Source organism: Callospermophilus lateralis, chromosome 17 (genome assembly GCF_048772815.1).
Source record: "Callospermophilus lateralis isolate mCalLat2 chromosome 17, mCalLat2.hap1, whole genome shotgun sequence".
NCBI lineage: Eukaryota > Metazoa > Chordata > Mammalia > Rodentia > Sciuridae > Callospermophilus > Callospermophilus lateralis.
The window spans coordinates 3,951,933-4,096,111 of record NC_135321.1 but is presented as its reverse complement, the minus strand read 5'-3'; the positions used below and the strand labels follow the sequence as shown (position 1 = coordinate 4,096,111).

The 144,179-nt window shown below is 41.9% G+C and overlaps 2 protein-coding genes across 2 annotated transcripts; one reads left to right on the top strand and one right to left on the bottom strand.

The window, feature by feature from the left end:
- Positions 1 to 26,948: 26,948 nt before the first annotated feature.
- Cyb5a (cytochrome b5 type A) lies at positions 26,949 to 55,736 on the bottom strand. The gene is made up of 5 exons (XM_076836862.2): positions 55,521 to 55,736; positions 34,684 to 34,812; positions 32,881 to 32,910; positions 28,746 to 28,780; positions 26,949 to 27,313 (listed from the first exon to the last, which is right to left on the bottom strand). The coding sequence occupies exons 1-5, from the start codon at positions 55,647 to 55,649 to the stop codon at positions 27,232 to 27,234; spliced, it is 405 nt and encodes a 134-aa protein (XP_076692977.1). The 5' UTR covers positions 55,650 to 55,736; the 3' UTR covers positions 26,949 to 27,231.
- Positions 55,737 to 59,776: 4,040 nt separating this feature from the next.
- C17H18orf63 (chromosome 17 C18orf63 homolog) lies at positions 59,777 to 99,785 on the top strand. The gene is given in 13 exon segments (XM_076837328.2): positions 59,777 to 59,910; positions 62,801 to 62,879; positions 67,376 to 67,432; positions 74,513 to 74,624; positions 75,159 to 75,200; positions 76,904 to 76,980; positions 83,699 to 83,808; positions 87,470 to 87,566; positions 87,676 to 87,761; positions 88,974 to 89,157; positions 98,210 to 99,189; positions 99,191 to 99,215; positions 99,774 to 99,785. Coding segments are annotated over 13 exon segments (1,995 nt in total).
- The last annotated feature ends 44,394 nt before the right edge of the window (positions 99,786 to 144,179 follow it).

Here is a 144,179-nt window from a genome sequence, read left to right as displayed (position 1 = left end):
CAGCTAACTTCATGTGGAGGCTTAGTGACAGTTTTCCAAGCTCAGCCTTTCCCCCAGGTGATCAAACATGGCATTACCCCAACTTCAGAGCTTCACAGATGCCCAAAACATAGATAGGCAAAGTTGGAAACGCTGCTTTCATTTCAAAATGAAATGAATAAAAGGTCAAGAGAGCAAAGAGGGAACTTGCAGAAGCTGAGTGGTGGACACACTGGGTTCTCCTGTGCTCAAAGGTGGCCGAGCTGAGTTCTCCCTGTTCCGAAGTTCTGAGGGTTTCAAGGACGGAGCACAACGGCAGCTCTGGACAGCTGCATCCCACAGGGCAGGTGTCCTTTGGCCTCTTCTACAGACAGTGTTTGAAACACACATGCTCATTACCTCCCCCCACCAACACACACAGAGAAATAACAGATAGATAGAGAGAAAACCCCTCTTCTCTTGGGATTCACAGATCCCTTGCTCCCCAAACTATCCATCTCATAAAGCTCTCTCCTGTGAAGGTCGATGCAATTGTAAACACTTGACTTGCAAATGATTTTTGGCCATTAATTTGTCTGTAATACCAAACAGTGAAAAGAAATAAAAAGAAATGAACTTCCAAAGGGTTTCATGGTTCTTGCTGGCTGTATTGCAAAAAAGACTGTTCAGTAAAGAAATAATAATTTTTAAAAACTAAGTGACTCTGGATGATTTTGTTTGATTAAATTAAGGGTAAAATATGGTATTCAGTTTAATTTGAGTGTCAGGTAAACAACAAATGAGATTTTCATATAAGTGTTCCCAAAATATCTATTAGGCAAATATTATATGGGATACACTTATGCTAAAAAAAAATCATTGCTTACTCATAATTCAACTTGAACTGGAAATGCTCTATTTTTATTTGCTAAATCTATATCTCTCAATAGCATTTTGTCCTAAGATGTTCCTGACAAAGAAGAAAAATTATTGAGTCTTAGAAACAGAAAACTGGTATGTGTTCTGAGTTCAAAATACACTTTTACAAACAAATATGAGTGTCCAAGCCAGATGGGGATCAAGGCTAGCCCCACAGATGCTGCCCAGCTCCATGTGTGGGTGAAATACCACATGATTGGAGGGAGAGTTCAAAACAGTTGCCGATTTAATAACCAGATAAAAGAGGACTTTTCCTTTTTTACGTACTTATTTTTTAATTAGTTTAAAAATCTCGAGTGCTGGTTTTGAGGACAGGCAGGTTTCCCTGAAGGTAAGTTGATGTGCTAGAGACTGGTGGGAAGAGAACTGCTGGGCCTCACCTAGGACTCCGGGCTCAGTCCCTGTCCCCTTCTTACTGTGCCTGGCCTTGCTCCTTGGGCCACATGGATGGCCCTGGGAACAACACAGCGGAGAAGCAGGAGGTGCACATGACTGCTGACAGGCCCAGGGCCAGCCTGGTGACCCCTTTAATCCTTAGGGCCAATTCCTCCCCTGCCCACGTGTAACTCACCCCTCCACAGCAGAAGTGGGCCACTGCACAGGTGGAGGTCCCACCCCTACGAGGGAGGGGACATGCACACCCTTCTGCAGGACTAACAACCACTCAGTGAAGCCCTGCCGGTAGGCTTGCTAGAACCAGAGGGACCAGCAGGGCAGAGGGACAAGCAAGGGCACAGCCATGGTGCCACCAGTCTGAACAGCAGCTGGTCACAAAGCCAAAGTCATGCAGTCAATCCTTGTTTGAGAATTCGTGTTGCAAATTTACCCACTCAATAAAACTTACCTGTAAGCCCAAAATCAGTTCTTGGAGAATTCCACAGTCATTCGTGGACATGCGTAGAGCGGTGAGTTGTGTTTCCCAACCCACACCTTCCCCTTCTGCCCTCTTGTTTCAGCTCAGATAGCAAACAGTGTTCTTTTTCAGTCTGTTTAGTGCCACGTTTTTCACATTTTTGTGGTTTTGTTGTTGTTGTTGGTGGTGGTGGTGGTGATTCAGTTTTTTAAAGTGTCCCCAAGTGAAGGGCCAAATGCTGCCTAGTGAGTGCTCCTGAGCACAAAGAGACAGGCATGTGCCTTAGAGCAAAAGCACATTTCAGATAAAAGCTTCATTCCAGCCAAGCCAGGGCACTCTGTGTCCTCAGTTCAGTGCTTCGGTATGGATGATATCTGCTGCATGGGGGACTTCCAGCAGCACCCATTAAACAAGGTTACCTTTAGAGCACTTGGCGACCCTGTGACAAAAGCTCCCAGGAGTGTAACCCTATGAGCAGTGTTCACAGTCGCTGCTCAGTGTTCACCGAGACTTCAGGAGACAACTGTGCATGGTGAGAATCAACTGCATTAGCTCTTTCTTTTTCTCCCATCCCCTCCACTTCCTTCCCTTGGCAGTGCCTGCAGCTGCGGGGCTCTTTACCTGGGGTTCTGGCCCTTTGTGAGCCCGTATCTGTCGGGTTACTGAAGCACAGTACATGGAGCATGACGAGGGATCTCAGTAATTCCCAGCACCCCGTCATCCTCCTCCCTGTCCCCACTGGGGAGTGGCAACCCAATACCTCTCAAAAGTGGGACCAACCAACCAAAGCTTTAGAGCACCCCATCTGGGAGTTAGGATCAGTGGCCCATGGACTCAAGAATGTCAGGTGGGGAACCTTGCTTCCAGAGGGATGAAACTATGGAGCTGAAATGAGAACGCGACACTCAGCCGTGGGTTTGAGGTTGTGTGGTCACTGCTCTCAGGTACGTGTATTATCCTGGAGACCCAATCCCAACATTAGGGTGTTGCCCCTCAGCTGTCAGGACTGCTCCTGTCACTCTAGGGCCTTGTGGGGTGTGTGGGAAGGAGTGATGCCCGTCCCTGAAGGTGTGCATTTGTGCAGAGAACGGGTCCCGTGCACAGGACAGCACAGCCCTGCACAAGGCCTGCCTGCAGTCTGAAAGCTTTTCAGTCCAGGAAGGTGCTATGGTTTGGACATGGTTTCAGTGTCCCTGAGGCTTCTTGTGTTGAAATTTAATCCCCCCTGGGAGATTTTGAATGGGTAGGAACTTAATACAAGTGTGCTGTTTCGAGGTGGGCCTTTGGGAGACGATTAGGGTTACATAAGATCATTAGGGTGGAGCCCATGACTAAATCCTAGTGGCTTTATAGGAAAAGGAAAAGAGACAGGAGAGATATATGTGCACACTTCCTGTGCCACCCCAGGACACTGCCTCAACAAGACCATCATGAGAGGCTGGCCCTCAACCTTGTGCCTCTAGAACTGTGGCCCTAATAAACCTTTCTTTCTTTCTTTCTTTCTTTCTTTCTTTCTTTCTTTCTTTCTTTCTTTCTTTCTTTCTTTCTTTCTTTCTTTCCTTTCTTTTTCTAGTTGTAGATGGACACAATACCTTTATTCTAATTTTTTAATGTGGTACTGAGGATCAAACCCAGTGCCTCACATGTGTTAGGCAAGTGCTCTACCACTGAGCCACAACCTCAGCCCTAAATATCCTTTCTTCACAACTCAACAACTCCCTGTTATTGTGTCATTAGCAACAGAAAATGAACTATAAAGGTAAATCCTAAAAGGATGCCTGAAGCCTCAGATGAACCAGCAAGGGTGTGAACAGAAGAGTCCCAGGGAGCCAGCTTGCCACTAGCTCTGGCAGCAGCCCACCCTGGCCACCGGGGTTCAAAACCCACGAACACTGCAGCGCTTGAGCCACTGCCTGTGAATCAGGGTGAATCCCAGCACTGGCCATGTCCCCCAGGCAAAGGGAACCAACAGGTACCCTCCCCAGAGTTCTGCCTTTGGGGCGTCTCCTTCACCCCTCACTCTCAGGGCTGACTGGCTCAGGCTATGATGAGATGGCAGTCTCGCTGAGCTCAGTGGAGTCGGCCACCACTGCACCCATAGTTTTCTCATTCAACCAACAGGTGAGAGCCATCGCATGCTGCTTCATCTGGCACTAAATCTTGAGTCTCCCATGAGTGTGTCCAGATCATGTGTGGTCCACCCCAAAGCTACCTTACATCCTACTCAGTATAAGACCCGGAGGATCTATTCCAGAATATATAGCCTGGGGTTAAAAATTAGCAAACTTGTTGGTGGAAGAACCTGCCTGCTGGGGAAGGAAACCTTGAAATCCTCCCTCCCAGGGGAATTGGGACAGAGTGTTGGGTTCTCAGCTCCACAGGCTCCTCAGATGTCTCTTCCCATCTCCTGTCCACCTCGTCCCCCCTGATGCCAGTCCTAAGGATATAAGAATGTTGTTGTTGAGGTAACCACACTACATACCCACCAGATGCCCATCAATGCCTGCCTGGTGCTTCTAGTGATCCATGAAAGTTTTAAGACTAATAACTGGAAACATTTGTGCCTTGAACCAGAACTTGCAGCTCTGAATCACCACTGTTCTTCTGAAAACTCTCTAGGATAATAAGATACCCCATCATCCTGTGACCATCATGGCTGGAACATCAGTCAAATGCCGCCTGTATTTGGTCTCCCGAAGCCTTGACCCTGGCCAGCCCTTCAGCCCAGGCAAGTCAGTGGTGATGTGGCAATCGTGATGCAACTCTGTGCAAGTTTCCAGGACCCCTCCTCCATCTGCAAGAACACTATCTCTTGTGCTCAAACAGGTGGACAGCCTAGACAAGAGCCTTATTACTCAACATCCAACTTGAGAAACACAGATCATTCCAGCATTTAAAACAGAAGGAATCTAAGGTAGGAATTTGGTTACACGGGTGACAGAAGAGCAGAGAAACCAAACCAAAGATTCAACCAGAGATTAATGACACAACTATACATCATTCCAGGGTGGAGGGAAGGGCTCCTGGAGCACAGGGTGCAGGGTCACCTGGTGGAGGTGGGGACCACAGCAGGACTAGTAGACAGAAGTTCAGACCACAGACAAGATACCACAACTAACTGGGACACGGAGCCAAATGCAGAGAGGAAAAACACTGGCTTTCCCTCCCTCTCTGTCCTGTCGCCTATTGTTGTCCCATTGGACAAATCAGCTGCTCTGAGAGTTTGGGAAATGCAGCCTGAAAGGGTTACCCCCAAAGGATCCAAGTTGAGTAGGGGACAGGGGAGGAAGATCTGATGGATGGCAGGGTGCCAAGGACCAACACCAAGGTGGCAGGAGCAGGGTGGCTGCAGGCAATACCCCTGCAGCATTTATACCCCAAACACTTAGCAATGGCGGGTGCAGGCCCTTGCGGGAAGGTTTGAACAACAACCCAGCAACACGGGAGGTAGAGGCAGGAGGATCCCAAGTTCAAGGCCAGCCTCAGCTTAGACTCTTATGACTTGTGACCAGAATGATGATATGTGAATAAATCAGAGGCAAGAAAAATATAATGGGAGAGAAAACAAGCCAATACCTATGTTGGATAGAGTTTGTCATTCCCAGTGTGGTGTTCTGGACACGGGGGATCCCTTTAGTATGCAAAATAGGTGAGGTGGACACTGCTTAAAGTTGAAATGCCTGGGAGTCTCCCCACCCACCTCATGTCCACAGGGTGCTGCGGGTATACTGTGACTTCAGGAAGGTCCCTCCATGTCAGGCCTAACGCACAGTTTTGGCAACACTGTAGGTAACCTTTTCAAGACATACCAAGAATCTCAAGAGATGTCAAATTAAATCCTTGGGGTTTAATACCACGTGGGTTTAAAATAGTGAGAGCCAAACAGAAAGCTGGACTCCATCTCCTGTGTGAACTTGTCCATTATTGCACAGCTGATGCACAGAGTCTAACTTCAGGGGGAAGAGATGGCGAATATTGAGCTCCAGACAGAGAATGGCAATTCCTGGCTTTAAAAGTTTCTACTTCTGATTGGGTAGAGAGAGGTGATGGGAGGGGAGGGGAGGGGAGGAGGGATAGGAAGGGCAGCAGAATACAACAGACACTAGCATTGCTGTATGTATAAATGTGGCTGTATAACCAATGTGATCCTGCAATCTGTACACGTGGAAAAATAAGAATTCATACCCCATTTGAATCAAATGTATGATATGTCAAGATCATTGTATTGTCTTGTGCAACTAATAAAAATAAAGTTTCTACTTCTCCCCCACCCTTTTTTTTTTAAACACAAGCTGTCAAGCTTGTTTCTCTTAAACCCACTCCTGTGCAACAAAAGTCTGCTCATCACTGATCGTTATTTTACAAGAGAAGAAACTGGGACCTGAAGAAGCTGTGACATAAAGGCAAAACCCAGACGTTAAGCCTGATCCTTCTGGAGGCTAGTGCTGCTCGCCGTAGATCCTGGGTCACGAGATGGCTTCAACTATCTGTTAAAACTATCACAGACTGGACTTCCCATGGAAAGTGTGCATGAGAAGGGCTCGACTTTGGTCAACTCTAGCTCTCCTTTGGAAAGAAATTATGATAAGCCAGGAGTGGTGGCACCTGTAATCCCAGCAACTCGGGGGGTTGAGGCAGGAGGACCCCAAGTTCAAGGCCAGCCTCGGCTTAGAGAGGTCCTAAGCAACTTAGTGAGACTCTGTCTTTAAATAAAAAAAATAAGAAGGGCTGAGGACGTGGCTCAGAGGTAAAGCACCTCTGGGTTCAATCCCTAGGGGAGAGAGATGGGGGGAGGAGGAGGGGGAGGGAGAGGGGGAGGGGGAGGGAGAGAGGGAGAGGGGGAGAGAAATTGGTTATATCTCAAATACTGCATTTCAAGAGCACGTACTTCATCTTTGCTTGGCCTGGGATCTCCTAGATCTGGTGCCGGCCTCCGCCACAGCACACAGCCTTCTGGATTCCCTCCTTTCTGCCACTGCCTCTCACCTGCTTAGGTGTGGCCGCTGTGCCTCTTCAGTGATAAACACAACTCCTTCCAGCACATGACAAACACTGCTCCACACAAACACCTGAAGGAGTGCACATGACCAAATCCTTCCCCCAGGAGCCCGTTCATAGAAGACTCTTAGTTGAGACTGGTTGTGAGACCCCTCCCTGGGCTGGATTCAGAACCCACTCCTCCTCAGGTCGGGCTCTTGCTTGTGTCGGTCCCCGCCCTCCCTCCCACTGGTAGCTTCCGCTCTTTGAGTTTTCTCTCATAACAAACTCCTAAGTAAGTAAGCAGTTTCAAGATGTGACCTCTCAATCTTACAGAATCAAAACAGCAATAAATCATTTGTTCCCCAAATGTGTTCCAAGTGCTATCTTAGGGCTGGGGACATAGCTCAGTTGGTAGAGTGTTTGCCTCGCATGCACCAGGCCCTGGATTCTATCCCCAGCACCGCAGGCACGCACGTGCACACACACACACACACACACACACACACACACACACACACACACACAGCTATTTGATTATCCTCTTCTTTTATGAGAAGAGTGAATAGGAGTCTATTGAGAAGTGAAAGCCTCAGGGAGGTTAGATGATTTAGGAAAATATTTAGAACAAGAAACATGAAAGGATCTTGGGTTTTCTTCCAAGTTTTTCTTTCTTTTTTTTTTTTTTCTTTTTCTTCTTCTCTTTTAAGCACAAGCCTTTGTTGGCTGTAGACAGGAAGGTTCTAATAAGCCCCAGAAGAAAAGCTAGTGGAAATCTCTTCATTCAGACATCTTTTTTTTTTTCCGCATTAGAAAGCACATCTCAGATATCAGAATCATTTTCACCTAATTTTATGAATCACTTCAAATCCCGAAGAAATATCATCTTACAAGTTTCAAGTCTTAGTTTAGAATGATCCATGTATTCATTCAGCAAATATCTGAATCTATGATATATAATAAGCAGCATGCTGGATCCTGGTGAAGGAAGCCTGAAAAGTCCAACCAACTCTATCTCCTGGAACTCAGAATCTACCCAGAGGACGCCATAGGATATTTCATATATTCTTTACAATCCAAGGCAATCTGAAAACTTTCCTATCTACACAAAACATTCGGCTATTGAATTGCCCTCCAGCAGAGATGCTATGAAAATCGGAAGCAGGGAAATTCAAGTAATCCCTTTACATAACTTTTAAGCACATACAAGGAAATTGAGGTTATTGGCTAAAATTACCTTTATGTCTCAATCCTGTTCAATACCAAGAACAATAGTGTGCCACACAGGAGTTCATTTAAATATATATATATATATATATATATATATATATATATATATATATATGGAATGAATTTCAAAATTATAGAAAAGTTCTAAGAAAAACAATTGCTCAAAAAATATCCTTATCCCCCTCAACCCAGGTGACCCACGGTTCACATTTACATATGTCGGTTTCCTAAACCACTTGAGAGTAAGCTGCGTTCACCTGACCTTTCCCCTAGAATATGCTTCCTCAGAACTGAGCTGGTCCTGATGGGACTGAGGTGCCACCTTCACCAAGGTCACGGCACACACTCTGCCTGTGCTCCCGCCTGTGCTCTTCCACCTCTGACAGTGGTCCTGTCTCCCTGGCCACCTGCAGTCTGGAACATTCCCGGGGCCCTGAAGAAGAGCCCTCCTCTCCCTTCCTTAACAGAACCACCCTCACTGGGGGACTGCCGGGTGCTCCCTGCTTGTCCGCACTGGGGGACTGCCGGGTGCTCCCTGCTTGTCCACACTTCTGGTCAGTAGACTACACTAGTGCTGCTGTCCTGCTGGGCGTCCTGCCTGGAGACACTCGGTAGGTAGGAGCAGGAGCCCCTGCGCACAGTAGCTATTGGTTCCCTGCAGGGATCAGCAGTCCAGGGAAGCACCAGAAAACCACACAGACTCTGATCCTCAAACTCCCCTCGGGCTTAGCATCCTTCCAAGCTTCTTGCCTGAATCAGTCCTCAAGGTGATGGCTACAAATAATTTTCCATCTCCTGCTCCCCTCCACGTTTACCAGTCCCGTGAGTAAGAGCCCCCCTTCTCTTCCATCTATCCCTTTGATTATCACTAATGAATGCAGGGTTCCGTTTCTCTTCCAATGGCTTGTAAGTCATTTCTTTACTGTTCCGGTCTACAGTTGTGTAGGTTCGGCCAGTGGGAGCCCCTCAAGCAGGCCTGTGAGCTTTTGATGTTCTTCTTTTTAATCGCTCTTAATGTTGTGGCACGATAAGGCATTCCACCCCCACACTGTCCTGGCCATGAAATTCCCGTCTCTGCAGGGAAGAGCATTAACAACCCACAGTCTGCACCCGAGGTGAGCTTGTGGCTGTGGAGGTCTAGTGGCCTCCAGGACCTGCCAGAGGACACAGAGACAACAATTCCTGGCAGAACAAACACATCAGTACATTTCTGTTCGTCAAGAGATAAACTTTCCAAGGGTCAAGTTTATCTGAATCAGCATTATAAAACAATCTGTGTTCTTTCTCCAGAACAAAGAGTACGAGAGTTCAGGCTAAGAAAGGAAAATCAATGAAAATGCAGTGATAATGGGCCAGGGCTCACTGGACACAGGGTGTTGGCATGTATGGCTCCACAGGAAGGGAGTCACTGTGACAGGAGGCCCCCATCAGAACAAAGCTTTCACAGTCGGATCTGGCTCTGCTCACTGGGTTTTTGCCTTTGCATGATTTGGGGCCACAAGCTATCGGGTTATTTGAACTAAAAAACAGTGATGGGACACTCTGGGAACACGGGAGCCTACGTGATTCTTCATTTGCTCTTGTGCGGATCAAATGAATTCAGCGACACCCCAGAATGCTCTCAGCCTCATGCACCCTCACAAGCATGAACTGAAGCAAGCTGTAAGGTGCCAGGGGACAAGAGTTACGGGCAGAAGAGGAGAGGCCCTTGAGCAGGCATCACTACCTGCTGCTGGGTCAGCTCTAGCGGTCACCCAGCTTTTCTGACTGTCTGGAATGAGGCAGGCACAGGCTGTGTCAGGCTGCAGTGAGGACTGGTTGAGACGACAGACCCAGGGTGCTTACCTAGCTCACAGTGCCCTGCAGCTGGGGTGCTTACCTACCTCAGGAAGGCATAGAGGAAGGGACAGAACCTGACCACAGGACACACCCCCTGAGGGAAGGGGACCCTGCTTCCTCATGGCTCTCAGGGTACCCTGAGGTGGTGAGGGCACTGCCCAGACAGGCCCAGAAGGGTTGCTATTCCTGTGGTGGGCAGAAAGGACCAAAAGGAGGGTGGCCTCACTCAGCCCAGCTGCAGGTCAGTTGCAGGAGCAGAGAAGCCACCAAGATGTGTGTTTGTTTGAAATGAAGACCCGTATGTAGGAACCATCATAGACCACAGCAACTCGGCCACCTGTTCTCGGAGGAAGCTGAATCTGAGGTTTGCGCTGTTGGATGGACTTGGAAAAACTGAACTTGAGCAGGGGGTGTGTGCAGTGTTTGTGGGAGAGGTGAGAGAGGCTGACGTGGTGTGAAGATATTCCTGAGGGGCAGAGCCTGGTCACCCAGAGGAGCAAGGTGGGGGAGAATGGAGTCAGGTGCCTGTGCCTGCAAGGACACAGACACAGGGCTGTCCGTGGCGCTCATCAAGGGAGGGTAACGAGGGGAGAGTGGTCTTGAGATGTATGGTCACTATCGCACCTTATCCCCTGGAGCCACAGACCCCATGCACGCAGAAACGAGCAAGAAGCCCGAGGAGCTGCAACACAAGGGCAGAGCGGGCAGAGTCAGTTTGCAGTCTGCACCAGGTGCTTCATGGGCTCACCCCAGCCAAACAGATAGCTCTGGTTGAGCAGGAGTTCACAATGATGCGTGACAGACCATCCTTGTATCAAAGGTCTAATGACAGGACAGGAACCAGGAGCAAATAAATAACCACCACACTGATAAGAAGCAGGTATAAAAAAAAAAATCATTCGCAAATGCCTCCACCAACCCACCTGGCTTAGCACCCATCATTCCCACCGGAATGACTCACCCCGTGGCCTGAAGGAGGTCACCTTACACTCAGCACCTGGAAATCAGAGTTTTACCACAGATTCCAGTAGAAGAGTCTCCCCAGAGTGTCAGGGGCTTTTAAAACCTTAGGGCCAACACCCACAACATAAGAAAAAGGGCCCTGGTTCCTTGAAATATTTCATATTCATACATAACAGATGTGTGAGCTACAAGTTCTTCTGGGGTCTTTCAGACCCCATACCCACCTTTCTAAGGCAACTATTTTGTGATTCCATCTTAATCTGAAATGAACTTCATAGATGATATAACTTACACTCACTTTTTTTCTTGACCTAAGTCTAACATCAATGAAAACCAATATGAAGGCAACTTATAATTAAATGATATTACTGGTTTCAACGTGTGAGTGCTTGGGGGCAGTCATACCAGAAGACAAAAGATCCCCACACATTTCCATGGGGCCCCAGGAAGATGGAGGACCCACTGGGGAGTGAGCTGCAGGGAGTAGCCTGTGACCGATCCTATCACCTGGCCAGGAACAGCAGGCCTCATGGCAGAAGGTGCCAAGCCAGTGACTGGCAGAGCCCGAAAGACAGCACCCCGGGCATGGGTGCCAGGGAATGCAAAGCACATCTGCCTGCAGGTCTAAGGAGAGAACAGGCTACGGGTAACACCCAGGAAAGAGGCTCAGCAGGGAAACTCCCGTCCTGCTGGTCTCCAGGGCTATGTCCTCCCCTTTTAAAAAAAGTTTGCTGACTCACGTTCTGTACTTAACGCCAACATGGTCAACATTTTAGAGTGACAGGGAGATTTAGTGAGTTTCTTTCCCAGACGGTTGGAAAGCCTGTCCTGAGAACTCATGGTAACAGGCAGGTGGACTCCAGCGGTGGCCGGAGGTCATCTGTTGTTCTTTGTCAAGAACTAATACAGAGCTTCAGGCAGAGTCCTACAGTCCATCCACTACCCATGCCCCTTCCACTTTGAAGGACTGGAACTGGGCGAGCTGCCTGTGACTGCCTCCAGGTGTTGGAGCCTCCCGGCCACCCCTGCACACACCTGCCACACACAGGGTGCCCACGAAGCCCGGCCTGACCTTGCCCATTGCCACAGGTGCTTCTGGAAACTTTCTGCTCCAAAGTAGGCACAGGGTGGGGACTGCTCTGTGGGGGACACCAAGTAGGCACAGGGCTTTCCACCCGGAAGGAGCAGGAGAGCCCAGAGACACCTCCAGCTCCAACCCAGTAGAGGCCGATCCGCAACACAGCAGCGTGGGGATTTGTCTCAGTGGTAGGCAAGGTGTTCAGCTTTTAACCTCCAAGGGGAAGAAGTTACAACAAGAATAATTTCTTCATCTGAATGTCACACACTGTCACAATTATGGGAAGTCCAGTTTCCACACCAAACAGGTAAGTGCTGAGATGCTGAGAACCCAGGCGCTTCTTCATGCTGCACCCCGTAGCAGTGGACTGCGTAACTTGTAATCAGTTTTGAACTTCAGCCCTTGCCTTGAGAGTGATTGCCTAACATATATATCAACAAGTTAAGCTGTCTTTTGTATGTCTTGGCTCAGTAAGGAGCGCATGAACTTTTCCCCGGGGTCAGAGATTGGAAACGGGCAAATCAGAAGGTGGACAGAAAAGTGACAATGTTTAACTAATGAACACAGTTGAACTATGTCTTGAGTAGAACCACAGGGCCCTTCCATCTGAGAGGCAGGAGCTCCTGGGTGTGTTGGCAACGTCCTTTGATGGCAGAGAAAGCAAGAGGCACTAGTGGCCTCTGCTGACCTTTGTCAGGCTGAGAGAGCCAGAGTTTCACCCATCAAGACTCAGCAAACAGGTTACTGCACAGCTGCTCTCCCAACAGGGCACGGCCAGAGCCAAGGGGAGATGGAGAGGTGTGTGGCCCTTCAGGAGGACTATTTCCATCTTCCCAGGAACTCAAGCCTGCCCTGCGATGGCCTGGGATAGACTCTCAGGAAGCACAAATGAATAGGGAGATAAATCACCCCGAGAAGAGCTTCTAAACTCTGACATGATTTCTCCTCCCAGCAAAAGGCAAAAGGCTGCGGACCTGAGAAACAAGGTGTGTTAGCCACACTTGATAATGACCCCAAGCTCAGCCTGCGGTGCCTCTGGTGAAAAAGAAACCAGTTGAGCAGCCTGAGTAGGAAGGATGGACACTTTAAGTCTCTTGTATCCTAACCTAGAGAAAACATCCCTAGGCCCACAAAACTGGCATGGTCTAACTCACCACACCCAAATCCCCCCCAGCCATTACTCAACAGGAACCTGAACATCCTCAGGTGTCTGCTTGCAACTCTAATGAGTGTATGGAAGGCACAGATTTCAGGCTGCACTGATGTCTAAGGAACAGCCTCATCAGATATAGTCCCAGCAGAGGCTGGCTGTCATCTCTTACACAAAATGGAACTCTTGAGCGTTAACTTGCTCCCATTTGCTAACCTGAGCTGGGTTTTTGCTCAGTATCATAATCCATCTGGGTTGGGGCTGATTCCCTGGGGACCACCAGGACCAATTCCTTGGGAAACCTGAGGCCAGCTCAGCTGATCCCTGCTCTTGGACTTGGCCATGGGAGCCAGTGGTAGTCACTGCAGAAGCCATCCCTTGCACTTCTTTGCTTTGCCAGAGTTTCCACAGCAAGCCCAGAGACAGCCACCGCAGCACAGGCAGGCTCTGGAGCAATCAGCCCCCGGGGGTTGGAGCTCCTGCCTTTCTCCCCTGGAGCTGGAGGCTAAGTTCTAGGTTGTATTAGCCAGAGGTTTTTGAGTTGCAAGTGATATATAAACAAATAACAACAACAACCACAAAAACACCTTCAATCAACTTAGAAATCAAAAGAATTTATGAGTTTCAGCTCTCATGTTAAGCTGAAAGACACTGACATTCTTATGGTCGGCATTCATTAATTATCAGCAGTATCTTATGCTTTCAAACTAATAAAAATCCCCAAAGATGGAGCCTCAGGAAAGCCATGATCCAGCCCCTCAGCCAGTATCCCCATGGTCTTCCATCTTCCCAGTCTTTGTAATCTGCCCTTTGTGGTGACAGGCTTAGCCTCGATGTCCCTGAGCTCCTCCCCAGAAGACCAGGCACCTCATCATGTCAAAATGACAGCAGAACTCCAGACATGCAGGGGAAGAAAGGCATCTCTTTTGTTAGCACTCGGAGAAGGGGGAAGCAGGTTTCCCGTCCATGAGCACTGGCCAGCACCTCTTCTGCCTCCTTGGTTCCCACAGAATGCAATGGTGTCAGCTCAAGTTCCTCCCAACTCACTGTAGAGTTGGGGGTGGGGTCAATGGCCGAGAATGAGAGCAGTGGGTTTCCTGAGGTTAATGAAGAGTGGACATTTGGTGACCAAGAGATGCTCAGGCACAGGCTAGCACTGAGACGAGCACAAACAGAACTAGTCTTCAGCCCAGTGAGACTGCTGGGGGCTAGGAGGCACTTCAAGGAGGAAGACCCCAGGGACAATGGGCCTGGCCTCCTGAGAAGGGGCGTGTGGAGCCTCAAGCTGGTCTGTGAGTAGAAACAGGGTAAGAAACTTGTGCTCTGGCTCCGGCACCCAGTGCGCACCACGTATGGTGGTCTCTAATCTGTGGGCCTCATGGAAATATCCCACATCTCTGTCACCTGTCCCCACATTTGCAGAATTGTCACAGCCTCTCCTTCCTCTCTCTACCATCCCCCCTTATGCTTGGTGGGAGACTTCAGGAACGGAAGAGAATGGGGGTGAAATGCCAGTTTCCCTTTTCCTTCATTCCCCAACACCAGGGACGTCTTGCTTCCCTGGCCTTTCCAGGACAGATGGCGCTTCTCCTCCAGAGGCCGAGATGAGCTCCAGGTCTGTTCTCCTGCCCCAGGGACCTTGACGACCAGGCAGCCTCCCCTCCCCCAGCCTCAACGTCAGCATGGAAACCTGCATGCAGATCTCCTGCCTTTGGAATCAGGCTGCCCCTGGCCTGCTCATCCCTGCTCCAGGTCCCAGTCCTGGTTCTTGAAGTCACAGCCCTGCTATTCCAGTCTCCTGGAACCTGCCTCCTGGCCCTTCCTCTGCCCTGCAGGTTAGGTTACCTGGGGCAGGCCACTGGGCGGATCCAGGAGGCACACAGTATACAGGCAGGGACTGAGGAGCCACACTGCAAAGCTTGAACCTCTGGGCTCACTTAGGTGGGATCTTGGAAGAGTGCACTGAGCCTTTGTGGCTATGTTCTTCAAATGGAGATAATGGAAGGTTTCTCCTCTTGCAGGTGCTACAAGGATTAGATGAGGTCATAAATGCAGCACCTCTCATGGCTGCCGGGCTCTGTCAGCTCTGCACCTTGCTGTAATGTGACACACCCTCTCTCTCTGGCCTCCCAGTGGCATTGAGCTCTGCCCGGCACCTGTGCAGCCCTGGCAAGATCTCTGCAGCCCAGGGCCCCACACTACTGCCTACCTGCCCCGGGGCCACCTATGCTCAGCACCCTCATCCCCAGCTCTACCTCTTTCTTATCCAGTTTCTTCTCAAAGGTCAGCATGAGGCTCCACAGGCCCTTAGCAGTAGGTCAGGTCTCTTGTCCCTGGGGCCTTCCTCCTTGAGGTGCTGCTGACCCCAGGGTCCTGCTGAGCTGGAGGCCTGCTCCTCATCTGATTCACCTTCCCTCCTGGCCTCTCTCATCTTCTCCTTCCACACTCTCCTCCCAGAGGGCAGCAGCTTCACCAGGCTTCAGTGACCATGGCTGATGTCCCTTCCAGTTTCACTCCCAACTGTTGAGGCTGTTGCCACCTCCTGGAAGTCTTTCCCATGTCTGACCACCTCCCGGAAGTCTTTCCCATGTCTGACCACCTCCTGGAAGTCTTTCCCATGTCTGACCACCTCCTGGAAGTCTTTCCCATGTCTGAAACAGCTCCCGGGCACTCAGGGAGACAAGCATCTTGATCATCACATGCCCTCGGGGGCTGTCTACGAACACTAACATGGGAGTTTTTGAGCAAGTTGGCTGGCTGGATGGTTGAAGGCAGGGTGGATGGACAGATGATGGGTGAAGGAGTGTCTGGGTGGCTGTGTGGATGGCTGGGAGAATGGAGGGGCTGGATGGATGGACAGATGATGGGTGGAGGGATAGATGACTGACTGGCTGAATGGTGGTTTCTAGTTAAGATATTCAGAAGAAAAATATAGTCACAAGATAATACTTGAAGTCCTAAAAGAAGTTGATATTGTCAAGGAAGAATGAATAGAGAAGAGCAGATGCCACAACAGACAGAGCCTCAGGGAACAGCTCCCTAGTGGGAATGGAAGAAGATTCCTCTGCAGGCCTCCTGGCAGCCACATTGAGGCCAGGGACTCTCCTGCTACAGGCTGGGGCCCCAGGCTCTTCCTCTGGACCAGCTCGTTGACACTCAGCTGCTGGGCCAGAACCCACTTTGGGTAGCCAGGGTTTACCCTTGCTAACCTCCTTTAAAGATGAGCACATGTACACTTTAGCACGTAAGAAACAATAACGATACAAAATGTACTCCACCTGATAATAATGTAGCCCTTTGGCTTGTTTATAAAGACATATTTCTAAAATAGATTGTTAAGTAAAAAAAACAATCTTTCCAATATAATTTCATTTTTCTAATGGAGTATGAAAAGTAATTCTGGAAGGATATACATTAAAATAATCCAAGTTGTCATTTTCTTTAGATGTCGAGCAAGAGATTAAGATTTAAATTTCTTTTTATACATTTGGCTCATGCCTTTTTTTCTATTACTATGTATAAGAGTACTAATTCTATAATTTAAAATTTCCATTTAAAAATTTAAATATATGAAAAATGTCTTTCTTTACAAATACAAATATTTCTTCCTAGACTTAGCATTTCCCAGTAGTTTCATTGTGCTTGCTCCTGGCCTCCCACACCCTACAATCTATGGACGCAGCTCTTCCCATGTAAACCAGATCGTGTCTGTTGAAGTCAGGCTGATCTCCTTGTTCTTCTTCAATACGCCGGGCAAGCTGCTGTCTCAGGCCCTTTGCACCTGTGGCCCCCTCCCCTCAGGACTGATTTTCATCAGATATTTTCATGGCTCATTCTCACCCTTCACGATCTCCCATCTGGTCTCCACCCAGATGTTTCCAGTACACAGAGGACTTCCCAGTCACACTAATGAAAATTGCATTCCTTCTGTCCTGATATCAACTCCCACATCATTCTGCTCAAATGCTTTTCACGGACTGATGTCCCATAAATGTCTCTTTGCTGACCTATACCTTGCAAGCCTCTCTGCTGGAATATAGCTTCCCCGGGGCGGGGACTGTGGATGGATGTCTTGTTCAAGGATTTGTCCCCAGGCTGAGAATGAGGACACTGAGCACTCAATAGCTGCCCAATGCATGGCTGGGGGTGAATTTCAGGAACAGTTGTGAACCAAAGAGGGATTTTCCCTCCATTCTTTATATATATATATAAAATTTGGTGTGGGGGAGTATTAGAGGGGATTGAACCCAGAAGCGCTGTTAACCTCTGAGCTACATCTCCAGCCCTTTTTGTTTATTTATTGCTAAGTTGCTGAGGCTGGCCTCAGACTTGCAACCCTCCTGCCTCAGCCTCCTGAGTCTCTGGGATGACAGGCATATGCCACCATGCCTGGCTCTTTCTTTCATTCTTAACAAGCTCTTCTCAGTCTTAATGGGAGGATGCTCAGCTGTCAGAATCACTGACACCACCAAGTGCTTTTCTCCTCTCAAATGGACAAAGCCACTTACAGGCAGGGATTCTTGTCTTTAGGGTTCACAGACTCCATAAGAAATGCCATCAATATTCTTCTTAGAACGCTTCAGGGCTTGTGCCCTGCAGCTGCGTTTTGAAGCTCATATCTGCTGCTCTGCATTTCAGGCTGTACTCACTGAAGCATAATTGCTATCTGACTGGGCAGGAAACTACTAGAAAGATCACTGAGAGACAGATAACTACTTTCATAGGATGGCAATAGTTTATGAGAGAGCACATAGAACACCAAAAATTACAAATGCAAATTTGGAAGTGGAGCTTGAGATGGTGAGAACAAATCAATAACCCGGTTCAGCAGAATAAACTGTCGACGCCCCACCAGCTCATCTCAGCCTACTCACAGGATCACCTGTCCCCACATCCTCTGGAAGACAAGCAGCCAAGGCCACAGCTCACTGCATGGCACGGTCAGGTCTGCCTTCTTGGTGGCCAGCACATGCCTGGTTTAACTGGCCCGCTGTCAGCGTATCATTCACAACCTGCTGTATCAGCTCCACATGTCACTGCAGTCACTCAGAGCACAGCAGAACCGGAAAACAAAGATGGTAAAGGAGGAAGACCCCAAAGAGGAAGCTGAATGCTGTTGGGAGCTTTGATAGGGTGGTGAGAGGCAGGGAGGAGACTCCAGGACTGCTGTGGTTTAGAGACGGCACCTCACGCCACCTTCAAGAAAGGGAAAGGGGACTTTTAAAGGCTGCCCTATGGATACAGAGCTCTAATCTGGATCCAGACTCAAAGAAAAGTTCCTGACAAACAAATTAACATTCAAATGAACTTAAGATGAGTTAAAACAAAGTGGTCCTGATTTTCTCCTTCACCTGACTCTGAGCATCAACCATCTACTATAGAGCTGGGGGGCTCCACTGCCCTCTGAAAACAGGGCGAGGAGACAGCCACCCTGAGAATCAGGGGAAGAGCGGAGCTGGAGCACCTGCAGCAGGTCTTCTGAAGCAGAAGTGCCACCAGGCTGGTTCTGCTCTTGTCCTGGGGCAGTCCTGGCTCAGGGAAAGGGCAGAGGGGATCCATCATCCTGAGGACAGAGCCCTGCAGCTGAAGGGAAACCAATGAAAGGGAACAAGAGGAACTATGTATTGGAGACAACGTGGAAATTCTGCTCATAGTTTCCCTAAAAGGATTTTGTTTGCTCTAATATATGAAACATCAACCCAAGCATTGAGCTGTTTGAATTTGCATCTCCTGGGATCCTGAGGTCGCTCAGTGATCAGCTCCACACCAACAGGAGACAAGAGGGCCTCTTAGCTATTGCCAGGCCCAGCAGGGGGCCTTGAGCTGGATGATCCTGTTGCATTTCCATTTCCTGGAGGAGGGTTCACTGGAGAGCTCCAACAACCAGCAGGTTTTAATTGAAAGCTGTTGGGACAGGGCATGTGGCCTGACCTTCTCAGCATGGACTGAGGCCTGGGCTGGCGTGCGTGAGGGAATGGGGAGATAGACAGCTCTGCAGAGATAAAGAGTAACTGCGCAGAAGTTATCACACTCAGGTCCAAAGCACAGAACTTCCTTGACCTCCCCGCGCTTACCAGGCCCTGCCCTCCTTGTTTGCTGCTGATAACCTCCCAGCCTCCCTGGCCCTCCCGATAACGGACAGCTTCCAAGATCCAGGCAGGCACTGAGCCCTCCTGCATCTCACACTGCAGGTGGATCTCAGAGCCCACCTTTCCGCCTCCTGCCATGCTGAGAGACTACTCAGTCGAAACTCAGACTAGGGCTTCTGGCCTGCCGTTCTCAAAGTCTTCATCCTTAAGGGATAAGGAGTATTCCGAGGGGCAAGGAGCGTGTAGGTGCAGCTTGAACTTGGTGCCCTCAGCAAAGCCTGCGGGAAAGAATGATGTCAACTAAGAATAACCCAGTGATAATGGGAGTAAAAGACTGGAAATACAGACTAGAGGTGAGAGGCCCATTAGGAGACTTGGGTTATTTGTTAGTTTAGCTGTTCAGTCCACAAACACCCTCCAAGTCCCAGGATGAGACTGAAGATACAGAGACAATGGCCGGGACAGATCAGGTGAGACTAGTGAACACCTGTGGCAGTAACCGAGAAGGGATGAGCTGAAGACTTGGTCTAAGGCCAGGGCATTGGAGGCAGAGAGGGGAGATGAGTGTCAGAGTGGACAGACCACCAGGGTTATCTAAAGAACCTAGAAATGAAAGTTCTGTCCTCAATTGCAAAAGTTATCTGTTTAATTCAAAGACTATATAAGTAAGCAAGGCATAAAATAAGGGCTTCCTTCCAGCTTTAGATCTGACCCTCAAGGAGGCCCCTTGGGACAGACTGGGGAGAGTAGGAAGCAACGCAGAGGGGGAGGACCAGAGAAGGAGGACTCCCACTGCTGGCATGGACTGGATGGATGACCAGGGACAGGGAACACTGGAGAGGACGGCTTCTAGGGCACAGAGGAGTTTCCTTTGACATGTGGAATTTTTGTATAAGAGCTTTATTGAAATAAAATTCCCACATCCTACAGTTCTCCCCTGTAAAGTCTGGAATTCAATGACTTTTCATATATTCTGAGTTGTATAACCATCAGCATGATCATTTCAGAACATTTCAATACCTCCAAGAGAAACCATGCCCATCAGCAGCCACCCCTGTTTCCCCAGCCCTCCTTCCTGGCCCTAGGTAGCCACACTGCCCCCATGGATTTGCGTATTCTGAGCATTCCTATTAAGGGATTCACACAAAATGTGGCATTTTATAAATGACATCTTTCACTTAGCATGCTTTAAAGATTTAGCCATGTGGTAGCCTGTATATAAACTTTATTATTAGGTAATATTTTGTTGTGCAGATATAATACATCTCGTCTATCCTTCCACCAATAGATGATATCTGGGTTGTTTCCACGTTTTGGTTATTGTGAACAGTGCCATGAGCACTCGTGCACAAGCATTTGTCTGAACACCTGTTTTGCCTTCATTTAGACCTGTACCTAGCAGTGCAATTGTCGGGTTACGCTAATTCTATGTGTCTTTTTGTAAGGAATTGACAGTTTTCCACAGAGGGTGTACCCTTTTACCCCCCAACCCTCCATGCCCACTTCTTTGTCAAAAATTTTCTTTTTTGATAACAACCTTCCTAGTGGGGGTGAAGTGATATCTCACGAGGGTGAGACTTGCCTTCCCTCTGTTTAATGATGTTGAACATGCTAACGATGCTGACAGGCCTTCAGTGTAAGTTCACTATAGAACTTTTGCCTACTTTGAAATTTGGTATTTTATTGAGTGATCCGTTTTTTAATGTATAAATTAAAGCTGCAAGTCCCTCAGATAGTTTGCAATTATTTTGTACAGTACTCTGCTGTGTACTGTCTTCTCACTTACTTGAGGGTGTCCTTTGAAACGGAGGTTTTTTTAAATTTTGAATTTTCAATATATTTTTTTGTCGTTTGTGCTTTTGGTGTTACCACCTAAGAAACCCTTACCTAACCCACTAAAATCTAGGTCTCTGTTTTCTTCCAAGATTATGAATCTTTCCTCATGTCCCTGAATTTATACCAACATTAAAATGTTTCCATCTGTCAATTCTCAAATGAGCCCTCCCTGAACAGCTTTTGGCTTTTAAAAAGGGGCAAGCATAATCATAAAGGTGAAGAAATTCAATCTAGCAATAGAATGTTAGAATAATGAACCAGAAGTTTTCAGTTACAGAAGGTCCTCCACAGAACAATGCCAGTTTAAATTATTATAGGAATCTCAGATTCTTTCTACTATAACTTCTAATTATCCAGCTTCTAATTATCCAGAATTCTCACAGTGCTCCAAGGACATTAAAACAGATCTTTCTAATCTAAAAATGACAACATGGCATTTTAATGGTTTTGTATGTTATTGGGATTGGAGGTTGAATTTTTGCAACAACGCGTTCACATTGTTTTCCGGAAGGGTCAAACTGTAAATACAGCTTCCTCCCACTTGCTCCTTTCTGTTTTGAAGGCAACGGTGATCTTGGAGCACTCATCATGCCCAGCCCTGCATGGATACTTGCTTGTAGACCAACCCAGAAACCTCCAGTCATCTCTGGCCTGGCCTTCGAGGTTCCAAGCACAGCCAGATGCAAAGATGCTGTCTAGGAATGGAGAACCCCTCTGGGTCAGAGAGGCCTGCTGCCCGGCCCCCCTTCCTTTACTTAAGCTACACTCCCAAACTCAACAGGCTTTGGTGCATGTAGAACCTCATAACTTTGTGGGTTCTTTGTGTTGTCAGCTTCACTGGGGGAAAAAAGTGACCAGAAAGACACCAGGGTGGGAGGAAAGAGAAGAAAGAAAGCAGGAAAATCAGCTTCGTCTGTTTTTGCCTTTTTAAGGACTTTCCCTGAAATATGTCTTCTTCCCACTCACAACAGGGGTTTCATTTTCTTTTTTTCTTTTTTAAAAATATTTCTTAGTTGTTGGTGGACCTTTATTTTATTTATTTATATATGGGGCTGAGACTCTAACCCAGTGCCTCACGCATGCTAGCCAGGCGCTCTTCCACTGAGCTATAACTCCAGCCTCAGGGGTTTCATTTTCTATCTTGAAAATGATCATATTTCAATCAAAAAATGAGTATGACTGCGACTTAGGTTTCAGGACTTACATAATGATCTCATTGTCAATCTCTCAAACATATATTTATTGATTGCAAAAATACATCTTATAGAAGCCTCTCAACCCCACCTCCACACCTGTGGGAGTTCCTGGTGCCCCTTCCTGCTGCTCCTGAGACTGACTGTAGGCTGCCGAGGGACAGCAAGCACCTTCCTTCCCGGTGAACTCTCACCCCGAGTGCATGGTCTCTGGGCAGCTGGATGTGCAGGCACGGACCACCGACTCTCGCCTTCTGTGTCCACTCCTGGCAACTTGAGCTCTGCAAACAGGAACCATTTCCTTCCTGGTCACATTCTCTATAAGCTTCCCAGTGGGAAATGCTGATGACAGTGCAAAATGATCTCCTGTGAGCGGCTATGTGACATGACAAGCATAATGCAAATATAAAGCAATTTTTTTATTGAATATTTTGAAAGCAACAAAAATGTTCAGGCAGCCTGATGTTTAAACATGCAGCACATAACTCCACTTAACATACACTATCAAGGAAAAATGTAAGGACAGGTCTACAAGAGAGAGAGGGAGAACCTGCTGCCAGCCAGGCTCTCCACATGTTCTACCTAAATCACTCCTTAAAAGAATTTGAAAAATACTTTCAATTGTCATTTACAATTTTTCGTCTTGAGTTTAAATATTTACAAATAGTTCTGGTGTATTTTAAAAATTGACTTAAAATAAAAGCTGTGACTTGTTTAAATATACTCAGTGGCATTTAAATATCATGAAGACTTGCCATCACTGTCCTTAAGAAGTGTTTGCTCTTTCTTGGTAGACAGCAATGACACTGTTCCTTTTTCTATTTCCATTTCTTGTACCCAGAATTAGAAATTCTGTTAGGCCCTAATGTCTTTTTTCAATCCATCATACCTCTCAACAACAGAAATACACACCAGGGGAATAAAAATTATGGTTTTCTGTGAACCTGTCACCAAAAGACGGCCATACCATCACCTGACAGTCTCCTGGGGCAGTCTTCAGGGGGTGAAGGAGGCAGGGCTCTGGCTCAGTGCCGATTGCTTCCCCGCTGCTGACCACGTGCCACACCTGAAACCACAACCAACAGGCTGCTGCCCCATTCCTGCACCACCCCAGCCACGCAGGTCAGACGGGAAACGGGAAGGGCAGAGCCCACCTCGAGGGCACAGTCTCCAGTGTGCAGGGTTCCACATCCAGGGTCAGCACTGCCCCACTCTTCACGCCCCAGGGCAATGAGCTCTCAGCTCCAGATGGAGGGGAAATCTGCCTCCCCAGTTCACATGTGGGACCCTCTTCCCCACAAGAGGGAGGCGAGGACTGTGTGTAGTCAGGAGGGCCACCCATGAACGGCATCAGTGTCCTTACAGCAGCCCCAGCAGAGCCTGCTTCCTCTCTCCCCACTGAGGACACAGGAAGCAGCCCTTGGCAGACCCAAATCTGCAGGCACTTTGACCTTGGACTTGCTAGCTCCAGAACTGTGAGAACAAATGTTTGTTGCTCACTGTCCCCCTGATCCTGTCCCCCATCATAAGTTGAGACAGCCTCTTTCCTGAAAAGTCAGGAGAGAGGGAGCTCAGGGCAGTAAATAGAGAGGAACATTTTCAGAAGAAAATGTTCCGTGGGTTAATCTGTGTTCCCAGAAGATGCCAAGTCCCAACCCCGGCACCTTATTGAGTGGAGATGTGATCACTTGAGATGAGGTCACAAACTGGTATGAAGGTCTATGCAACAGAGACAGAGGGGGAGGAGTCAGAGGAGGAGTCCACAGCACCCGAAAGACCACAGCCTTGTTGAAAGCTGCAGCTAGGACTTGAGTGCTGACATGGGTGCTGCTTTGACAGATTCCACACTGAGGGTGTGGAAAGAGATCCTCTCTACACCAGCATGTCCACACAATGTTCAGAAAGGCTACCCTTCAGCTTCCAGAAGGTTCCAGAGATCTCCTAATGGAAGGGAAGCAGACACCTGCTCCAGTTTCTCACTTGGAAAGGAGAAACAGAGTTTTGGGAATCTTCACACTCTCCTAAGGGAAAGGAAGTATATATACATTTTTTAAACCTGACATTCTGGCTGCACAAACTCTAAATGTTGAAAGTACCATAAACAATTTCCTTCTCCTTTGTTCCACACGTTATTTCCACACACATAAAGAAAAACCAACAGCCAAGGCAACAAACTGCTAAGTCAGCAATAAAAACACCAAAGCTCAACTGTGGATTACGGCTCTTGAAAGTAAAAATGTGGATGTGTAACCGATGTGATTCTGCAATCTTTGTAATGTTTTGAATAACCAATAAAATAAATAAATAAATAAATAAATAAATAAATAAAAGAAAATCTATCCTATTCTAAAAAAAAAAATAAAAAAATAAAAAAGAAAGTAAAAGAAGTTAAAAATTACTTAAAAACTGATCCTTTCCACAGAGCGTACGTTACACTCACTTCAAAGCCAATTTAGGAGCAAGGGCTTAAAAAGTACTAAACTTTGAAGATTTAAAGCTAGAAACCACAACCTAAAAAACTTAACTATTTGCAGAGGTCCTTTAACAAGTGTTGTGGTTTATTTTGAAATACACATGGGGTCATCAGTTCCAGCCCTTTATCCTACGGTGTGCTTTATTCTAGGCAGTACACCTGGAGCAACGTTGAGGGCAGAGGAAATGGGGTGACTGCACAGAGCAGGGCAGACATCAGCAGTGTCACCCCGTGCAGGACAGGCCCTTCCCCATCTCCTCAGTCTGTCCAGAGTCCAGGAGGCAAGCAGCTTCTCTCGGATATGCCACGGCATCTGGTTCACCACTGGTTCATCTGGTTCACCACTGCCTTTACCTACTCTCACAACTACTGTGCAAAGGCGGCTTCTGATATCAGGATTCCCGAAGGCCTGCATTCTGTGTCCCTGCATCACACCCAGTACCTGGTCCCTGGCCCCAGGGCGCGAGTCAGTAATGAGCACACAAGCCTCCCCTGTTTTTTTTTTTTTTTTTTAAATAGAGGTAAATGAGTCTTACAAGCCTATGTTGAAACTCCCCGCTCTGCTATTGCACCCCAAGAATTCTGCAGGGATTATGAGGACAGATGACAGGACTACCTGAGACAGGGCGTGACTTCCAGACAGGACTCGAAATTGTCAGCTAATGAAAGTGATAGTAACGGCACATATAAACCCAATGACCACACACATTGTCATTAGAGCACGTAACATTCACCTAACCGTTCCTGAACACAGGAGTGATAATACAAGACATTTAGAGTAAAACGTACTTGTATAATCTCTAACATTAGTAAGTTCTTGAGGATAAACTTTAGCAAACTAAACCAAGTTCACAACCAAACTCTTCCAGATAAAAATAAAGGGAAAACCAGTGACAACAAAACTCTCACCAGGAATAATTATAAAACTTGAAAATAATCATTCAAAAGAAATCTTCAAGCGCCTCAGAGTTTCATCTCCCCAGCATGGTATTACACCAGACACCCTCTGCCTTCCTAGGGGGTCCTGGAAGTGTGGACTACAGAAAGCACTGGTAAGAAGCACCCACTGATGACCTCCAGGCCTGTGGTGTCCCACTCACCTCCCAGACAAACCTTTCCTCATAATGCTGAAAGGCCATGTCTGAGAGGACAAAACGAGGAATTTTGCATGGACAGCCACACTGCATCGAAGTTTATCCAGTCTGTCGTCACAGGCATTTTTCATTGGCTGCTGTCCTACTGTGACTAACAGGCCTCACAGCCCATGCACACCAGAGCTTACTGACTTAATACCTGCCAAGTGTCAAAGTTCAGAGGTGCTGGTGTCAAAGAATGCCCCCAAGTCCATGGTTTTGTTAGAGACATGTTTATTAAAATCTGAACATGAAATCCCATCTCTATGAGATGCTTCCCCCTGCAAGATGTTTCCCTTGCGATACAGCCACCTTTCCACATCCCTCGCCCAACCTTCACTGCTTCAGTGACACAAAAGGCAAAGGGTAATGCATGCCATTGATTATAAAAACCCATACTCTATTATAATAAAATTTCAATGTATTTAGCTATTTCTGAAGAATGTCACCACTGTCCAGTCCCCTAACAGGCTAGCAGAAATGTGCAGGATAGATCACATCTTGTTACAAACTTACTAATGATCAAGAAAATTACTCCCTTGAAGTTCTATTTTTGAAAGGAAATAGCATAACAATAATACATGAGGAGAGAACCACAAACGGAAAAGGAGATGACCCAGTCAATCCAGAGCTCCAAAAAGGAAGTAAGCCAACCAGGGTTCCTCATGGCCCATCTCCTACAGCTAAACTGCTTCAAAATTAGATAAAATGTCCCTAATCTTCTCCAACTGTTTTGACAAGTCAGGTAATTAGCACCTCCTCAGGTGAGGAAATAAACTGCTTTCACCTCTGAAGGAGGACTCTCAGAACTTGGGAAAGGGTAATGCTGGGAGCCTCTTTGGGGTGATGTTTTTAAAGTGATAGAACGAGCAGCTGCCGGGCTCTCACAGGCTGTGGGTCCTTATTATGCTGCTGGCATTCTTCTATCAAAGAAGACAGGCAGAATCTCTTATGTCCTGGAGACTACTTTCTCTTTTTTCATGTGTTTTAAGCAAAACAATTATTATAAATTCTTGAGCTATAATTTCTGAGCCTTTATTAATATCCTTGAAAAAGAAATGGCATTGGAAATAGGGGGTGACTGCATATGAACTGTTCAACAATGACGAGGACGCTCCAAGGCTGTGCCCTCGCCTCAAGTCACATATGAGCTGGAGTTAAATGATTAGCACATACATGACCAGAGATCTTAACCACTTAAGAAAAGCCTACACTGAACAGACAGGCAACATGGTGGTATATTTTAAAAGCCAGATATATTTTTATAAGATCATGCTTACAATAAGTAAATTACACAGTGAGAAAACATCAAAACAAAGCTGATGAATAAAAAGGCACATTTGAAAAGTTTAAGAGTAGAAAGAACAGTTCTTTTCATTTTGTTTCTAGTGTAGGAAGAAGAGGAACATATTAAAATTATTTTTTCGGGCGAAGGTTTCTGTCAGTGGAAGTAATTAACACTGGCTTCTTTTCTCCTTTTTCCAAAGCAGCCTTTTCCTTCTATGGCTTCTGAGAGTCGTTCAGTCCTCTGCCATGTAGAGGCGATACATCAGGGCTACAGCCAGGGCTGAGACAGCTGGGATCACCCAGTTGGTCCACCAACTAGAAAGATGCAGGAGATGTTCAGTGCAGGAACTCAAATCCTTGCTCCTTGTAATAAAAGGTTACTGTGGGGTTTTTCTCACCTCTATAACCAATTTAGCTAAAAAGGCAACTTAGCTTTGCTAGAATTGAAGTGAGCACAGTCAATGAGTGCCTGAGAACACTGGCAATTGCTTTATCCTGCTAGCTTTAATCTATTTCCACAAACTTTATACAGAGAGACTCTCCCAGGAATAGGAATTTTCTTGTGGGCATGGACTACAAGTTATGAATTACAAGGTAACAAAAGTGAATATTCCTGACATGTTTTATTCTACTCACATACATTAATTAAGAATTTCAAATGACACGAAGTGGAGAATCAAAAGGCCAAGGTTCACAGAGGGGTGGGCCGTCAGCCAGCTCGAAGCCAAGGGCAGGTCAGGTAGCCTGAGCTGCCCAGTGAAGGCCTCCGGGCCACAGGAGTGCTCCGGTTGCTACCTTCACCTCAGTTTCAGCACTCTGAGATTCTGTTTTTAAAACCTAATCTTGACACCTGTGCTTGGTGGATTTAAACTTGAAGAACTGCACATACAGAGTTCTGAGTCAGTGATCTACAGGCTTAAATTCACAATGACCTACATATTGTTTAGTTTTGAAGCATATAGTTTGGATTGACTGTCAATTACAGATGATGGGTCAAATCAACCACAGAATGGAAAGAGCTTCAATTTAGATATGAACCTTTAAATTAATCTGCTCACTCAAAGCTCAAGCTCAGTATAAAGAGTTGAAGTACGAAAGGAACAAGTGCAACCTTGGTCTCAATGAGGCTTTTCAGTTCCCTTTAGGAGGAAGCCACACGTCGGTAAAGAGCAGGTGAAGTACTGGAAGTGGGAATGGGAATACTGCAGAACACCAGAGATGGGGCAGTTAAATTTGACAGGGCCAAATACAAATATGTTGTTTTGAGCTTGGTCAAAAAGGGGCTGGGAGCCATAATATAAGTCAATAAGGTAGAGCTGCCAGAAATGTTAATAAAGAAATCTGGTCTTGAAAGCCAGTAACGTGACACTCAGATTACTGGTTCAGTTTCAGGGCCTACTAATGACAAAGGAAGGAATCATGCCCAGGGAAATAGGCACCACAACTGAAGCTGACCATGAGCCAAGAGGGAGGACAAGGGCCTCCGTCTGGTGGAGCCGCCATGGGACTGATTACTGGAAGGGCTGTCACAGGGGCAAGACCTGGGGTCGCTGTGGAGAGTGTGTGCCACCGCTGCAGCTGACAGTTCAGAATGGCAAGCCCCACAGAGCAGAGCCTGCCGGCCCCAGAATGATCACTAAGGAAGCCATGGGAAGTCAAGTACACAAGTTACTGGGGAGAAGCCCCGTCCACCTCTGACTCAGGAGCCCTTCACCCACCACCGCTGTAGAAGAAAACCACCACATACCTGGAATTAGACTCAACAGTAGTAATAAGAGATTCCTGGAACACAAGAGAAAAAGTTAAAGCAGTGTCCAAGCATTTATTCCATTAACAGAACACCTGTTTTAAAATATGACCAGAGTACTTTATTCAGTGTCATTTTTTTAAAAAATGTTGAAAAGGAAAATTGTATTATAAACCTCTTTTCACTAAAATCCTAGCTACATCAATTTCCCCAGAACACAAAAGTTTAAGAATTACGTATTTAAATTATCTAAGAATATAATCTAGATAATTTAAAAACGTCAAATACTAACTCTGATTTTTTAAAACATCCTGCACACAATAGGCACCTAAAAGCTTTGACATAGAAACTAAAAACAGAGACACGGAAACACACACACACACAACCCCACTGTCATGTCTACGAGGGGCAGTTCAACTCTACAAAAACAAGAAATACTAGTAAAAACAAATTATTTTGTTCAAATCTTGCAGGATATTAATGTGTATCTAATTTAAATTAAATATATGTCAACCAAAAAGAAAAAATAAGAGCTATCAGTTCAAGTTCTAACATTCTACCACATTTTCCCAGCCTGCTTTGACTCTGACCAGACAGTACCAGCAAGATTCCTGATGGGCCTCAGGGACTGCTCTGCCTGACTGCCAAATAAGCCCTGTTTTATCTTCCGGTGCCTTTCAGAGCAGCTCCTCTCTGAGTACCATAAAGTGAGCTGACAATGTCTCTGGAAAAATGCTAAGTTCTCCAAACAGCTGAAAAACTAAGGCTTGGTAAAACATGAACTTCTTTGGGATCAAGGTCATGTTAAGAAGCATTTTTAATATTCCACACCAGCAAAAGTATTAGTGCTTCCAACAAAAGTGGCCATGAAGGAGGCAGCTTCATCAGGTCCTGCCTGCGGTTCCCAGCAGCACAGGTACAAGCATTAGCGAAGCAGTCAGCGGTCTGCAGGGAGCACAGCTACACTCTGCAAAGCACCTGGAGACTCCAGGAAAAGGCAGAAGCCCCTCAGGAAAGTGCAAGCAATGCAGCTATGAAACCGACCAACCTTGAAACATCGCCTTTAAGATTCCTGACACAGTGGGGAAAAAATTAGTCATTTAAAAGTAAAACTTTATGTTTATTATCTATTTAAACAATTTTAAATCTCAGTGTCTTTAAGAAGTATTCATAACTATTACAAGATTTTTAAAATTTTGTTTATGCAAATAAAATTTGCAAACATACTAAAAACCATCAAATTATGCAAGTAATGTTACTACAGTTAAAAGAAAAACATACTCAGTTCTGAAACCAACAAGCTCACTAAAGGTCAAACAGTACTATCATGCTGAAAAGTCAGGCATAAACAACAGAGGTCAAACATCAACACACACCACGTCACACCAAGCACGAGCATGTACGTTTTACCAAACTTGCTGAAAGCTCTGTGTAACCTCTCCCTACCCTTCTTGGTTGCTATAAGAACTAATATGAGAACGCTGCTATGTTAAAACACAGCTAGCACATCACCACAAGGAGCAACAACAATTCTATAAGGAGCAGAACCTAAAGAAAATCATGTAGCTTCTTTCTTATTATCTTAGCCCTATAACCAGGATGCTTGAGAATTAAAGCAAGTTCGAAGTACCACTTAGCACCTGGATAAAAAGCAAGTTGCTTTAGTGACCACTGCTCTGTGGTGCCTCAGTTGAGTTTGGAGATGGAGCTATCAGATCCATCCACGATGAACAGGGAGAGAAGACTCTAGCCTTTATGAAAGCTCCTCACCTGTTTACTCCTGGAATTAATACAGGTTAACAGCTAAACTGGTTAAGTCATGTATAATGACTTATGTAAATCAATGTTATGACAAGCTCCATATATTAACATGCAAAGCCCAACAAACCTTTGCTAAGTCAGTGTCATCTCATGTATAAGTTCAGTCCTTGGTCTTTCTATGGCAGACTTTCTCCCTGAAAATACTGAGAGTGATGCTTCATGTGAAGCCCAGAGCCTTCAGAAGCTTAAGCCATTGTGTCCCATCATCCCAGATTAAAGCTTGAATATAGTATATATTAGACTTACATAATAATGAGAGTATAATTATAATATAATACTGCAGATGAGCTCTAAATTATTATTTCCAACCTATTTTAATGCACCTTCTCTCCCTGAAATAGTTGTAGAATTGCAAACTTGGGACTTCATGGAATAAGAGATTTCAGCTGACAAGCCTTGGGTGTGTGCTAGACTCCATTCTGGATCTGACTTTGAGCAAGACAAACTTCATTGTCTTTATCACCCTTGGCAAGTCTGAGGATCTTACAGGGACACTGTAAGAGCCACAGAGAAATTCATATCACAATGGTTTGAAAATTATAACCAATAAAGGGTACTTTCTCCATAAGCAAAGTTGATAGATTTAATTAAAAATGTGTAATTTCCCTGTCTACGAATATCTTAAACTTGGCAATCCGATATCGAGCTTTCCCTTGGGCAGATTTAAGCTAATAATCTTTGGTACGTCTTGGTACATCTCATTTCACAACTCAACTAGACATTTTAAGAAGCAACGTGGTTCTTTTTTTCTGTCTTATGTGGTGTTAGGGATCATACCCAGGACCGTGTGTGTGCCAGGACACCATTCGATCACCATGCTACAATCCCAGCCCAAGCAGGTAACATTTTAAGATCAGACCACAGAGGACATTTTCCAGACTAGAGACAAATGGCAACTCAGATACATAAGTAAAAAATATCTAAGGTCCCTCTTTTCTTCTGGTAAACTGAAAGCACAAGGAAGACAGATCTACAAAAAGTGATCATATTTCATCTGCCTCTCAGACAGCCAGCAAGTTCTTGCCACACCCTCCTTCAGCTATGTTCTAATTTAAGAAAAAACTCCATAGAGGGGCTTAAAAAAAAACTCAAAAGTTGATATACCTAAAAAGTCTCTGAAGAGAGTAACTGTATCTAGTTTTAAAAGTTCCTGTGCTTAAGACGGGAGTCAGATCTGGAAACTATAGAGTGGTGAGGCTCCTCACACCCTTGTTTCCTGCAACTGAATGACTTTGCTTCAAGGTTATTAACACCCTGAACACCAGGCAGGAAAATCAAGGGTTCTATGCAACTGTTGCAAATGCCATTTAAAGTTTGAAGTCTATTTTGAATCTTCCTGGAGTACTCATATCACCAACATGGAACTTAAGACTTTTTGAAGAGGGAAAAAAGAAAATATAAATGAAATTTCATTGTACCAAACAGCATTACCCAAGGCTTTCATTGTACTGAGTGTTGAGGTGAAGATGGCCTTTACACTTACGCTACTGAATTGATAACTTTGTGTTATAAATTAAAGACAAAGTGGCCACAGCTAGGCTGTGAGTTCACCAGTTTTTGGTACAAGCTTAGTGGAGTCGTGTTTGTGCTCTCTACAGAAAACCAACAGTATACCAAAATGGAAGAATCATACTTTCCATCATTTGAAGCAGATTTTCCTCCTCAGTTCTTTAATCACAGGCTGGCAACCACTTTGCCTGCATGCACTTCTTAGGATCTTCTGCTATTCCCATCAATTCTTACCCCAGGGTTATTTTCAAATACAGAAGAGGTGGTCAGCTCAGAGGTGAGAGTTAGGAATCAGAGTGTAAATGAGCACATACTGCACACACAGTACACCCAAGGAGATGCCGAGAAGGAGACAAGGGCAGTGGCCTCAAGGATCTAGGTGGAAAGGCCTCCACTCAATCACATTTTACCTTCTCTGAAAGAAAGGCTTCTGTCAAATCTTCTAGTTAAGAAGTGCTAATAGATTTTCATAGTTTTAAAATCTATTTATTTATTTAGGTAGTTAGTTTTTGCAGTGCTGAGGTTTAAACCAAGTGCCTCCTGCATGCTAGGCAAGCACTCTACCACTGAGCTGTACTACCAGTCCTCAAAGATATTTATTGATAATTACAATGAATAGCTCAAGTATTGAGAGTTATATAAAATAAACACACAGCTGTCCTCAGAAAACACCAACTGATCCATACTAATCTAAAGTACACAAACCTTTGCAGGTCTCAGAGAGGTAAAAGACCTTTGTTTGACAGATTTTAAATACAATGAAGATACTGCCATCCTCTGACACATTTGAGAAGGCCACACTTACCGAAGGCTTGGCTAACTTAGATCTGTCATCCTGAAAAGAAAAAAAAAAATTAAAATGAAGTGAAAAAATAAGGAACATTGAAAAATAATAAACTACCTACAAAAAGTGCTCACTTTTAATGAGATTTTTTAAAAACATTATTTAGTAACTAGCAATTTGGGTTTAAAGTTTGATAAATCAGGCTTAACAGCAAAAAGGAACAGCAGATTCAGTGCCAAAAGGTATTTTCTATCTGGAGTTTCACAGTTCAGAATGGCACTATGACAGTTCCATTACTCTGTCAACCGTGTGTTCATTTATTAGACTTGGACTGAGATCTTTAACTCAGGGAGCAGATGAAAACATAACTCTTCCCCTTTCCTCTTGAATTCCCTTGGAGATGCATATCTATCCCTTAGTCATGTGATGTCCTCCATGAATCCCTTCGATCTCCCGGTTATAGGATCATAAACTATTTAAACCTCAGTTGAGGCTGTCAAAAACCCAGGGTGTGCAAAGGCTGAGCCAGGGAAGCCCTGCAGGCTAGCGAAGCAGAAGCACTAGAGCCCAGGCCTGAAACCTGCCCTCCAAACCCTGTGGCACAGGACTGCACAGAATAAGGATGGGCTGGGCCATGTTTAAGGACAGACCTCACCAATTACCACTAATTCACTTCTGGGACACACGACGATGAAAACAAGGGGAAATAAACCCCCCAGATAATGAAGCCAGCTCCCTCACTACATATGTCCTACCACCAAAAACAACAAAATCTTCCCCACTCAGTGGAAGTTGCTCCACAGGATTTCCTATTCCCAGGCCTTCTACAAAGCGCCTCTTTAACGTTTCCCTCATGCAGTCATTACAGGAAGCATAGTTTACATGAAATAAAACTTTTCATATTTTATTTAAAAATAGTTCCTCAGTTTGCTCACTTAAAATGAAGTTACTGGAAGATATTTGTTTCTCTTCAGTAAGAGCCGGCTCCTGGCAGCTCTTCCGCCCCTGGCTGGCTACTTGTAACACACCAGAGCCAGGGAAGCAGGAAGGGGCCGGGCACTCTCTCTCAAGGGGCAGAACCTGAGTCCCCCTGTCTACCCTGAAACCCAGAGAACTCAGAGACATCCTCCCAAGTTTTCAGTTACATTCCCACAATTTAGGTGACACTTAGGTGATAGACAAGTAAAGTTCCACAAAGTCATTTAAAACTGCCACAGAAGGGCCTAAGTTCATATCATAGCCCCGAGTTTATATAAAATGCAAAAGCAGCCAGTTTTTTTCCAAAAGCCAGCCAATGGACTAGAACCAAAGCCAACACTCCCAAAAGTCTTGGGTAAAGTAAGGAGGATAATATGCTAGTTTCATATGAGGCACAGCTTATTCATTTAACAGAACACAATTTCAGAACCATGTTTAAAATTAAAATAGTCTCAGACTAATGAAAGTAGAAGGAAGGTTTCTTAAGAAAAATATTTTGGTGGAAAAAAAAAACAAGAAACAAAAAATGTCATACTGGGTTGATACCTCCACCTTTTAAAATTTACTGCTCCATGGACTTTCAAAGACTGAGAATCGCTCCCTAGAACAGGGCATTGGTCAGGACATTCGGACTCTAAGTGTCCATGAAAAACACAATCACGAAATGCAAAGACTTTAAGATCAATTTATTGATGCCAAAAATGGTGTTCTAAAATCAGGAGGATTTGTTTTTGCTTTATTCCTTTCTAAGTTCTGTGCAGATTCAAATCTAAACTTAGGTAAGGTCAACCAGTAGCCTTAAAAAGGAATGAGAAAAACTCCCCTTCCCCTAAAAAAAGTCCTTACTGGATGGAGCTCCCCGATGATGTATGTCTTGGACAGTTCTCTAGCATCAGTAGAGTGCCCGACATCCTCGAAGTTCTCTGTAGCATCACCCCCAGCTTGTTCTCTTAAGACCTCTTCTCCACCAGGATGCTGTTCAAAGGGCACATAGAATGCAAATCAGTATTTTTTCATACAAATGAACAAAGGAAGCAGCCAATGCCTTATTTAACCAATGCCTCCTCCAGAAGTCACAGGTGGTGATGTGCAACTGTGTCCATGTGTGGGTTAGCCATATTCCTCTGCACTCAGTCTGCTCTGTGAACGTGTGGAGCCTTCCTCCATTACGATGTCACACCTGGAAGAACTTTAGGCAGGTTCAGTTACATCTGTTTTGCTTTTCCCATTAAGTTCTCAAAACTGCCCCCTTTCATCTGGCCCAATCTATTTCTTAAGTCTTCCACCTGAGACTCCACCTCCTACCTGTGACTGCTTCAGTCTAAGTGTGGACCTGGGAGAGGCTGCTGGCCTGAAATGATAAGGGGTGGGGCAGGGTGGGCAGGCCGTTTCCCTGCACAGGTGGCCCTGCTGGACAGACTGTTGATGCTCTGCCTGGGCAGTGCAAGCTTTCCAGAAGGAGGAAAAGGAAAGCAGGTAATTTGTCCAAGATGCTGCCATCAGGCTAGGGAACAACAGGGCAAAGAGCTCAGAGGTCAGCTCTACTCGAGAAGCGAGAAGCGTGGGAAGAGCCTTTTGTGTGATAGAAGCATTTTAGTGCTCTTAGCTGCTTTAATTGGTAAACAAAGGATGGTCATAATAGCTAGGGGGATTTTTTTTCTCTAAGATGATTGACAAGGGGGTCTAGTCACTGAACATAGGTGATAAGATCTAAAGATTCTCGGGCAAGGGAAGGAGTTCTCAGACAAAGAAAAAGAAAATAAACTTCTTAAACTGAGTTTGAGTATCATCTCAGATTCAAATTCACCTAGAAGAGGCCAACAACTGAACAAAACAATCTCCTCTGTATAACTGACTATGGTCAGTTCTTAATTTCTCCCAATAATGGGAGACAGAGGCTCTGCTACTGTAGAAAAGTGGATAATGATTCTGTTTTGAAATTTGTTCCTGCTCCTTCTGGGAGAGAGAGTGCTGGCTAGTAATTATCACTCACTATGTGAACTTGGGAAAATAACAGCATTTAGCTCACATAGTTTTATAGGCTAAGTATGAATATATGTGTCTGGTACATATCATATGCTTAATAAATATTACCCAGTATGTTTTTAAACATTTCCAACATCACTAACGATCTTTCCTCAATGTATTCTGAAATAGTGACATATTGGGTCAGCATTTCCCAATTTCTGAAGTGTCTTCCACGGGGGTCATTTAGATTACACACCCCCTGTGATGAGCACACTGGAGCTACAAGCAGCTGAAGGGCTTAACTTGAAGCCAATTTCAAGCTTCTGGATGCAACTCCCAGGCTGGGGCAGTCAGAACAAGGCTGGGTTGATTCTGCACTAGACTGCACAGAGAAGCAGTGAGGTGGGATTCAGAGTGACTCACTTACCCAGCACCCATTAGTCATGAATCCATAGACTTGCTCCTTACCTGATGGCTCACTTGTCAGTAACTAGTCACTCCCATTCAGGACACGAAGATACAGGGGGAGGGACAGGGGAGCAGAGATAGAATGCAGAGCCAGAGGTAAGAGGGTCAGAGTCACAGCAGGAACGTCCTGTAGTACAGGGCCTCCCTGGGTTCAGGAATGGGGAAAGGCCAGCCCTGGAGCCCAGTCAGGGCTTCCAGGCCGCTTTAAAGATTTTCATCTTCCCCTGTGACCAACAGAAACCCCTGAAAGAACCTAAGCAGAGAAGGTAACAAAATCAAATTTAATTACGAAAATATAACCCAGTCATCAGGATGCCAACAGACATATAGGGAAAGAGAGTATGAGGGAAGAGTATTCTCTAAGGCCATTACAGTGACCCAGGCAAGAAATGATGGTAGCTCAGCCCAGGGCATGAGACATAGAATGAGATGAAAAGGTGCGAATGGGTGAGAGATGGAGTGAGATGAAGAGGGGTGAATGGGTTAGAGAGAGATAGAGTGAGATGGAGGGGATGAATGGACATGAGAGATGGAGAGGGGTGAATGGACATGAGAGATGGAGTGAGATGGAGAGGGGTGAATGGACATGAGAGATAGAGTGAGAGGAGATGGGGGAATGGTGAGAGAGATGAGATAAAGAGGGATGAATGAACATGAGAGATGGTGTGAATGGACATGAGAGATGGAGTGAGATGGAGATGGGGGAATGGGTGAGAGTGATGGAGATGAAGAGGGGTGAATGAACATGAGAGATGGAGAGTGATAGAGAGGTGAATGGACATGGGAGTGAGATGGAGATGGGGGAATGGGTGAGAGAGATGGAGATGAAGAGGGGTGAATGGGTTAGAGAGAGATGGAGTGAGATGGAGATGGGGGAATGGGTGAGAGTGATGGAGATGAAGAGGGGTGAATGAACATGAGAGATGGAGAGTGATAGAGAGGTGAATGGACATGGGAGTGAGATGGAGATGGGGGAATGGGTGAGAGAGATGGAGATGAAGAGGGGTGAATGGGTTAGAGAGAGATGGAGTGAGATGGAGGGGGTGAATGGACATGAGAGATGGAGTAAGATGGAGATGGGGGAATGGGTGAGAGTGATGGAGATGAAGAGAGGTGAATGAACATGAGAGATGGAGTGAGATGGAGAGGGGTGAATGGACATGAGAGATGGAGTGAGTTGGAGATGGGGAAATGGGTGAGAGATGGAGATGAAGAGGGATGAATGAACATGATTGATGGAGAGTGATGGAGAGGTGTGAATGGACATGGGAGTGAGATGGAGTTGGGGGAATGGGTGAGAGAGATGGAGATGAAGAGGGGTGAATGAACATGAGAGATGGAGTGAGATGGAGATGGGGGAATGGGTGAGAGTGATGCAGATGAAGAGTTGTGAATGGGTGAAAGATGGAGGGAAATGAAGAGGTGTGAGTGGTTTTAGAGATGAAGCCAGATGAAGAGGTGCAAGTGGGCTCTAGAGACAGAGCAGATCATAGGATTTTCTGATAGAGTCAAGGTGGTGGGACAAAGAGGCAGCACCAGGATATCTCCAGTGCTTGTTTCATACAATTGAATGGATAATGGTACCAACTCCTGAGCAGAGAACAAGAGTCTTGAAAAGAGACCAGGTTTAGGAAATAAGCTGATTACTAGAACACCTCCCAAATATATGGTGTCTACATATATCATTAGCTTGTAATTCCTTTGGTGTGCTTTTTCAAAATCTCAACTTTATGTTACTCAAATATATTTTTGCTCCTAACAGCACATATAAATCAGGAAAACTAATATTGGAAATAGAAGAAGTAGTTTTATTTTTTCATCTATTATTTAAGGGTTATTTATAGGAAAGTAAAAAGAGATAGGTTTTAAAATATTAAAGGTTAGAATCATCTACAATTCATAAGACATTAATTTCCACATTTCCACTCAGTTATAGATACTCCCAAAGAAGACTTAGTACAAGCTGGGCATTCCTAATTCAAAAATCCAAAGTCCTTCAAAATCCAAAACTTTTTCAGCAACAACATGATGCCACAGTGGAAAAAAACACATCTGACTTCATGTAATGGGCACAATCAAAACATAAGCACACTAACAATATTTTAGGCTACACATATACCCTCAGGTTACATGTATAAGAAGTATATGAAATAAATAAACTTTGTATTTAGACTTGAGGTCCTATGCCTAAAATACCTCATTATGTGTATGCAAATGCTCTCATTCCAAGCATTTCTAATAAGGGACACTGAACTTATACCTCCCATATTATAAACATTTAATGTTGGCTTCCAGCTCCTGAAATCACAGCTGGCTATACTGTTCATGGTATGAGAGTGTTCAGCAAAATTTCCCACAGTGGAAAGGGATGATGATAGTGTGGTCTAGGCTGGTTGAACAAAGGAGGTGCAGAGAGAAAGAGGTTGAAATGCATTCTTCACCTAACTTCCAGAACAGGCTCTCCTAGCTGCTACCCAGGCCACCAGGACAAACCCAGTCTCTACATGCAAACACAGGAGTACCCTGGGGCTCAGTCCTTGGCCATGTGCCCTTCTCTACCCATAGGAGTTTTCCTGGTCATCTTATCTAGTGATCTACTTCAAAAATCATCTAGCCCCTATTGAATGAGTTGAGTAAAAACCTCTGACTTCCCCAACTCCAGACTCCTCCCATGTACAAGTCTACTTAACACCTTCATTCAATATTCAGTACACATCACATACCATGACCCAAATGTTTCACAGACAAGCCTTGGGTGATTAACTAAAGAGGATAGGTTTCCATCCAGTCTTTGTCATTTCTTACACAGCCCTCCTGTTCACTGGGCATTCCTGGGGGATGCCAGTTTATGCTTCGGCAGTCCTCAAATTTGCCAAATTCATTTCCCATGTAAGAAACTTCCTGCTTGGGATTCTCAGCTACCAGAACCTTGTAAGACTTCATCTCACTCACACTGTGCTCCAATGGCAACTTTTCAGAATCCTGCCCTGACTTCCCCATCCCAAATGGCCCACCCCATAACCCTGTAACACCTTCTCTGCCTAGTCTTGTTTTTCTATCAAAGCACTTATTACTGTCTGACATTATATTCCATGTCAATTTCTTTGTAAGATTCATGGGAACAGAGACTTTTGTCTGTCTTGTTCATCACTATTTCTCCTATACCTAGTTCAAAGCCTAAGTATTTGTTACATAAATGAAGGCAATAAATAGGTCTTTACACATTGATTTTGGAACTATAACATATAACCAGCTCAGTAGTTGATATGAACTTGCTCTTTCATTTCAACCAGTTCATACAACCCTTCTTACCCCAACTAAAATTGTTCTTACCGGTCAGTTCATGACTTCATACTTAATCAAAAGAATGCCTTGTACTGCCTGCTATATACAAGGCATTGTGTGGGACACAGGAAGTACATGAAAAACTCAATGTGAAGGATTCTGAAGAAGCATGCAATTCATTTGGGGTAAAAAAAAAAAATTAACAGAAAAGACCTGTGGCCTTCTCTGATACAGCTTCACAGTTTTGTCTATCCATGAATGACCCAAGGGGTCCTAAAAATGGAGTTTCTATGTGTGCACTATTACCACTATGGCACAAATAAACCGTGCTCACTGTGACAGCACAGAAGAGCCCCTCAGCTCCCTGGTATGTTATACTCTCTCCAGCACCCATGTCACAGGGCAGGCAGATGACTCTCATCTCTTTTCTAATTTAAAAAAAATTCCCCCCAGCTTTATGAAGGTATAATTGACAAATAAATCTATTTATACCTCTAGTACACAGTGTAATGTTCTGACATACATATACATTATGAAATGATGTAATCAAGCTAATTATCCTATCCATCACCTCACACACTTATTGATTTTTTTGCAGGGAGAACATTAAAGATTACCCTCTTAGAAATTTTAAAGTATATGCCATTATTAACAACGTCACCATGCTGCACAATACATCAGCACAAAGCAAACTGCTCTGGAAGAAAAAGCTTCTGCCAACTGACTCACTCCACAGGAGAGGCCAACATACAAGGAGCAGATGGCCAAGGACCAAATGACTGCTCTGCGACTATGGTACAGGTTTTAGATCAAGCCAGACCTGTTTTGCCACCTTGCCAATCCTAGGGCATTAAAAGGTAAGAAAAAGTTCTTGCCTGTATCATGCAATAAAAGCTTACATAACATGGTTTATTTATATTAATGTAATGCAAATGTAAAAATTTATGGCTTTAGTTGTTATAGTCACTAAAGGTCTAAAGTAGTCTCTTAACCTTTTCAGTTACTCTGTATTTGAGAAATACAGCTGTCATCATACTTGTAATACAAATAAATAAGGCAAGAAACAGAATGTTAAATGAAGGATATCAACAAATTCAAAGAAAAGATAAGTCATTTCAGTTAGCAACAAAATAAATCTCAATATGCTGAATGACAGGGAAAATAAAGTTATCCTCCTTTTCATTAACTGGCCAATCCAATTAATAGCATTTGCTGAGCCTGTGTGGTATGTGATGATATAAAAGGTACACACTTGGCTTCCCAATTTAAGAGCTTTTAAAAAAGAATAAAATATTATGAAACTGAGGAATTATTCCACTGCATACAAACATCCACAATGAATTAAACACTATTTACAGACCTCCATACAATGCTAACAGATTCCCATTTTACCTTTCATTAACAGTGCCATGCAAATATTTTCTGATAAACACTGCTGAGTAACCTGCTGTGAAAAATCAACACGCTTGGAACTATGATCAACATATCACCTTTCTTATTAAGTACGCTATGACCCCACCTGCTCCACCTATTTCCAATAAATCCTAGTGGTAAAATTTTGCTTTAATCTGAAAAACACTGAATGTGGGAGGAACCCTTCAAGGGAGATGCCAAGGTTATCAGGGTTAGCTCCAAACATACACGTCCCTCAAGGACTGTAAGAATCCTTCATAACCCAGTTCTAGGAACCTCAATGAGAAGACACTTGGCCTGACTGAACTACAGAGCTCAAAAGAGCCCAATTTTTCATACACAGAAAGAAAAAATAGTATCAGAATAAAATAGCTGAAAGTGCTCCATAAGAGCCCAACTGTACAAATATATTAGGTGCCAGCTACAGAATAAGAATAATTGTATAGAATAAGTACAATTATAAAGACATGATCTTGGGTTACTTATGTATGTCAAGAGGCAAAAAAATGATAATAGCAAATGAAAGTAATGCCTCAAATCCTTTTTAGAATGAGGTCAAAGAGAAATGTTAATTAAAAGAATGTGCCTTATATGATATGTCAAGAGCTTTGTAATGTTTTGAACAACTAATAATAAAAAATAAAATAAATTTGCAAGTGTAAAAGGAAAAAAAATGTGCCTTGTTAAAGATTTCACAGTATCCAGGATTTTTAAAACTGCAGGAAAATTCTATTTCATAATTAATAGCAGGCACTAAAAGCATATCTATAAAAACTGAAAAGACATAAAATAAACTTAGATGCTACTCCTGATACAAATGATTTCAATAAATCACAAATTCTTAATATGAAGGCAATAATCTCAAGGAGAAAGATGTTGTTAGTATAGTCAGACATCCCAGATTCAAGTATGCAGCCTGCAACCACCATTTATTTACTCAGAAATTGCAAACAGTTTCTAGGCCCATTCTTCACTTGTTTGTTTTTACCATCATTTGAAATTTCCTTAGACTCTCTATAAATAAAATGATTATATTTTTGTAATTATCCTTGCATATATGTTCCCCTTTATCACAATTAACTTAAGAAGACTGTCTCTGACTTGATTCAGAATAGTATTTTTATTTAGTGGTTGTCCTTAACCCCTAGAATTCCTATACTTAAGTAGCTTTGGGAAAACGCCAAGGTGAGATGCTGTTTATGCAACAGGAAAGCCTTGAACTCTTGTAGATGAAATCAAGTGGGCTTCTCATACAATGCACTCCTTCAGTCACCAGCTGCTGTCCCTCTCTCCTGTCCTTACCCACTAGTAGCCCTCTTACACATCATGGCTGGAATAGTCATCCTAGAAGTATTTTGAATTTTTTTGTACCCTACCCCAAAATAATGAATTTCTGCAGCCAAGGCAAATGCCTCTTGAATTTCTCATTTAAGTGATGACTTTTCTAAATGGCACAGGTGTCTTCAACAGAATAACCAAATCCAGTTGGGCAAGCCTGCTCGTTGTTGCTCCAACTGTTTCTCCCTTCCTCCACAATACTTTAAACTTTTAGTTGAGAACAGCCAGTCAGGAGATACTAAGTATTTCCCAGCCTCCCCTGCAGCTGGGTATCCATGGGATTACGTTCTGGGCAATGCAGGCAAGCAGAAGTCTGTGGGACCTTCACAGACCTCCCATTTCTTGCTGCTCCCGTCTGCCCTCTTCTTCGTCCTGCTGCCTGAGATGGGATGCTGCCCTTAACATCAGAATGAGGGGCTTGCCCCAGGCTGGTGGGGAAGGGGGTGAGACCTGCGGACCCACAACCTGACGGACCAGCTATCACACAGCCTTGGCGGGCAGCTGGCTTCTTGATGACAATGCATTAACTCCACCCTTGCTTAGGCACAGTTATTTGGGGTTGCTCTGAATTATTCTACACCAACTATTTACCAAAGTACACTGATTGTGGGAGGAACATAAGACTCAAAATGTGAAAACCCAATTCAGAGCAACTGTCTTGACACAGATCAAATCATCCTAACTGTTAAGGGAACATCTGGATTAGTGACTCAACATCTTAGAAGTCTAAAAATGAAGGAAGTTTTGAAAAATGATCCAGGCCCCTTGGGACAGCTGGAGTTCGGACAGAGGGAGCAGAGGAGGCGAACAGCCACGGAGGAGCCGGAGCTTGAGCGACAGCCGGCAGGCTGCAACGCGCCTGGAGTCACGGTAGAGGTTAGAAGAAAAGCAGCTACATAAGGCCGGCACCGTGTGGGGCACGAGCAAAGCCGCACGGACCCCGATCTGGAGCGGGCCTAGGGAGCCCGCTCGCCTAGAGGAGGACAACACAGTCGGCCAGAGCCGCACGACACCTGTCGCGGCACTCAGCCGTACAGCACCCCACGCCAAGGCGGCACAGCCCTTGCGGCACGGCAGTGTCGTCAAGCACGGCACCATGGCGGCACGACACTGTCGCACATCACAGGTCCATCCCTGGCTCTGGCCCTAACAGTGAATCCCTCCTAACTTCCTGAATAATCTGACCTCACCACAGCTATAAACCGAGGTTTAGAGCCAAAATCTAAGTGAAGGTTAAAAGCCCCCAGAGTTTACAAGGGCCTCAGAGACCAACATCCTAAATGTACAGATAGGGAAAATGGGACCCGGAGAAGTGGTGCCCATGGTTAATTCAGGCGGGAGGCAGGGCCAGACCAGGTTTCCGGTTTTTGGTTCCCTCTCTCATATTTTTAGTATGCAAATTAAATGTTCATTTTTGTTTCTGAACAATGGAACAAGTAAGTTTTTACGTAAAAGTTATCTCTTATAAAATTCCTCAATAAATATGCTATGGGAACTTCGGAAGGAAATCTCTCTTACTTTCTCTAAAACTCAAAAAATTCTTAACTTGCTCTACGTTCCTGAATTTATCTAGAAAGAACGATTCAAAAGATGCTTCTAAATTAGGGCTACAACTGGCTACAGGGTGCCCCTGTAAGAATGCCAGAAATCACAGACACTTATTATATAGTACTGCAATGAGCATCAAGTCGTGTCCTGTCCTCTGAGGGTTTGCTTAAACAAGCAAAGACTGAACAACACACGTGCACCAACAAAGGAACAAACAAAACCTTTGCCACTTAAATGTAATCCTCTGTGAACCCAAAGTCCAGCAGTTCTGGAGTTTTACCTGGGATCTTTCTTTCCAAACACTTAATACTGCCAAAAGAGGTGAAGCAAAAAGATTGTCCAAAAACAATGACTAGGCAAAAAAAAAAAAAAGTAATTAAAGAGATATCTGCACTAGTTAAAGCAAAAAATACAAGTGTTTGGAGGACAAATAGTTCATACAAGATTTAAAATGAAATAAGACAGCCTATTCAGTTTTTTTTTTAATCATTTCTGGATTCCATTTTCCTTAGATAACAAAGGATTATGGCCTCAAAACTGAGTTGAATTTCATGAGACTGCCACCTGCTCAACCTGTAGAGGAACATGGCATGGATTTACTTTCTCACTGAAGGCTAACAGCATTGCCTGAATTACTTCTTCCCATTCATTTTGAAGATCCAGGATGAAACTTTTTGCATGAGGCTCATCTAATGGATTCAACCAGCTGGCTCATGAGACCCACACACTGAGACTGCTACAAGATGGTAAAATCACAGCCCCACCCTCAAGGAATGAGAGGGATAAGGGAACCGACAAATAATAGCTAAACATAGTGAGTACTAGGTACAGAAGCCATAGCACAAAAGACGCAGCAGAGAAAGGACCATTAGGAGTTTGGCAGGTGAGTAAGGAAACATATCACAAAGGCCCAGAGGCAGACTATAATGGCCTTGTTGTGGAGGAACCACAAGCAGGTTATCTCTTATAAAGTTCCTTATAAGTTATCTTAAACGTTATCTCTTATAATTTATCTCATAAGTTATCTTATACATAAGTAACAGTAGAAGACACATGGGTGACTTTATGTGAGGCAGGTAATCTCCAGTGGAAATTAATCTGAGACAATGAACAGGAAGGGAGCTCCCTAGAGTTTTGCTTGGGATATTTGCATTTCACAGCCCAAAATAAGTCATCCAAAGTCTCCCATTCTGTTATCTTCTAGTTTCCAACCTGGTGGGGAGTGGGGTGGCGGGGGGGGGGGGCGGGGGGGGTTAGTCCTGGGAAGTAATGAAAAGTAACAGTTGATAACATTTAGCAAAGGCAGACTCTGTATCAGAAAATGTCTTGAGCATGTATGTCGCCCTTTGAGCACAATAAGCATGAAGCTGGGTGTTTTACAGAGGCAGAAGCTGAAGCACAAGGTGACAGAGCTGGTCAAGGACAATCTGGAATTGAGTCAGTGTGACCCCAATAAGTCTCCACACCACTGTGTTTGCTGAGAGGACCACACTTCTCTGAAATCTGCCAGCACAAACTGAAATACAGTTAGATCTTTGTCCCTCCCCCCAGGAAGTCTATCTGGCAGCCACACACCCTCCCTCCAGCCTCTCCAGACGTTTTCTGGGCACCTCTTTCCTGTTTGGGGTTGCCCTTGACATCTTAACCAGATCCTACAAGTATAAAAATGTGTTGATAGTTTATTCACTAATGTTTGGTTTTCAGGGGAGTAGAACGTACTTGGAAGGAAAATTAAGCATACATCACCCAATACCTTGCACATAACTCTTTGCTATATAGATTATCAAAATGTTAAACAAACCCTTTTAAACTACAGAGAAAACTAAATGATATAATTAACAGAATGTAGAATATCTGGCATATAATATTGATTTGGTTTCTTTCTTCCCTGCCAACACTTTGTACTGCCACTAGGAATTGTGTATACTATCTGGCACATCCTGGCTCCTATGAGTTGATGAAGGACAAGTCTAGCACCAAACCCCAGTGGACCCCCTTCTTACCAACTCACTTCAACATTAAGAGATTTCTATGAATTTAATCAGCTAACCTGATAATACTAAGCCATACAACAAAGTCACAAAATATCTTAAGAATAATGAATCTTTCTACTTGAGATTATTCTTCAGGGTCATTTAGGGTGAGGACAGAGAGAGAATGCAGATGCTAGCTTGTGAGTTGGCAGTTATTCCAACGATAATTGATAATTTTTTCCTTGACAAGGGGAAGCAAAACTCTTTAGTTGGTTTTAGAATTGAAATAGTACATGTTTGGCCTAAAATGTATCATGAGTCAAAGATAACTTTGTGTTTGTTCAGTATACCCTGACCAATAATTTTTTAAATTTCACATTGTAAACTTGTTTTTTTAGGTAAGATAAAGCAAATGAGCTCATTGGAGATGTAATTACAGCTCTGCTTCCTGAAGCCCCCAGTTTTGACCGGACAATTTTGGCGTGCAGGGAAGGACTGAGGCCAGGCCAGCTTCTGAGGGACATGAGCAGGGGAGCACCATGCATCAAGAGCCTGGCAGGCTGGTGACAGGCACAGTGTGCCTCTTGATCTGTGGCTCTACCTTACTAAGAATAAACAAAGCCAGTAAAACCAGGACCCAGAAGCCAATGATAATGACTTGGAGGGGACTGTTACTCTGTCTAGGATCCATCTTGAGAGAGGGTGGCCAGATGATGAGATGACAGAACCAGCTACACTAAGTCAAAGGTGGAAGGAGAGGAGGTCAACCGAGGCACATGTCTACCTTTTCTTGATTTTCCCTCCATACCAAATAATTAGACCTTTTTCCTTTTATGTCCAGTATTAAGAATATAAATAGAAACTGGCAGTGGGGCAAGACAGAATAGAGAACAAGCTGCCAGGAATCAGTCTGGCCTAACAGCCTTTTTGCATCAGATTTCTAGCACTTCATACTCAAACTATTTATACAATCAATCAGTACTTACTGAATCCTTTCTATGTGGAACATCATTCCAGGAACTTGTATATATCAGTGAATAAAATAAAAATTCCAGCATTCACGGCGCATACATTTTAGTAGGAGACAGATGAGCAAAATCCTACTAAGTGAATTCCACAGTATGTTACAAGGTGCTTTGGAAAGAAAATAGAGGGCTGGGGGTGTAGCTCATTGGTATGCTGCTCGCCTAGTATTGGTTCAATTCCAGCACTGGGAAAAAACAAACAAAAAAACTACAGGGTAATGAGGCTAAGGAGTACAGGGCTAGAGAGACTTCCAGCTTTAAATGAGGTGGTCAGGAAACATCTAATGGAGAAGACAGTTAGTCAATTCTCAAAGGAGAAAAAGCAGGTTATTTGCAGGGCACAACTCTCCAGGGCAAGGGACTTAAAATGGATGGTATTTCCATTATCATGTCTAAGAACTCTTTAATCCTTAATCCTAGTCTTATCAAAAAGTTCAACCTTTTTTATTTAGATCTCAGATCCATTTTGAGATGATTTTTATATGAGGTATGGACCTGTTAATACAGGAAAAAAAGCAGAAAGTGGCTGAAGAAACGTCTCAGTTTGGGATCAGAACCCAGTGCACACATGAGGCTTTGTGAGGAAGAGACAAAAATGTGTTCGCTCTGAACTCTCTTCTTTTTTACCTCACAGGAGCCTTGCTAATGTCAATCCTGTATTCCTTGCTCTGCGATTATGTCACAATCCAGACTTTCCTATTAAAGTCCCATTAGTGCTAAGTGCTACATCAATCTTTGGTACAGAACTTCAGACAGTAACTGTAGGAAGAGATCACATAATAATACTAGCACACGCCATCTGTGTGAGAAAAAGGAGAAAAAGGAAGCACGATGTAGCAGTACAGAATGGGTTGGCCTCTCCACTGCTCCACAAGCCATTCCTCTTCTCCCACTTAAGGATGACTGGCTGACTGGCACCTGCCACGTGCGGGGGTACCCAGCAGCGAATAGGACAGCCAAGAAGCCATACATCTGGCACAGAAAGACAAGCACATCAACCAGGAAAGCATCAGATACTGACTGCGGTGGTTGCCAGCAGAGACAGAAGACAAATGCAGGGCAGAAAATTCTTCATGGGAAGGAGCTGCCACCTGAAGGGGGCAGGGACCAAGGGGCAAGCAGAGAGGAAACTAGAACAAGGTTTCAAGGTGGAAACAAGCTCTGCTGGTTTAAGAAACAAAGAAAAGGGGATAATATTACTAGCTGAGGGGGAGAGGCAGACAGAGTCCAATCACCCAGTGCTGCCTAAACCAGGGCACAGATATGGGATTTGATTCTAAATGTAACAGGAAGTCATTGAAATGAATTAAGCAGAGAAATGACAGTGCTTCACAGATGGAGTTTCTTTGTTTTCCTTCTAGACTACATTCTTTTTTTTAATATTTATTTTTTAGTTTTAGGTGGACATAATATCTTTATTTTATTTTTATGTGGTGCCAAGGATCGAACCCAGTGCCCTGCGCATGCCAGGCGAGCGCGTTATTGCTTAAGCCACATCCCCAGCCCCTGGACTACATTCTTTATTGGAATTATAGCATATGCTACACAAGCTGAAAACTCATAAGGTCATCACCAACTTGAGGAACCCAATGAAATAACTGAGGGCTTCCTCCAAGGATCCTGTGAGCAGAGCAAGAAATACAGGCAGGACACATCAGGCCATCCACTGCAGGCTAGAGAACCCTGTCCCGAACTGTGGTGTGGCGAACATGAAATGAGGGTGCTACAGGAGGCAGGCAGGACACAGCTGGGCCCAGTGAGGGGTCATCAGATCTCCACAGGAACCAGCCCTCCCAGGGTCTTTCCTAAAACAACTCATGACCTCCCACACATGCCTGACGTCCCTGTGAACAATCTCCTTCCTATCAAAACCATTTAGAGGCACAGAGGGTCCGGGACTCTGTTGACAATCCTTGTGTGAAGCTGGGATGGCTGCTTCCTTCATCTTCTAGAAGGCAACACAGCAGAAGAGAGCACATGGAAGAAAGGCCCATCTCACCCCCGCTTTTGTTTTTGTTCCATTTTACATCACCACTGGCCTTTGCTCTCTGGTTCCCAACAGGGCGCTCCCAAACAGGGGCCAAAAACCTCAGAGCAAAGAGAAGTAACTCGGTGCCAGTGGACGGTCTCTCTCTTTAGAGCCGTGCTGGTTGTCTGCAGATCTCAGGTCTCGGGTGCCAGCAGCAGTGAAGAGCCGGGGCTGTGCTCCCTCCTTACTGTGATTTGAACAAGTTACTAACTTCCCTTGGCCATGTTTTCTCACCTTTAAAAAGGATAAAACCACTACAGTGACCTCGGAGAATTGTTTTGAAGATTAAAAGGACAACTGCAAAAACAGTTTTATGCATAAACACTCAGGGTACAGCAAATGTCCACTATTGCTTTTATAATTAGCTCACTGGATGGAGATCTTTATGGGGGGAGGGAGGGATTATTGAATGGCATTACTTAACACTTCCTAAGGAAGACAGAGGGGGAAAGCAGGGGATAAATTTTGTGTTGTGGCCAATGGTGGACATAAATAGTTCTGCCAATAACAAATGGGTGAGAAGAAATAAGTTGTAAACTAATCCTGTTCCCCAGTCCCCAGTCCTATACCTACAGAGGGACTAGAGCTGTTCTGTTTCAAACAGGCTGTATCCCCAGCCAGCTAAGAGGCACCCTTGACTGAACCTGGAAGGTGTAAGGTCACCTTCCCTCTTCCTCTCAAGTCTCCACCCCACCCTTAATATACACCCAACTTCTTACCCTCCCCAGCATTAGTGCTGGTCGGAATGCCATTATCTTGTCATGGGCCCAACTAGAGACAAAATTCTACGGATAGCAGAAAGTAGCTTCTACCATAACCTGCAGAGGTCAGCTCTCTGACACCTCTGAAGCCATTTGACAATAGGCTGCACAGGCCGGATTCTCTGTGGCCAGCAAAAACTTGAGTTTGCCCCACCCAATCTTTAACTCATTCTCTTGGTTCTCATGTTAGAATTGAGCAAAAGGCACAAGAGGCCAGTTAATAAATACACTTAAGTGTATACTCCCAAGGAAACTAAGTTTAAAAGTACATGAGTAAGAAAGAGGGCATGGCTTTGAGCCACCGCTAATGAGACTCCCGTTTGGTTTTCCATCCCCTCAGGCCACTTTTCTGATTTGGCTTTGGCCCTTAGACAGGGAAATGGACTGGTGCTGGTAATGATGGCCAATTTTTTCATAGGATGGGGCAAGATATTTTGTGCTGTTGCTGCACTTTTAAGATAATTTTTATGCTAAAGATGTTAAAAATTTTTTCCATATATTTCCCCCAAAATATTCAAGTAATTTAGGAGAAAAGGTGGCTGAATCACATCACAATCAAGTTTCTCAGTTACTAGGAGAACTAAGACCCAGGGAAACAAACCTGCTGGCGAGTCACAGCCTAGGGAGCCTTGGTCATATGCACCCAGAAACCCAACCCAAGATTCGCCATAAGGAGGCAATCACAGGTGGGAAACTACATGGCAAAATTCACATGAGAGGAGTGGTCACCTGAGTATGACCATCTACATAATGAGGAGGCAGCCAGGAAGGATATGATTACTGAAGTGGAATGGCATCCTCAACACAGCCTTCAGATTCCAGATCAGTATGGAGAATATCTGTGTCTATGTTAAACATTCCATGAGCAAGCATGTGTGCACAGAACTGTCTGGAAAGAGCTCACCAAACTGTTCAAGGCAGCTGCTTCTGGGAAGTGGAATTCTGAGCAGCTTTGATTTTCTTCTCTGTACTTTTCCACATCATCCAGTTCCTTACAAGGAGCATGTACTCCTTTTTCCAAAAGCATAAAGTTGTACATTTAAAAGCTCCAGAAAAGGGATGATTTCCCATTATGCATAGCACATATTTTGGGGAAATCATGTTTCAGGTGGTATTTGTATTTTGAATTATTTCTTTTACTGGTGAACACTATAATTCCTGAGAAGTGCTAGTGATCAATCCTAGGCTCTCCTGCATGACAGCTCTCTGACCTCTGAAGCCATTTGACAATAGGCTGCACAGGCAGGATTCTATGTAGTCAGCAAAAAGTGAGTTTGCCCCACCCAATCTTTAACTCATTCTCTTGGTTCCCATGTTAGAATTGAGGTAAGTGCTCTACCCCTGAGCTACAGATCCAGCTTTAAAACTTTAAAGTTTTGTTTAAACAAAATAGAGTCATTTGAATGCCTCTCTTTACATACTTTTTCAAGTATTTCCACACATACCACTTCTCCCAGTGTTCCCAGACTTGAGGTAGGCATGGGTGACAGAATAGTCCCTGCTCCATGTTCACATTCCCAAGGAAAGTAATTTGGGGAACTACCTACCTTGCTCAAGTTCTCTTCGAGAACCTTGAGACCAGGGCAGTTTTCCTAACCCCCAGTTCAATACCTTCTCATGAACACTGAGTGCCACCAGGGTCACTCAGACCCCACTTAACTAAAAAGGCACTTAGCAGTTGTCTTCCATGGTTTGGAGGGACTTGTAGGATAATAGATACCCACAGAAAGTAGAAAGTAGGGTATTCCCTGATTTATCCAAACTGGCTAAAATAACCTGTTTACACTTCCTTATTTACAATTTTCATTCACTTTAAAGATAACCAAAATGCAAACGTTACCAGTCTCAAGTGGTTTTTGTTGTTTTGTTTGTTTTTTCCTGTTTCAAAACAAAGTAGCAAAGTAGCCTCTTGGAACCTCTCCTCAAATGTAGCAATGGTTCACAAAAAGTTTTAAAAATACAATAAAACACAGATAACATAGAACAGACTCATAGGTTCACATTCTCAAGGTGGCCACTGAGATGTGATTTTGTCACCTGTTTACCCAATATGTCCAAGCCATTGTTACCAACAATCCCTGAATATTTACCTCCTGTGGACTTCATATTGAGCCAAACTATGTATCTTAAATAATAATTAATAATATTCCATTTTATACTCAAAGGCACATGTAGCAATGGCAGCTTTTATAACATGAGAATCAGAATCCTATCAAACTTCCTTGTAAAAAGCAAAACATTTAGTATTTTAGCCCTATCAAGGGTAAAAATATGTGTCCTTGTGATTTTCAGAATTAGAGGTATGAATCTTAAATATCACACTCTTGTCCTGGATCTCAGGGACACTCAGAACCCTTGGTCTATGCAAGATAGATAGAGACCTTCCACAGAAAATAACAAAATGTGAAGTTCCTACAATAAAACCTGTTGAAAACTCTAAACTCAGACAGGAGTCAACAGCTTTTGTCATCAAAAGAACTTTCAAGTCAGCTACAAGACTCAGAATCCCAGGATTGCTACACAATGTTCCATAGAAACAAGTTTCCATTTTTAAAATAAAGGGAGGGGAGAAAACTTGCTTTATAAACATTTTCAGAGAGGTATTTCCTTCACAAGTTAAATACCCCTTTACTTGAAAACCAGTACCTAGGATAACTGTTATACATGAAGCTTTCTTTTCTCCCTTCCACAGCTCTTGGAAAACTGAATAAATGCTGCTGCCCCAATTACACAATTACAGAAGAGGATATACAAACTTTTTTTTTTTTTCCCTCATGGCTCTAATATTTAAGTTTTCATTTCATGAAACTGTTCCTCAAAATTCTAGAATCATTAACCTAGCTAATAATATAATCAGATAAGCCAAGACTTGATTTTATAAATATAAATTAGATGTCAGGGCTGAAAAAAAAATCTTTTAGTTCAAAATAGGTAGGCAATAAGGCTCCTAATCTGGTCAGCAGGTATCAGACAGTAACCAAACACCTGCTATTTAAACTGCCATTACCAATCAGCTCACCCTTCCTCTTAGCTTTCTGTCCCTCCCCCTAAACAACAGAACAGCTTTATTCCAGGACAGAGTTCACATTGCCCAACAATTAAACATCAACATGTGTTCCTGGCCAGAGAGATAATTTTTATAATATTCTCCTGTTTCCACATCATCTGCCAGATTTACACTGTTACCTACAAGATGTATTTTAAACACGAAGTCATATATGATGCTGCGGAAATAAAATCATAGCCCAACATTAACCCCTACTGAGGCAGGAGTAATAAATGAATACAAGCACCTGCCAATGAGGAATGTGTTTACTAAGCATGGTTTTGTTTAATTCTCATCATAACTACATGGAGTAGGCATACAATCATCTCTTAATTTCACAAATGAGGAATCTGAGGCACAGAGAAGGTAAGCAGCAGGAGACTTCTGACATTACACCCCAGATTTTCTCAACAGGATGTGGGACATGAATTTAACCCTGACAGAAATGGAAACAGCCAGGAGAAAGCTTGTTCATAGGGACAGGTGAATTAAGAGTATATGAGGGCTGTGGCTGTGGCTGTGGCTCAGTGTTAGAGCACTTGCCTAGCAAGTCTGAGGTACTGGGTTTGATTCTCAGCACTATAAATAAATAAATAAATAAAACGAAGTTCTATCAGCAGCTTAAAAAAAAAAAAGTATATGAGACAAATGACATACCTGAGACTTTGTTTCAGAGGTAGGAAGTCCCTGCCAATCATATCAGATAAATTAGGGAAGATAGAATATTCTTTAGTTAACAGGCTTCATGAAATTTCTGGAGCTTAAGTGTGGAAAAATGGGAAAAGGTCAGGGAAAAGGGGAAGAAAGCCAGACATTATGGGCTCTTTTCTCTGTTTTCAAGTTAGGTCTGAGATTAAACAGCTAAAAATAATGGAAATTGGAGAAGGGGTCTAGGGAGAAGGGAACTATCCAGCACAGTGAAAAAGAAGACGCATGTCTGTGTTTAAGACATGATCAGGTGCAGGAAGCAAACCTGGAGAACCCTAGAGGCCCGGTATTCCCAGAGAGAAGCCTGGAGGCCATGGCCATGCTGATGGGTAGAAAGCCAGTAATAGGTCACTGCATGAAGTAAGAAAGTGTCACAGAAAGGAAAAAAAAAAAACAGGAAATGGTAAAGCATCCACAACAGGCAGAATCGGAGGTCAACAGATCCTGATCCAAGATCAAAAGATCCTGTTTGAGGAAAGGTATAAGGTAAGTTAGAATGGTTTCAAGAGAGTCAAAACACTGGCTGTATCTTAAAATCCCAGAATTCCACATCCCATGAAAGAAATGAAGAACAGAGATGCATGTGGAGACTGAGTCACATGACCTGATGCCCTCAGGCAGGATTGTTAGTTCAGAAACTGTAAGGGCAAACACACTCTGTAGCTCCTCAGAGGGGAGGACAGACACGCAGATTGGATTCCACACTCTAAACCACTTCTAACTAAATCAGAACACTATTTTATCTTCAAATACTCTACCAAATAACAATTGAAGAATGAAATAACTTACCAAGAAATATCAACTTCAACCGTTCTTAAAAGAAGACTTTTTTATTTGTTGTTTTAAATTTTTTAAATATTATCTGCAAAACAAAGTCCCTTGGTGCAAACTGTAATCCAGCTAAAATCAGCCCCCCACACCAAAAAAAAAAAAAAGAAAAAGAAAAAACCTGAATAATCCCTATCTCTAAACATTCTCATTTATTGTGTTGGGAGGGGATGGGGAAGTGTTCTGATTCAACCTGCCATCCAGAGACAAAAACAGAGGTAGTAAAGACAATTACCAGAAACGCCCCTTAGATTGTACAGCAAAAACTATACTATAACGCATTGAATCCAATCAAAGAGATGTCTTCCTTTAAGTTAAGCAAAGTGACTACAATTCCCCACGTTGCTCAAGGATCAAGTCCCCCTGGCAGACTTTACAACTCTGCCTATCTCCTTGGTATTCCCTCAAACCAAACGCCAGAGTCCACCTTTCCCGTCAGGAGTCACACCTTGAAGCTCACTGACAAGTAAGAACCTGGGGTGAGGTGAACCGTACTAAGCCCCTCCCAGGTGAAGAGGGTGGGTGTAGGCGTGGAGGGTAAAATGGAACTGCGGGTGTAGGAGAGAAGAAGGCCAGACCGCACCCCTGCCTCTGACCCCAGGGCCCCTTCTGATGATCCCACAGCTCTCGGGGTAGGTGGTCTCCAACCGGCTGGCACCTGAAGCTCACTCCGGGAATAACACTGGTTGGTGGATCTTTCCTAGATGGGGATCATTCTGTTAAAAACACTTGAAATTAAAAAGGGATCTTTAAAAATTCTTGCATAGCTGCGCCCTCTCCTAGGAAGTAGGGGTCCAGGCCACTACGCAGGGTCTCCGGAGCCAAGTCCCCGCCCAACAAGTGCTCCAGCCCACATGGCGGGCTGCTGAAAAGGCTCGCGTGGCTGCTCCTCGGGGTTCTCCCAGGTGCGCGCACAGATGTGCAAACAGGGACGCAGGTGTGCTGCCGCGGGAATCGCTCCCAGGTGTGCACTCACTCGGGGCGCAAACCCAGCGGAGTACACTCAGGCGCAGGTACAAGTGTGCAGTCACGGGGAGCGCTCCCAGGTGGGCACGCACACAAGCGCACTCGGGGTGCAGATGCGGACAGCGCTTCCAGGTGTGCGCACCGAACGTGCGCACTCAGAGGCAGACGGGGAGTCCACCCGGGAGAGCAGACGCAAGTGTGCAATGAGTGTGGGGAGCGCTCCCCGCGTTCACACTCGGGGGCAGACTGGGCCGCGTCGCTGCGAATAACAGGTCACGCCAGGGAACCCCAAACCCCGGACTCGGTCCCCGTGCCTTCCCAACTGACCTCTTCCAGAAATTTAGTCAAGTCGTACACCTTGTGGTGCAGGATCACCCAGGTGCTTTTGCTGTTGTTGTGCTTCTGGATCTCTTCCAGGGTGTAGTACTTCACAGCCTTGTCCGACTGCTCGGCCATCTCGTACGAGTCGAGCCTCCGGGCCCTGCTCACACAGCCGTCACGGGTGGAACACACACAGCGTCTCAGGCAGCTCCGCTCGGGACATTCCCGGAGCTCCGGGGCCGGCGGTCCCGGACGGGGCGGAGGCACAGCGGAGAAGGCGGGCGGCGCACGGCCTCCGAGGACTGGCCGGCTTGCTTGTCACTCAAGAGGCCTCGCCCTCTGCCGACGCCCTCCACCACCCCGAGCGTGCGCCCGCCCGTCGCGCGAGTGTTGATTGGCTACGGGAGGCGCCTTTCGCAATCACCCGCTCCTGGAGAGCGCGAGGAGGGCGGGGCTTCGCTGAATCTGCGCAGAGGCAGCGGGAAGGGCTCCTGGGCGCGTCGAGCTCCGCGCGGTGGGGCCGGGAGGGAGAGAGAAGGTAGTGTTGGGCCGCGCAGACTGCACCGAGTCAGCCCTGGGGCCTCCCGTTTGTTGGTACCCAAAATAGCAATGCTTCTGTCCACAAAGTGGACGTCGTGGGGAAACTTGTTAACAAGCACCGATGTGAAGGAGAGCTTTGGACGTCTTCAAAGAAAAAAGAAGTCGCACTGCTTCCCTCAATCATGTGTTTTCCCAAATAAACTTCACCATAGTTTTACTTCCCTAACCTCCACGGGGAAGTGGGCCGGGTTGGAGGATGAGGTCTGGGTTACCTCATTCTCACAGGATAGCAATTCAGGGGGGAAAAGTTTCTGCTGTTCGTCAGTGACTTGGCAAGGGCTTGTATTAGTCTCTTATCTGTCTTATCTCAACTGTGCTGTCCAGATAAGACCTAAATGATGAACAGCACTTCGAACAGAGTCTATGATATTTCCCCAGCTTGGCCCTCCACTGCCACTCTTGATGGAAGGTAAAATATCACACATGAAGGACTGCAAATGTTTGCGAGAGAAAAAACAGAAATAGAAAATTCCAGGATATTAAAGTCTTCTGGTAGTTTAGACCTTTTCAGCAATAGCAGTTGTTATGTCCACAGTCCAGTTGTGCCAGGGTAGTGGGGTAGGCTGTGAAAAGGCCAAAGACAATGCCCAAAGACAGTATGGGAGACAGACAGACAGACAAAGCTTAGGAGAGATTAGTGACTGCTTCAAGAAGAGTGCTGTGGCTACAGGATGAACAGATAGCATCTTCATCCCTCAGGGCACTTTCCTAGGTAGTGCCTTTTTCCCAAAGGGCACCACAAATTGTTCAGCAAGACAATCCTTTCTGCAGTTTCCTCAGTCTGGCATCAGTTCGCACTTTGAGACGAGTTTTATATGTTAGTCTGAAGAAGCAGTGACAACAATATTAGCTTGCTTGAATGAACTACTATCCTGGTGTACTTGCAAGAAAGTAGCTTTCCTACAGGTGACATTTGCCTTGTTCCCAGTGTGCATAAAAGAAAGCTTAGAGTCCTGCAAGATAGGATTGCTCTCATTGTTCCTTTAACTTGACAGGCTTTTGAGAACAGAAAGGGGGTGTGCAAAGACATGGTGTTTTACTGTTCCCTTTTTTTTAGAGATGCAAAAGAGAGCAACACAAGAGGTTGCACATGTGGGCCATCCTCCCAGGGTCTCAGAGGTCGCTGCACATATTAGGTGCTTGGTGATTATTAGTTTTCCCCCTAACATACCTGTCCATAGGAATATGTGCCCACTGAAAAGAAAACAGTGCTCAAAGCATTTCAAAATATTTACTTTTTTTTCCCAAAAGCCAATATTCCAAGTGTAACATTCGGTTGTTCGGGAAATATTTCTAAGTACTATATGTGGCTAAAAGAAAGCAAATTATTTGTACTACCACACTAATCAGTTGTAGTTCATATATTTGAATGTTTACTTCACATTAACCAACAAAAACTATGTAAGAATAATTTCCAAGAAAGTTCTGTACTTTTTTTAACCTTTGATTTTTAACACAACTTTAGGCTCACAGGAAGTTGCAAATATAGCAGAGAGGTCCTGTGTCCCTTCTCCCAGTTTCCCGCAATGATTACATGTTGAGGCAACTGTAGTTCAACATCAAAGTCAGAAAATTGACTCTGGTACAGTATACATGCATTGTTCCACCCAGCTTTAGGATTCATGTAGGTGTGTATCACTGCCACAATCAAGCTACAGAACTGTCCCATCACACCAGGCTCCCGAAAGTGCTATCCCCTAGAGTCACAATCACTTCCTTTATAGGTCTCATGTGACCTTTTTATTTCTCAAGGATCAATGGGATATGTGTGTGGCAAAATGGTCCCCTTGGACATCCACAAGGTCACCCGCTCTCTTCATGTCACGTCTCCGAGGCCTTCCTGACCACTTTACTAAATACACACAGTGGCCTCTGACAGCACTTCAGGCTTGTCTCCGAGGCACCCTTACCATCTTCCATACTAAGACTTCCTTCATTTATCCTCCTTATTGTTCCTCCAAACCCCTAAATTTCTGCCCGCATATTGCACGGCAAGGGAATGGGTGACAGAGGGGTGGGCTGCTGAGAGCTGGGGGCGGGGGCTGCTGAGAGCACTGGGCCTGCTGGGAGCTGACGGGGTGGGGGTGAGCGGGGGCGCTGCTGAGAGCTGGGGAGGGGGGCTGCTGGGAGCACAAGGCCTGACAGGAAAGCAGGTCAGCTGGGAGCTGGGGGAGTCAGCTGAGAGCGATGCCTGCTGGGAGTGCAGGGCCTGCTGGGAGCTGTGGGCGGGTGGGGGATCTGCTAGAGCAAGGGGCCTGCTGGGAGCACGAGGCCTGACAGACCTGATGGGAAAGCAGGCTGGCTGGGAGCACAAGGGCCCCTGGGAGCTGTAGGGGTTGTGGGGAATCTGGTGAGAGCGCAGGGCCTGGCGGGGAAAGCAGGGCCTGCTGGGAGAACACACCTGACAGGAGCACAGGGCCTGCTGGGAGCTGGAGAGGAGGGGGGAATCGGGTGAGAGCGCAGGGCCTGGCGGGAAAGCAGGGCCTGCTGGGAGAACACACCTGACAGGAGCACAGGGCCTGCTGGGAGCTGGAGAGGAGGGGGGAATCGGGTGAGAGCGCAGGGCCTGCTGGGAGAACACACCTGACAGGAGCGCCCCTGAAGGTGACCAGTAGGGTGCTGAGGAGGAAGGCGCTAAGGTGTGCTGTCCTGTTTCTAGGGAGGCAGCCCGTGGGCCCTGCTGCAGGGGGCCTGGGCTGGTTGGCCTGCGGGGACAGTCCACCAGCTTCACTGTCCTGCAGGGGGAAATGGGACAGGCTCCCTCCCTAAGCCCAGGTGCAGGGGGCTTTCCTTGGAATTCCGGGGTCCCTTAAAACCAGTCAGGCTGGAAGAAGCTCTTGGGGCCTCCCCAATTCCTCTGCCTCAGGGGAGCTGGAGTCAGGTTTCAGCTACCAGAATCCCCAGGACCACCTAGGGGACTTACCTGATGGGACAAAGCGGCCACACTTTGGTTTCTGGGCCAGTGTGTTTACTGTCCTTAAACAGGGACAGTCCTGTGATGCTAAGTGGGAAGTGCTGGGGTCCAAGCTGCCTTCTGCGACCTGGGAAAGTCGGGGTGGACAGCACTCACACTCCCTTTCTCTGTACTGCCAAGGTGTGAATTAGGACAGCGGCCCCAACAGAGATTTCAGACCTTTCCTTTCATCACAAAGTAAAGAATAATATATTCCTCAGACTCCTCAGCCTCGAATTGCTTTACAGAGATAAACGATTTTGTTTCCTGAAAACCAAACAAATTTGAAATGAAAGTTAAGATTAGCCTGGACTTGTAGAAGGAATTTATTAAATAATATGGTAGAAGCATTGCAAGAACCTAAATAAGCTGGTGTTTTGTAGTATTTCTACTTAAGTTACTGAGTTTGTGGTACGAAACTAACAGGTTTAAAAAACTCTGGGTTAGCTTGAGATGTGATGAAAATGTTCAAAATGTATTGCATTGGTAGTTGGACAACTCTGAAGATAGTAAACAAAAAGGAAAAGTAAAATGTTGGTAATATATAACTGATTAAGTTTGCTAATTTTGTTATCTTTTTCTAACATGACATCAGCTACATGATGAGTTGGTATTGAAACCCTGTTGGTGAAGTAAATATAGCTTACTACCTTTTATTACTGTTTTCTTTAAGGGTCTGATTGCTGAGACACATAGTCAACAAGAAGATATGAATGAATCTAGGCAGCAGTCACTGTTCTTCATGACACTTCCAGATTTGCACAAACTCTGTGCTGTCCAGATAATATTGAGTAACAGGATGGCAGATACTGAGATTAGGAGTACACAAATGAAGATGTGCAGGTAAAAAATACATCATCTAGGTCAAATGGTGGTTCCATTCTCAGCTTTCCAAGGAATCTCCATACTGTTTTCCATATAGGCTGCACCAATTTGCAGTCATACACCAGCATTGTATGAGTGTGCCTTTTCCCCCACATCCTTACAAACACTTATTGTTGTTTGGGCTCTTAATAGCTGCCATTCTGACTGGAGTGAGATGAAATCTTAGAGTAGTTTTGATTTGCATTTCTCTAACTGCTAGAGATGTTGAACATTTTTTCATATATCTATTGATTGTGTATCATCTTCTGAGAGGTGTCTGTTCAGTTCCTTGACCCGTTTATTGATTGAGCTATTTATTTTTTGGGTGTTTAGTTTTTTGAGTTCTTTATATACCTTAGAGTCCATGCTCTGTCTGATGTGTGAGGGGTAAAAATTTGCTCCCAAGATGTAGGCTCTCTTTTTACCTCACTGATTGTTTCTTTTGCTGAGAAGAAGCTTTTTAGTTTGAATTCATCCCATTTATTGATTTTTTATTTTAATTCTTGTGCTATAGGAGTCTGATCAAGGAAGTTGGGGCCTACTTTTTCTTCTAATAGGCGCAGTGTCTCTGGTTTAATTCCTAGGTCTTTGATCCATTTTGAGTTGAGTTTTGTGCATGGCAAGAGAGAGAGGGGTTTAATTTCATTTTGTTGCATATGGATTTCCAATCCCAGCACCATTTGTTAAAGAGGCTGACTTTTCTCCAGTGTTATGTTTTTGGCGCCTTTTGCCAAATGTTTTCTCTGATATAAGGAGGCTGATTCATAGTGGGATTGGGAGGGGGATCATGGGAGGATTAGACAAACTCTAGATAGGTCAAAGGGGTGGGAGGGGAAAAGAGGGGCCATGGGGGTAAAAATGATGGTGGAATGAGATAGATATCATTACCCTAAGAACATGTATGAAGACACGAACTGTATGAATATACTTTATATAGAACTAGAGATATGAAAAATTGTACTCTATATGTATAATATGAATTATAATCATTCATATATATATATATAAGAAATTAGAATAAAAAATTTAAAAATACATCATCTAAATAAGTTTTTAAAACTTTTTAATCACATAGGAGTCATTGTAGAAGTTTCATCCTTTAAAGCAAAATATTCATTTAATCTGTATATATTTTGACAGGGTATGTGGGATTACAATTAAGGAGGGATTCAAAATACTTAAGATGTAATGTACTGTTGAGTTTTTATATTTGTGACCTCTTTTGTGCTTTTTTAAAATTTAAAATCTGTACACACATTCTTGAATTAAATTATATTCCTCAAAAGTTAGAGATACTAGTACATATTAATATTCATCCTTTTATAGTTACATGTTTAAATACTTTTTGCAAATCATATGATATTTATATAATGAATAACTATTATACATAGTAAACATTTATAGTAGTCTTTACAGGGCACTTAAAGGTACTATAAACAGAACAAGAAAATTTCTTAATTTTCAAGTCAATAAAAGATACTGAAGAGTATTTCTTCAAGAGTTTTCTTGAATATTTGGCCCAGGATACTCTTTGAAAACAGCTCAGTTGAAACCTAAAGTATGATCCATAGTAATTGAGGACCCATCTTGTATTAATTCCTTAAATGATTTGAGGTACTTAAAGGATTCATAGAATATATGAGAAGATTTTATCTTTAAATGAATTCCCTTTAAACGAATTTTCTTTATATGCAGATTTCCAGGGGTAAGAAGTGAGGTATTCCTCCATTTTCCTCTCATTTACAAGACTTTGCTTCCCATTATGTTTTCCTATCCAAGTTCATCAAGGAGCCTATAACCTTCTACTTATGTGTAATTTTATGATACTATTGAGGACTTAATTGTGACCCCTTTGGGAAATAGGTGGAAAAGTGAGATTTTATGCTGTTTGCTCTTGAATTGCAGACAGCAATGCCCATAGACTGGGGCTGTCTTAACTTGCCCACCCACTAATGTCAACCTGGAACAGCAAGCAGAGACCTGGCTATGTTAGATAATGGCAGGCCTTGTACCCATTTCATGTGGGTTCCAACAAATATGAAGCCTAAAGAAATAGGTTGGCCCATTTTTGTATTTTGAGATAACCCCATACACATACTCATGGTTATCTAAATTAGTATTTTTGTAATGATTAGTAATGTTGAAATTTTCAAATTTCCATCTGTATTCCTTTTCCTGTTTTCTTTTTTTTGGCCATTGAAACAGGATTACTGATAATAATTTGAATTATGAAGATTTTTGTTGTAAGGCCAATTTTTTTCCCTATTGAAAACTAAACTGAATCCACTATCTACTTCTTTCCAGCTTGGAAAGATTTTCACTTTTGAAGGAAAAGAATATTGTTAATAGTTGTAATTTGGAAGTAATTGCTAACTTCACTGATAGGTGAATCCTTAAAGCCTTTTATTAATGAATTTAGTGCCCTGTACTCACCATTGCTTCCGGCCATCCCCAGCCCCCCAAAAAAGGAAAGTAGAAGAAACAGGAGTTAAAAGAGAGATTCTTCACAGTGTTTAGACATTTTCCAGTTGACATGGGACAAAAATGGAATTTTGAAAAAGGCAATTAGATTCACAAATGAAAGAGATTGGGAAATTCAGATTTAGGGAAAACTCAGATTAATATCAGCATATAAAACTTCATAATTCTCTAATTCACATATTGGCTGAGTCCCTACAATGTTTAAGGGTTCAAGGTATTACTTGTGGGGAGTGATTTAGAAATCTATAATACCTTCCTTTCCTAGAAGAAATCAAATATTAACTAAGTAGATTTCCTAAATATTCCAATAAAGTAAAAGTAGTAAGAAAGCCTACTTTGTAAACTGTGATCAAATTCACTGTGAAATTAATACATTTCTTATCCACAGGCAATTGCTGTTTTTGCATGAAGATATTCTTACATCACCTGTGCCTGGGATACTAAACCAAATTTGGGTGGTGATGGCGGTTGGTATTACTAATTAGTGGGAGTAAAATTGACAATTACTTAAGTGTCATAGCTGAATTTGAAGATTAAGCACTCTATGTTGTAGTTTGCTCACACCAACAACAGACTAACTTTGGTATACCTGATGTTTAAAGTCCATTTTTGTGATTCTAACTTACTATTTAGTTTTCTCTGTCATAAATTCTAAAATAAACACTATTAATAAATAAAACAAATGCATAGTACAAATTTTAAGATAGTAAAGGCTTAATACCTTTCATCATACTTTACTAGATATGCCTAATATAAAGGAAGAAGTCTTCATTTCAATAAATCAACTATATATAAAGAACTCAGATCAATATTGCTTTCTATTTAGAAATTAAATATTTTGTATCAGTTCATTTTTTATTGGCGCATTATAGTTATACATAATATTGGGATTCATTTTGACATATTTATACATGTATATAACATAATTTGATCAATTTCATTCCCCAATACCACCCTTTCTTCCCTCCTCCCTGCCTCTGTACCTGTTCCTCTTCTTTACTGGTATCCCTTCTATTTTCATGAGATTCTTTCCCTATTTTTTTTTTCACTTTTGATCTCTGCCTTTCATGTATGAGAGAAAACATGACCATGACTTTCTGAGTCCCATTTATTTTGCTTAATGATGCTTTCAGGTTCCATCTATTTTTCAATCAATAAATGGGCCAAGGAACTGAACAGACACCTCTCAGAAGATGATACACAATCAATAGATATATGAAAAAATGTTCAACATCTCTAGCAGTTAGAGAAATGCAAATCAAAACTACTCTAAGATTTCATCTCACTCTAGTCAGAATGGCAGCTATTAAGAGCCCAAACAACAATAAGTGTTTGCAAGGATGTGGGGGAAAAGGCACACTCATACAATGCTGGTGGAACTGCAAATTGGTGCAGCCAATATGGAAAACAGTATGGAGATTCCTTGGAAAGCTGGGAATGGAACCACCATTTGACCTAGATGATGTATTTTTTACCTGCACATCTTCATTTGTGTACTCCTAATCTCAGTATCTGCCATCCTGTTACTCAATATTATCTGGACAGCACAGAGTTTGTGCAAATCTGGAAGTGTCATGAAAAGACCCAAGTCAAAATTAGAGAAGAAAAAGGAGATACAAAGACATTTCTGAAATTCAGAGGATTGTTACAGAATATTTTGAAAACTTATTTTTGCAATAAGTTGGATATAGAAAACCTAAACACACCATCAACAAGGAATAAGAAGATTAAAACAAGATACTTGGGAATCAACTTAATGAAAGAGGTGAAAGATCAATACAATGAAAACTATAGAACCCTAAAGAAAGAAATCAAAGAAAACCTTAGAAGATGGAAAGATTACCTTGCTCTCGGATAGGCAGAACTAATATTATCCAAATGACCATATTACCAAAAAGAAAAGTTGAATTCTACCAGACCTTTAAAGAAGAAATACGTTGAATAGAAATGGTGAAAGAGGGCATCCATGTCTTGTTCCAGTTTTTAGAGAGAATGCCTTTAATTTTTCTCCATTTAGAATGATGTTCACCTGAGGCTTAGCATAGATTACCTTTACACTGTTGATATATGTTCCTGTTATCCCTAGTTTTTCTAGTGTTTTGAACATGCTATTTTTTGTCAAATGCTTTTTCTGCATCTATTGAGATCATCATATGATTCTTATCTTTGAGTCTATTGATGTGAAGAATTGCATTTATTGATTTCCGTTTGTTGAACCAACCTGCATCCCTGGGATGAATCCCACTTAATCATGGTGCACAATCTTTTTGATATGTTTTTGTATTCAATTTGCCAGAATTTTGAGAATTTTTGTATCCATGTTCATTAAACATATTGGTCTAAAGTTTTCTTTCTTTGATGTGTCTTTGCCTGATTTTGGGATCAGGGTGAAATTGGCCTCATAGAATGAGTTTGGAAGTGCTGCCTCTTTTTCTATTTCCTGAAATAAATTGTAGAGTATTGGTATTAATTCTTCTTTAAAGGTCTTGTAGAACTCGGCTGTGTATTCATCCAGTCCTGGGCTTTTCTTGGTTGCTAGGGAAAGAGGTGAAAGATCAATACAATGAAAACTACAGAACCCTAAAGAAAGAAATCAAAGAAAACCTTAGAAGATGGAAAGATTACCTTGCTCTTGGATAGGCAGAACTAATATTATCCAAATGACCATACTACCAAAAGCACTATACAGATTTAAAGCAATTCTGATCATTCAAAATAGCCTCAAAAACAAAAACCTGGGAATAAATCTAACCAAAGAGGTAAAGACCTCTCCGATGAAAACTATAAAAACCTGAAAAAAGAAGTTGAAGAAGACACAAGAGTATGGAAAGATCTTCCATGTTCTAAGATAGGCACAATTAATATTGTTAAAATGGCCATACTAACAAAACCAGTATACAGATTCAATGTAATCCCTAACAAAATATCAACATCCTTCTTCAAAGAACTAGGGGAAAAAAAGTTCTATAATTCATTGGGAAGAATACAGGACCCCGAATAGTCAAAACAATTCTAAGACAAAAAAAACAAAACAAAAAAAATACTTGATTTAAAATTACACTACAGAGTTATAATTACTACAGAAACTACATGGTACTTGTATAAAAACAAACAACATAGACCAATGCTTCAGAATAGAAGATGCAAAACCAAACCCACCTAAATAAAGTGGGTTACTTTGACAAAGATGCCAAAAACATACATTGGAGAAAAGAAAAAAAAACATACATTTAACAAATGGTGCTGGCAAAACTGATTACCGTGTGAGATTTCTGTAATATGTTTACCATATATAGAAGAATGAGACTTTTCTATCTCCCTGCACAAAGAGCAACTTGAAATGGACCAGAGACCTAGGAATTAGACCAGAAAATATGCAATTCCTAGAAGGAAATGTGGGGTCAATACTCTAGCCTATAGGCCCAGGCAATGACTATCTCAATAGGAATCCCATAGCTCAGAAAATAATGCCAAAAATTAATAAATGGAATGAAGTCACATTAAAAAGCCTTTGTACAGCAAAGGAAACAATTAAGAATGTGAAGAGAGAACCTACAGAGTGGGAGAAAATTTTTGCTAGCTACTGTTTCGATGGAGTATTAATATGAAGAATATATAAAGAAGTCAAAAAACTTAGCACCAAACAAACAACCCAATCAATAAATGGGTAAATGAACTTCACAGACACTTCTCAAAAGAAGAAATATAAATGGTCAAAAAGTATTAAAAATGTTAAACATCTTTAGTAATTAAGGAAAAACATATCAAAACTACACTGAGATTTTATCTTACTCCAGTTAGAATGGCAGCTATTAAGAATACAAAAAACAATATATGCTGGGAGAATGTGAGAAAAAAAAAGAACACTTCTAAACTGTTGGTGGAATTGTAAATTAGTATAACCACTATGAAAATTGGTATGGAGTTTCCTCAAATGACTTAGCTATACCACTCCTTAGTATTAATCCTAAGGAATTAAATCATCAAACTATAGCAGTACACGCATACCCATATTTATAGCAGCATAATTCACAGCAGTGAAACTATTAACTAGGTGTTCATCAATGGATCAATGGATGAAGAAAATGTGGTATATATACATAATGGAGTTTTATTTAGCCATAAGGAAAAATGAGATTATGTAATTTGCAGGAAAAGGCTTAGAACTTGAGAACATTATGTTAAATGAAATAAGCCAAAATCAGAAAGACAAAGATCATATGTTTTTTTCTCATATGTGGAAGTTAAAGAATAAAAAGGAAAAGAAAATGGTTAGGGGGAATCTCATGAAAATCAAAGGGATGTCAGTAGAGTATAGGAAAGATACCAGGGAGATGGAGGAGGAGAGGGAAAGGGAAAATACTGGGGAATAATATTGGCCAAATTATATTGTCATGTTGTGTGCATGTATGAATATCCCACAACAAATTACAACTATAATGCACCAATAAAATATATGGAAAGAGGAAGGAAGGAAGGACAGACCTAGACCTAGGTATTTTTCTCTCCCTTAAGAACACAGGATATTATCATCTTTAAATATTTGCTAATCTGTTAGGTTGAAAAAATATTTTCCTTTAAATTGTATTTCTTTCATTAGTAAGTTACATCAATTAAGTCTTTTGAAATTGAATTTCCATTTTTGTACATTTTCCGTATTTGTGTCTAAGAATCTATTATACATTAAGGAAAGAGTCATCTATGAAATGTATTGGTCTTTCCCTTTATGTGGCTTCTGGGGTCATGTCACTATCAAAGAGTTTTTCCTTACTTTGAGAATGTGCCCACAAATTCTAAATCAATGAGATAATGATTATCATTATTTCAAGATATAGAAACTACTAGAATGCTAGCCTGACTCCAGGCTCTATGTTATGTTATGCTTAAAATCTTTAGGTATTTATTACATTATCTAATTATATATCACTTATGTCCTTTTTAATAATGTGGATTTTTGTTACAGATACCATTTTTTAAAGCTGGGAAACTTAATGCCTATATTGAAAAATATGGAGCTAAGGTAAGTTGTTTTTTTAAAGAATAATAATTCCAGATGTTTTTATGTTGATTATAATGTATTCAGCTTCTTTTGCTAGCAAAAAATATTGAAGTATGTTTCTCATAAGCTATTGGTATGCATGTTAAAGAACCCTACAATTTTTTCCAAACAATTTTTGTGCATACTTGGTACAGAAAGAGAAGACAAGTCTTATTTTGTTGTTGTTATTGAATACATAGGCATTTTATGTGGCATAATCTCATTTAGCATAGACATCTTTAAATAAATGAACTTCCCCATTTTTTCAGATGAAGAAAATGAAATCCAAACAGGTGGAATTATTATCCACAGTTATATAGCTAGTTGTGGAAGAATAAAACATAGGTTGTATTCTATATGGTGATGAAATTCTGAATCTTAGCAATGAGGAAAAACAAATTTTTGCAGTTGATCACATCTATATATTTGTAAACCAAGTCATGGAGTGTTGGCTAATGCTCACTTTATGCCTCTGCAAGTACCTCTGCAGCACTGTATCATTGATGATTCTCATCACTGCTGTTCTTTGTCTCAAGATCTTCTGGGGTTCAGAACAGTGAAATTTCTGGTCAGCTCCAAGGTGAGATGCTTCCTTTAGGTTCCAAGAGGATGGTGGTTCAGAAGACCTGGAGGTGCTTTGCAGTTCCCTGAGCAATCTTTAAATAACCTGAAAGTTTATTTAAACGATGAGTCACAGTGTGTGGGAAAACAGTATTGCTCAGGACCAGTGTAGAAAGCTTATAGTTAAATCTTTTTGCTAAGATAAATCTTTGGTCACCAAAAGAGTCTTGTCATCTTTGAAAAACTACTTATGAACTTTGAGAACCAAATGTATAATATATTGTTTACCTAGAATGAGGCCCTATGTCTTTCAGCAATCCCTGAGAAATTTTCCCTTTATTGTGGAAAGTATTTCATGATTTAATGCAGACCTCTTTGCTGTCTTACTGGTTTGTTCTTGTAGTATTTAATTTTCTTATTAATATGTTGATTTTAAAGGTCAAAATTATATTATTTTTGGACAAGTTCATGACAAATAACAAAAGGACTTGGTGCAATATGACTTTTAAGATGAACTCTAAATTTTAAAACAGTTTTTTTCTGAGCATAAAATAGGTAGCATTTCAGTATTGATTTAATAAAAGAATGCTTATACTAAACATTGTCATTTTATATTTACATTAAAATTATAAGAAAAATTAAAATCGAGAAAAAATGTCACATGTAGTCCTTACATGCCATTAAAAATGCATATACTATTATGTCTTTTCTTCTAGGCTTTTAAATCATACCTTGAATTTCATCAGTGTAAGCTGTCACATCCACAAAATATTTAAAATATTTTCATTAATAGTCTTATTTTTTTCCATATATACTAGTTCTCATTCCTACTAAGTAAATTTGTTTTGCCCCTTTCAGACTTCCAAACTCTGAATTCCTTACTATTTATGAGTTTTTCCTTAGCCTCTCATTTCCATATCCTCACTGATTCTTCATGGTTATATTCAATTTTCCTTTATGTACTTGATTTTGTATAACAGCCAACATGATCAGTAGATATTTATTGAACACCTATAATATGCTGAGAACTCTACTTATGTCATGTGACATTTTTCTCAATTTCAATTTTTCTTATAATTTTAATGTAAATATAAAAATGACAGTGTTTAGTATAAATATTCTTTTATAAATAAAACTATAGATCAGACAAAGTCCCTGCATTCAGGAATCTTTCTTTAATTGGTTCATTATAATTATACATAATGATTAGATACATTATGCCATATTTGTCCAAATACATAATTTGATCGATCTCCTACTGATTTATCTTCCCTTTCCTTCCCTTATTCTTTCCCACTGATCTCTTTCCTCTACCGATCTATCATCTATTATTATTATTATATTATTATTTTTTAAAAATTGGAACATTGTAATTATATGTAAAAGCAAGATTCTTTGTTGTAAATTCATGCATGAATGTAGCATAATTTGGTAGTTTGTGCTCCCTCATACTTTCTCTCTCTCAATCCCCTTCTTCCACTCTGTTTGTCTCCTTTCTATTTTTGTGATATCCCGTGGTATTCATTCTCTTCCTCCCCCCCATTCCCCACATGCCCCAGCTTTCACATATGGGAAAAAAATTTGACCCTTGACTTTATGAGTCTGGCTTATTTCATTTAGCATGGTGTTCTCCAATTTCATCCATTCAACAGAAAATGATATAATAATTTTGTTCTCCTTTATGGCTGATTAAAACTCCATTGTGTATGTATGCCATATTTTCTTTATCCATTTGTCTGATGACACCTAGCCTGGTTCCATAACTTGACTATTCTGAAATCCACTACTGTAAACATTGGTATGCATGTTTCATTTTAGTATACTTGTTTTAATTCTTTTGGATAAATACAAAAGAGTGGGATAAGAGGTCACATGATGTTTCCATTCCTAGTCTTTGAGGAATCTTCATACTGCTTTCCAAAGTGTTTATGCTAATTTGCAATTCCATCAACAACATATAAGTTTATCTTTTTCCTCATATCCTCACAAGCAAACATTGTTACTTTTATTCTTAATGATTACCATTCTAAGTGGGTTGAAATTAAATTTCAGTATAGTTTTGCTTTGCATTTCCCTGATTGCTAAGGATGTTGAACATTTTAAAAATATTTTTGTTGGCCATTTGTATTTCTTCTTTTGAGATATATAAACTCTAAATAGACCAATATCAAGCAATAAGATTAGATGGAGCAGAAGGGTGAGAGTGGAAGGGAGGGAGCAGGGGGTTAGAAATGTTGGTGGAACATCATTATCCAAAGTATATGTATAAAGACACAAATTGGTATGAATATACTTTGTATACAACCAGAGATATGAAAATTGTGCTTTATATGTTTAATATGAATTATTATGCATTCTGCTGTCATATATTAAAAATGAATAAAAATATATTTTTTAAAAATGGTCTGGGGATGCAGCTCACTGGTTAAGCACCCCTTGGTTGAATCCCATGTACCAAATAAATAAATAAATATAAAAATAAACTTAAAAAAAAGTGTTCCAACAAACAAAAGCCCAGGACAAGATAGAGTCTCAGTTGAGTTATACCAAACCTGGAAAGATAAAATAATACCAGTTCTTCTCATATCATTCTATGAGATAGAAAATGGAGTAACACTTCCAAATTTATTCTATAACGGCAGTCTTACTCTGATACCAAAACTAGATAAGGACAAATTTAGAAAAGAATAGACCAATATTCCTGATGAACATAGATGCAAAATCGTTAATAAAATATTTGCAATCTGCATTCAGAAACACACTGAGAAGATTGTACACCAGCATCAAGTTGGTTTTATTTCAGTGCAAGGTTGGTTCTATATATGCAAATCAACAAAAGTAATTCATTCCATAAATAGAATTAAGGGGGGGGAAATCTCATGAATCTCTTGTTAGATACAGAAAAAGACATCAACAAAATCCAGTGCCCATTCATTTTTAAAACACTGAAGAAAATAGGGATAAAAGAAACTTACCTCAACCTTATAAAGTCTACATATGACAAACCCAAAGCCAACATCATACTGAAGGGAGAAAAACTGAAAGCTCTTCCTTAAAACATTAGGAACAAGACAAGGATATTCTTTCTCACCATTTCTACTCAATATAGTACTTGAAACTCTATCCAGAACAGTTAGGCAAAAGGAAATCAAAAGGATATAAACTTAAAAAGAAAAAATAATCTCTGTTTGCAGATGATTCTATACTTAGAAGAAACCTCCCCCACAACACACACACATAAAAACCACTCCATCAGAAGACTTCTAGAGATGATAAACAAATTCAGCAAAGTAGCAGAATACAAGACCAACACACAAAAATCAATAGCTTTTCTATACATCAATAGCTTTCCTATACACTGCTGGGAAAGAAATGAGGAAAACAATTCCATTCACAATAGCCTCAGAAAATAAAATAAAATAAACTGTAGCCAAAGTGGTGAAAGACCTCTACAATAAAATTATAGAATACTGAAAAAAAATTAAATTGAAGTTCTTAGAAAATGAAAAGATCTCCACATTCCTGGATAGACAGAATTAATATTGTCGAAACAGCCAGTTTACCAAAAGTGATCTATAGATTCAATATGATCTCCATCAAAATATCAATGCCATTCTTCACAGAACTAGAAAAAACAGTGCTAAAATTCATACGGAAGAATAAAAGACCTAGACTATCTAAAGCAATTCTGAGCAATACAAACAAGGCTGGAGGCATCACAATACCTAACTGTGAGTTATACTACAGAGCTATAGTTAAAAGCAGCATGGTATTGGCATAAAAACAAACATGAATACCAGTGGAATGGAGGATACAAAGGCAAACCTACACAGATAAAGTCATATGATCCTTGATAAAGGTATCAAAAACATGTTGGGGAAAAGACAGCCATTTTTTGTCAAATGGTGCTAGGAACACTGAAGAATCAAACTAGATCTCTCTCTCTCTCTCTCTCTCTCTCTCTCTCTCTCTCTCTCTCTCTATATATATATATATATATATATATATATATATATATATATATATATATATATAAATTTAACTCAAAATGGATCAAAGACCTAGGAATTAAATCACAAACTCTCCAACTGCAAGAATAAAACATAGTGTCAGCACTCCAACATGTTGGCATAGCCATAAACTTCCTTAATAAGACACATAATGCTCAAGAAATAAATCCAAGAATGAGTTAGTAGGATGGCATCAAATTAAAAAGCTTCTGCACAGGAAAGGAAATGAGAGCATAAAGAGAAAGCCTACAGAATGGGAGAAGATCTTTGGCAGCTACTCTTTCTATAAGTGATTAATATTCAGGATATATAAGAACTCAAAAGCTTAACATCAGGAAAAATTAATTAACCCAGTCAATAAACGGGCAAATGATCTATAGGGAAAAAAACCCCACTCTGTCTAAAGTTTTTGGAAGAGTTTGTGTCCAGTTTTATTATTTCTTCCAAAAGGTGTGATAAAATTCACCAACAAAGTTATCTGTCCATTAACTTATGAGAAGGTTTTTAACTAAGATTTTTATTTTTTGAATAAGTAATAGGGCTACTCAAGTTATATACTTCCAGGAAATGAAAAAAGAACATTTCATCTAAGTTGTCAAATTTATTGCATAAAGTTGCTTATAATATTCTCTTTTCTATAGAATCTGAAGTGATGTCACTTCTCATTCTTATCATCTCCCCCACTTCCCTCCTCCCTCATTAGTCTAGTTAGAGATTTGGCAATCTTATTGCTTCTCAAGGAATAAACTTATGGGCTCATGGATTTTTTTACTCCGGTTTTACTGTATTATGTTTCAGTGATCTTCTTCTTAGTCTTGGTTATTTCCTTCTGCTTTGGGATTAGTTGGCATTTTTATTTTGCTTTTCCCTCATTTCTCAAGGTGGAAGTTGAGATTATTGATTTGAAAGCAACCTTCTTTTTGTTACTATTGTTGAAAATGTGCTTATTGTATATGTACACATTTATGATATAAGAAATCCACAGGGTTAACTAACAAGTTTTCAAAGGGAAATTTTAACTAAAAATATTAGAATTCACTTCTCACACCCTTCTTTTTAAATTTAGAGACATGTTATGTTATTTCCTCCTACATGTATGTTTTATTTTGATTTTCTTCAGTAAGAAATGCTTTCTAACTCCTGTCTGATAGCTTTTCTGGTCTATGCATTGTTTAAAAGTATGTTTAATAGTTTCCAAATACTTGGGGATTTTGCAGGGATCTTTCTACTGTTGATTTCTCATTTAAATTGTTGTTAGAGAATATGTTTTATATAACTTGAATTTTAAAAAAATTAGTTGAGGCTTATATATGCTACAGAAGATGAATTATTTTAGTAAATATTTCTTGTCCCCTTGAGAAGAATGCATATTCTGATCTCATTGTGTGAACATTCTATAAATGTTAATCATGTCACATTGGTTGATGTTATGTATAATATGGGGAGAAAATCTCCTTGGCTCACTTTTATGCATGTCTTTCTCATATTTGCAAGGAAAGCCTTTTCTTCTGGACTGTATTTTCAAGGATGTTTATATAGTGAATAGTATGGTTCTTGCCCACCTTTGTCACATTCATCTATACCCAGATGAATCCTCAAGAGGGATTTTCTGCTGATATTTAGAGTTTGCTCTCAGTGTAGCTCTCTCCTCTTTAGTATAACACCCTCAAAAGTAGAAAACTAGCTTCTGTAGCCTCCCTGGGCTCTTGGCTCTCTTTCCTCAATGCAGAGACTACCAACTTCTTCAATTTCCCTCCCTAATTGCAGCCTGAAAACCCTCTCTAATCAATAAATTGAGGAAGCCACAGGTTTATCTTGGGTTTCCCTTCACTTGGAGATCACTCTTCTTTGTTACCTGATATCCAGTATGTTATGAATCATTATTTTATATAATTTCCAGTTGTTTTGCAATATGGAGATTCAACACAGAACCTTGAACATGCCAGGAAAGCACTATATCACTAAACTACAACCCTTGCCCAACTTGCCTAGGTTTTTAGACATTTCAAGTACAAGGATAAATCTGGTTGGTCAGAAGTGAAAATCCTGATTTTAAAAATTATTTACAAATAGAGATAATTTGTTGGTTGCATATGTGCCCATCTAAGTAACTGCTTAACCATTTCTAATTTTGAATTAGAGTGAATAATAATGAAAAAAATATCACAAAATCATTCTGCCTGCATTTTTCTGTATGGACCAGAAAGCAAAGTTGAAGGTTTTCAACAATAGGAGTTCTCAGGGTTTAGGTTTCCTGGGCCAGGGTAAACAAGAAAATCTGGCCATGTTTCCTAGCAGTACTGATGGTTTCAAAGTGAGTATCTTTTAATGTTTCTTTAACTTAGAACCATATAGCACAAGCTGTAGCAATGACCATAATTTTTCTCTAGAATAGCCCAGTTTGCTGAGTGGTGATCTCAGCATGCAGACATTTGCAATGAATTTATAAGGAAATAGTAATTGCTCTCAATTTGCCCTTTAATATTTTTAGATGGAGGCTCCACAAAGAGTAATTCCTATAATTCTTCAAAACTGCCTTTTGTATTCATTCACGGCTAGACTTGCACCAGCCTGGAATAGAACTGGCCATCTCTTGGTGCAAGGTGATTATGTCTGTGAGTCATTGGGACTTTCTGAACTAGATTACTCCATTGTGTACAGCTGTTTTTAATTTAAGGTATCTTATTTTAAGGGATTAGTTCTTAGAACAGCTCCAACTAAACATTCTCAAGCAAGCCAACAACAAAAAAATGTCATCTCCTTCCTTTGGAATTATACAGAGGCCTGCTGATAGATCTTTAAAAATAATTTTATTATATAGTACTTGGTAGTTAGGAATAAAAAAAAGCTATGAAGAATTATAAAATGAACACAGGTTCTTGGTAACTTGCATTTTGTTGAAATCTGATGGTTTTCTAAATATTTTATAGCAGGAGATAAATATTTGAGAAAAAATTGGGCATTTCTGTCCTTTCAATTGAAGAGATTTTTTCTAAGCTGTGATAAGATATTCCTTTATATAATTTTATTTTAAAGTATTTTTTATACCTTGGTAATTTCATATCAAAAAGTTATATTTATCAAGCATAATTATTTCTGAGTTATAATAATATGGTGTATTCTATGACTTTTTTAAGGAAGAGATTTTCTTTCTCAAATGGGAAAGCAAAATGCTGTTGGTAAGTAAATATGCATGTTAATAGATAAAACATTAATATAATTAGTAGTTGTTAAAACAATATTAAGGTCATTGGGTTATTATAATCTTGATGACCAAGTTATAACAGAATTTAATCAGATAGAATTATAATCAGAATTTTACCTGGGAAATCACTTCTGATTTAAAATCCATATTTACCTATTTGAGGAAAATTCACTCATATTAATTGGAAACACACTATATTTTTATTTTCTTAAAGAAAATTATAACTGTGAAGGAATTCAATTCTGCATGTAATTATAGTTTCCAGTCAAGTCATTAAAACTTTTCATTAGTTCTGAAGTAAGTCAAAGCTTTAGTTTAGTTTAGATTAGTTTTGTTTGGTTTGGTACCAGGATTTGAACTCAGGGGCACTCAACCACTGAGCCATATCCCAATCCCATTTTGAATTTTATTTAGAGACAGGGTCTCACTGAGTTGCTTGGTACCTTGCCATTGCTGAGGCTCGCTTTGAACTCATAATCCTCCTGTCTCAGTCTCCTAAGGTGATTACAGGTGTGTGCCACGGCACCTGGCCAAAGCTTTAGTTTTATGAAAATATTCTTTTCTTCTTAAAAAAGATTGTCTGAAGGGACATAGATAATCTGAAATATATGGTTTACTATAAGATCCAACCAAGTTTTTTTCAATTGTTTGCATTGTTGTATTGAAGGTGGACAGTAGTCCTGAAGTAGCAAATGGGTGAGAATCCTCAGCAAACAGTAGAAGTTATTAATCAGTCCTGGTAGCCTTTTCCACCATTTGGGAATAACCTTAAAACCCTGCACATAATCCACAACTATTGGAGTTGAGGAAACTGTCCAGTTGAGAACTATTTGCCCTCTGGCACTAGTTTTATTTTTCAGTAGTGAAGTGGTAGCTGCTGTACTCTAGGTCTGGAGGAATGGGTTCATTACCTTAGTTTCATCCCCCAAACACTAGCATGAGACTATAGTTAAAGATAACAGTGTAGAAGAGCAAAATTTCTTACTCTTGTGTAGAACATATTTTTTTTTTTTTTACTTTTGTTGAAATATACCAAGACATAACTTAGAAATTGTAGGTATATACTCATTGAATTTTTGCAAACTAAACATATTCTCATAACCAGTTCTCAGATCAAAAAACATTGCCAATACTCCTTACTCCCCTAATTCTTCTTCAGATAATATTCCTTCCCAAGGTTACCACTATCCTGACTTGTCAAAAGTAATTTTATTTATGAAAAAGTAAGGAAGAGGCCTCAGAGCTCTAGGAGATCTGGAATATATCTGCCAGTATATTTGAGGAAATTTGATAGTAAAAGACATTCAAGTCAGAGGCCTAGAAAGAAGACAGTCTCCACTCTTAGTTTGTAAGACTTCAGGTCATTAAGATATTTGTAGGCTTTCATCTTAACTGGAGAGTGCCTTGTTTTTCTTGTTGTAATCCTGTCTCTCTCTCTCTCTCATACACACACACACACACACATACACACACCCATATTTTTTCATACCTTTGTCTTCTTTTAGATATCTCTAGACTATCCAATATCATATGGTAATTATTTGAATTTTAATATGTAAAAATCTGTTATTAACTTAGTTTCTAACTCGAATAAGTTAAAGTAATTTTTGTTACTAAAATAGTTTAATGGGATGTAATAATAATTCCAAACAGTTCATAGTTAACTGTATTTTTCAGTATTGGACATCAATGTAACAGAAATTCAAGTTTGTCTAAGTATAGAAGTTTTCACCATCAGATTGCCACCACCTGAGGTATCACATGTTTTGTTTCTATAATTTATTATATTCCTATATAATTAATATATTTGTTAATATTACCAACATGCCATTAGATTTTAATTTTTAATATGAAGTTTGATGGGAGGGTTTTTGTTATCACAGAAGCAAAAAAATCCATACTATTAAGTGCTTGATATATTTATATTGTCCTAAATATTCTTTCTCAAAGAAAATATAATTTCAGTGTATTTAACACAGGTTCTATCATATTATTCCTTGTTCAGAAATATTTTTAGATGGCATCCAAAACTCCATAACCTTATCCTGTCTCAAGATCCATTTCATACCTCTCTTTTATACCTCAAAATAATAAAAGCACAATTTTAGCTCATACTAAATGTAATATTCACCCCTTACCCTTGGCTTTCTGGTAGCATTATTTTGTTGTGCATCTATGTTTTATAACATTCTCTATCGTCTTTGTGGATATATCTTCTATTTTGCTAATTTCCATAGCACCTAGTATAGAGTACTATACATTAGTAGTCTCTTAAGAAGTGTTATTTTCTTTCCTTTACACCAGTTATTCCCATCAGAAGAGGACTTAGGAGAAAATGAATGATTTTGCTTCCCATGAAATATTTGGCATCTGTCTGGAAACAGTTTTGGTTATCACAATGTGTGGGGGAGGTGATATTGCTACTGGCATCTAGTGGATAAGAAGCCAGAGATGCTGTTGAATATCCTCCTGAGCACAGGACAACCACAACCACCCTGATACCACCCAATAAAAAATTATCCAGCCCGAAGTGTCAATAGTGCTGAGGTTAAGAAATCCCAGGCCTAAGAGAGATGACTCTTCCTTTGCTTAGGATGTCCCTTCTAACTGTCCATATAGGTGCTCATCCTTTAAGGGCCCCTCAAATGCTATTCCCTCATTCATTTTTTTCTCTTTAATTTTTGATATCCTGTTATGGTGAGACAATGGATAGGTCAGAAATGAATAGAATCTACTTTTCTGCCTTCACGAATTTGTAAGTTACTACGGAAGCTGAGTTGTATATAAACTAAAATGTATGATATTCCATGCTTATCTTGGACTGATGAGAAACTTTTCCAAGGCTTCAAACCCTATCTGATCTCATTTAAACCCTCCTATCTGCTGTGCTATACTCATATACTACTTACATTTTAAGAATTATATTATTTTTTGTAGTTTTAAGTTCCTTTATAAGCATCATGAGTATTAATACTGTATTTTCACATTTGAATTTTCTTCAGATGATACTTTATACCTATGTTTGAAACTAGATTGACAAAGAGGAAGAAGACATTTTGAGATTAGAACACCTGTACAAATTATCATTCCCAAATGGGACATTTCTGTGAGTGGAAAGGGTTAATCTGATAAAATGTTGGCCTAATTTACATGAACTGGTCATACCATTTATTATTGGGAAGAAAAATCAGCTATTAGAAAAAGTAGACTATCTGAACCCTAGAATTAGGCATATTTACCCACCCACTTATGGCATAGTGGAAAAACCACAGTCTTTTCTGGGGAAATCAGGCCCTCTACTGTATATGACAAAGAGAACAGAGGACATCAATCTTTGCCAGCAGGCCAGCTCCCAAGAAAAAGAAGGAGGGGGGCTGGGATTGTAGCTCAGTGGTAGAGTACTTGCCTAATATGTGTGAGGCCCTGGGTTCAATCCCCAACACCACATAAAATAAATAAACAAAATAAAGCATTGTGTCCATCTACAACTAAAACATATATATATATATATATATATATATATATATATAAAACAGGCTTCTTAAAAAAAAAAAAGAAAAAGAGGGAGGAGTTCAGCCAAGCATACCTGCTTATTTATCCCAATTTTACCAACCACCTACTCTACCTTAGAGAATAATGGGTGGTAGAGCAGAGTGATACCAGGAATGTGTGTTAGCAGAGCTTTCTAGACATGGAAGGAAAACTGGAAATGGGACAGACACGTTGCTCTCCTCTTGTCGATACTATATACTGTGTTAGTTAGCTTTTCATTGCTGTGACCAGAATTCCTGACAAGAACAACTTAGAGGAGAAAAGATTTATTTTGGCTGATAGTTTCATAGGTCTCAGTCCAGGTCAGCTGACTCCATTGCTTTGGGCCTGCCGTGAGGCAGAACACAAGGCAGGAGACTGTGGTAGAGAAAGACTGCCCAACTCAAGGCAGCCAGGAAGCTGAGAGAGAAAGACATCAAAAGTCCAAGGATACTGGGCTGGGATTGTGGCTCAGCGGTAGAGTGCTCCCCTAGTATGGGCAGGACCCAGGTTTGATTCTCAGCACCACATAAAAATAAAGGCATTCTGTTGTTTTTATCTCCAGGAAAAAAAAAAATCATTCTCTCTCTCTCTCTCTCTCTAGAAAAAAAAAGAAAAGAAAAAAAGTCCATGGATAGAGATAAGGACACACCTCGGTGACCTACCCCAATGACCTACTTTTTCCGACTAGGTTCCACTCCCAGTAGAATATTCAGATATCAATGGGTTAACTCATCAATTGGATTAACTGATGAGGTCTGACCCTCATGATCCAATCATTGCCTAAAAGCCCTACCTCTGAACCTTTTTGCACTGAGGACCATGATTTCAACACATGAGTTTTAGGGGAATATTCCAGATCCAAGCCATAACATTCATTCAATATATGCCTATCAAATTAAATGAATCCCCTAAATAATGATTGATGATCAGTTTTTCTGAATTTTATCTTTATTTACTTGTTTTATAATGGCATTTTCAGCATCGAATTACTATAAAAATTAGTTTCCATACATGTTTATGTTCCTACTAAATTGTAATCTTTTGTAGAGTTTAATGTCTGCCTTATTCATCTGTGTCCTCCATAACTAAAGGATAATTGAATTTAATTTTTTTCTTATCAAAGTCTAATATTGGTTATTAGACCAAGTGAGGGAAATATGAGTGAAGAGGGAAGGAGGAGAATGCTTTTTGTCTCTCTTTCCTCCAGTTCATCTTCTGTGCTTTAATTTTCCTTTTTAAAATCTACTATAACCTCCACTGTGTGGAGATGAAAGATGTAAGATGAAAACTCAATTGTTTAGTGTGACATACAAGGTCCTCAGTGAATTGATCCAAACTACTTTATATGTAGCTTCATCTACCATCTCTCCTTTCCTGTAGACAAGTTGTGAATTTTTTTTCTCATCTTTTCATGTCTTTGCTCATACTGTGCTATAAGCCCTCACTGCCCTTTCTCCAGCTCATTTTTGGAGACTTAACTGGATTATCACTCATTGTGAAAACTTTCCAGCTCGCAAGGCTTCTCTCTCTTTGTTATTGTTTTCTATGCAAATGTCTTATTAAACTGAAAAGTCTTAGAGGAGAGGATCTGTGTCTTACTGTTTCATCAAAGGAGTTCTGTTCTATTGGACAGCTGCTTATTGGGTGTCATAATATATATGTGCAAGATGCTGGTGAGAGATATCTTTTCCTTCCAAAAGTTTTATCTAAATTTACCAGAAGATGAGAACATTTACTGAATACTGGTTAATATTACACCATAGGTTAGAACACACATTGAAATTCCCAGTTCTTAATAGTAAGAACACTTTGAGCATGTTATTTATCTCTCTGAATCTTACTTTTTCTAGTACATTGTGGATGATATCTACCTCATGGGTTAAATTATATTAAGTGCTTCACACAGCATATAGCCTATAATACAAGTTAAAAAGTGATAGCTTTTAATATTATAAGTAAATAGGTTGAGACAGAGGTTAGATAATTGCTCTAGACCTTAAGTGTAGTAAGTAAGCAATTCAAGGTTTAGTTTGTACCTCAACTTTTTTTTTAAACTATACTATGCTTCCTTCATTTAGATTTTGGTTCCTTGGCTTAAAGATGATTATTAATATTTTTTTGGTGCTAGGGATTGAACCCAGGCCTCATGCATGCAAGGAAAATACTCTACTGAGCTATATCCCAGCCCACCTTGGTTTAAATTTGTATGCTGCATACAGCCTTACAGAAGTGGGTACTATATATATAATCTACTTATTTACACATTTGTACTTAAGCTATAGACAGCCATTTATTGATGATCATAATGTATATGACACACATATATTACATATATATGGTATCTAGTTATATTACACACACATATGTATATATATATATATATATACATATATATATATATATATATATGACAGTTATGTAACAATGTTTGGCAATGTAGTATCAAGTTTTATAGAAAATATATTATTTAGGGATTCAGATAAAAAGAAGATGTCTGAGAGAGTTCATTCTTGAAACCTTTGGAACTAATACCTACTATTTTCTACCATTTTGTTCTTTAAAAATCTCCTTTCTCCTTTTTCCAGAATTTTATATCATTTATTTGTGGTTTTTCTTTTACTTACCACTTCGATGTTGCTATTTCCTAGGGTTCCATTATCAGCCCTTCCTTCTTTCCTGTAGCAGGTTCATCCATTCCCATGGCTTCAACCTATACACCTCTACCTCCCAAATAATCTAATGTATTTCTCTGTTCTCTCGTAGACATTTTCACATAAATATACCAATGGTACTCAGACTCCATTATGATGTCTAAAACTGAATGTATTTTTTGTCACCTCCCCCAACCCAGATCTATTCCTTCTTTATATTTATTCTTTGACAACTGCCAACAAAAGTCAGTAAGTACCTTTTAAGAGACTTCAGAATCAACTTTCGCTCATCCTCTTCCTCACTTCTTCTATTTGTCTTTTAAGCCTACCTTGTCTCTGTAATTGGCTCCTCTCTCTCAATTTCCATTACTGTTTTATACCAGTCTTTCCCCCTTCTATTTTATTCTCTACTTCTCATAATGTCACAGAGTTCTCCTTTTAAATCAAAGGTCCCCAACTAACTATCTCTAGTATTTCAATGTTGCCTAGAAAATTAAGTTCACATTCTTTAAGTTGACATTCTAAGGGAAAAAGTATTTACTGAGTACCTGTTTATCAGTATGGTTTTTGTAACATAAGGATACTTCATAAATATTTGTTTCGTAAATAGATATCATGGGTTAGCATTCTCTTGGGTAGTTTTCTAGTCTTTAGAATAATCTTTTTTGAGAAAGACCAGTGTGGACAAGTGCTGGTATCATGGAGATCCCAGCAATAATTGGCTTGAGTCTTTGAGTAGTGTTGAAAATTCCCACTTGAATATAAACTCAAGCTGTATAAATAGATATGCATGAGAACTCATAGACTGAATATTTGAACCCAAGAGCTACCTTTTTCCTGCATTTTTTAAAAATATTTTTTAGTTGTCAATGGACCTTTATTTTATTTATTTATATGCAGTGCCAAGAATCAAACCCAGTGCCTCACACATGTTAATCAAGCACTCTCCCACTGAGCCACAGCCACAGCCCCCTGATAGTTACATTTTTAAATTCCATTTTAGGTTGTGTTTTCCCTCAGTCTAGTCATCCACCAGTCTAATATTCATGGCCACCCTGTCTGCAACCATCTTTTTATCATATGGCTTAAGCAATTGATCTCATAAGCATAAGATTAGGATATTATCTATCTTTATGTATGTTCTGAATGACTTTGCTCTTATCTTATTTTTTTCTTTTCTTATTTTTTTTTTTTTTTTGTATGTGTGTGTGTGTGTGGTGCTGGGTATCATACCCAGAGTCTCACATATATTAGGTAAGTGCTCTACCACTGAGCTATGAGCTATTCTTACTTTCCTCTTCTTGCATTTATGTTTTTCTTCTCTGCTCCTTCATTCCCACTAGTCTTAAGGAATGCTGTAGAAATTCTGAAGACAGCCACTGGACGTAGAGGAGATGGGCCTAGATTCAGGCCTGCAATGGTTGGAGTCAGATAAATCAGAGTTTGGGCAATGTTTCAAGTATATTGTTAAGATGCTATTGACTTGACCAGATAATAAAAGTTGGCCAATTTAGCTGGAATTCCTTGAAAAGCAATAGACACTGAAGTTAGAACATTGTTTCCCAAATGATGTTATGGATATTAAAATGGATGAGGAACAATGAATCATTCTCCCTAATCTTAATATAGAGTCCTTTCACCCATTAATATTTCTTTTTTTTAAACCTTACCTGAGGCCTCTGAATCTGACTAACTATAGGAAAATAGTTCACAGGAGCTTTCTTCCAGGGTGAGAGAACTGTAAGTGGATACACATAAGCTGATGAAATACCATACTGTATTGTTAGGGAACTGAAGAAATAGGATAAAGCATTCCAGGAGTCAGAAAAGGGATATAAAAGAAAAATGGAGCATTGCTTCTGTCTTCTGTCCTCCAAAAGACCAAGTAGAGGTCTAACCACCTATCCTGCACTTAAAAAAATGTTTAAAAACTGATTAAGCAGCTGTGCTTACAAAATGTAAATAGCTTCCTTTAGAAGGAATTCAACTCCTTGTAAATTAACATAATGAAAAATCCTAAAAATGAGTTGAAAAAATTACAAAATAGGAGTTTGGGTTAGAAGGATAAAAGGGAAAGTGTGAAATACTTGATACACTGTACTGAGAAGAAACAGGGTGCTGTGACACATGGATTGCATATTGTAAAGCAGCTATGCATGATTCGGTGAAGCTTAAATCTTTAAAACTACTGGATAAACTACCTGTACATATAGAGATTGTATTTTTAATGTTTTTTTTGCCAAATACTTTGAGGACTTATGCATTAACATCTTATTTCAATTAAAAGCTAAAGGAGTTTGATATTTCTCAAAGTATTATAGAGAATTTTCATTCTAACAAGAATGCTGTCATTGAGAGACCTTCCATTTTGAACAACTGGTGCTACATTTTACCAAGGTGAGATTTCAATTTGTAATGTTGAAGGTGGGTTCAGAATATAGTAATTTCCTCAACATTGATATGTATAAAAGTATAGATAATTTTGGTGAATTTTAAAAACTGAATTGTAACTTTAGAACAGTACTGGAATAATATTGTCATACTTACAGAAGTCAAAATTTTCTTTATTAAATTACCAAAATAATTTTATTATGTATTTACATTTTTATTAGATCTAGTTTTAAAAATCAGTACAGTTTCTACATTTCTCATTATAAGATGACAATCTCATAATACTATATCAAAATTTTATAAATTTGTATCTAAGAATGATTCATTATAATTTTATATGAACTAAGTTTTAAGTGTGTATTATCTTCAGAAAAAATGATTACTTATCAATGTAAACGTATAAGATGAAATTTTAACCTGCTCAGGAAAATGAATTAGTAGCATAATTTAAATGTTGAAGCAGGGAAGAGGTAGATAGGGAAAAAATGTAACTGTCATTTATTAAACTCTTAGCAGATTTTTCCCTAACGTCTAGCAATTACCAGTCATAATTTTATGTGGCGATATTTTACTAATGATCATTTTGTATTTTTAATTGGCACATTGTTTGCAGCAATTCAACTTAGTTTTGCTAACAATTTTAGTTGTTAAGATTTAATACAAATAAAGGCTATAAATGAAAAATCTGCAGCTAATGTCAATCTCAGAGCACAGCTAATGTCATTCTCATTGATGAAAACTTGAAAACTTTTCCTCTAAGATCAGGAACAAGACAAGGATGCTCACTCTCATCACTTATATTCAAAATAGTACTGGAAGTCCTGACCAATGCAATTAGGAGAGAAAAAGAAATAAAAGACATTCAAATTAGAAAGGAAGTAGTTAAATTGTCTCATTTGCCAATAATTTAGTGTGATATATAGAAAACTCTAAAGACTTAACCAAAAAGCTTAGAACTAGTTAATGAATTTAGTGGAATTGGAGAATACAAAATTAACATATTAAACTGTACACTAACAATGAAATGTCTGAAAAATAAATCAAGAAAACAGTCCCATACATAATAGTGCATGCTATTGCGCATGCACGATAGAGAGAAGAAAATAAAAGCAAATTACTTCAGGAATAAATTGAACCAAAGAGGTGAAAGACCTATACATTGAAAACTATAAAATACTGATGTAAGAAATGAAGAAGATAAAAATAATTGGAGAGATAACTCATGCATGGATTTTTAAAAAAACAGTATTTTACAATGTCCATACTATCCAATCTACAGATTCAATGCAATTCCTATTAAAATATCAATGACATTCTTCAAAGAAATGGAAAAATAGAAATCTTAAAACTCCTATAGAACCACCAAAGACCCCAAATAGCCAAAGAGACCTTAAATAAAAAGAACAAACCTGGAGGTATTACATCCCTGATTTCAAGCTATACTGTAAAACTATAACTAAAATAGTCTGGCACTGGCATAAAAACAGACCAACAGAATAGAGGGACCAGAAATAAATTCACATTTTTATGATCAATTGATTTTTAACAAAGGTGCCACGAATGTATGATAGGGAAAGGAGTATTTTCCATAAATGGTGTTGGGGAAACTATACATCCACATGGAAAATAATAAAATTAGAATGCTATTTCATACCCTATAAAAAATCAACTCAAGAAGGATTTTGTAAAACTACTAGAAGAAAACATACTGGAAAAATCTGGGGATTGGTTTCTTGGAGCTAAACAAAAGTTCAGGCAACAAAAGTAAGAATGGACAAATTAAAGAACTTCTGCACAGCAAAGAAGCAGTCAATAGAGTGAAGAGATAACCTATGAAATGGCAGAAAATGTTTTCAAACCATGCAATTATAGGGGATTTGTCTTAGTCCATTTTGTGCTGCTGTAACAGAATAACTAAAACTGGTTAATTTATAAATAATACAAATATTTCTCACAGGGCTAGAGGCTGGGAAGTCCACAAAGTGCCAGCATATTCAGTGTCTGGTGAGGAGTTTCTTTTTTTTTTATTTATTTTTTATTATTTCTTACATACATCACAATAGAGGAGTGCATAACATTCATAATTTTTTTGCATTGCAATTCTTAATACATCTGTTGCATCATTTCCATGGTGGAAAGGCCACAGGCAAGAGAGAGATATGCCATAAAGTAGCGCCAAACTTGTTCTTTTATACTAAATCTACTCCTGAGATAATGGCCTGTAATGCACTCATGAGAGCAGGCCTCTGGCCTTTTCACCTCTCAGAGTTCACACCTCTTAAAATGTTACAATGGCAATTAAATTTCAACATGAGTTTAGGAGGGGACAAGCATTCAAACCATAGCAGGGTTAATAACAGACAAAGGACTTGATTAGACATTTCTCAAAAGAAGACCTACAAATGGCCAATACATATATTTTTTAAAATGTTCCACATTAAGGAAATGCAGATTGAAACCCAATGTGATATCACCTCACATTGATTAGAATGGCTGTTATTGAAAAGACAAAAGGTAAGTATTGAAAAGGAAGTGGAGAAAAGGGAAACCTGACTTATTGTTGGTACAAATGTGAATTAGTATAACTGTTATGAAAAACAAAGTGCAGGTTCCTCAAAAAGTTAAAGATGGAACTACCATATGATCCAACAATCATACTAAGGATCTACAAAGGAAATGAAATAAGTATGTCAAAGAGATACTGCATTCCCACATTCATTGTAGCATTATTCACAGTAGCCAAGATGGATACAACCTAAGTATGCCTCAGTAGTGGACTGGATAAAGAAAAGGTGGTGAATATATACAATGGAATACGATTTAGCCTTAACAAACAAGGAAATCCTGTTATTTGTGACAACTTGGATGAGCCTGGAGGACTTTATATTAAATGAAATAAGCCAGACAGAAAAACAAATTCTGGGTGACCTCATACATGGAATTTGCGATTTTAAACCCATGAAGCAGAGAATGGAATGGTAGTTGCCAAGGAATAAGGTGGGGGTGAAGAGCTAGATTAGGGAGATTATAGTCAAAGGGTACAGAATTTCATTAGGAGGAATAAGTTGGAGAGATCTATTGTACAATATGGTGACTATAGTTAATGATATATTCTTAAAAATTACCATGAGTAGATTTTAAGTATTCTCAACACAAAGCATGTGTGTATGTGAGGCAAAGCTTATTATGTTAATTACCTTGATTTAGCCATTCCACAGTGTATACATATTTCAAAACATCTTGCCATACATGATAAGTATATGTGATTTTTATTTGTCAATTAAGACAAAAGATTTAATACAATGTGTGTTTGAGAAAATGATTAGGGTTTTTTGTTTGTTTGTTTGTTTGTTTTAACTCAGAGACACTCAAACACTGAACCACATCCCCAGACCTATTTTTTATTTTATTTTGAGATAGGGTCTCACTGAGTTGCTTAGAGCCTTGCTTTTGCTGAGGCTGGCTTTGAACCCACGATCCTCCTGTCTCAGCCTCCCAAACCACTGGGATTACAGGCATGCGCCATCACGCCCAGCTTAGTTTTTAAGTTTATATGTGGTTAGTGAGATAGTTGCTAAATCTTTGAACACTTTCTAAATTGCAAGTTAACTTATCAAGCTATATTTAGGCATTGGCTCATATATTTTACCAACTCTTATTTTCACAGTATGAAAATGGGACAAATAATAAATATTCTTCATGTCACACCCCCTGACTGTCCATTTCACTCATTTGAAGATTTCCAAATGCACTGGGATGAGCTGGTAGGAGCAGAAATATATGTTATATTAGAATTATCTTTTTTTGTTTCTTGTGTTTTAACCAAAGTTTGGCTTTCTCCAAGATGATTTAAATTTTGTGCTTAATTTGTAGTATGGCTATAAACTTCCAGAAGATTGTGGAGATGTTAAAATATATTGCAACATCTACTTCAAAATGGTCGGAGAAAGAACCTTCACGTATCCTTTAGGCACCACTTGTATCAGATGTTGTCTGCCCACCTTTTATCTAGTCTTATTCCCACTACCAGTTTGTCATTAGCTAAGTGAAACTACTTTTCCCTCTACTTCCCTGCAAGAGTGGCTTTTGTTTTGCTTAGAATTTCTCCCTATTTACTTGAGGATGAGCTTAATAAGGCTAATTTTTTCATTAAATACTATTTCAACAATTTAGATAAAAAAGAAAACAGAGTAGACAGACAAAATATTTTCATATTTGTTGCCTAGTTAAAAAAAAAAGTTAAAAAAAAAAAAAAAAAAGGTGTAAGTCTCCTTAGCCAAGAGCTCCCTCCAGTGGTATGTTGGACATTATTGGAAGGGTTGAATTAAAGAAATTAACGAAGATTTTTCTTTCTGGAAGATTAATTTTACAGGCAGTTTAGAGGATATGACTTGCATTTAATGCATCAAATTAACTTAAGAAAATAGTTAACAGTATTTTTTAAAAATTCAATCATAAAAAGAGCACAAGTGCTCAGGTAGAACTCTAAAATCTTAATAAGCACTGAGTTCACCCTTCCTGTCTCTTACTCTTTGTATTCTGGCCAACTGGAATTTAGAAATGGAATAGCCATCACCTGCTCTCTCTATTTTACATTTCCTAACCATCTGCTGTAAAACTGAGGTTTACATATACCAGTTACACCCTTTCACTCAATGTGAAGACATTATTCCAAGTCTTTAGAATATTTCTCATGAGAAGAAGTAACTTCTTCCCTCAGAGAACTGCTTTTAGGATTTGATTATAATCCATATGTGTTGGCTCTCTGATATTTCATTGATTTTTGAGATATGAGATATTCATCATTATAATCTACAAGTGTTATGTTTTCCTTATAAATTATTTTTTAATAACTTAGTTTGCCAGCTGTATAATTAGGGAACAAGAGTTGCCTTGATTGTGAATGTTATATTAAAATATCATATACCCCCATAAAAATATGCAACTATTATTAACAAAAAGTTAAATTTTTAAAAAATGGAAGGAATGAAGAAGGTCTCTGAGGAAGTGTGCTTTTTGGCTTTGAATAGTATGGGACAGCAATATAAAACCTAGCTAGGATTTAGTTATGTATCTTTTCAACATTGCTATTTAAATACTTTTTAAAATTCCATGACAGTTGCTATCTCGTGTATACAAAACCCCTCACATTGTTCTTTAACATTGTTCAGATACCCTCTCAGTTGCATTAGAAGTCAGCCCATACAGTTCTTTCCAAGGGTAGATTTGGAAGGAGTATTGAAAAGTTTTCTTTCAGACTTAAAGTCTAAACTACCCCAGATATGTGGATTTCCCATAAAGATGACAAATAAACCTTGCTACTACACACATGAACTAACCAAACCTCATATACAGGTAAGAGATGTTTTAATCTTAACTTAAAGTTCAAATAATATAATGCAGCCATCTTACTTGGATCTCTTGCTTTCTTTTGATGACCCAGTCCCTGTGTAGGGACTTTTTCTCCTAGTTCAGTGTTTCATTAATACTATATGCTATCATCAATGTATTTAGCTATTTATTCTTGCCATTTGTCACCAGTGTATTTAACATGGTATTATAGTTTTTTACTGAAATATTTCACCTACATTGAGGATATAAATGAGTTGGGTTGCTAGAGATTAAAGAGGGCACTAAAGAGTATTTTTTGGAGACCGTGCTGTTGGTACAAACTCAGTTCAGTAGAAGGCGGGGTGCCTGCTGCTCACCAGGATAAGCCACTGGAGGTCTTCTCTGGAAGCTGCAGGAGGAAAGCAGTACTGGCTCCTATCTGACTTCACTGAGAAACCACTATGTCTGCTGGTGGATAAGTGAAAGAAGGGCCATTCGGGGTTTACCCTATACCCTAGAGTTTTGCCGCAGTCTCTGGCTGGGCACAAATCACGAGCCTCCACACAGCTTGTAGATTCAAACAGCAATTCTTTATTCCCGAACTCACACCGGCCGTCTACAAACACATTCTGGGGAAATCCATGTTCTCTGCCCGAATCCACACTCCAATGGGCTTCTGTCTCCCAAATATACTGTCTGACCCTAAGAACTCAAGAGGAACTCAGGCAGCAGGATACGCCCTATTCTAAAGGGGGAACACCCTAATCTCCTATTATGCTAAACCGGGGACACCCTAAACACGGATCCGCCCTGGTCCTTGAGCAAGGTCACCTTTCAGGAGTCCTTCCACTAGACAGCATGGGAGTAGCTGTCAAGGAAATTGTCATACCTACTTGGCTGATGGCTCCCAGCATCTCCCCCCTTCTGATTAATTAAACAAGTAATGTGGCTTAAGGACTGTGCCTGGTAGGTTGTCCAGTTCAACATATGGTTCTTACCCGTCATTGGAAAGCTGACCTTTAGGCGTCAGCCTCCTGTCTTAGGTTGATACCACTGCAACTGGATCATACCCGTCACTGACTACCGGTCCAGCATACAGCCATACTTGTGGATAGGTCTATGCACCAGTGGGGGGGTGAGGTTCTTTGCCTTACCTCTGTTGGCCCCCAAATTTGGCCTTGGTGCCAGTGGGGGAGTGAGGTTAATGTGGCTTAAGAACCGTGCCTGGTAGGTTGTCCAATTCAACATATGGTTCTTACCCGTCATTGGAAAACTGACCTTTAGGTGTCAGCCTCCTGTCTTAGGTTAGCATTACCACAATTCGCTGTACCGAACGATAGTTACATAGTCTAGGCAAGTTCTGTAAGCAGTTCAAAGTGGAGGAATCTATCAATCTGTCCGTCTCCTCCCAAAGTCCGTTTCCTCCCAAAGTAAGTTGACTCCTTGATTGAGCATACTTGTTGAGTTATATTCATTGGGATGAAGATAGGAATTCTGGCAATGATGCTAAAAAGACATTATCCTGAAAAGAATTATTAAATATAATGAAAAGGAAAGGTGAAAGTAAACAAACAGATCTGTTAACCTCCTTAAAAAACAATCCTTAACAGCTGTTTACCTGATTTAAATTAGTAAACAAGCAGATCTGTTAACCACCTTTAAAAACAATCCTTAACAGCTGTTTACCTAATTTAAATTAAGCCATTTAAATCATGTGAATAAAAAAAAATAATTTGGATCCATATTCTCATGAGCGCTCCTCATATATGAAATATGGACATACGCACACACAGACATACAACACAAAACACAAATGTGCAAACAAACGTACAACACATAAGATAATAATAGAGGCCTTGTAGCTTTACCTAGGTGAAATCTCCATTGCAATGTTTAAAAACTCCACAGTCAAAAAATAAAACTGATCAAAAAAAAACATTAACCTAGGTTTGTATGAGCTCAAAAAATAAAAATAGAACCTTATGATGTGGAAAAATGCAATAATAAAATAGATATTGAAAAAAGCATCCTGGTTAATCACTGTTGCAGATGTAAGAATGGCCAAGCTGGAGTTCTGGATATCAGCTGAAATGGATTTGAGTCAAATCATCTTCTTTTCCATCTGTAGAAATCGTTTTAGTTAGTCTTTCTGGAATCCAAATCGGCTGCTGTTCTCCCTGTGGAAACACACAAACAGAGCCCCGACTCCAGACAATCACTGGGTCAGAACCTTTCCATTGTCCTGTTAGAATATCTTTCCAAAGAACTTCAGGCTTATGTACATTGTTTGGATTCAAATGTCTTTCCACAGCACTAAGCCCTGATGAATCCAAATTTAAAAAGTTTAGAGTAAAAAAAGGTTATTTTAAGTTTATCTTTGGGGGATATATACCCCTTTCCAATTCCCTCTTTTGCTTTAATAAGTACATTTTAATTCTATATTGAATATCTGTATCTAATAGTTGTCTTAGCTTTTTGTATTTTTTATCTGAAATACCTTTACTTGACATTTTTAACCATTTTCTAATTTTTGTCTTCCTACATCTTTTCTAACTTTTTTCTTTTTAACTTTCTATACTTCTGTCTTTAAAATTTTTCACTTCAAATTTTTAATCTTCTTTATCTAAATATCTTTTATCCTATTATCTTCCCATTTTAATGTTTTTTATTTATTTATTTTTTTTAAGTAATGCTTTTAAGATTAACTAGGCTTCGAATGACATAATCTTTCCTCCATCATGAAGGCATCTTAACCACCTTCAAATTAACCTTTTAAAGCCTTCCAATTATCACCTATACTGTACTTTTAAATGTACTTTTTCACCACCTACAGCTTCACTATTTTAAACGAGGCTTAGATTCTGTTTAAATCGCTTAAATGTTAGTTTACATGGCTGCCCTTCAACCAAAGGCCTTTTTTACTCCATTAAGAAGCTTTGTTTCAATCTGCCATGTACACATACTTTTTTCTTCTTTTTTCCTTTTTCAAGCTTTTAAAGTACAACTTTTTACTTTACCACACAGAGATTATCTCATCTAGAAACATTTCTTTTTCTTTTAACCTTCCATATTAAAATATATTTTCACATCTTGAATCTTTTTATATCTCTTTTTAAGCCGTTAACCCTTTTTATAAATTTACATTCTGAAATAACCCTTATAAAATTTCTGATCTAGACAAATTACTCCACTTAAATAAGATGAAATACTTTCATGTTTTTTATGGTATTATAATACTATAATTGAAACCCAACTGAAACTTCTTATACTCTTTGTATATAAATTACACATGATAGAATCTTAACACTTAGTAACCTTGTTTCAGCAAAGACACAGACCAAAGCAATATTAAACTTTTTTTTTCCATTTACCAATTTATGAAAACACACATAATGTTTAAATATATTACCTTATGGAACTTAATAAGTAAAGAGTACTTGATTTTATATTTAGTGGTTGATATTTTAACACTTTAGCTTTGTAAATTAATCAGATGTCTGTAAAAACCAAGATCTTAGACAAGCGTAGTAAACAGAATTAGCCATCTCTTTCTTGTTGAAGAAAAATCCTTCTACAGGATACCATGATGGCCCCATTGATATACTTAATAACTCGTCTTTAAAAAGCCATGGGCTACATTTTTGTATTGTATCAACATATGCCCTAATTGTTCTTGGTCTTACTGGGGTGCCTCCTTTCTCTAACAATTTCTCTTCCTTGGAGGTGAACAACTTCAAACTTTGAGTCAACCATTTTCCCCAGTTTGCCTGAGAAAGTTCTAGGAACAGGCAACTTGAAATAAAAACAAAATAAATCAGAACAAGAACACATTGTTTTTTGAAATGCTCACCCATTCTTTCGCTCTTCTTCAGGGGCAAGCAATTTTCACTTACCCCCAAGCTTCAGGCGTTCCGCGTACGAACCACCAGATGCCGCAGTCTCTGGCTGGGCACAAATCACGAGCCACCACACAGCTTGTAGATTCAAACAGCAATTCTTTATTTCCGATCTCACACCGGCCTTCTACAAACACGCTCTGGGGAAATCCACGTTCTCTGCCCAAATCCACCACTGCCCAAATCCACTACTCCTGGGCTTCTGTCTCCCAAAATATACTGTCTGACCCTAAGAACTCAAGAGGAACTCAGCAGCAGGATACGCCCTATTCTAAAGGGGGAACACCCTAATCTCCTATTATGCTAAACCAGGAACACCCTAAACACGGATCCGCCCTGGTCCTTGAGCAAGGTCACCTTACATGCAATGTCCTGCAAAATGTCCTATTTCCATGAGTCCTTCCACTAAAGAAACATGGGGGTACGCTGGCAAGGAAATTGTCATACCTACTTGGCTGATGGCTCCCAGCAATAACCTATTTTATAGTTTAGTTGCTAGCCAAGATTACATTCAGAGAATTTGGAAGAAGATATATAATTACATCATGTATTTTTATTTATTTATTAAATACAGTTCAAATCTGTTTTATAAATACTAAAACAGGACAATGTACTTGTGAAAATTGCTTCATAAATGTAAAATAATAACTGGAAAATTTGATCATACATTATACCTTTTGCTTAAAGATTTTCTTCTGAAAATGGAACCCTGATAATAAGTAAAGACTTATTGTAATGAGTCTACTCATTCCTTTCTTTCCTTTTATTTTTCTAGTTTAAGTGCTTTTCTAGTTATTTCTGTGCTTTCTGTGTACCAGATACCTTTACATGTATCCTCTAATTTAATTATCAAAATTGGCCCTAGAGATAAAAAATTGTTTTCTTAATTTTGAAGAAGAAGGAACCAATGCTCAGGGAATCCAAGTATTTAACTGAAGCCACACAGTTTAACACACTGCAAAATTAGAATTGAAATCCAGGGGGCTGGGGATGTGGCTCAAGCGGTAATGCGCTCGTCTGGCATGCTCGGGGCGCTAGGTTCGATCCTCAGCACCACATAAAAATAAAACAAAGATGTTGTGTCCACCAAAAACTAAAAAAAAAAAAATATTAAAAAATTCTCTCTCTCTCTCTCTCTCTCTCTCTCTCTTAAAAAGCAAAAAAGAAAAGAAATCCAGATATTCATTCTGAGTTTTGTAATTAGAAAAAGTTTAGATTTCCTGTTCAGAGCTCAGGTTCTAGAAGTTGTCTGGTTTTGAAATCCTTATTACTTGTATAATTTGGGGCAAGCTATTTGATCTCCCTGTGACTTAGTTTCCTCACTTGTAAAGTGGTATGAAGAGACAGTAGTGGTGAGACACCACTTGTCATGGATGAAACACTCTGGGAGCAACTCTGAAATGGAATCTAGTGTGTGTCATGTTTGTCAGGGATTGTCTTTCACAGGAGCAACACCTGGAAAGATGGGAAGAAAGCAAGGTTGGGTAAGACAGATGTTGAAGCAAGGTAGGCACTAGACAGCCTTGGCCAATCCTCCCAGCTGTCTGAGGCTAGACTGGCTCATCAGAGTTCTGCATTGGCCAGAATTGCCAGGCCTTTGTAAACTATCCTGAGTTTTTAAAATTCAGCTGATTTTTTAAAATGTTCTAATTAGCAGGAGTGCTTAGCCAAACTAGCTGTTTTAAATTATGGAAATTTCTAAAGATGCTTGAAAGAAACTGGTATAATGAACACTCACATGCCTGTCATCTAGCTTCCCTTGTCATATTTTTAGGTAAGGGATAAATCAGAGTTATTTTGAGACAAATTTCAGATATGTTATTCTTTTACCTTAAAGACTGTGGTGTGCATTTCTACCTCATAAGAGCATTTTTATACCTACAAGAATTAACAACAGTTCCTTAATATCATCAAAAAACAGTTCATACTACAATTACTCATTTACCTCAAATATTCATTTTTCAATCTGAAAATATGTCTCTAAATATCTTTTCATCTATACCATTATCTATAGCAGTTATTTGCTAGAAAATCAGAATCATTTACTTTGGAGAATATCCCCACACTAAGCTGGTGCCATGCATATATACAGGTCTTAATAGATGAAGTATATTTGTTCACACATTTTGGTTATTTCTCAAGTTTCATTTAATCATTACCTTAATACTAGGCCTCCATTAGATATCCATTCATATCTAAATATAGGTTCAAGCTTTTGGGTTTTCTCTATAATTTTATATCAGTGTGTAATGTTATATACATTATATATAAATTCTAGAAATTAAAGGTCCACCAAAGTGCATTTTCCAATGATACCTCGGAGAATAATTATAATGATATAATAAAGCTTATGCTTTTTGTTGGCTCATGACTTCACAAAGCTTTGGTTTGTTGACCATTTACATATATTTAAGTTCTGTGAATTATTTATGATCTCATCTGCTGTTTACATAGTTTCTTTTTAGTCTTCTTATAAATTTTGAATATAAACCTAGAGATTCCCCCCTTTGGGCTATTTATATTATTTTAAAAATTGAAATTATGAGTAAATAATATATTGACACAGGCCAAGGGGCAAAACAAACTCCTGGAAACTATTTCACTAGCAGTGAATATCTCAGACAGGCAAGAAGAAAACAGAGTATTAATATAAACATATTTGAAAAACAAGACCCATATTCTGGAAACGTTTTATGTTAGAATATAAGTAATTTATTCTTACATGAATCTTTCTAGAGTGCATTTTTCTTTTGATATTTCAGGCTGTAGGTATGTAGTTTAAAAGTTACTACAGTTTATGAAACCCAGGGTCCAAAAAATGAATGTTTTTCACTTTTCTATAATAATTTCATCCTAGTTCTTGAACCCTTTTTTCATCAAATGGGAAAAAAATTCAACCTGGACACTTCAGGGTAACTCAGCCACTTCAGATAAAATCATCTCCTTGAAGTAGAATTTCAACCATATTTAAGAATCCTTCTCACATGGTTAATTGGTGTGCATAAGATGAGGGCAGTGGTGCACGGGGAAATTCACTGGTAGGTTTGCCTAATAGGGTCTATAGCAAAAGCACATGCTTTAAGCTTCATCTGCTCTGAATATCTGCAGGGCTGGTGAGTGATCACCTGAGCTTCTGCTAACTATAACTGAAAGTCAAAGAAGACATTTGTAATTAATTAAGCCTTTCATCAAAAATAGCAGAAGTGGGGCTTTACCTTACTTCCTCCTTCCAAATTTTGTATATGTGTACTGATTGGCTGGTCCTAAATCAAAACCCTGAATGCAAAGGAGAAAATGTCACTTTGAGATTTCCAAGCTCTTGCTCAGGAAAGAACACCAGGAAGAAAGTTGAATACCAGTATATCATTCCCACTGGGGATGGGGCAAGCCTTCACTTCTTAATCAATCTGATGGTGATGGTCTCTTCTTGTGGTATCTTGACAAAAATGGTATACAAGATTACTCAGACAATTTTTACCTTTATGTTGGCTCCCATATACAGAGGACTTTAGAAGAACAGCTGTACCCCACTCTTTACTCTCTAGAGGTATTTGAATTGTGTCCCCCAAAGTGTATGTTAAAGTTATATAGATTTTAAAATTTTAAACCACTACAATTTTATGTAACTTATTATGCCTCATAGATAATTGGGTTCATCTCTTATTTTTCCTATTTATAGGTCTGATCTCCCCAAAGTCTCTCCTAGTTTCCTCTTAACCCCATTCAACAACTGAACTTCAGTAAGCAGGAGAAAATACAATTGTTCTGGTTTGAATGTTATTCCTAGAAGTTTTTTAAATTTTATTTTAAGCTGTGAGATATTTTTGATGTAGAAAGGTGAAAAATCACTGTGTTCAATGTTTCAGATGTTCAATGTTTCAGATTATTACTACATTTCACTCTTTTAATGACACTAAAATTTAATCGATATGTATTTTAAAAGATTATAAACACTTCCATCAATAGATGAATTGATAGATAAAATGTCATATGTGCATTCAATGGAATAGTCAACCATAAAAGAAAATGAAATTCTGATGTATGTTACAACATGGATGAAACTTGAGAACATTATGCCAAGTGAAATAAGCCAGACACAAAGGGAGAAATACTGTTTTATTTCATATGAAATATCTAGAATGGGCAAATTCATAGAGTTATCTAGACTAGGCAAATTGCTCCCAGGAGCTGGGAGGAAGGGGAAACATTTTTGTTTGGGATAAAGAAAATGTTTTAGAAATCATAAGATAACATAAGTTCAATGTAAATTGTACTTTCAGCCAGTAAATTGTTCACTTAAAAATAGTTAAAATGGTTAATTTATTATAAAATTTTTGTTTTATTTATTGTTATGTTTTAAAAAGAAAACATGACTTTTAATTTTTCAAGCTAACCATAAATACTTGGCTCTCTTTGATGCATCTGACCAGTCAGTTTGACAAATACTTGCTGAAACACTGTGGTAAGCAACAAAAGTACAAACACAATTAAGACAAAGCCCTGCCCTGTAGCCAAAATCCCACTTATCTTAAAAGGTTTAGTGTAGACACAACATCTCCTCCATTGATTTAATTTTTTCAACAAGTACTTTTGAGTAAGTATAAAAGATATAAGAAAAAGTAAGTCATGATTCTTACTCTCCAAGAATGTAGTATCTATTTAGGGAGGTGAAACATTCTCACTAAACCATAAGACCACTTCCCTGTACTAGTTTTTTGTGACAGATAATTGTTAACTGGCAGCAGATCCTTAGAGGGTTGAGAGAAAAACAGTCATTCTGTGGTAGATTGACAGGTGGAGGATTTGGAGGAGGTGGGACTTTCAAGACAGGGAGAACCACAGCTGAGAACCAATTAGAGAAGAAGGAACATTCTTAGCAAGATGGATGCATGAACACTTCTGGAGAACAATGTAGCTCTCTGTGTGTGTAGTTTTCATAGCTGTTTATATAGAATTTAGAATATGCCTTCATCATAAGACATTAATTTGAAAGGATAGATACAAACCATAAGAAATGTACACACTATACCAGAAGGCCTATTTGCGTAGTGTTTTTCTTCACCTGTTCTACATATTATAGTATTACTTTATATTCTTTTTTTGATGATATTTATATTTTTATTTATTTTCAGTTAAGGACATTATTACTTTAATTTTTTTTCCAATTTCTATTCTTTCAGGAAAACAAAGTCAAGCCGCCCAATTTGACTACTAAAAAACTGTTCAGGGCTTCTCTGACTCAAGCCACTTCCTTAAAACCTTCCTGGGCTCCCAGTCTTCTACCATGTTCAGTAGCAACAGACCACAAGGTGGAGCTTTCCACAAGCCAGCCACAGTCTGGCATTTTCTCATCTCTGCATGGCCAGCCAGAGTCTGCTCAGGATAGAAAGCCATCCCTGTCTCACAAGGTTCCACAACTTTGTTTTAAAGAGTCAAAACTCAACAGAGGAGACAATCAAGTTCAGCAAACAAGCCTTAGCTCCCAAAATAACATCACCCCTAAATTTATACCAATTTTCAAAAATAAAATGTTACAGACAAACAAAAATATCTCAGAACTTGGCAAACTGAAAAGAAAACAGCATGTTTTTACAGAATCTAAATTGTTTTCACTTAAAACTAGTATAATCAAGGACAACAAACTAAATTTAGGTCCAACTATTAAAAAAACACCCAATGGTAACATTCAGATGCATGCTAGAAATTTAAATCAGAAGAGCTCCAGATCTCTGCAAGAAATAAATATTGAGTCCTATGAAAGTATGACAAAATATTCCTCTTCTCATGGAAAATCAACCGTAAGATCAAATGAAAGCAAACAGCTATCTAATAGTGAAGTATTTCAGATGTCAAATAATAATTTAGGTATGATAAAAAGCTCTGTTAATTTCTGTGAAAGAGAAAATTTAACAAGTAAATGTATAACAGAAATTTTAGGGAAAAGCCACAAGTCTCTAAAACTGGAAAGACAGCCACACATTTTTGAATCAGACGTAGAAACTAAAGATCCCCAACTACAGCAGCAATCAGCAAATCAAACTAAAGAAGTCAATGTAAGTGATCATAGGTCAATAGTAAGCAGAACAGCCCGGTCTAAAAGAAAATTACATCTGGAGCCTTCAGACACTTCAAAGAAGCATCATTCCAGCACTGCTCATCAGGCGATCCAGTTCTTCTAGGGACCAGGTAAAAAATAAAATTTGGAAAAATTGTTTTAATCTGATGATATTCATGATGTACTAGACCTTTAAAAAGTAAGAATTTAAAGGATTTGCCCAAGATCATCTAGAAACACAAGTATTAAGAAACAGAATTTCCACCCAAGACAAGTGTAAGTTTATACAGTTAATTTTTAATAAAGTGTACTTCTTCAGTCTGATATAGATACCTGATTTGGATAAACCAAAACCTAAGAGATCTCTCACCATTCCCAAAACTTAGAACATAGATGTAAAAGAAAAGAATATCTACCAGTAACTGAGATGATACCTTTTATTTGTTTTTCTTTGTATTATTTGAATTGGGTTTACTACTTTGGGGGCTCCCCAGTATTTTGGTAAAAGGGAGCTATTCTTAAATTTCTTTTTAACATCATCAGCAAGGAAATAGGGAGAGGTGGGAATGGCATATCCCTTGAATAAGGTCTATGCACAGCCACTGTTTTGTATAATAAAGACTACAGAGAGGGAATGAAACGGAGACAGGCCCTGTGGGCTGCTTTTCACTCTTCTGGGGTCCCTGCAGACTAGGAAGTGAGGATAGCGGCAGCCTGCCGTAAGATGTAAGGTAATACACCTCCAGAATACCATCCTTCTAATTGGCACCTGAGATAACAGACCTCAAGAGAGACCAGAGGTTCATCACCAGGTCAGAATTCACTCTGAAAGGGATGTAGTATCAGCTAAATTTAAACTTGAGATCTTGAGATTTAATTGACAATGCTGACTCCATGGCACTGAATTCATAAACTTGTGCATCTGGAAATTATATTTTATTCTGTGTTTCCATCTGTTCTTCTCTAAGAACAAATATGTTACTAAAATATCCACAAATACTTTTTTTACTTAGAACTATTGGAATACTTTCAAATTCTTTAGGAATCAACTAGAAAACATTCTTTCCTCTTCCAAATGCTATTTCTTCCTATAACTAATAGAATTTTTATCCTAATTTGAATTAACTAAAAAAGGTATGTTATAATGTTGTATTTTATATTGTTTTAGACATTTTACATTTTAATACACTCAGTAGGTGGTTAAGGAAAAAATGTACCTTAAAACTTGTTATTTGTATTTCTGGAAATAATGTAATATATTCCAGATTTTATATTATTTTAGAAGTATAGCACCTTCTTACTTTGTTTACTTAAAACCTGACATAATTTTTAACATAAAGTCATTCTATCATCTGTAAACAATAACATAATGAGGATGATTATAGAATATCATTATAGATAACAGTTTCTCCTAATTAAAAAATTAATATGTACTCCTGGGAAAAGTTTGATAAAACAACACTATCAAGAAAAAGTTTAAAAAAAAAACTGCCTACAATTTCTCTTTGCAGAGATGCTTGCAGAAATGACCATTCCAAATGCTGATGAATACTCTTCTAGATGTGTCTCGTGGTCACTCCTGTGAGCATGAGTCAGGTTCCGTGTGCTGCTGTGGAACTTCCTTATTCACTTGATAATTTTCTCTTTAATTTTATACAGATCTTTGGAAAGTTTCTAATTATTTTATATAGTAATTTGATAATAAAAATATATTTTGCCTTTACTATTTTTATTATTGAGATTAATTTGAATAATTATTTTTTATTATCAAAATTTTTAAATCACACAAAGTGCAGATAACAGTATGAAAAAGCACAGTCACCCAGATCCACCAATTATTAATCTTTTGCCACTGCTCAATCTGGTACTCATAGACACGCATTTTTTGTTGTAATATTTTAAAGCAAATTCAAGGTATCACATAAAATTTCACTGATGAACACTTCAGGACCTATCTTGAATGTAAGGTATGGTGTATTTTTTAAAGAAAAAATCAGGATGTATGTATATATTACATTTTGAGGATGTCTACTGTGTCTCATTGGCTCACTAAGTTTCACTTTTGTTTTTACATGTGAACTAACAGGAATCCCTGAGTACCTAAAGCCTATTTTACAGCAGAAGGAGAGCTTTTATTGGAGTGGAGATTTCTTTTTCCAGCAACATTTCTTGTCCCCTGCAGTGTGCCAGGCAGTGAGTTAAGCCTTGTGTCCACTGCTGAAACCAAGGAGACAGCTACTGCCTGAGCCCCAGGACTAATAGTCTCCAGCAAACTCTTCTGACTCCTGACCCAGGCCTCAGGCTACATATGTATTGAAGCAAATGTCCAGAATGACCTTCTGGTTCATATTATAAATAAATCATCTAACATTAGAAAAAAAAAGAGAAACACAAATAGAGCTTCTCACCTAATGAGTGTTATTCTGGCTTTCAAACATTTCGGACATTTATTTTATAAAACATGATCCAATTGTTGCAATACATTTAAAAGAAACCAAAAGTCTTCATGGAGAATCCCACTGAAACAATCCTTCATCATGAACTAGTAGAGAACGAAGTTGAAGTTGAACTTTGATTGTTTAAATGTGGTCTGTCCCCACCATTTCACTAAACCACTGCAGTTAAACAAAAATAGGCATAAACTCTCCTTTGAAATGTAAATAGAACTCTAGCTCCTGAAACCTTTAAGCATTTTTGTTTTCCCAGAATTTTCTCTATTTCCCAAGTTGTCATTTTCACAGGCCCATACACTTAGTTTAAAGCCTGTTTTGAGTGTTCCTTTCTCCTTCTGAAGCTAGTATTATAGATAAGTAAGACACTGTAATAAAGAATGGGACATCATTTGTCAGTGAGGCTGTGATGACAGGATTTGTTTGTGAAAGTAATATTCACAAATATGTGTATGTGGTCAGCACGGTCATCCACACATGTAATCATTGTGAAGCCAGACTTTCCACTGCTCTGGATTCCCCGTCTGCTTCCTGCAGTTGCCCTATCATTACTAAGCCTTAGGCAGTGAAGACTTAACATTGTAAACTAAACAGAAGAGCTACAAGAAAGTCCACTGCTAAAGTGATGTGTAACATCTCCGAGTTCTTTATATAGAGAATCTTGGTTGCTCCTCCTTCACTTCATTAGTATGTAAAATTTAGAATTTACAATATAGTATTTCACTTTGATAAATGTAAACCTATGTGGCAAAACTTGCTGTGTTAATATCAGCTAATGTTCTTGTGTAAAGTAGGTTTATTTTTCTCTTATAATTTTATCCTAATGAAAATTTGAAATATATATATGTGTACTTACATGTATGTGATTTAATCTTGATTGGTAGATAGATTGTTTATAACATTCCATGTTCAGAAAAAAAGTTTCTAGACCAAACTTTGTGCTCATATTTGCAACAATGAAGATTTTGGTACATTTCAAAGATTATAATTTCTGAAAGCCAAGATAATTACAAATCTAATTAAGGAAAACTAAATTTTACTTATTTAAGTTTTTGTTGATTTATACACAATGTGAAACTCTCCCCCTGAAAAATCATTCTTCACATTCCAATTGTGCAGTAGTTTTAGAATCATGATTTCTTTTTGCCTATATCTAGAAGTTTAAAAAATCAGCCATTATATTTAAAATACCCATGGAAATAGGCCAAAATTAATTTCAAGAATCATACTTAAAGGAGTACCAAATTCTTCTCATGTAATACTCACATTTTCAGAGTATGTGCTGCTTTTACATTTGTATTTGTTTTTATTTATACTTTTATTACATGTTATAATTATACCATTTATTGTATTTGCTGCTTGCCATAGCAAAAAGGTAAAAATTTGGAGTTTCTCAATGATTAGTTTTTATTTGACTAACCAATCAACCAGATTTTGCTTTTTTTCAAATTGCATATGATCTGGTGTTATGCTGGAACTGACAAAGTATTGAATATTTATTAATACTTAAAAGTAGCCAGTATTTATAAAGAAAGATTTAAGGTCCTTACGCATTGATATTTAAAATGTTCATGTCGTCATATCCTTTATAGTGTTTTATTTTAAATAAAAAAAAGGTATTTCAAATTATTGTGTTTTTTAATATGTCAGAGTGATTGTATATAGGACTGGAAAAGCTTAGACACATTACAAATTCCTTTCCCTCTGTGATTCCATTTCTTTGCATGCATTTGCTACTGGGCCTATGTAAACTACCTTAGTGATGAGGACTTGCTCAAACTGTTGTTCTCAAAAATCCTTTGTGATTTCATTCAGTAGGTATTTAGTACTGTGTTTGTTGTGTGCCAAGCACTATTGTAGATACTTCAGGCATATAAAAGAACCCCAAACCTAGTTCTAGCAGAGAGATAAGTGTAGTAAACATAACAAGTAAGTGAATTACATAGCATATTAGAAAGTGGCAAGTACAATGGGGACAGGAAACATAGAGCAAGGTTCAGCAGATGGTCCTTGAGCAGAGACTTTCACAAGGTGATGCAGTTGGCCCCAAGGATAACTGAGGGATTGGCTCTACAGGCACCAGGAACAGATATGGTCAAGAATGTCAGAGAACCTTGAGTGACCAGAGTAAAAGGAGCCAGAGAGGAATAAGGAGGGATAAGATCTAACTGCATTGTACCTCACAGGCTGTGGTAAGGGCATTTTCATTGACTATCTGGGGATGGACCCAAAGCAGTGGCATGATCTGACGTGTTGCAGCAGTATCCTCTGGTTACCATGTCATAAAAAAAAAAAAAAAAAAAAAAAAAAAAAGTAGCTGAGCTGGGGGCTACGGTGTGAGAGGAGAAACAAGAAGACCAGTTAAGAATCCAGGCAGGGGGCTGGGGATGTGGCTCAAGCGGTAGGGTGCTCGCCTGGCATGTGTGCGGCCTGGGTTCGATCCTCAGCACCACATACACACAAAGATGTTGTGTCCGCCGAGAACTAAAAAAAAGTAAATATTAAAAAAAGATTCAAATAACTCTAAAAAAAAAAAAAATCCAGGCAGAAGATGATAATGGCTGGAAACACTGCCAGATGAGAACTGGCAGTTTTGATATATTCTGAAGGGTAGAGCCCACTGGCTTATGGATTTGAGGGAAAAGAGGTTTCTCAGATGAATCCAGCATTTTGGACTTGATCACTTGGAAGGATGGAGTATTAACAAATGAGATGAAAAGGAGGGGCAGGTTTTGGATTAGGAGGAGGGCTGGGAATTGACTGTTGGATTTCATATCTACGTAGGCCATTGATGACCCTGATGAGCACTCTGTGGAGTGATAGAGTGCAAGGTGAAAACTCAGCTGGAGTGGATTTAAGAGAGAAGGAAGGAAGAGGAATAGGAATTTATAAGCATAGACAGTTCTTTTGAGAGGAGTCATCAATTGACCTTCTTATTTCATTTTCTCTTCAAGTAATATTGTCTTTTGATATTATGCCATTCTTGAATGTTATTGTCCCATAGCTCTATAATCTTATATCCCTAGGTGCATGTTTTCAGTCTCCTTTGTTGATTTGCATCGTTTCCCAAAGACATTGAAGGAGAATAGTAGTTATGCCACACACATTTGGAGCCCAGGAAGAATGGGAACAGGGCATTCCGAATGGGAGAAGTAAAGTGAGCAAAGGCAGGAAGATGTACATGAGTTTAGGGAACTGATCCTGTTGTGTCTACATATGTCTTCTGTGGGATCACAGTGACTATGAATGAAGCTGTAAATTACATCCAGGCTGGGGCAGGTGTGTGTGTGTGTGTGTGTGTGTGTGTGTGTGTGTGTGTGTGTAAAACCCTCTGTAGGTTGCTCCATAAACTTGATCTAGGAGCAAATACTAAAAGATCAACAGTGCTGACAGACCTAGAAACTAGACATATGTGGGGTATGCTAGAGAAGGGTTTATTCAAGTTTGAGCTGCTGCAAGGAGAAATACAGAAAACAGGGAAGTATTAGAGAAAAGTGTCACAGGAAGACCATTGATTTATGTGTCGTTATCTGGCTTGGGGGTATTAGTGATTCAGGGAAAGATGGCCAGCAGACGATTATTCTGAATCCCAGGACATGGTAAGAGTTTGGGGAGGTGTCCACATAAAAATGTTAGTTGGAGGAGTATGAGAGAGTATAGGAGCAAAGAGAACACAGGTAATGATTTTCAGGACACGATTCCAGCATTTGAAGAATGAGGATAGAGGAAAAAGGACAGAGAAGGGCAGTACGAACAGAGAGCAGAGGTCAAAGAAGCTGAGACTGGAGCTTAGGGAAGTCGGCCAGGACAAGTCCTGTAAGAAGTCTAGAGAAGGAGCCTGAGAGGGGACAAAGGGAGTTTGTGTCTAAGAAGCTCCTTACAGCTGCCACAGTCAAACTCATGTCCTGAAGACAGGAGAGGACAGTCAGGCGAGCAGGAAGCAAGTGGTGGAGTCGGCCATGGGAATGTGTCTGTGACAGAAAAACAGGAGACAGAGTTAGAAGAGAAGGCCAGATCAAAGCACAGACAAGCCAGGAAATTCAAAGGTACTGGGTGAGACTATGTCGAACAAACAAAATTTTTCAATTTGAACCTTTTCCTGTGATTTTTAAAATTTCTGGAACCTGCTACCATTCAGTTTTAACAAGAAAAACTCAAACTGTCAACCATCTTAGTTTATCAGCTTTTTTGACAATAACTGATCTGAATTGATTTTAAATGCTTTATTTATTTTTTCTACGCTTGTTTTCTACCAGTGAAATTTTTTCTACTTTCCACAAGAAATAAAATGCTTTATGTTTTGTTGTAATCCACAAAGAGCATCCTGACTACTACTGCATATTGATTATATTATGAAATTCCTGAATTTAAAACCATTCAAGGATGTTTTGCTATTTGCATTCAGAGATGAAAGAATATATATGTGGGGTGTGTGTGTAGAATTCACATATTTTTTAAAATTTTGCTTCACTTGTTTCTTTCGAAAGCTTCAAAAGGAATTATTTCTAGTTGGCAGCGTGTATTTCCTGCATAGAAAATATAAATTTGCAGTCATGCTTTAGGAGAAAACTGGCAAAACATATTTGTTTCTGTGTTTTATTATATATCTATTTACTTCACCATTAAAATAATTTTGAAATAAAATCTTTAAATCTCTGAGAACAGGAGTTAAGTTACCTTAAAATAAACCCTGGGTCTGCACTTAAGGAACATTTGTCAGTATAACCGTTCAGCTAAAGTGAATAATGTCACAGAATTTCATAAAAAAATGTTTAAACTCTTATTAAAATTTTGAGAATAAAAACATCATATAAATTTTCTTTTTCAAATCCATTCTTAGTTCTGCACCTTGCCAGTATTGTTATTACAAAACGAGTACAAGACTCTTAATAAACAGAGGATACCTCAAGTCCTTCATTCCCTCTTCAGTTCTAAACTTGGTAACTTTTATTTTCATCTGAATCAGAATTTTAAAACTCTCCCTTTTGGAGCTAATGGCAGACTGGGTTTTTTCAAACTAATCCTTTCACTGATAACAACTAATAATGCTGGATCAATTTTTAAAAATATGTAAAATCATCAAAGCATCAAAATGATATTAAGAATTACCAGGGGCTGGGGATGTGGCTCAAGCGGTAGCGCACTCGCCTGGCATGCGTGCGGCCCGGGTTCGATCCTCAGCACCACATACAAACAAAGATGTTGTATCCACTGATAACTAAAAAATAAATATTAAAATTCTCTCTCTCTCTCCTCTCTCACTCTCTCTTTAAAAAAAAAATAATTACCAGTCTATTTGTTGTTTGTATTCTTAATAGCTACCATTATAACTGAAGTGAGATGAAATCTTAGAGTACTTTTGATTTGCATTTCTCTAATTGTTAGAGATGTTGAACATTTTTTCATATATTTGTTGATTGATTGTATATCATCTTCTGAGAAGTGTCTGTTCAATTCCCAAAGGACTTTAAAAGAGCATACTACAGGGACACAGCCACATCAATGTTTATAGCAGCACAATTCACAATAGCTAAACTGTGGAACCAACCTAGATGCCCTTCAGTAGAGGAATGGATAAAGAAAATGTGGCATATTTACCCAATGGAATATTACTTATCAATAAGAGAGACTAAAATCATGGCATTTGCAGGTAAAGGGATGGAGTTGGAGAATATAATGCTAAGTGAAGTTATCCAATCCCAAAATACCAAATGCTGAATGTTTTCTCTGATATAAGGAGGCTGATTCATAGTGGGGTTGGGGAGGGGGATCATCGGAGGATTAGATGAACTCTAGATAGGGCAAAGGGTTGGGAGGGGAAGGCGGGAGGAATAGGGGTAGAAAAGATGGTGGAATGAGATGGACATCATTACCCTGAGTACATGTATGAAGAACGAATGGTGTGAATATACTTTATATACAACCAGAGATGAAAAACTGTGCTCTATATGTGTAATATGAATTATAATGTATTCTGCTGTCATATATAATAAATTAGAATAAAAAATTTAAAAATAAATAAATGAAAAAAATTACCAGTCTAAATCTTAGAGGAAATGAGAAACCACAAAAATAAGAAATAGTATTCAAAATTGCTTTTGCTCTTAAGAAATTTGATAACCCAGACACAAAACTGAGCTGAGGATTTGATGACATAGAGGAGTGAGGGAAAGCATGAAGAAGAGAGACTGCCAAAGGTGGGTGTCTGACTGGAGCTGCCCACTGCCCCTGCAGCACACACCTACTGCTGGGACCTGAAAGGTGATGTCCTCAGCACCCAAGAAGGGTAACAGGGGACTGTGGGCTACTGCTGAGGCAGTGCGGGATAAACATTCCTAAGAAGACCCCCACCCCCAAAAGTGGATTTCAGCCCAAATTTGCATCAAGTTATCCAATAAACCTCAAATCAAGAATTCTGTTTAAAAACATATCAGAAATGTCAAAAACTTCAGGGAGAAAAATAAAACATTACCAAGTGACATTAAAACAGATCCAAGTAAATGGAGAGGTATATCTTATTTACAGGTTAGTTGAGGAGCAGGTCACCTTCAACCTCAGGTTCTGTGCTGGCAGCCTGACACTGTCGCCATAAAAAGGACACAACTGGTCTTCTTGCCTTGGAGGCCCAGTAAGAGGGTGTCTGAAGCCAGCTTTGCAGTCACAGAGGAAAACCTTTCCTTTGGTTTTATGGCTGTTTCAGTTGAAGGTTTTGGCCTCTTATGACTCAGCTTAATTTTAAAAAGTTTATTCATAAATGTAAAGAAGGAAACAAGAAAACACTCCAAACCATACCCCCAGAAAGAATCCTTGTTTACATTTGCATTGGCCCTCACAGACCTTCACGTGTATATATATTTATTTTTACAAAACTGAGAACATTCTTGCTTTATACCTGATTTTTTTGAGTTACCACTGTTTTATATGGACCCTTAATCAGGCTTTAGGAGCTTTGTTGGTTGGTATCTGCTCTGGAAAGATTAGATGAACACCCCTAAGACAAGGAAAATGGCCATCTCTGTTAGGAGTCTGGATCTCGGGAGCCTCCCAATAATTCCCTATAATGGGGAAGGGGAGCTAACCCTCCCCACAGGTCTCACACATTCTGCTACCATGAATATGGCTTTCCTAGGCTTCGTTCCAGAATGTATTCACACCTGCTTGTTCAGTTTCCCAACCCTCTTCAGCTGGTCACATGACCTGCCAGATTCAAAGGGAAAGCAAGTTTGATTTCCCTCCATATCTCTGATTTAAATTCCCCTGGGCTCAATCTTGTCTGTGCCTATTTTACTCATGTTCTGCTAAGTACATCCTAGGTCATATGGTACGCACTTGCGGGTCAGTGTGGCAGCATTTGCTATGATCTCCTGGGCTCCTCAACATGGCTCCTGCCTCATCTCTCCACTCATCAATTGAGAAACACAGCATTTTTCCAACTCCACTTCACTGCATAGCCTCAGGATCCCCTAAGCTCAAGGTACTTTTCTGTTCTATAGGTTTTTCCGTGCAGAATTTTTCCACTGTGTTCTCTCTCTGTGTTATCCTTGCCCTCTGCAGTGAGCCTGGCCACCACTTCCACTGCCACAACAAGCTTGGCTCCAGTGTACTCTTTCTTGTTCTTGGTTCAATGCACCTAAACTTCTGAGTCTTTAAGAAACTCTGTCCAATACTGAATTTCAGTGAATTCCCTCTTTTACCCACCTCACTGAGAAGCAGTACTCCTACTGCTTTAACATTAGCTGGGGAGCAACTGGCAATGCAGCCTTCCCTAATCTGCCATCTTGAATCTTCCCCTATTTTCTGATTACCTTTTTCTTTTTAGGTAGCTATTGAATTTGAGAACTATTTCCTGAGCAGATACTTAGTAAAAATTTGAGTATGAGGCTCCACCCTGTTTTAAGCACTGAGAAGGAAGAAATACATACCCTTACAGTAAGGATTTGGTCCCTGGGAGGGGCCAGCCACTATCCACATAATGTAACCAGTGTCAATGGTATTGGACGGAAGCACAGGGTTTGTACAGTCTACCCTCTATCTAAGCTTTCTTTTATAACTTCTATTTCTAGGGAAAAAAAACAGTAATTACAAAATCTTAATAGATGAATCTTTTATATTAAAAAATAGAGCAATATTCCTGTAGACAATAGTGTTTTGTTATACTGACAAGTAATGGCTTCAGCAAATAAGATGCACTGTAATTTCTTTCACTTAAAAACTAACAAAAAATAAATGTCATCTAAGTGAAATGTGCTACCTTTCTGGATTTTTAAAAAGGAAATTTGTTGTTTAGACATAGTTTATATAATTAGTAGGCACTGTTCTAGGTCCTGAATATTTTTGTTCTATTTTTATTATACAGAAAGATTTAAAAAAAAACTTTCACCCCAATTTTTCATTTTACATTGATAATATTATGAGATTACTGTTTTCATTTATGAAATGAGAAAACTGATGTCAAGAGAATTTATAAAATTTGCTCAAAGTTGGGCAACCAACTATATGACAGTGTTAAGGTTGGAATTCAGGTTTTCAGGTTTCTAGCTCTTTACTTTTTGACAGCTGTGGCTCCTGACCACCTAGAAGGACAATAGTCACAAAAAAGAAAGTTAGCTTCCGCTGAGCCAAGGCCAGCAAGAATAATCTTTGATTGTGGGAACCATACCACAGTTCTGAAGATCCTTCAGTCACCTGCAGGTTTTGCAACTTCCTCCTGCTCTTTTTCCTTCTCTAATAAGAATGAAAAAATATGAGTTCTTGTAGTCCTGAGTTTAACTAACTTCTAGTGCTTCCCCTCTTAAGAAACGCAAGCTACAGACAGCCAACAAATAATCTATTTAAAGAAAGAAGATATAGGAGGAAAGCAGAAAGGAGGTCTGGTAAGTGTGCACCTCTTGGCTGAGCAAGGAGCCAGGGCCTCCTGTTCAAGAGCTGAGGTCCTCCCTCCTGCAGGGGAGGGGTCATATTATTATTGTTAGTTCTGGTCTTCTATGGACAGCTAGCTGCTTTGCAGGGGAGAGATATAGCATAATTACAATGAAATGTGTTTTCATTTTTGGAAGTAGAGAAAATGGAACAAGAAATTGTCTTCTAGATACATTACCTATACAGAAAATGGTTATCTATAAGAAGATAGATAGTTATGCAAACTGATAGAAGGAAGGAAATCAGTTTGCATAACTAGTGAGACTATGAAATGCTTTCTAAGATAAACTGTGATTTTTTAACTTCTGAATTCACTGAAATTTCTAGAAATAAGCAGAATTCTCAGAAAATATTGCCAAGCAGTACACTCACAGACAGCAGAGCTAGAGAGTAAGTCTTACAATGTGACCTGCTATACCATGAAATTAAATGATCTAATCATATTAGGCCATTTAAGAAGTTTTAATAACTAATGACTAGTGAGCAGGGATCTCAGGTTGCAGTTGTCTTGTTTGACTTTTATTTTGTGGCCTTATTTTTTAAAAAATCGTTTCATATATGTTCTGGAAAAAATATTAGTTTATGCTCTTTTTCCAGTTTAATTCAGTACTTACCCTCATAACAAGGATGATGAAAGACCTGAGAAAAAAAAGAGGCAGGGTGGGGGTATTCCATATTAGATATGAATCTCAAGTATTTCTTTGTATATCTTCTTCAAGATGAAAGAACAAGAGGCTATCAAAAAACTATTCCTTTACTGACTGAAAAAGGAAACATAATTTTACTATAAACTTGAACTAGAAAGAACTATTAAGAATCAGCCAGGGCCTAGCATATCTTATAAACTGTAAAGGAAGAGGAGAGAAATGCCCAGTTCCAAAAATTAGAGACCCAGGGAAGTAGGAGATAGTCACAAAAAGCTGAATTGTTTTGGAATGAACAGGGGTCAGAAGTCACAGTTACAGTCAATAGTACAGACAGGCAGGGGGAGAGGGGATATGAAGTCCCTGGATACCTTAGGGGCATCACTGGGGCCTCTGCAGATGGAACCCAAGGTCCTGTGTAGGTCAACCATCCCGCAGCGGTGCCACTCTTGAATCCGTGGCCCACAGAAGTAGCAAGACACACATCTCCGTGGCTGAGTTAAGCCTCTGGGCATTGGCCTTAGTTTGTTACAGCTACAGATAACTAATACTCCATACAGGGCACACACAAGGTCATGAAGTCGGGGTTACAAGGGAAAGTGCTCAGCAAGCACCTCAGGACATCAATCTGAACACAGGAGGAAACATCTGTGTAGGTTAGATTGGGCAGATCATCCTGGGCTGCCTCTCCTTCTGCCTTTGAGTGAGAGAACAGTTCTGAAGAGCGCGCCCAGGCCCAGGATGGCAGAACCGGGAGGCTGCCTCCTGCTGCTCCGCAGTGGAGAACCCAGAAAGCAGACAGGCAGCTTCTCCACAATGTGGGTGAACAAAAAAAAGGGCGAGGGCTTTACTGGACCCGAAAACTGGACACTCAAAGCGGACTGGGGACACAGGAGGTTGGATATAAGAAATAAGGAGAACTCCCAGCAGCACAGAGGCTGCAGAGCCAGGCGGAAGCTCGGCCAGAGAGGCCTCCGCGGGCCGAGTAGAGGGATCAGGGAATTAGAGGAGCCTGTGGGGTGTCCAGGGACCCAGGACGTTGCCCCACAAACCTGGAGGATGCGATGCACGACGTCCAATATCCATGTGTGGGGAAAGAAGCCGCCGTCTCCCAGGCGGCCTGCGGGACAAGGAAAGGAACCACTCTGCATTGCCGCCTGGCAAACCCGAGCTTGGCCTGAAATAGAGGCCCAGTAAACACACGCTGCAGGACACCGAGTGTGCTTAAGTGACCAGGAGGAAATCAAACGGGACGACTTGTCTAGCAACCCATCCCCTCTGTTCCAAATGCTTGCAGGACCCGCTGGGAGAGACGCATCTCCATGGAAACCCCAAGGGCCGGGTGGGGGAAATTGGAGACTGAACCAAGACCAGGAAATGTGGGGTCCACGGGTGACGTAGAGGACTAAGAACTGGCTCCCCTACCACATGAGTGGAATCCAGGGGAGATCCCTGGGGTGCAGCCTTCCAGAATGAACCAGCAAGTTCTGGGCACCGGAGGTGCGCTGACTTGGTCTCCAGACCAATGGTCATCCAGCAAAGAGCCCGAGGCCACCTAAGCCGAAACCCTGCCTCCAGGCCTTCTGCCTGCGGATTACCTCTCCCACTCCAGCAATCTGGAGGGTGGGGCATCACACTCCAGACAGCCCCCCTAAAATTGCTAAGAAGAGAAGCTAAGAATATTTTGAACTCCAAAGGAAAGAATTCTTTAACCTTTCATCAAAGTTTTTTTTTCTTTTTATTTACTTAATTACTTATTTTTTAAATTGTTTTTCACTGAAGATTTGCTACCCAAATCAGACTCCCTGGAAAGGCTGGGGCCAGCTGTACTTACACCAAGTCTGAGGTACTTAGGAAATGTGGTTCTGTTATCTGAATATCTTCCTGTTTGTGTTTCTAATGGACATAAGTTCCTCCAGGCAGCCTGGCCGACCCCTGAGTTAGGGTTAAAGGCTGTCCCTCACACCCTGTGCTTCCCTGTGGCATTCTTTCTGCTAAGTCACAGTGAGTCACAATTTTTAAATGTGTGACATAAACAACAGAGAAGACATGTTTATGCGGAAGTTTTCAAGGGTGTCAGTAGTCTCTGTATATACACAATTTCATTAAAAACCTTTGTGCAGATGAATAGCTCTTGATACTCCCTTCCACCAGCCCTGTTCGCGTACGCTCCCTTTCAGAACATTTCTCATTTCATTTAGCAACAGATAGTGGTCTCAAGGTGTCACATGGAGCTCATATGCTTGGAAAAGTCCCCAAGAGGCTGGTTGTATGAAGGGGGTTCCTCTCCCCTGCTGGCCCCTTGAGAATCATTCTTAATTAGTTGGGACCAGTGCTCCAGCTTGCAGCTCTGAGAACTGGGAAACCAGTGTGAACTTCCGTTTTCAGCAGGAAGGACTGACCTTCACTGAGGAGAGCCCAGTATCAAGGATTCCACGGTATCAGGATGTGCTTATTCCCCACCACCCTGCTGGTCTCCAGACCACGCAGCTGGTCAGTGGCTGGGAAGCCCTAGGACTGGAAGAGCCCTCTCTGCATGCACATGGGGGCCCAGGGACCACCATCTCACAAGAGCCTCCAGAAACTCAGCAATCTTGTATAAATGGCAGTTAATGATTATAACCTAGGTTTTCATGGCAGATCTATAAAACAAAGAACTTTTATATAAAATTGAGTAGGCTCTTTCTCAGAGCAGTAAATTCTGCCTGCCTCTTTCCTCCTGAGAACCAGTTTTAGTATTTTATAAACATAGTAAGCCACACTAAACACAGGGCCATTGAGATGAAACGAAGGAGCGTATTTTTAGTCATATTTCTCTCTAACCAGATTTACCACATTTCATTATATTGCTGCCTACTATTGCTCTGTGATCTCTAAGGAAATAAATAGATGAAATTGAGAATAAAAACAACATAAAGTAGGATATTCAATACCCCAGGTTGCAGATGCCCAATCAGGTCACACAATGATTGAATTTAGCTCATGCTAACCTGATTTCAAGTGCAGTTCAGCTCACAGGGACAATGAGAAACAGAATGCTTGTTCCACATTATCAGAAAGTATTTACATTGAAACATATGGCTCTGAGTTTCCCTGCTGTACAGGAATAATAGCTCACAATAGGCAGAGATCTCTGCCCACATTCAGAGATGACTACATTTAGAAACCACTGAATATTGCCTTAATACTCTACACCCAACAATTATTTTTGACCAAGGAAGACATTAACAAGCATCCCTTGTGCTCTTCCCCCAACACATGGAACACACACACACACACACACACACACACACACACACCACCTCTACCTGTTGTCCCTGGGAAGGCGGAGAGTGTTAGGAGCCATGACTTCATCACAGGCAGCCCCACTAGACTTCGTCCCCTCCTCAACTTGCCAACCTTGATATATTGTTGCTTTGTTCAAAAAAAGAGGCCCTAAAGCATAGAAAATCTGCAGAAGTCTAAAGGAAGGATGTTCAAACATTTAATTTGATTACATAAAAAAGAGTGCAATTTCTTTCTAGGGAAGGGAAGTTGCCTGGGCTGGTTTTGATCAAACAGGAATTCTGTTGGGAAGTGGGGCAATGGGCCCTTCAAACCTACTGCTGTTGACTGAGTTGCACAAAAGTTGCACTAAGTCAGCACAGAAAGCTGTCTTCTTCCACGGGTTCAGTTCCTGTGTTTTAAGTGAGGGACCCGAAGTACGTGGTTCACAGTCCTGTTATAGTTATGGAAAAAATGACGTTCATACCTGTACTTTGGATAATGATGACCATCACATTCCACCATCATTGTTAACCCTGTGTCCTCTCCCTTCCCATCCCACCCCTCTGTCCTATCTAGAGTTCTGCTATTCCTCCCATGCTCCCTCTCCCTAAACCATTATGAATCAGCCTCCTTATAGCAGAGAAAACATTTGGCATTTGTTTTGGGGGGGATTGGCTAACTTCACTTAGCATTCTCTTCTCTAATTCCATCCATTTACCTGCAAATGCCATGATTTTAGTCTCTTTTATTGCTGAGTAATATTCCATTGTGTATATATACCACATTTAAAATATTTTTTATTTGTTTTAATTAGTTACACATGACAATACAATGATCTTGACATATCATACATTTGAATCAGATGTATATACCACATTTTTAATCCATTCATCTACTACTTTGTATACAAAGATATGAAAAATTTATGTTCTATATGTATCATATGAATTGTAATGCATTCTGCTGTCATATATAAATTAAAAATTGATTTAAAAATATATTATGCAGATATCTTCTATCAAGTCATAGTTTTCTTTTTGTCTACTTCACATATTTTTGCAGAACAAAATATTTTAATTTTGTTGAGATCCAAAATCAACATTTTATGGAGGAAAATGCTTGCCTAGCTCTGGGTCCTGAAGATGCTCTCCCTTGTTCATTTCTAAGAGTTTTTTAAGCTTGCATTTTGTATTTAAGTTCATGATCTATTTTGAGTCAGTTTTTATTTTAGGTAGGAGATTGAATGATATTTTCTTTCCCTATTAACATCTAATTGTTCCAGAAACATTGCTGAAAAGACTGTCCTTCTTTCATTGAATAATTTTGGTACTTTCAACAAAAATATCATGACTAATCAATGACTGAATAAATTCAAATAAAGAAAATGTAGTATATAAAAACAGGAGTTCTATTCATCCATAAAGAAAAATGGATGGAAGTACAGTTCATTATGTGAATATGTTTAACGTAAGTTAAACTCAGAAGGTCAAGGGTCCTATGTTTTCTGTCATATGTGGAAGCTAGAGAGGAAAATTGTGGGAGGGAGATCACATGAAAATCAAAGGGAGATCAGTAGAGAAACGGGACCAGGGATGAGGGATGGGGGAAATGTTGGGGAGTAATATTGGTGAATCATATTGTTATATTATGTGCATGTATAAATATGTAACAGCAAATTCCATCACTATGTACAACTATAAGGTACCAAAACCAATGTGGAGCAAATGGCATGCTTCTACAGATCCTAAAAAATGACATTTTGGTCTTTAAGAAAACCTTTCTTATTGTGAAAAAAAATATCATGGATTCAAAAGAGTTTACACATGTAGAGTTTAAAGAATAGTAACAATATTACAACTTGAAGAATGATAGTGAATAATAAGAAGATATATATAGGTGTGTATACACACTAGAGAATAATAACGAACAATAATGAATCTCCACCAAAACCTCAGAAGCTTCCTCAGAGCTTCCTTCTGACCTCCTTCCCTGCCAGAAGTGACCGCTGTCTCGAGACCATAGAGAAAGCAAGAATGTGTGGGTGACTGAAGTGTCCCACGTGGGCATGCAGCTGGGCAAGGGGCCTTTCGTGGGGAAGCACACTCCAGGAACTGGGAGGCGGCGTGATGCCACGTGATGCATTTACTGTTGTGTGTGTCTACCAAGTCACTTGCAGCTCACTAGAGTGACTGAGCTGGTGGCTTCTCAGAGAAGCTCCCTCACTTCTCCACTGCCATCTCTTCATTCCTTGTGGGATTCAGCTGCCTTGAGCTGGCTGCCCCTTCCAGGGAAATCAGCAGAAGAAAAGTGCATTCATGGAATGAGTTTGGTTGCTCCTGCCCTGGGGTTCCCCGAAATATTAGAGCGCATGACCACATCTGTCTGTTTCCGGAAGTCTGCGTTCTTGTTGAATCGTCACCAGATGGCCTGAGTGCAGGTGGGACTGCCCCGCTCCACTCATTTCCTTCTGCTTTCCATCAGACCTGACCTGCCTTCCTTTCCCTTCCTCCTTTCTCTCTCTCTCTGTCAACAGTCAGCTTCCTTCACAACGGTCTTCTCTAGTGCCGAGAAGGAAAGAGAGCGCCAGTCTGGCCTGCGCTTCCTACAGTCTGCAGATCTTGACTCAGGTCTACCTGCGAGGATCTGTGCACCAACTCCACAGAAATTACCATCAAACATCGACGTTGAGGCCTCCATGTATATTCAGGAAAGAAAAACACTCTAAGAAATTACTCTAAAGAGTGACCATCTGCTGAAATGCAGCTCTGACCACTGTCATTACCACCTTGTGGTATGCAAGGGAGGAGTCCAACTCCTGGAAACTGGAGCCCCAGGATGGCCCCTTCTCCACAGAGGGTCTCCCCGGTGGGCAGCTTTCAAGAAGAAAGACCATTAGCCTAGAGTAACATCAAGTTCTGTTTAGTCAGCTTCCTGTCACCTAGACAAAGTACCTGGGAATCAAGGACGAAAGATTTATTGGGGCTCATGGTTTCAGAGGCTTCAGCCCACAGTGGATTGGCCCCAGCAGCGTGGGCCTGTGGCCAGGCAGAGCACCATGGCAAGGAGCCACTGTGGGTTGAAACTGCTGACCGCAAGGCAGCTGGGAAGCAGAGCCAAAAAGAGAACACCAGGAGGAAGGGGCCAGAGACAGATGAGGTCTTCAAGGGCCCACGCCCAAGGGTGTACCTCCTCCAACTAGGCCACTTCCTGAGTTCCCACCACCTCCAATAGCCATCAGCTGGGAATGAGCCTTCAACGCATGAGCTTTGGGGACATTTAAGATCCAAACCAGGGGTTGGGGATATGACTCAGTTTGTAAAGTGCTTGCCTCACAGGCACAAGGCCCTGGGTTCTATCCTCAGCACCAGACACACAAAAGATCCAAACCATAATAAGCTCCCATTCCTTAAGAGACAAGATACTTGCAGGAAATGATTTTTTTTTCCTATTCTCTCTTCATGAAGGATATATATAAAATCTTGGGATCTGGTCTCACCCACAGTCATCATGTTTTATTACTATTCTTTGATGAAAATGAAAATCACATATTGGGCTGGGAACGTGAGCTAGAAAATGTGTAAGGCACTGTGCTTTCTATAACAGTCAGAGCATAAAAATAACCTTGAGTCCCACGGGTGCCTCTTGACATCTAATGCCAGCTGCCAGCTCCCAACCCTCTGCCTGCTTCCCCTTTTCTAATTATAATAGTCTCTGGAAAGTGGCTGTCTAGATCAGTTCTTACAACGCTGGAATCCGAGTAAGCTTTGAGACGCTGTGGTCGTTTGTCTTGTTGAAGCCGACTTGGAGCACTGCTTCATGAGATCACAGAAGACCCGCGCCTGCTGTTGTCCCAAGGTTGATTAGGAGGCCTAGTTAACCACCAACCAGGTGTAGCCTCTGCTTTCAAACAACTCGACCACTAGACCTAGTGTTTGGAGAAGCAGGAAACAGTCCTTGAAGCAGTCTAATGTTTGAATCAGAACCTTGAAACTTAACCCAGCCTTTGTGTGTGTAGAGTTTCTAGGTTGGGCAGGCCCAGCTTGAGCACGCCCCAGCTCAGTCTTTAATAGGTCACGTGCCCCTCAGTCTGGTGGAAAGTTCCTTTGTCCTCTCCCTTTGGGGCCTTGGGTAAAGGTTCTCTATCCAGCCACAACTGGGAGTCCATCGCTGACGGATACTTCATGCCCAGAAATCCACAGAGCTGTCTTTTAGATTCAGGCCTGGACAGTGAGGCAGTCACTCAGGGCCAACCTAAAGGCTCCTGGGGTGTGGACAAATCCCTAATACTGGACCCTTTGAAGGGGTTTCTGGGCCTTTTAGGGAAAACCTTATATCAATAATGGTGTACAAATTAGGGCCTCTCAACTTTTGGGGTTCCCCCATTTAAAGGCATGGAGACTCTGAGGGCTATCTTCTTATTTAGGAGGGCAAGCAGCTTCACCTCTTCTTTGCTGCAGTCTGGCTGGCACAAATCACCAGCCACTGAAGCAGGAACAAACTTTATTTCTGAACTCCACCAGCACACTCTACACACGGTCCCTGGGAACTCTCCTGGAACTCTCCTGAACTCCACGCACGCGGCTCCTCCAGCAACCACCAACCGGAAATCCCTCCTCCGGCACTTCCCCAACCAATGGGAACTCTCCGGGAATCCCTGCAAGAACTCCAAAGTAGCAGAGAACTCCAAAGTAGCAGGCTGAGGCGGACAGCAGGGGTCTAATATACACAGCTTAACATAACCATTATCATCTCAATGGCTTGCTGGATGTCACCTCTCAACCAACCTTACTGTGATGTTCAGAAAATCCCCAGGTGAGTCCCTGGCTAAGATTAAAATTTGTTCCACCTAATCTCTCATACGATTCTTCAGATTTACATAAATACACTCCTGAGCCATAGAGGACGGACCTCAAGTACCTACTCAAAAAGGGGGTGATGGTATTTTGCAGGAGGCTTATTTGTTACTATCATTAAAATTAATAGGGATACAGGCAAGGAACCTCCGCTGCCCACTTCGTCCCTTTAGATCATGTAGTGAAAGAGCTTTGTAACCTCTAAGATAAGAAGAAACAACCTCCCTGTATCGACAGGAAGAAGCTATAGAAGATAAGAGACCTTAGTTCCTTTACAATAGGAAACAATAAGGAGGGTAAAATCTCTCCCGGGAAAATGAGATAGTAGGGACAAAGGGAAGATGTACTCCTGGGTTTTGGCTCATAGTGTGTTGGGCAGGCCCAAGATGGGTATAGTTAGGTCTCCTCGCTGGGGTTTCCAGTGGGCTATGTTTTCAGTATGTGGCCAAGGTCATGAACACCCTGATTCAGGGTGTGTACTCAAGGTCACTGCATTGCTTGTGAGCATGCACTCACTTGCATAACCTGTGTGCCGTCTTTGTCTGACCTGCACATAAAATGGCCTACAGAAATGGTTCAAGGGTCTGGCTGGGTGTGGAACTGGAGGCTGGGCTGTTGCCCGCTCCAAGTAAAGCCTGTCTGCTCCCAGCCTCACTGCACCTCTTCCTTCACCTGCTGAGACCCAGCCTCACTGCACCTCTTCCTTCACCTGCTGAGACCCAGCCTCACTGCACCTCTTCCTTCACCTGCTGAGACCCAGCCTCACTGCACCTCTTCCTTCACCTGCTGAGACCCAGCCTCACTGCACCTCTTCCTTCACCTGCTGAGACCCAGCCTCACTGCACCTCTTCCTTCACCTGCTGAGATCCAGCCTCACTGCACCTCTTCCTTTACCTGCTGAGATCTGAATCTCTTTCCTTGGGTCTGAGCCCCACACAGCAGCCTGACGGCCATTACAAGGTCCCACCTTAACTTATAACTTATATTATCAATAATATATCAGATATAAGTGTGTAGGCACACACCAAGTAAAGCCAGAGAAATGATAACCAATGGCCAGATTCAAAGAGGTTAGGAAAGGCTTTAAAATTCCTGGCTCAGAGAAGTCTGAAATTTCATCAACCCCTTGAACCTGCTGGGACCTGCCCCAGGCCATGGGATGTGCCGCCTGTGACTGCCAGGGGGGTGCTGTGCAGCAGGTAACCACAGGTGTGCCTGGGGAACCAGAGAGTCTTGATACCTGGGAATGCAGATGCTGATTCAGAAACTGGGAGCTCCAAACAGTGTTTAGGGAGATGGTTGGACTCGGACCATCTCAGGGACAGGTCTGCTGCGTGCACTGAGACGCACGGTGGGCTGTACAACTCCATCTCTGCAGACATCCCAGGGGCAGAGGGCTGGGGGCTCCTCCCATGGAGCATGAAGCACAACTATGCAGCACCTATTGGAAAGGTGCTAGAGGGCTGCTGGTCGATGGTTCCGACTTGGATAGGGACCACCAAGCACAGCGCACGCTCTGTGACAGTGGTTCCCCATGCACAGTGTTTGCTCTTTACACAATTTCATTTGAGAATCCCCGGCAGACTATAACTACTGAATCTGCCTTTCAGTCTTGAAGAGTCCAGGGCTGGCATTGGAGCTCTTTGCATAAAGTTTAGGGAACACAGACCATTTCTCTGCCAGAAAAGCAATTGGAGTGATACAAGGAGCTCTCAGTGGAGGAACACAGCCGGCTCTCTGAGGAGAGGCACTCCTTTAATTCCATGCACTTGCACATGGAGTCGCCTTCCCCTCCTCGCCAGCAGGACCCAGGCTTTCTGTCCTGTCCTGTCCGGCAGTGGCTCCTCAGCACCTGCCGTGCAGACCGATGACACTCACCATTCTGCTTCTCCCCTATGCAGTGATGCGGTCTGAACCTGGGGAGGAAATGACAGACCAGTGATCCGCACAGTCTCCCAGATCTAATCAGATCAAAATCTGTCCCTGTAGCAAAGCAGGGTTTTCCAGAAGCACTCACTCAGGTCCCTGCAGGTGTTTGGTTCCACCTGGCCCCATGTGTCTATCACCTCCACCCACCAACAATTCCCTTGTTTGTCTCCTTCCTCCTCTCACCCCCAACCTGGCCATAACCCTAACCTTTCAAATGATTTTTTTTTACTGGGAAGAGAGAATGAATCCCAATGTAGCTGTCCACATTTCATGGGAAATTCAGTGATAATAGGCCACGAGGCTGCAGGGAGGAGGGATTCTGCGTGTGATCCTAGTGGATGCAGATCGCCCAGAATCCAAACCTGTGCCTGAACTGCTTCAGTCTGGGGCTCAGGACACTGCAGCTAAGGTCAGAGTGGTGGCAAAGCCCTTCTTGAAAGGATCTGCCTGCCCACTTGGCCAGTGGGCCCAAAGGCAGACAGGCTCTGAGTTTCTCTGAGTTACTGAGTCCCAACCATTATTTTAATTAGGTATTAAAATTGCAAAAACTGAAGGTTTGGCAATTTGGATTGGAGTCTATTCTGATTTGCTGAATAAAGCCTCCCAAGAATTTTCTATGGGAAAGTGCTTACATTAGAACAAGGGGAACATCTAGCACAGCCTGGTCGAAAATGTGTTTGGGGTAAAATATCTTCAATTATAAGTCATATAGCCTATAACATTAAGTTTGGAAAATAAATGGGAAAGAGACACTCATGATCCCAGCACTGTGACACAATGCTTGTGGGTTTTGTCATTCCTCTTTTACTCCGGATGTGCAAAAGTGAGTCATCCTCCTCATTCTGTTGTGGCAGACTTGCCGTTTGATTTTCCCAACCTTGGGGCATGATCAGCTTCCCACCCCACCTGTATCTCTACACAACTGCCATTTTAGTGGGACTTGTCCCAAATTTCATTGTTCTTTTGCTGCTTACAAGTTTTGCCCTTTGACATAATGCTACGATGAACATCTTGCTCCATATATCTTGGTCAATAATTTGTATTAATGATTTGATGGAACTGAAGAAAATTTGGGTTCTTCTCATTATGACGTGTGGAGGCAATTTATTAAGAGGAGAAAATGATGTCTCAAATGACAGTAAATAAAATAAAAGCCCTCAGGGTGCTTAATCCTATAAGATAGCAAAACTTCATTAATTTAGATCAACTGTGGGAAGATAGGGCTAATTAGTACATTAAATTTAAATGCTGTTTATTCTTTTTAATTACATATAAATGCAGTTTGTTAATTTTTCCAAACAGAAATCCTTCAAGGTTTGCAAATGCTGTTTAATTCGTAATCATTTATGATTTTAAGCTGACTGGAAATGGAAGCTGCAAAGTACTTACAAAGCAGTTGTTTTAATCAAGTAGCAATGTGATTTTTTATTTAAAGTAATTGACAGAGATAGACTATATTCAAGATGTACAATATGATGGTTCAAGATGTGTTGACAGTTGGGCTGGGGTTGTAGCTCAGCAGTAGAGCACTTGCCTAGCATGTGTGAGGCCCTGGGTTCCATCTTCAGCACCACAATAAAGATATTTTGTGTCCAGCTACAACTAAAAAAGAAATATTAAGAAGTATATGTTGACAGTGATTACCACAGATTAATATCCTGGTGATTGGATCCTGGAACTCTTTCATCTTACAAGGGAAAGTCTGTGCCCTTTGACCAAGATACCCCCATTTCCTCACCCCTGCTCCTTGGCAAGTACTGTTCTGTGCTAGCTTCTATAAATTTCACTTTGTTTTTAATATTTTTTACTGGTATATCATAATTATATGTTATAGCAGGATTCATTGTTACCTATTCATACATGAGACTGTAGAACAATATAATCTGGTCAATTTGAGCTTGACTTTGTCAGATATCACATGTGTGTGAGATGATGCAGTATTTGTCTTCCTGTGCCTGGTTTCTTCACTTAGCATAATGTCCTCCAGTTTCACCCATATTGTCACAAATGGCAGGATAATATTCCCTATGTGAATCACAGTGTCTTCATCTGCTCACCCACTGCCGAACATTTCAGTGTTTCCGTGTCTTGACTGTTGTGAATCATGCTGCAGTGAACATGGGTGGTGGTGATTTCATTTCCTTTGGAATCATATCCAAAAGCAGGATTGCCGGACCACAGGGTAATTCTATTTCTAATTTTTTGAGGAACCTTCACATTGTTCTCCATGATTGTTCTCGTCTACATTCCCACCAACAGTGTGCAAGGTTTCCTCATGGGTGTGAGTGATCAGCGAGGCGAGGTAAGATCTGGAAAGCATACGACAAGTAATAAATGCCATAGTCTGGGAAGGAGTGGGTTTCAGTGAGGCACCAGGAGAAGTTTTCTAAGGAGAAGGCCCGCACTCCTCCCGCACTCTGCCGTCCAGATGACTTGACCTCCTCCCCAGTGACACATGAGGCTTTCTTCCCTGTAGCTGTAACACTGGCTCAGGGTGGTGAGCACCAGCACATGGGGAGCAGGAGGGAGGGAATAAAGGCCCAAGCAGTGCCAGCATACAGGAGGTGCTTAATAAGTAGCTATTGAATCAAGTCTTCCTTTTGGATGAGTCAATGATAATTTAATCGAGTAGGGAGACTGAAGGCTCATCTTGTGTGCCAACGGAGTCAGGCCATAGTACACAGTCATTTAATTAAGCACTAACCAAAAGTTGCTATGAAGGAATTTTGTAGATGTGGCCATAGTCAGTTGACCTTCTGCAAAGCACATTATCCTAAGTAACATGGTTCGAGTCAGTGGAAAGCCAAAGAGCAAAACTGAAATTTCCAGTAAAAAAAAAAGGAACTTTTGCTTCATGATAGTAGCATCAACTCCTGACTGAGCTGATGCCCACTGACTGCAGACCTGGCAGCCCTGAGAATTATGTAAGCCAACCCCTTACGAAAGTCTCTCTGTGTGTCCTACTCCCTGGAGAAATGCGGCTAGCATTCAAGTTCTTGACTCTCTCCAATGGCTCTCAGAAGTCAAGTCCTCCAGGTAGGCAATTAAAAAACAAAAACAAACAAACAAACAAAAAACCCAAAACCAAAGACACAAAAACCTTTCCTTAGCAACTTGAATCAGCTCGAGAGGAAATTGCCCAGATACAGACACTGGCACCAGAAGTTTCCAACTACAAAGCTCAGAGGGTCACCCCACCTGTGCCATATACTCACCAAACACATCCAATCCTCAGAGATCCAGGGATCTTCTTAGTCCCTGATACTCAAATCTGAGGATCAACAGACATCTAGGGAACTCTGATATGGAAGAGACTAAACAGAGAGGAGACCTCTATATAGGGGAGCAAGCTTCTATAGGAATAAGAAAACTTCCAAAATGCTATTGTCAATTTCCTTAGAGAAAGAAGGATAGACAGTTTATTTATGAGACAAAGAATATTATTTTTCAAAAAAAGACACAGTCACAGAATGAACGAAAGAACTCTTGGCTACTAAAATATGAGGGCAAAATTGAAGACTCAAATTGGAAGACTAAGGTGAGAAAATATGCAGAAAATAGAACAATAAGAAAAATATGGAAAAGAGGACAGAAAAGATAAGAAAATAGAGAATAAGTTCAGGAAGCCTAATATCTAAAAAAGATATGAAAATAATATTTAGAATAGAGGAAATCATCAAAGTAATTCAAGAAAATTTCTGAGAAGTAAATGAATTTCCTGATAGGAGGGTCCACGGAATACTCATGAATACCTGTGAAGAGCAGGATAGAAGTTCAGAACAGCAGAGACAAAGGAGAAATCCCACAAATGTCCAGAAAGAGAAGACAAGTGCATCCATCAGTAGGCATGAGGATCCCCTTGAGGGAATTGCTTTACGAAAAGCAACAGCAAAGCTAAAGATAGTGGGGCTCAAACTTTCATTATTCTGAAGGAAAATAGATTTTCTGCTCAGAGGTCTTCACCTAGTCAACCACCAGCCATGTGTCAGAGCAGATCAAAGGCATTTAGATAAGAAGGACCAAGAATTTAACTCCCAGACTCCCTTCCTCAGACCCAAACCAGGCATCAAATCAAGAAACTGAAGATGTCACAGGAAAGAAGATCTCCCACACTCGAGAGAGATGGTGGGAGTGTACATCTTGCCGGTTCAGGGCCATCCTGGAATGCTGGCTTCTCCTGTGGTCTGGAGGTGACCATCAAGCGAAGCAAGGGCAAGGACCTCGGAGAGACATCCTGGGGACAGTGAACTCTGCGATTCCAAATGTCTCGAGATTGAATATATAATAAAAGCATGAAAACAAAGCAAATAAGACTAGTATGAAGTTCAGGAAAAACAAAGTTATGCAGTAAATTCATGGCTCAGCTGTGAATGATCTTTATTCGTCATAACGTAAACATTGAACACTGACCCAAACAAAACTGTGATAGAACATCTGGGAAGTGCATGAATTGACGGGGTGGGTCGGGAGACCAGCAGGGGGAAAGAGCAACAGATCCTCATGTCCATCGCAAGTAAACAAAGAATGCCTGCACAGAGAGATGGAGGGCGCTGGTTGCAATTGAGCATCATCCTTGGAGACAGAGAAACATTCTTAGATGATCCGTGAAGACAAAGGGGTAGCTTCCTCCCAGGGGAATTAAGAGACAGAGAGCTTGGGATGATTGTTTGTTGATATCATGTTCATAAAAACATTTGAATTTTTAAACTACATACATATAAAATTTTAAATGATGACTAAAAACTAAAACAAAAAAAATAATAACTGTTAAGATTTAGCTCAGCCTATGTTCAAATGATTTCAAAGGCATCTTAGATGAATAAAGTATTCATAACTCATTGTCATAAAACTACCCCACATGGGATAGTTCTGGCATGTCACTGCTTCTTTAAAATCTTCCTGTCTTGGAATCGTCAGTGTTATTAGAGAATTTGAGGAGCTTTGAAGCTTGGGGTGTTGGCTGTCTCTGGAGGAGGCGATGTTCTCGTTCCCTGTGGAAAGACCATCTCCCCTCCCCTGTTTTAGGATGTCTTTTACCTTCCCCTGGGTGATGTGTAAAGCCCCCACTACTCTGAACATCCCCATGGCAGTGGTGCTAATTGGGTGGTGGGGCCGGGCGGGGATGCTCCAGCACAGGTGTGTGGTGGGGTCTAGCGCACAATACCTGCAGGCAGATGTGGCCACAGGAGATGAGAGGCCTTACTGGCTGATGTGGGAGGCAACCTCTGGAGGCCAAGAGCAAAGAGTGCTTGGGAAATGTGTTTACCCTGGCATTGCCCACAGTGATCCACACACCCCGTCACGTTCAGTGGGTGGTCCTGTGTCGGGGAGGGGGCGGATTTGGGAGCTCATAGTATGAGGTAAAAGGTTTTCTAGTGAACAGTATGAACTTTGGTCAGAGATACATATCCCTGGGATTGGTGCTTGGCCAATGAGATGGGATTTCTGAAAGAAGGGCACACCTCTGAAGGCACTGGAGAGCTCATAAAAGTCCTTCACTGAGAGGAGACTGGTGTCCGGTCTGTCCCACACCTGTGCTCCTGGTCCTTCTAGGGTCCATGCTGCGGCTTCCTGATCTGAAAAGCCTGTAAAGGAACTGGGATGTTCATTCCCATGTCAACTTGACTAGCCACGGGGTACCCAGATATTTGGCTAAACATTAATCTTCCTTCCTTCCTTCCTTCCTTCCTTCCTTCCTTCCTTCCTTCCTTCCTTCCTTCCTTCCTTCCTTCCTTCCTTCCTTCCTACTAAACTCAGACTTTACTCAGATTTGATTTGCTTTTCACTTAGTTGTTTTCTTGTTCTGGGATCCAATCCATGCTGCCAAACTACATTGAACATGTATCGACCTTTGAGGAGAGAGACTGAGCACTAGAGTTCATATAGTTCTACTTTAAGAAATTGAATTTGCCTAAACATTAGGAAGGGGGTTGTACATACATCGACACAGTTCATTGAAACATTGAACTTTTTTTGTGTGTGACAAATAAAATTTAGCCAAATAAACCCAAGTCCTGGTCAGTATATGTACATACACACAGAGTCATACTGACATTCCTAGAAGAAATATAAAATACAGGATTACAACAGAGGGAAACAAGGTCTGAAATAACTTACCAAGGATGTGCAAGAGACAAACAAGAATGTAGCATGAAATTTGGCTTTTAAAAAACAATTGTCAACTTAAATTAAAAAAAAAAAATAACAGTCAAAGAGAGATTCTCCAAAGAATACTGGTATTTATTTGGGGAGAGTCACAAGGGGAGTCGCAGAGCACAGTAGAGGGAGTGCGGGGCTGTGGTGAACTACAGGTACATTCAAAGAGGGTGAGGCCGGGGGAACTGTTTAAAGACAACAGTGAGTTACATCAGATGTTTTGAAACAATGATCCTTGGTCACAAAGACTGATAACAAGTGTGGCTGAGGTTGTGACTAATAACCAGTCAGTGTGGGTTGACGGACAGTTGCTGGGCAGACGTCCTTGCAGAAGTAGCTTCTGCATAAGGCTGTGGTGGCCTCTGGGCAAAGCTGTATTTTTGACCGTCTTTTGTGGTGGGTGCTGCCGGGGACTCCTGCATAACCTTCCAGCTCTTACTCTTTTGTGTTTGGGTTGACACAAGCAACTCTATTTTGATTTTGACAATTTTTATATTTCTTTCATAATTCTAAAAGTATTCCTCTCATAACTATTTCATAGAATTGTGAAAGAAATATACAAATTGTCAAATGTGCTTCTTTAGTAATGGTATTTCTTATCCTGCTAATGTGAGTTTAATCATTGTAAAAAAAAATATGCACTTTTATTTTTTTCTCTTAAGTACATTTTTTGCTCAGATTAAGTGTTGTATGCGTGGGACGTTTTGCTCCCTCACAGGTATGCATGGATTAAGCAATACTTCTAGGTGTGTCTGTGAGCGCGTTTCCTGATGCAATGAGCCTGGGACTCAACAGACTGAATGAAGCAAACGGTTCTCCCACTGTGGGTGGGCTTCGGCCAACCAGAGGCCCAAGAGGGCACAGTGCTGAGCCAGGAAGCCCCCGCTCTGTTCCAAGCTGGGCATGGATCTCCTGCCCTCAGCCTGACTTGCACATCCAGGGTCCTGGGTCTTCAGTTTGCAGAGGGCAGGTCACAGGGCATCTCAGCCACCACGGCCATGGGAAATGTATAGATATGTACATGCTGGAATTGGCTTGTGGCCAACGCACAGACAGTGAGAGAGAGAAGTGTCCCCCACCCACGTTGAGCTCAGTGCCCTTTTCCTTCACACTGGGCATGAGCTCAGAGGACGCTAGGTCTCACCATTTCAGGAACCCAAACACACACCCATTGTTTGTGAATGAATGAACCCGTGTCCTCCCACGAGCCAGGAAATGACCATAGAGAGAGACTGTGGGAATGTTGAGGGTCTCCCAGGCACTGGTAGGTCTAAATTTCCACAAAGATTGGCCTTTTTGCTTTGTGTTGTTTCCTTTTTCCTCATGAAGTTGAGCATAGCAGCCCAGAAGTTCCACTCTAAATATGAGAAGGAAATAGAGCTGGACATAGGATGAAACTTGCATCTCGTGCACATTTTTGAAGCGGGCAGTACTCACTCAACTCAGTTCACTTTTAAATTTCACCATCATGGACTCAAACTATCAGTCCTCGTGCATCACTAGCGCAGTCAGCAGGGAGCCTCCTAGGCCTCGTGTGTGTTGGGACTTCTCAGAGCTGTGATGGGGTCGCAGCCAGAGCTCTACTCCTGTCCTCCTTCCCGCGTTTACTTCTCCCCACCTTCAGCTTTGACACCCGCCCTCAGCTGACCTTCGTTCAAGCCCAGCCCTATCGTGGAGTCACAGGTCACCAAAGTCCTCCTGGCCAGGCTTTCCTGCTGACCCTGACCAGCAGCTTTCTAAACCTCTGCTGCCAGTTTCTGAGTTTCCCTCCCTGGGAAGTGGATCTGCCTCCCTGAACTTGCCGGTACACAGAGGCCAGCTTTATTCGTCAGGCGGTAGTTCCTGAGCACTCCTCTGTGACAACTCTGGGGACCAGTGGAACTCAGGTTCATGAGGGTCGTGCCCTGGGAGGAAACGTTCGGCAGCACCCTCAGGTAGGCAGAGGGTGGCACCTGGCTGGTTACCAGAGCATCCAGGCATGGACAGTAAGAGCCGAGGCCCAGGTGAGCTAAGGTGGGGTGTCAGCTTTAATCCGAGCCAGGAGCTCTCAGAAAAGCAACCCTCAGCCTTCTGATGGCTCAAACAAACCCATGATTCATACCCGGCCTCCGACAATTGTCCACAAGGATCTGGCCACTCAGCAGGACACCAGGGAAGCAGGTGAGAAGCCAGGTCTCCAGCCACAGCTGGGGTCATCCCACCCACCAGCCTGCCTCCGGCTTCTGCCAGGCCTGGCCTCCAGACCAACCTGGACTGAGAAAGAAAAAAGGACAAATCCCACAAGAGGAGAACATGAAGGAAAGAAAGAGCCTCCAGACTGTAGCTAGCTCAGGAGCTCTTGTTTCTTAGACTCCATAAACATCTGTCCAACTCCAGATCTCTGGGCAGGTTCTCAAGAAATACTCCACTCACGTCTATTAAAACACCCCCAGAGAGCGTGGTCTGATACTGAGAACTCCAGCTTATACGTCATGGTCTCGTGTTTCCCAACTTGACATTCCACAGTGAACATACCAACATTAAACGCAGCCCTCTGCGTGTGTGGACGTCAAAGCTAATCTGGCATTTCCCGGGCACCTGAGGAAGTCAGGGACATGTGCACCTTCCAGCAGCCTGCAACGGCAAGAGTGCTTTCACATACTCTTAAGATGTTTATTTCTCAGTACTTTGCCTATGAGAGGGTGGCTCTGGTCCAGTGAAGGTGGGCCATGTCCAAAGTCACATCATGGACGTGAGAATGACAAGAACTCTGTAGCTTTTTTCCAGGTTCGTTGCTGTTCAAGGTCATGGGGTTCCTCCCCCAGCACAAGACTGGTACAAGCCCAGTAGCAGCCTGCTACAGCCTTCCACCCCACGAGCACCAGGAAAGGAGACCCTCCTTCCAGGAACTCAGCCCCCGGAGTGTGCAAATCACTTGTAGGATTTTCCTTTGACCCAGAAAATGCTGGTGGCTTTTCATCTCTCCCCATAACACAAAAAATAATCCCCTTTGGAAAACCATATTCTTTTAAGCAATAAAAAGCATCATGTGCAGGAAACATTAGTGTCTCTCTCTCTCTCTCTCTCTCTCTCTCTCTTTGGTTGTGTAATAAAAATAGCTGATGGTCTGAGGGATGCTGGAGGGAGCCCAGAGAGACTGCAACACAAGTCAATCAAAGGTTTCTCGGCCTCCCCTATTTTAAAAGGAGAGGGGGTGCTCAACTTAAAGGAATGCACCGTGAGTCATGGAATCTTGCAGCCATGGGAATGGGGAGGAGCCAGGAGCAGGATCCCACCTGACACTGTCCCTGGAGACTTCTGCAGGAGCCCACAGCCTGCTTGACCACACACTGGGACACAAAGTCTGTTGTGCACCAGAACCACTTGTGAGTCAGGGCTGAGCCCTTCTCTTACAAGTTCCCAAATGAGAACCACTGGGCCAGGCATGTCTTTCGCAGGTAACGTCCCCATGGAGAGAAGCAGCCCCAGGCTTCGGAATCACTCATGACGTTGTCCAGCACTGGATGTGACTGTGGTGTAGGTGCCACTCCCAGCCCTCCCCATCTCCTCCGTTCACTGACATCAGGGAGCTCAGGCTGCCGTAACAGAAGACCACACACGGTGGGCTCAAGAACAGCACCTATTTCTCACAGTTCTGGAGGCTGGAAGTCAGAGATCAGGGTGCTGGTGGTCGGGTCCCAGGAAGGCCCCTCCCAGGTTGCAGACTGTCACCTTCAGTTATGTCTGCACGTGGAGGAGAGAGGGTTAGAGAGCTCCCTGGGACTCTCATAAGGGCACTGAGCCACCCATGAGGGCGCCACGCTCAAAATCCAACCACCCCCACAGCCCCCAAAACGCTACCACAAAAGAATTTTGTAGGGACACAAGCATTCCGTCCGCAATCTGTGATAACTGTGTTTAATGTTATTAAACAACATCACTTAAGGAAAAGGGGAGACTCTGTTTCCTGACTCTTTCCGACTCTTAGAGGCCCCTGCACTTCTTGCCCTCTACAAGGAAACAGTGCTCCCCTGGAGTCTCCAGGAGGAAGAGCGTCCAGCCAACGCCTGGGACTGGCCCACAGGACCCATTTCAGACTGCTCCAGAACTTCAGCTGGTTGTGTTGGCCCAAGTGAAAACTTGGCGGTCCTATTGCTGCAACAGAGGGACCTAGAACCACGAGTAGCCCAGTCCCACCCCAGCCCCAGCCAGCACCCAGCCTGGGTGTCCCCAGCAGAGGGAGCTGTCTGTGGCGTCCATGAGCAGTGTGAGCAGCTTTGCTGGGGGTCCCTCACCCTGAGAGACAGTCTGGTCCTGTCACCCCATTGCTGAACACAAAGCCTCAGGGACTCAGACAGGCCCTGTGCTAATCTAGACAGATTAAATATTTGGGAATTCTAGGACTGGATTTTTCAGATCTGGGATCTGAGATCTGAGGAACTTTTCCTCCGCGGGGAACCCACTTAGAATCTTCCATCCAGCTGGGAGAGTAGGCTGGGTAGAGCACACCAAAGCAGGAAACTGAGTTAGGGACGAAGAGCCTTATTATCAAGACTGTCCAGTAACACTATAACCACGACCTGCAGACAAGCCTACATTAAGCACTCAGAACAGAAGAACTTGATTTACAGCCATTCACTGAAGGAGCCAAAAATAATTGCCGAGAGGCTTGGGCTAAGGCCAAGGAAAGCAGAAACCAAAGCCCGCGGAAGCACATGAGACCTCCAAGTACACTCACCGAGAACTGCAGTCTGTCGTCCCTGTCCTGCATCCCGTTTAGAAGGGAACCAAAAAGGAGGTAATATCCAGCACCCCACTTGCTGGCCAAGATGAGGGGTTTCCAATGGCACAGAGCTTGGCCTTGCTCTGCCACTCTGTCCAGAAATCTCAGGTGATTCTTTTGGAGGTTGCAAAGAGTAGTGTGGTCCTAGGAAAAAGAACCAGGAACCATGGAGCTGAAGCCTTCCCACCATTCCTCACTCAGCAAGCCCTGGATGCCAGGGTGCCGTATGTGGTGCACATGTGATGCAAGGTGCAAGGGGCAGATCCGGGAACCCCGTCTGAGGTACAGAAGGAAGTCGAGCTGCCAGAAGGACGTAAATGATTCATTGCATAGCTGCTGCTCCACTTAGATAGCCCCATTGTGAGTGGAAAATGTTGAATGTGAAAACGTTTTCCATGCACTAAACCCACAGAACACCAAGCTTCTTACCACGGCCTACCTTAACCAAGCTCAGAACACTGAGCTATCGTTGGGCAGAATCACCTAACACAAGCCCTCTCCATAAGAAAATCTCAAGAATCTCATGAACGTAACTGAAAGTGAAACAGAGCTTGGGGGGACACGCTTTCAAGCCCTCACAGAGTCCAGAGGTTGTAAGTCGGGACCAGGAAGGCCTTTGCTGGTTTGGGGCTGACTCTAGTTGCGCTGTCTCCGAGAGGCTGCCCAGAAGCTGCAGCATCTGAACTGAGTCCTGTGGCACTAAAGAGGCCTGCCAGGTGGTAGGGGCTGTGTTTCTCCAACAGAGAAACAGCCGAGGAGCCGAAACAGCGCCCCTTTTCAGGATCACAGCCCCGGGGCTCTTCCCCACTTCTGTCCTTGGCTGCCTGCCCATATTTCCTGCAGGGGAAGCTGCTTCCTGCCTCCTCCACACCAGCCCTGTGCTCTGGGAGACTGCTTCTCCCTTCAACCCAGGTCCTATCCTCAGCCCTCACCTTCCAGGTCTCTGCAGGACCCAGCCACATGCTGCCTCTGGTCTCCTCTGTCGTGTTGGGGCCACCTCTCTTCCTCTGAAAAGGAATGACCCTCGTTTTCACAAGCAGCATTCCCCCCTGACCAAGAGTGACCAGCGTCAAGGACTGGAACCAGACCACTTTGTGGGCTCCACCAGCCAAGGTGCTCACGCTGCACAGGACCACGTTCTTTCCAAGAAACCCCTTTGTGCATGTGCAGCACCTCTGTACCTCAAGTCAGCTGGCAGAGCCCAGGATGGAGGCTCAATCTGCCTGGAGCCCCCTTCAGGGAAACTCTGTCCCATGTGTCCCCATAGCTAAGTGGAGAAAATGCTCTTCTAATCAGCACTTTTTAGTGCAGTAAAATGTGCTTACCACAGTACCTTTCGACCATTCACAACCGTACAACATTCACACGTTGCACAGCGATCATGGCTACCTAGCTTCAGAACTTCGCCATCACCTCAGACGCAGACCTCATACTCAGTAAGTAGTCGCGCCCACTACCCCTTCATCTCCCCTCCTCCTGCGACAACCACTGATCAGTCTCTGTCTCTGTGGATTTGCTGACCCTGGACATTTCGTGGCAATGGAGTCCTGGGATGCACCACCTTCCTGTCTGCGTGCTCTCTTTCCCCACAGTGTTTTTGTGGTTTGTGCATGAGGTGACATGGGCCAGCGCTGCTCCCTCTACAGCTGGACAATATTCCATGGTGGGGATGTGCCACATTTTGTTGGTTCGTCTGCTGATGGCCCTTCGGGTTGTTTCCACCTCTTGGCTACGGTGAACAATGCTGCTGCTACAACAAGACTACAAACACAGTCAAGCCCCGAACACCAACGTTTTGGTCAACAATGAACTGCAAACATGACAGTGGTCCTGAGATCATGTCATCTCGTGGGCTGTAGCCACCTTGGTTTGAATAAGTACCCTCTACAGAGTTCAGCCCTTCAGGCTTCCCCAATCCAGGGACTCTGACCTCTGGGTTTCCTTTCAAGCAGTAATGTTAGAAAAGGCAAATGAGAGGACAAGGCAGAGATTTAAGTAACCACTGTATGTGAATTATGACCTAACACTGGCTCCACCCAAATCACCAATGAGCAGTGTCCAGCAGCTGCCCCCATTCAACAGTCACAACACTTTGTAGGCATGGGTCTTTGCTGCTGGACTCCCAGGTTCAAACACATCTGCCAAAGTTACCCACGATCCAGCTCCTCAGGTCCCACTAAAGTGCAGGGTGTGAACACTAGTTCTGGCACTGCCCTTAGCTAAACTAAACAGACACATTCAAGCTCCAAGAGAAAGCAGTGACATCGCATCCAGGTGGGCAGAATCATTTGAATATTTCTGTCGAACAAAAGGCATACAAGCAGGAAAAGACTGGAAATAACTTTGATAATAGGGAACAAGGTTGGCTTTTCTCCTGGGTGGTCTGGCTTGCTTGGACTTCCTAATTCAGCTCCTTTAAATCTTACTTGCTAAGCTAAAGGCCTTGACTTCCCTTCATAAAGGCTCTCCCAGGAATGCTCCTGGGATTCACTTCTTCCTAGTTAAAATTAAAGTGAGTTAAATTTTCCATATTCTCTGGAACAAAACCACTCCCTTAGAATGTCTTCACTCCAAATTCTTTCCCATTATTCATGCTATTTTTTTATTATTTATTATTATTCTTTTTTTTTTTTTTCGTACTGGGGATTTAACCTAGAAGCACTTAACCACTGAGCCACATCCCCAGCCCTTTTTAATTTTTCTTTTTCTTTTTCTTTTTTTTTTTTTTTTTTTTTTGAGACAGGGCCTCACTAAGTTGCTTCAGGCATTGCTAAATTGCTGAGACTGGCTTTGAACTTGCAATCCTCCTGTCTTAGCCTCCCAAACCTCCGGTATTACAAGTATGTGTCACCCACCATGCCTCGTTCATTTTTCATTCCACTCTGCTCTTAACATTTCCCCAAATTAGTCATTTTTAAAGCTGAAGCCTTACCATTTTTTTCTACTGTGTGTTAATACTTGTTCCCCTTTGCATCTTTCATTACCCACTGTTCTTCAGGGGTTAAATTCCCCTCTTACTGGACATACCCCTAAGTCATTCTTTCAGAGAGGGCTTGGCCTGGCAAACGTCTTAGGTTGGAAATGCTTTTTTATTTCATCCTTATCTTTGAGTGATAAGCTAGCAGAGTATGGAACTCTATTTTGTTTTGATTTATTTAAAAAAACGTTATTCACTGGCATTTAACATCTCTGATGAGAAATCTGTTTTTAGTCTAATTGTCTTTGGGGATGCTGGGTTTTTCCCTCTGCCATTTGTTTTCTTTGATATTTCTTAGTTTCATTATGGTGAGTTTAAGTTTGGAATAGTTTTTTTGTTTTGCTTCATTTCACCTAATTTTGTTTTGTTTTTTATTTGTGTGGTGCTGAGGGTTGAACCCAGGGCCTCCTGAATGCCAGACCTGAGCTCCACCACAGAACAGTATCCCTGCCCTGAGGAGTCGCTCTCAACGTTGTGTGCTTTTTTAACTTGAAGACTTAAGTCTTTTTTAAATTCTAAAAATTCTCTGTCTTTATCTTGTCCAATCTTGCACTTTCCTGTTCTCTGCATTCCTCTCTTCCTGAGGAAACTGTGAGGGCTGGATGCACTCCACTCATCCCTCAGGCATGCATGAAGCTTCCTCCGTGTCCCCATTGGTCAGTGTCTTGTGGTCTCCAGGCCTACCTTCCAGTTCACGGCAAGCTCTGCTGTGGGAGGCCATCCTCGCAGTGATTTGAGTTACCTCCCTGTCTGGGGGAGAGGCGCTTGGACACAGCTATGTCAGAGCTTTCCCCACCCTTCTCCTGGTCCGAGGTCTTGTCTGTGCAGAGGCGTGTCTGGCCACTACCCCGAAGACCCAATCGTTGCCCCTGACCTTGGGATGCTGCCCCCCTTAATCTTCATTGGATGGGATTTTCCCCAGAATTTTTTGTTCCCCAATAAAAGTCCACTCCCTGGCGTGTTCTCTCTCTCTCTCTCTCTCTCTCTCTCTCTCTCTCTCTCTCTCTCTCTCGCTGGCCTCTTCAGTAAACCTCAGTACCACAATAGGTGGCTGGAGGCTGGAGCTAGGAGGAGCCGTCCTGGAGCTGATTTAAAGGTCATTAGAGTCTTGTCTCTTTAATTTAAACTCCATAGCGGTTTCTCACGTCTCGAACCTTCATTCATGAAGTGGCACAGGTCGCAGGCTAAACTCTGCCATAGCACCTGGCCATTGTCCACTGAGTGTTCATCAGGACAGCCACGTTTATTACCTCTAGAGTTTCTATTCATTCCTTTTTAATCGACTTGCACTTTTTTCATGACCTCTTTGCTCTTTAAAGATCTCAGGCATATTTGCATAGATAGATCACTTCCTGGGTGTGCTTTATCTTAGCTGCTGAACCCAACCACTCACTTGTGCATGGTCTTTGGTTCCCTTGCGTGATGTGTGAACTGCCAGGTGAGCCACCTCCAAACACAGTGCAGCACCTGCCCTGGGATGAGGGGCATCTCTTGAAGTCCCAGTTCTGGACCAGTCCATATTTTCATTTCTCAGCTTCAGGTCTCTGCGCCTCATATATGATGTAGACTCAGACAACCTGCAAGGGGCCCAGAATTCTGCAGAATAAGGTCTAAAGTGTGGGCATGATTCTGAGCTGTGTTCCCAATCAGATGGGCAGGGGTTTTTAGCCCCCAGATCACAGTTCAGGCAGCCCTCCCTGGCTCCTCCCCGATGCCAGATGCCACCTCTGTGCTGTGTGGGGCCTGGGGTAGGGGGGCAAACACCCATGGACTCAATTCCTTTCTTCCTGCAGTGGAAGCATGTTGAGGACTTCACAGGGCGCGAAGCTCCATCCTGACCTTTAGCTGGGTCTTAATATTCCTTAGTTTCATTATGGTGAGTTTATGTTTGGAGTAGTTTTTTGTTTTGTTTCATTTTACTTAATTTTGCTTTGTTTTTTATTTGTGTGGTGCTGAGTTTCCAACCCAATCTTAATTTCTACATGTTTTATTACTATTATGGTTTGGTTATGAGGTATCTCCAAAAATCTCCTGGGTGAGACAATGCAAGAAATTTTAGAGGTGAAATGATCAGATTATGAGATTCATGACCTAATCGGTGGATTAACCCACTGATAGGGATTAACTGGGTGGTCACTGTAGGCAGCTGGGGCTGGAGGAGGTGAGTCCCTGGTGAAGTGGGGGTATATATTTTGTCCCTGGTCAGTGGAGCTCTCTCTCATTGCTTCCTTATTGCCATGTCCTGGGCTGTTTTCCTGCCCCATGCCCTGACCCTCTGAATCTTCGAGCCTTAAATAAACCTTTTCTTTTCTATGTTGTTCTTGTCAGATATATTGGTCACAGTGATGCAAAACCCAACTCAAACAATCACTTTAGCAAGCATTCTTGTGTGTTTCTAGATGGGCCACCGATAAGAGGTGGCCTCAGAATTAGCTCCATCTACCAGGTCATGTGGACTAAACTCTGAGGTCATGGGGCAGAGTAAGAATTTCCAGGAGCTTGCCTAGCATGTGCCAGGCCCTGGGTTCAATCCCTAGAACCACCAAAAAAAAAAAAAAAAAAAATCAACTAAAAAAGTAACCAAGGCCAACTTGAAAGACTTGAAAGGCAAACCCAAAGATGACGTCCTAGTGCCACCAGTTCATTCTTCACCTGAAAGCTGTCATTGTCCACTGGACTGAGGACGGGACCATCTCTGCCTCTCTCCTGCAGCATGCCAGGCCCACCCACGGGCTCGATCCTCGGACAGTGGCCCTGATTTTCTCTGATTCATATTACGTTTTTGAAGTAGACATGGTTTTCATTCTAGTTTTTAATGTGGTAAAATACATATGGCGTAAAATTACCCACTTAAACCTTTTAGGTTTAGAGCTCGGTGGCATGAAATACCTTCATAAAGCCGCACGACCCCATCTCCTTTCAGCTGGTAGAACTGAAATTCTATTCCCATTCAGCAAATGGCTCGCTCCTCACCGCACCCTGCAGCAACCCCCAGCGGCCATCTCTGCATCGTAGCTTCTCTAACTAGAAGGCATCGTGTTCCAGCTGCCATTAACACTGCAGAGACTGCAGCGAAGGCCCTCGCCTAGGGTCACTTCTACCCGAGGGCTCTGAATCCAGTCCGTTTGGGCCACTGCTGCTGCCCGGCTGTGGAGCCTTTGTAAAGTCCACTGAGTCTGTGAGCAGGGAGGGGAAAGAGACGCCGCAGGACCTGGGAGGAAAGACGCAGGGATGGGAGAAGCTAACTAGAAACAGATTTTGAATCAGGTAGGGAATTTTTATACCAACTAAACATTCAAGAGAGCCTCGCTGGAGGGCACCCAGTCCCGGGCGTTATTGTGGCGTGGATAGCCTGGCGGGGCACTGAGAGGGACTCCCAGCTCCCAGAGCCACAGCCTAGTGGCTTTTCCCACCCTCCGTTCTGGGCTCTTTTCTCATCTCTCCGGCTGCCGGTCATTGGACTATAATGCCTCATTTGATGGAGTTGGTGACCAGATAGCTTTAAGTAGCTCTCGGCTCTGTGGGTGGCCAGTCCCTTGTGGGGGTGTCCAGTTACCAGCTGCAGACACTGGGTGACTTTTCCCTCCCACCATGGGCTCTGCACGTCCCCACCCCCACCCCATCCCACCCCACTGTCAGGATTAGGAGATCTCAGCCCCCATCCCCCACCCGACCATCTCACAACCTCCCCAGGGAGGAGGGGAGGACCCTTAGCCCCCTGAAGTGGGCAGTAGAAGCAGAGAGCGGAGGAGGGGGGCGGAGGTGGATCAGCCTCAGCCTTCACTCAGGGACCCTGACCGACAGGCATGGAGGCTCGGCATCCCCCAGGCCAGGACAGCGATGAGCTCCCTGCTCTGGGGCCAGTGGGCCAGCCGTGTGAAATGTGCTTTGGCTCAGGCTGGGATGCTGGATTTGGAGCTGCCTTCCCTCAGCCACACACAGAGCTCTGTTCCCCGTATCCATGTGACAGGGAGCCCCAGCTGTTGCTGGGCCTGTAGGACAGGGCTGTGGGCCTCTACCCTGAGATGCCCTCCTGCCTCCTCAGGACCCTCATCTCAGCACCCATGAGCTAGGTGACCCCCTCAGAGGGCAGTGGCTGAAGAACAATCAAAAAGCAACAATAGAAACTAGCAGGAGGGGCTGGGGTTGTGGCTCAGCAGTCGGGTGCTCGCCTATCACATGTGAGGCCCTGGGTTCCATCCTCAGCACCACGTAAAAATAAATAAAGAAAGGTATTGTGTCCAGCTACAACTAAAAAATAAATAAATATTTTTTAAAAAAAGAAAAAAAAAAAAAACTAGCAGGGAACAGGACCCAGGGGGCCGTCCTGTGCTGCAAGTCCTTGGGCTGATGTCTCCAGAAGGCTTGGAGGGGCAGTTAACCTGCAGTATGAACAAGACCTGCTCCTGCCCCCGCCTGCACTCCACAGCCCAGTGACGCTCCCAGGCCCCGAGAGGAGGCAGCAGCTTGCCATCCTCTGGGCAGACATGGTGTCCAACTGGCCAGAGGAAGGTCACCTGCCACCTGCCAGCTTTCTTCTGGGGTTTGAAGGGTCTGCTTCCTGTAACCAGCACAGGGTTTGCTTTGCACATCGATGGTTCCCAAGTCAAAGGGCGTGAGTACTCACGGGGGCCCTGGCCGACGTGGGCTGGCTGTCATCGCTGGCTGGCAGGCTCTGGAGGTGGGTCCATGACAACACAAGGCGCTAGCTCCTTCGCTCACCTCCTGCCAGCCCTTCAGAAGCCGTTCCTCTGTCTCACACAGACTAGGAAGGGGAGCTGGGAGCCAGGCTGACACACCACGCGTGGTTCCAGGACCAGAGAGCTTTGCACACCACTGATGTCAACTCCCTCTGGTTTGGGGGAAGAGAGAGAGAAATACAGCATTTCTGCGCATGCCTCCTCTGGCTAACCAAAGATGCACATCTGATCTGGGGGATTGTGACCTTGGGGGAAGTCTCTTCCGGGCCACGACTTTCCCCGAGGTCAGGGACCATGTCTCCTGCGCCTCTGTCATTCCAAAGCCTGAGAGGGCCCAGAAGGCGCAGGTGCTCATGGAGGCCTCGGCCTTAACCTGTGGAGCCAGCTGTCCTTGTCTCCTGACGCTGGAGGCTGCTGGGGCTCTGCTGATGCTCGCCCAGGTCCACACCGGAGAAGCCAGGACTGATGCCGCAGTCTGTGCAAGCTAACCTCTGCACCTTGGGCTGTCCAGGTGCAAACAGTCCCCGATAAGTGCCTGTCTTCGTTGTCACTCACGGCCATTGAGAGCATTTCCAAGGGGCAAAGCTCTCCATTCTGGGACCTGCTGAAAAGAAGATCAGAAAACTGCAGGTTTTTCTCCTCCAAAGTGTGATTTTCATTCCTTCTTGGATGCATGACATCGTGAGCTTCCCGTGCAGGCTGCTCTAGGCCATCCTGCTTTCTCCTGGCAATTCTCCGTAACTGTTCTGGGGCCTCACGCCAAAGCTCTGCAGCCCGCTGTGATGAAAGTTCCTTCTGACCATGCAAGTGAATTTTATCTGAGGCCTCAAAAATAGTTTTCTTGATAGGCTGCTGCGCCCCGACAGCCTGCCTGCTACACATTTCCCGTGATTCCCGTCGTCCCCCTGAAGAGCAGCACCTCCCACCAGGGCCTTCCGTGTTGTCTTTGGGGTCTGGCCACGGGCTGCTTTCTGGATAAGGCAGCCTCGGCACGGAACCAGGGTGCAGGCAGCTCCAGACTGAGTTACGTTCACGCGGAGGCAAGAATCTCCCAGAACCTGACAGCCTTGGGGCCACGAGCCACTTCCCCTGGTGTGGAGTCTCACAAGTGACTCCAAAGGGCAGAGCTGAACCCCAGTGACCAGCAGCAGGGGAAAACTAGGAGGAAGGGCCCCTTATCACTCCCACTCAGAGCGGTTACCAGAGGAGCTGGGAGGTCTCCTCACTGCCTTGCTCTTCCCACGCGGTCCCAGGACTTAGTGTGTGGAAATACCAATTCTCAGGTCTTCACGTCACTCACCGAGAAGCCGTCAGCACAGTCACGGGGACAAGTTCACAGTGGTCACTTAATAGGAAAGGCAAGGCCTGAGAAGGCTGAGTCGTCACCTCTGTTCAGAGCGCTCAGCTGAGAACGCTGCTGCACCCCTGGCCAAGTGCCAGGCTGGTGGTGGGCGCTGGGGCCCAGAGGCAGACGAGGCCGGTCTCTGCCCTGCTGGAAGAATGACCAGACGATGCTCTCTGCCAAGAGTTTCTGAGGGACGATGGTGCCTGACCCGCGACGGGGAAGCTGAGGCACAGCACAGCAGGTGTCCAGGTGCTGGCCGTCCCTCTGCTCTTTACCGCCAGGCTTTATAGTGTCAGACCCCGGGAGGGTTAGGAGCGCCAGATCCTACTTCACAGACAAAAGCAAGAAAAGGCAGAGCCAGACCCTGCGTTTCCTTCAGGTTAACCTCGGACCAGCAGCAGCTTTCACAGTCCTGGCCTCCAAGGCCAGCTGTTCCCTGGGCCGTTCCATGAGCGTGTCCTACTGTGAGCCCAACCCCAGGACTGCTGTATTCAGGGGCAGATCGGGATTGTGCCAGCAGGGACAGGAAACTGGCTCCTGGGGGGCCGGTTCCACAGGTGGCCACTGGGCAGAAGGTGCCTGAGATCCTGCCCCTCTGCGGGGCCGTGCCCTTTCCCAGGGCCTCCTCTTGGCTTACACGCTATCCACACAGCTCATTTCCCTCTGGAAATCTCACAAGAGAGGGAACACGTTCCCACACTCAGAGGAGGGGTCACAGAAACACATTTCCAAGCCGTTCTGAGCATCAGCAGCTCAAAGGGGTTTTTCATCTTAAATGACTTTATTTGGTGTCAAAGACAAAAACATTATTATTCACTCTGGCTTTAATGAAAGAATGTCTCTTTTTTTAAAAAATACAGTTATTTAAGTTCAATGACTCTATTCAGGATCTTGATGTCCTTTTAAACACCCCCCCTCCCTCAGCCCTCCTTCAGGACCCTGTCAAAGGCTCCTGGTGATTTGTAATCTGCTAGTCTGCATTTTAATATTTGCAGCTGTGAAGCTGAGAAACGCCCTCAATCGGCATTAGTGAAAGCCGGCTTCCAGGGAGAATGAAGTTTCCCCACAGTGTGATTTTAGGTTAAAAGAGCAAAATAAACAAAGTGAGAATTTTGAGAGTTTCCTTTTGGGACCATGAAACCTCCCGGTGGACATGACCTTTGTGTACAGGTACAGAGATGCTGATAATAACTAATACACCTCTCCGGGTCTCCGTCCTTCTTTTGTGTCCCACAAAGAGATGCAAAAGTGAACAGCTCAGCGTGACTTCTTACCGTTCCTCGAAGAATCTCTGCAAGGGCAGGAGACAGCACCCCTCCCTGGCTCTCCTCTGCCCTTTCCCTACAACCCTTCTGCACTTCGCTTTGTGTTCTCAGACCTGGGAGTTGACTGACTCTCTCCAACCAAACTCCCACGGCCACCCAGCTGGTTTTAGTTGCAATCAGGAGGTGACTGAACCTGTCAGTCGCCTGCATTTGACCCTTTCACCCAGACTAAGGTGCACGGTAGATGATCAATGAGTTCCCCAAAGACCTCTGAGTCCTAATCCCTAATGCCCCAGAAGGCCCATGTCTGGGCCTGAGACTGAATTTTTTGCAGATGTGATTAAGGACTCTGAGACAGGAAGATTGTCCTAGATGATCTGGGTGGGCCTCAGCATAACCAATGTCCTCATGAGAAGGAGGTGACGAGATCATGGAGGCAGAGCTTGGAGTGATGGGGACACAGGCCTCGGAACACCTGCAGAAGTTGGAAAGGCGAGGAGAGATTGCACCCTGGAGCTCCCAAAGGACCCAGCCCTGCGGACCCATGACCCCAGGCCAGTGGGGCTGACTGGGGCTCTTGGCCATCAGAGCTGTAAGGAAGTGAATTTATGTGGCTTAAAGCCACTGAACTTGTGGTGATTTATTATTGCAGCCATGGGGAAGTGGTGTGGGAGAATGACAAAAGTCAGGCCTCCTGAATCACGCTGTTTGCTATTGTATAGGGCAGTCCTAGGACCAGGAATCCATGTGCAGTTTGTGGCAGAGTGAGGGACGGGTTTGTGAGTGGACGTTTTCCACCCACTCTGACTGGCCCTGCCTTGGTTTTTTGTAGTGTAAAACTTGGAACCCCAGGTCTCCCGGAGGAACTATACCCAAATCATTCTGAACAGGTTAGGGTGAGCTAGTTTTGAAAGGTGTCCCAGTTGATCACTTATTTTCAACACCGACATCTGACAAACCAACCTCATTTAGCATCAGAATCCCACGAAAATTTTTTTCTGAAACAGCAAATCCGTTGATATCCCTGGAGATTTCGATGGAGGAGATTTGGGAGCGAGCCCGCGCCTTTGCATTTTTAAACAGTTCCCTTGGCGATTGCTATCGTTTGGATTTTAAATGCCCCTGAAGGCCCTTGTCTTAAAGGCCTGGTCCCCAGGCGGTCTTTTAGAGGCAGGTCCAGCGGGAGGGCTTCAGGCCATGGGGCATGCTGTGTAAGAGGACCATGAGGCCAGGGGCCTTCCTCCTGCTCTGTGAGCTTGCTCAGCGCCGGGTGAGTGGTCCTCTGCGCTGTGTTCTCAGGACACACTGCCTTGCCACAGGCCCAGGGCAATGGGCTTGACAGATCGGGGACCACAGCCTCCAAAATGTGAGCCAAAATAAACCTTTTCTCTTTAGAAGTTGATTGTCCTGGGTGTCATGCTAGTAACAGAGAGCTGACCAGCACAGCGATCTCCTGGCCAGTGGTCTGGGGAGGTTCTGAGGTGCATGCCCAGCACCCCAGGGGCTTTCTCCCCTGCGGGAGCCAGGACCCGGCTGTTTTCATAGTGACTTTACATGCCTGACACTGGTACAGATTGGCTGATATTTAATAATCTTAATCTGGGGATGCAGCTCAGTGGTAGGAGGCTTGCCAAGCATTCACGAAGCCCTGGGTCAGAAGGAAGGAAGCTTTTCATTTGTTTATGATCCCCCTATTTCCAGTGCTCAAGAAATATCGACTAAAGTATGTCTATCTTGCCTTTCCCTCAAGGCAGAATTTCACAATTGATTCCAGAGCAGGGTAACAGCTGTGGCAAAGAGACACACTTCAGTCACCTCACTATGGTGG

Coding starts and splice junctions, on each gene's coding strand:
- Cyb5a (XM_076836862.2), bottom strand. CDS start 55,649: ATGGCCGAGCAGTCGGACAAGGCTGTGAAGTACTACACCCTGGAAGAG. Junction 34,813..55,520: donor TGACTAAATTTCTGGAAGAG/GTCAGTTGGGAA, acceptor CCCTTTGAACAG/CATCCTGGTGGAGAAGAGGT. Junction 32,911..34,683: donor TCATCGGGGAGCTCCATCCA/GTAAGGACTTTT, acceptor TTTTCTTTTCAG/GATGACAGATCTAAGTTAGC.